This window comes from Arachis ipaensis, chromosome B10, assembly GCF_059453495.1.
Source record: "Arachis ipaensis isolate K30076 ecotype BB chromosome B10, ASM5945349v1, whole genome shotgun sequence".
Lineage (NCBI taxonomy): Eukaryota > Viridiplantae > Streptophyta > Magnoliopsida > Fabales > Fabaceae > Arachis > Arachis ipaensis.
The window spans coordinates 150,642,936-150,785,128 of NC_142435.1; the positions used below are offsets into that span (position 1 = coordinate 150,642,936).

General features: G+C 33.4%; 19 protein-coding genes, 2 long non-coding RNA genes and 1 other non-coding gene across 25 annotated transcripts in view; 14 read left to right on the top strand and 8 right to left on the bottom strand.

Annotated features, from left to right (window-relative positions):
- Positions 1-21,873: 21,873 nt before the first annotated feature.
- LOC107634830 (transcription factor bHLH35-like protein) lies at positions 21,874-22,552 on the top strand. The gene is made up of 2 exons (XM_016338243.3): positions 21,874-21,987; positions 22,073-22,552. The coding sequence occupies exons 1-2, from the start codon at positions 21,901-21,903 to the stop codon at positions 22,421-22,423; spliced, it is 438 nt and encodes a 145-aa protein (XP_016193729.1). The 5' UTR covers positions 21,874-21,900; the 3' UTR covers positions 22,424-22,552.
- A 23,164-nt stretch (positions 22,553-45,716) lies between these two features.
- LOC110270489 (uncharacterized) lies at positions 45,717-46,671 on the bottom strand. The gene is made up of 2 exons (XR_002360116.2): positions 46,534-46,671; positions 45,717-46,285 (listed from the first exon to the last, which is right to left on the bottom strand). It is a non-coding gene; the product is annotated as an uncharacterized LOC110270489 (long non-coding RNA).
- On the top strand, positions 46,141-47,294 carry WRKY65 (WRKY DNA-binding protein 65). 2 transcript variants are annotated; one of them, XM_088487469.1, is made up of 2 exons: positions 46,141-46,301; positions 46,386-47,294. In XM_088487469.1, the coding sequence occupies exons 1-2, from the start codon at positions 46,141-46,143 to the stop codon at positions 47,014-47,016; spliced, it is 792 nt and encodes a 263-aa protein (XP_088343595.1). In that variant the 3' UTR covers positions 47,017-47,294. The 2 variants fall into 2 exon arrangements, with proteins under 2 accessions (XP_088343595.1, XP_016191339.3); XM_016335853.3 differs by having other exon boundaries at positions 46,389-47,294.
- Positions 47,295-54,160: 6,866 nt separating this feature from the next.
- Positions 54,161-55,187, top strand: LOC148582086 (uncharacterized). Its single transcript, XR_015883384.1, has 2 exons — positions 54,161-54,831; positions 54,911-55,187. It is a non-coding gene; the product is annotated as an uncharacterized LOC148582086 (long non-coding RNA).
- Positions 55,188-55,853: 666 nt separating this feature from the next.
- On the bottom strand, positions 55,854-60,142 carry LOC107632174 (NAD(P)-binding Rossmann-fold superfamily protein). Of its 3 annotated transcripts, none has more exons than XM_016335850.3 (16): positions 59,947-60,142; positions 59,666-59,884; positions 59,375-59,536; positions 59,157-59,207; positions 58,661-58,795; positions 58,551-58,574; positions 58,362-58,473; positions 58,007-58,132; positions 57,855-57,904; positions 57,488-57,646; positions 57,305-57,400; positions 57,100-57,215; positions 56,887-57,010; positions 56,666-56,779; positions 56,509-56,589; positions 55,854-56,177 (listed from the first exon to the last, which is right to left on the bottom strand). In XM_016335850.3, exons 1-16 carry the CDS (start codon positions 60,004-60,006, stop codon positions 56,028-56,030), a joined length of 1,779 nt encoding a protein of 592 aa, XP_016191336.1. In that variant the 5' UTR covers positions 60,007-60,142; the 3' UTR covers positions 55,854-56,027. The 3 variants fall into 3 exon arrangements, with proteins under 3 accessions (XP_016191336.1, XP_016191337.1, XP_016191338.1); XM_016335851.3 differs by having other exon boundaries at positions 59,375-59,520; positions 59,731-59,884; positions 59,947-60,105; XM_016335852.3 differs by having other exon boundaries at positions 59,375-59,520; positions 59,947-60,095.
- A 43-nt stretch (positions 60,143-60,185) lies between these two features.
- Positions 60,186-60,257, bottom strand: TRNAG-UCC (transfer RNA glycine (anticodon UCC)). The gene has a single exon. It is a non-coding gene; the product is annotated as a tRNA-Gly (tRNA).
- Positions 60,258-68,347: 8,090 nt separating this feature from the next.
- Positions 68,348-70,219, bottom strand: UNE1 (intracellular protein transporter, putative (DUF641)). Its single transcript, XM_016335849.3, has one exon. The coding sequence runs from the start codon at positions 69,943-69,945 to the stop codon at positions 68,575-68,577; it is 1,371 nt and encodes a 456-aa protein (XP_016191335.1). The 5' UTR covers positions 69,946-70,219; the 3' UTR covers positions 68,348-68,574.
- A 5,726-nt stretch (positions 70,220-75,945) lies between these two features.
- On the top strand, positions 75,946-77,546 carry LOC107632172 (putative glutathione S-transferase). The gene is made up of 2 exons (XM_016335848.3): positions 75,946-76,524; positions 77,039-77,546. Exons 1-2 carry the CDS (start codon positions 76,204-76,206, stop codon positions 77,396-77,398), a joined length of 681 nt encoding a protein of 226 aa, XP_016191334.1. The 5' UTR covers positions 75,946-76,203; the 3' UTR covers positions 77,399-77,546.
- A 155-nt stretch (positions 77,547-77,701) lies between these two features.
- Positions 77,702-80,000, top strand: LOC107632169 (glutathione transferase GST 23). Its single transcript, XM_016335846.3, has 2 exons — positions 77,702-78,178; positions 79,444-80,000. Exons 1-2 carry the CDS (start codon positions 77,864-77,866, stop codon positions 79,792-79,794), a joined length of 666 nt encoding a protein of 221 aa, XP_016191332.1. The 5' UTR covers positions 77,702-77,863; the 3' UTR covers positions 79,795-80,000.
- A 6,757-nt stretch (positions 80,001-86,757) lies between these two features.
- LOC107632168 (putative glutathione S-transferase) lies at positions 86,758-88,203 on the top strand. Its single transcript, XM_016335845.3, has 3 exons — positions 86,758-86,883; positions 87,215-87,585; positions 87,671-88,203. The coding sequence occupies exons 2-3, from the start codon at positions 87,268-87,270 to the stop codon at positions 88,019-88,021; spliced, it is 669 nt and encodes a 222-aa protein (XP_016191331.1). The 5' UTR covers positions 86,758-86,883; positions 87,215-87,267; the 3' UTR covers positions 88,022-88,203.
- A 3,233-nt stretch (positions 88,204-91,436) lies between these two features.
- LOC110262380 (glutathione transferase GST 23) lies at positions 91,437-92,681 on the top strand. Its single transcript, XM_021120076.2, has 2 exons — positions 91,437-91,857; positions 92,032-92,681. The coding sequence occupies exons 1-2, from the start codon at positions 91,543-91,545 to the stop codon at positions 92,383-92,385; spliced, it is 669 nt and encodes a 222-aa protein (XP_020975735.1). The 5' UTR covers positions 91,437-91,542; the 3' UTR covers positions 92,386-92,681.
- A 281-nt stretch (positions 92,682-92,962) lies between these two features.
- Positions 92,963-93,883, top strand: LOC107632171 (putative glutathione S-transferase). Its single transcript, XM_016335847.3, has 2 exons — positions 92,963-93,397; positions 93,482-93,883. The coding sequence occupies exons 1-2, from the start codon at positions 93,083-93,085 to the stop codon at positions 93,830-93,832; spliced, it is 666 nt and encodes a 221-aa protein (XP_016191333.1). The 5' UTR covers positions 92,963-93,082; the 3' UTR covers positions 93,833-93,883.
- A 1,848-nt stretch (positions 93,884-95,731) lies between these two features.
- Positions 95,732-96,946, top strand: LOC107632167 (glutathione transferase GST 23). Its single transcript, XM_016335844.3, has 2 exons — positions 95,732-96,206; positions 96,353-96,946. The coding sequence occupies exons 1-2, from the start codon at positions 95,892-95,894 to the stop codon at positions 96,725-96,727; spliced, it is 690 nt and encodes a 229-aa protein (XP_016191330.1). The 5' UTR covers positions 95,732-95,891; the 3' UTR covers positions 96,728-96,946.
- A 426-nt stretch (positions 96,947-97,372) lies between these two features.
- On the top strand, positions 97,373-98,211 carry LOC107632166 (putative glutathione S-transferase). Its single transcript, XM_016335843.3, has 2 exons — positions 97,373-97,743; positions 97,809-98,211. The coding sequence occupies exons 1-2, from the start codon at positions 97,426-97,428 to the stop codon at positions 98,157-98,159; spliced, it is 669 nt and encodes a 222-aa protein (XP_016191329.2). The 5' UTR covers positions 97,373-97,425; the 3' UTR covers positions 98,160-98,211.
- A 2,445-nt stretch (positions 98,212-100,656) lies between these two features.
- LOC110262342 (glutathione transferase GST 23-like) lies at positions 100,657-101,841 on the top strand. The gene is made up of 2 exons (XM_016335842.3): positions 100,657-101,107; positions 101,267-101,841. Exons 1-2 carry the CDS (start codon positions 100,793-100,795, stop codon positions 101,639-101,641), a joined length of 690 nt encoding a protein of 229 aa, XP_016191328.1. The 5' UTR covers positions 100,657-100,792; the 3' UTR covers positions 101,642-101,841.
- A 267-nt stretch (positions 101,842-102,108) lies between these two features.
- On the bottom strand, positions 102,109-103,860 carry LOC107634042 (uncharacterized). The gene is made up of 5 exons (XM_016337627.3): positions 103,544-103,860; positions 102,843-103,419; positions 102,624-102,748; positions 102,419-102,554; positions 102,109-102,330 (listed from the first exon to the last, which is right to left on the bottom strand). The coding sequence occupies exons 1-5, from the start codon at positions 103,858-103,860 to the stop codon at positions 102,109-102,111; spliced, it is 1,377 nt and encodes a 458-aa protein (XP_016193113.1).
- A 4,257-nt stretch (positions 103,861-108,117) lies between these two features.
- On the bottom strand, positions 108,118-110,724 carry LOC107632165 (ER lumen protein-retaining receptor A). Its single transcript, XM_016335839.3, has 6 exons — positions 110,489-110,724; positions 110,096-110,361; positions 109,093-109,208; positions 108,735-108,808; positions 108,588-108,651; positions 108,118-108,502 (listed from the first exon to the last, which is right to left on the bottom strand). Exons 1-6 carry the CDS (start codon positions 110,577-110,579, stop codon positions 108,466-108,468), a joined length of 648 nt encoding a protein of 215 aa, XP_016191325.1. The 5' UTR covers positions 110,580-110,724; the 3' UTR covers positions 108,118-108,465.
- Positions 110,725-118,041: 7,317 nt separating this feature from the next.
- On the top strand, positions 118,042-119,315 carry LOC107632164 (fasciclin-like arabinogalactan protein 11). Its single transcript, XM_016335837.3, has one exon. The coding sequence runs from the start codon at positions 118,134-118,136 to the stop codon at positions 119,055-119,057; it is 924 nt and encodes a 307-aa protein (XP_016191323.1). The 5' UTR covers positions 118,042-118,133; the 3' UTR covers positions 119,058-119,315.
- A 7,919-nt stretch (positions 119,316-127,234) lies between these two features.
- On the top strand, positions 127,235-130,137 carry LOC107632159 (U-box domain-containing protein 17). Its single transcript, XM_016335834.3, has one exon. It carries the CDS (start codon positions 127,827-127,829, stop codon positions 129,981-129,983), a length of 2,157 nt encoding a protein of 718 aa, XP_016191320.1. The 5' UTR covers positions 127,235-127,826; the 3' UTR covers positions 129,984-130,137.
- Positions 130,138-132,798: 2,661 nt separating this feature from the next.
- Positions 132,799-135,073, bottom strand: LOC107632162 (uncharacterized). The gene is made up of 4 exons (XM_016335835.3): positions 134,681-135,073; positions 133,936-134,558; positions 133,328-133,843; positions 132,799-133,242 (listed from the first exon to the last, which is right to left on the bottom strand). The coding sequence occupies exons 1-4, from the start codon at positions 134,931-134,933 to the stop codon at positions 133,114-133,116; spliced, it is 1,521 nt and encodes a 506-aa protein (XP_016191321.1). The 5' UTR covers positions 134,934-135,073; the 3' UTR covers positions 132,799-133,113.
- Positions 135,074-138,350: 3,277 nt separating this feature from the next.
- On the top strand, positions 138,351-139,925 carry LOC107632163 (uncharacterized). Its single transcript, XM_016335836.3, has one exon. It carries the CDS (start codon positions 138,458-138,460, stop codon positions 139,676-139,678), a length of 1,221 nt encoding a protein of 406 aa, XP_016191322.1. The 5' UTR covers positions 138,351-138,457; the 3' UTR covers positions 139,679-139,925.
- Positions 139,926-142,081: 2,156 nt separating this feature from the next.
- LOC107632158 (heat stress transcription factor A-4c) overlaps positions 142,082-142,193 on the bottom strand; it is a 2,450-nt gene continuing 2,338 nt past the window's right edge. The window contains exon 2 of the mRNA XM_016335833.3: positions 142,082-142,193. This exon is cut by the window's right edge and continues 1,091 nt beyond it. The gene's annotated coding sequence lies outside the window, so the exon portion shown is untranslated.

Genomic DNA, 142,193 nt, shown 5'->3' on the forward strand with positions numbered 1-142,193 from the left:
GTTATGTTCATACGACGACCATTACTAGCTGCTCGTAATTAAGTCATAAGGAATCTGATTTTGGTCGGGTAGGAAAAGAGATCGAGATCCATGAAAAAGATAGAGAAAGTATAAGCTTTAAAAAGAATAGGTGCAGAGGCGTGATAGAGAGAGGGAAGGAAGATACTAGAGAATGTTCCCAATGCTTACACATATATGCTTTCAAGATTTTGCTATCAGTGACTATGAAATAAATAATAATGGACCACAAAAGTTGTTTGCTTTATGGAGAAACTTGAAGCAGCGAGCTATTAGGAATTATATAGCAATAAATGCATGGATATTTGATTATTTGGATTATTCTATGCTTGTAATACACATTACACATGTTGAAAAGTAATTCCAGGTATTTTTAGATGTATATATACATATGCTTCGGATTCTCATAAAAACAAGGAACAAAATACATACATATTCTGATTTTTGTGAATATAATAATCTTACAGAATCATAAGCGTCACTACAATAAACGCGGCAGATGGTGGCGGTTGAAACTTCGGATGGCGGCAGTTTTTTTATCGCTGCTAGACATTTTGCAACGGTTGGTTGACCGCTAATAGTAAAGACGCCAGTAAACTTTTAGTGGCAATTTTTTACGAACGCCGGAATAACCACTGCCAAACTGTGTTTAGCGTCGAAAACATTTTGTGTAATTATTAAAAGATAAAAGTGTTTACGCGTAGAGAAAATATTTTGTCGAAAACATTTACGCTTAGAGAAAAGATAAAAATGTTTACTATGGTACTTAAAAGATATTGTCTAATTATTAAAATAGATTAAATAATTAATTTTAAATTTAAAAGAATAAATATTAAAAAAATTTAAATATTTTAAAGTTATTGTGAAAGATAATTTAGACAAAAGTTAGATATCAAAAATCAAACAAAAAATACCATAAAATTGATTAAAGATAAATAATATATATAATTTACATTATTTCTTTAACAAATTGAGCATAAAAAGGGAAAGATGAGAAAGGGTCGTCAAAAATAAATGGAGAATAAGAATATAATGCTAGTGAGGGAGTTGAAATGAAGTTGCATGAGAATCGCTGGGCAAATCTCCTTTGGCAGGCTACACACTACTAATTAATTAACATTATCGATCATATAAATAAATAAATTAATAATAGTGGAAAACTGCCAGAGGAGAACTTGCCCTGTAATGCATTTGCAACTGGCAAGGCACAGGGAGAGAAATGCATGGCTGTGCATGTTATTTATGGGTTGGTAAAATTGGTATATCCTATGGTTTGTACTTCCTGTTTCTAACCTTTCATATGGTTTTATTCTTTTCTTTTGGAACCATATTCTCATCTTTAGTTAAAATTATTTTACGTAATTAACATAAAGGACAAGAATTTTACCCGCATAAAATAAAGTAAAAGATTAAAGTAACAAAAGTGAGCTTCGAATCCTTGCCGATATACACATCATTTATCATCCTATGGTGCATGGAAGTTGCATTACAATGAATCAATGATCCCTTGTGGTTCAGCATCCGGGCAAAAAGTCATGAACTGCCTCTAGTGTATTGATTAATAAGGCATTTAGCTAAAGAGAAAGTTTAGGAACAATGTTTTTTTTTTTTTTCCAATGCAAATAATAGATTAAAAAAATAATTTTAATTTTAAAAATTAAAATTTAAATTAATTATATATAATCCTTGTTTTGAATTTATCTTTCAACAACCACAAATAATTTTCCTCACATCCACACCGCACCCCATCCCTGCTCCCCACAATCCCCTACTGTCTCTCGCGAACCACCGCAAGTGTTCCGGCTTCCTCGTGTGTCCGCAACCACCACACACATCCGTGTTTCGTCGCGCCTCTCCAATTGCAGCACGCAGCCCAATTTCGTCGCACCTCCATCCCGTCTGTCGCTGCAGGAAACCCAACCTCGTTGCGCCGCGGGGACTGTCTCTGCCCCCCTCACCTCCATCGCGCCGCTGCAAGCAGCCCAACTTGTCCTCCATCGCGCATGCGGATGTTTATTTTTCATGCAAATGAGATGTTTATTTTTCATGCAAATAGGATTCTTGTTCTTAATGCAAATGAGTTCTTAATACGGAACGATTCACCTGCACTCGGGATTGGTGACGGCGGGAGACGACGGCACTGAGGAGCTTCCTCGCCTGCAAGGGAGACTGCATGATGGGATAGGTGACGGATGGCTAGCTATGGTGAAAAGGGGTTTGGATTAGAAGGGGGTGTAATTAGGTCAAAGTAGTAGATTTATAATAAAAGTGAAATTGGATGGTTAATGAGCATAAAATGTAACTTTGTTATTTACGTTGTTCAGAAATCACAACTTTTATACATTAATTACATTCTCTTTTTACACCCAAGGACTCAGATGAGTTCAAACTATTTTCTAGGAATAGAAGCTACAAAAACTGCCTCGGCTCATATATCATATCTCAATCTAAATACATTAGAGATCTTCTCCTAGAGCTCATATGCAAGAAGCACACCCAATGCCAACTCCTGTGATCACTATTACTAAACTATCTATTCATGGCAGTGACATTTATGAGAATCCTACAAACTATCATTCTATTGTAGGAGGATCCCTTCAATATGCTACTTTGACACGGCCAGACATAGCATACACTGTGAACAAAGTTTCACAGTACATGCACAGTCCTTTATTGTCTCATTGAAAGTGTGTCAAATGTATATTGAGATATTTAGCTGGTACTAGTGATTAAAGAATTTTATTTTAACCATGTATTGATTTAAAATTGTTCGCCTTTGCAGATTTGGATTGGGGATCTGATTTAGTTCATAGAAGTTCTACCACTGATTTTTACATTTATTTGGGAACCAATCTTATATCTTGGGGCAGTAGAAAGTAACATTCAATGAGTAAATCAAGTGCAGAGGCTGAATTTTGAAGCATTTCAGCAGCTGAAACTGATTTGAGATGGATTTTAAATCTCTTTTCTGAGCTACATATCAAGTGTTCCAATATACCAGTGATTTATAGTGATAACATCAGTGCCGTCATACTTATAACTAATCATATTACACAATAAGACAAAGAATTTTGATCTGTTTGAGATGGATTCTAAATCTCTTTTCTGAGCTACATATCAAATGTTCCAATATACCAGTGATTTATAGTGATAATATCGGTGTCGTCATACTTATAACTAATCATATTACACAATAAGACAAAGAATTTTGATATGGAACTTCATTCGATTAGAGAAAATGTCAACAGACAGCAACTGATAGTTGTACATATTCCTACAACAAATTAAGTGGCAGATTTGTTAACCTAGTGATTCTCCTTTCCTAATTTTAATAGGTTCAAAACCAAATTTAGGATCTTGTCCAAACCGACCATGAGTTTGCAGGGTGTAACACCCTTACTACCAGAATATCACGCTTCCGGCAGCGTCATTCTAATAGCAAGAAGTATTACGATTACTTTATATACTTAATATTAAAATAGGAGTCTTTGACTCGAAACCGTATGGCTGATTTATTTGAAAACCGGAAATAAATACTTTATCTTAAAAAAAACAAACAGGCATAGATTCATATACAAGACTTCTTACATAATAGCTTATAATGTAATATACATATAAAACATACAACTCATATCCCTCTTACAAAATTGTAATAACAAAGACGAGGGAAGAAAAATTATCTAATTAATACAATATCATATAAACCAAAACACAGTATAACTCTTCATAATGTTCCTTCATCCGATTCCTGAAAAGGTAAAGCTGTAGGGGGTGAGAACCTAACCACACGGTCTCACCACGGAGTTTCAGAATTGTCATAAGAAAATATTTAATAAGAAAACTGTTTTCAAGCTTAGTGATTATCATTGCCTTATGAATCTTTTAAAAACCAATGGCTAATCATTCAAAACCTTTTCGAATAAACAATATTTAATCTTTCAGAAATCCAAAACCTTTCTTTTCTTATAAGAAAATCTTAATCAGTTTCCTAGACGGTATGAATAACTAATTTGTTCCAAGCATAAGTTCATTAAGTCTATGCTGAACTAACTTGATTTTTGATACTTTACTAATACCTCATTCAAAAATCAATCAAATCAGAAACCAATCACTGCCTTCAGCCTATCACATAATCAATCAACACAATCGAATTGTTTTTTTTTTTTTTAAATCAAAGTTAAAGTTTACCAGCAGATTTAATGTGGGTTAAATCTGCTGGTAATTATTAGTTAATAATATATTACCGTCCGATTTACCGAAAAATAAATCTGGCGATAAAAATTACGGGCAGAAAATTGTCGACGATAATTAGCGGCAGAAGAAAAAAATCCGACAATAAACAATTACCGGCGAGGTTTATACCATCAGATTTATTTTGACATTAAATCTGACGATAAATATATTACCGACGGTATCCGCACAAATTTTTTGTAGTAAGAATTTATTATTTTTGGCTAGCAATTAATCATTAATATTTAAAAATATAGACTCAAAAATAATAAATTTTGATAATCTTCTTCCTCAATTTTAAATTGCATATAAAAAATTGTAAAAGAAATTCACAAAAAATTACGTAATAAATTGCAGCGATGCAACTACAAATTACATCATAACATTTTTTTAAAGAGATTAGTTAACATGTATCTTTAAAAAAATTTAAAAAAATTATGACACATGTTAAGTAAGTTTACAAATTAAAATTTTTTTTATTAAAAATATAAAAAATTTAAATTTTTAATGCATTTGTTTTACCTTTATTAAATAAAAATATTTAATTTTTTTTTATAAATTTATTATGTATTTTTAGGATACATTTTAGTTAAACATTTTTTAAAAGTTTAGACCATTATTAGCGATCATGAATAGTAATACAATCACTAATCACAAGTGCAACTATTTCAACAGAAAAATTCTGAATAATAAATAAACCAAAAAATGAATTAAAAAGAAAAAAAAGATATAATGAAATTAAAGAAAAAGAAGATATGAAATAAAAATAGAAACAAGGAGGTGAGAAAATAGCAATTATTAATTTATATGACGAATGAAGCAGTTGGTGATAGAGAATTGCAGTAGTATCGCTGGGCAAATCTCCTTTGGCAGGAAGCTACACTATAAACGGTATAGTGAGGTACCTGCCAATAGAGAACTCGCCCTGTAATGCATCTGCAACTATGAATTGATCTCACACTCACCAATGGCAGCATGGCAACGTTATTTATTGCCTTCTACAATTGGCATATCCTTTGGGACAATACCTTCCTGGCTTCCTTTTTGCATTCCGTGCTTTTATTCCTTTCTCTACATCAATAACCAAGTTATAGCTTCTCTCTATATTTATTTGAGGAAGGGAATGACAATCGAATATAAGGTTTTACAAGTTACATTTTTAGGTAGTGTTTGTTTTGAGGTATTGACACAGAGATTAAGAGACTGAAATTTAGTATTGTGTTTGTTGATTTAGAGACTGATACTAAAATTTTTGTCTTTGTCTCTAAAATTTCAGTATTTCAGTACCTCCAAAAAGTAGAGACACATGGAACTAAAATTTTTAGAAATGGAGACTGAAACTTTAATAACATTTTATACCTAAAATACTCTCATTTTAATTAATTAATTTCAATTTTACTCTTTGTGCAAATTAAATTAGAGTTTCATTCTTGTTTCAATTCCTGTCTCTCATTTTACACCAAACAGAATACTGAGATTTATTTCAATATCAGTCTCTTAGTCTCTGTCTCTCAGTCTCAGTCTTTTCGTCTCTGTCTCTCCACCAAACGATGAAATGTAAGACATAAGGCTTTGTTTGGTTAGGAGGATAAAATAAGACATTGAAAATAATATATAAAAAATAAAAATATAAAAATTAATGTTGTTGTATTTTATTTAGTCATATAATCTAATTTATTCTTATTTTATTATTTAAAAAATTTAGAAAAAAATATAACAATAAAAAATTAACAAAAATAAAAAATAATTTATCTGTGTCTTTTCTGTTAAAATAGATACAAAATACATTAATTCAATGTCTTTAAAAATAATGTCTATATATATATACATGTATCATCTGTCAAATACGATTTTGTGTCTCTATATTATTGTCTCAATATCTCGTGTCTTTAAACAAAGATAGCCTGAAATACTAATTGTTATGCGTTTTTTATGTACTCATCAGGTCTCAGATATGGAGTGATAATTCAATTTGTTATTAATTTATAATAATTTAAGAAAATTCAACTTTTAGAGATTAAAAATATTTGTATTGATTATTGAGAGACCACTCATATTTGATATCAATTTTAAATTATATATAATTATTCATACTAAAATTATTAATATATTTTTTACTTTATTTACTATAATGAAATATTTTCTTTTGGGAATTATAATATAATATATGTATTGTAGGTTGGTGACCTTCCAAAGCTGCAAAAGCCGAAGGCACCTCTTTCCAGATATGAAATTCCTAATACACTAACACGACAATTAATCTTTCTGCGTTTAGTTTATAAGCTTATCATCATATTCTAAAAGCAGTGACATAAAGAACTTTCCCTTTATGGTTTCTTAGACATATAATCAAAAAATCATATTCGGTTATGTAATCGTGTTCTAGTGGGAAGTGCATTTGTATAGGGACGCATCTTCAAAAAGAAATATTTAGATATAAAAAGACTACGATCTTTTTTAGGTGTTTCTGATGCTATCTGCAATGTTTTGAGTAGTAAATATTTAGATATAAAGTATTTTAAGTTATGGGGTACGAGAGACAGACACAGATATGGACAAAATTATATTTTCTTCATTTTTTAATAAATTACCTTTTATCTTTTGAAAAAAAAAATAAAATAAAATAAAAAGAGAGAGAGACACAGATAATACTTTTCACATATAATCTTTAATTTTTTGGGTCAAGATATAGATAATCTTAAATTCTTAATAAATAAAGCCACTTGTGAAGAAGACTCTCGTTTTTTTTAAGTTTTTTTTTTTTGACAGAGCCGTTTTTTTAAGTTGGGCAGTCACTTAAACCTCAACTTCGGGCTGATTCTAGGCTGGCCCATTTCAGGGAGGCGGTTGGGATACTGGTCAGCTGGAGCTGGGTATGCCTACGTATATTAAACTTTTTACTTCTTATTAACAAAAGGAAAAGCAGATAAACCTATTTTCACTACAAGGCCCAAATACATAACAAAATTCTATGTAGTATATTATTGGGTTAAGGATTTTTTTTGTCCATAGGTCAAAATTAAAATCGTTCCGACTTATTTTTATTATTAATATCATTCTCAACATTACAAAACATTATAAAATCGTTATTTTTACAAAAAAAAAAAAGAAAATCATTTTTTAATAATTTTACCCCTAATAAAAATAATAACCTTAACTCTTTTCCACCCACTCTCACCACTAACACACTTACAAAATCCCTCTTTCTCCCTCCTTTCTTTATCACTATTACCGTTACCACCATCACCATCACATTTTATCTCTCTATTACCAGTTCATCACCCTAAACCACTACCACCACACCTACTATCTCCAACCTTTTTCTTCCCAATTAAACTTTCTGTCCTTTTTTTATACTTAAAAAACTCGCGAACTTTAATACAGGCGCACCAACAGCAACAATCACAAAATAAACAACCACAAAATGAATTAACAAAAATTTTAAATCAAACAACAATTCAATAATTATTAACTATAATTTCAGATCCAAAATCAACAATAACAGAAATTATAGGATTGTAAATTAGTAAATGAAGTAGCAACACAAATTTAGCAACAATATAACCATATGTAACAACTAAAAACTTCATGCCAAAATTAAAAACTAAGCCAAAAATTTTTCAAATAATTAATGACACAAATTTAGTCACGGAAGAGGGGAAGAACTAGCTACATGAATAGATCTTGAAAGAGATGAGCTCCAGAAAGCAGAACAGAAAAATAGAGAAGCATAACAGGAAGCATAATAGATCTGGAAGGAGGCGCAACGCGGCAAGGAGGCAGAACGGAGGCACGGCGCTGCGAGAGAGGAAGAACGCAGGTCAGCACTGTGCGAGAAAAAGCGCAACGGAGAAAGAGTCGGCGTCGAAGGAGAGAACGGGATTGAGTCGACACCGAAGGAGAACGTCAGCAACGACGCCCTTTCTCGCCGGCGGCGCCTTCTTCTTCCTCTTCTCTTTTTTTTTCCTCTTCGTTCTCCACCATTCCCTCTGTTCTTTTCTTCGTTTCTTGCTCTCCCTCCTCTCTGTTTGTGTTGTTGAAGGAAAAAGAACAAATGAGGGTAAATGATGGATGAAGGGCATTTTTGTCCAAAAATTAGAGAAAGGACGATTTTATAATGTTTTGTTAACATTGGAGATGATATTAATAACGAAAAAATGTCGGGGACGATTTTGATTTTGACCCAAGACTTTAGGGACCAAAAAAGTATTTAACCCTATATTATTTATCTCTTCAACCAACTTAGGTTGGTTGACTAGTTAGCTCACTCATACGGTTAAACAAGTGTCGAAGATTTGAATATCGTTTTACGCATGCAGCAACTTATTAGCCAATGACAAACCCTTAAATGGAGCTCAGATTTGCAACAAATTGGTTCTTAGGCTATCAAACTGAGAGATACCGTGGGACACCCAAAAAATATTATGAGGTAACTATTAATTTGGTATCCAAAAAATTCAAACGCTGATAAAAAAAAAGACCTTGAAATATGTTATCGACAAAAAATTTCTAAAAGAGAATTAATTTTGACAAAAGTGACGAGTTGTCAATTAAGATATTTGGAATTAAAGTTAAATGCTGACGTATCAGTTAGTAATTATAATTACAAAAATTATCCATACTTTTAATTTTTTTTATTTTAAAATACCCTAATTTTATTTTATTTTTTTAAATCCTAATTCCTTTTTTAAAAACTCTCCTATATTCTTCTTTTTCATTATCATCCATCAAATCTCTTCTTCTTTCCTAATCTCTTCAAATATGTATTTTGAATTCATAATACCCCTTTATTTATAATACTTTCCGGAGAAGTTCTCTCTCTCTCATTTCGATTGGAATCGAAATTACAAGTCTTTTCCTTTCCTATTTTCTCTATCTAAAATTAATTACTTCGAGAAGGAGAGAATTTTTTAGAAGGATCTGGAATGGAGGGAGGAGCGCCGCAATCCACCGGAAGAGGAGCAGGAGGTGGACCGACACCATTCTATCGTTTCTTGGAACAACTCCACCAACAATAGCTTTGTTGTTTGAAATTTGTTAAAGTTCCCACCCGTTTTTCTTCCTACTTGGCCTATTTTAAAGAGAAAGAAGAAGGAGGAAGGAGGAGGGCAACAACGTTGAAGTGAGGCAGAGCTGGAGATTGGTCAGAGAAAAAACGAGGAGGAAGGTAGATGAGACGTCGAAGGAAAATGAGGAGTTTATTGGTTACTACATGTAAGTGAATAAACTCCCAGAAAACTGTATTGAATTTGAAATACATATTTGAGGATATTGGAGAAGAAGAAAAAATATTAGTAGATGACGAAGAAGAAGAGAAAGAGATGAAGGTTTTTGAAAAATTGAAATGGGATATTTTTTAAATTATAAAAATTAAAAATATGAATAACTTTTGTAATTATAATAAGAATTTAATTTTGATACATTGTCGGTATAAAGTAGTTTTACACGTATATTTAATTACGTAATGTCGTATCAGTAAAAATAAATAACTATCTTTACATTGACCGCGTGAGTAGTCATCCAAAAGAACGGATGTGATTGCAGTGTAAAACACTTTACACTATCAAAGCATCAAAATTAAACTCTTATAATAATTGTTAACTGACACGTTAACCTTAATTTCAAATAACTCAATTGACAATTAATCATTTTTATTGAAATTATTTTTTTTTTAAATTTTTGTTGATAACATTTTTCACTATCTTTTTGTCAACGCAATCTTTCAATACTAAATTAGTAGTTACTTTAAAGATTATTTATGTCTTCAAAAGTTTACATTTAATATAGCATAGTAATTGAGTGACAATATACAAATAAATAATAATTAAAATTTTATCTAATAATTTACTGTCGGTATATCCTAAGTTACTGTTGTTATATCCAAATAAGTTATTATGTGCATTCATATGAAATGCCTAAATTCTTATAGAAAGGTTAAACATTAGTTTAGCTATAAAACCTATGAAAGTACCTTATTAGTCTCTCAAGTTTATATATATAAAAGCAAGGTTCATCAAAACATATTGCTTTTATATAAAAATGATTGAATCTAATTATTCATTTAAAAATTAATGACATCATTTTATTATTTGAATTTAATTTTAATATACTGTTAGTGTAAAACTGTTTTATATATACATCTAATCACATAACATCACATTAATAAAAATAATTATTTTTTATATTAATTACATAAATAATTATCTAAAAAAAATTATAATTACATGAATGTGTAAAACATTTTACACGCATCAAAATTGATGTCTTATTATTTTGTCAAAAACTTTGATGATTTTAGCATTTTTAAAAAAAGCTTGTAAATAGATTAAAGAAAGTATAATATGAAAAAAGAGATTAAAAGTATTTGCAGCAAAAATTGCTGGACAAATCCCCTTTGGCGCGAGCACAGACCTATTTATTAATCATTATGGTATGGTCTCCTGCCAAAAGAGAAATTGCCCTGTAATTGTAGCTGCACTGAAAATTGGCCACATACCCTCGAAGATGAATGAATGAATGCTGTATAGTATATATATCTAGTTAGAAATAGCATATGCCTTGGAACAATGCCACCTTCAACATTTTTCTCAACAGATTAGCATATTTCTAGAGTATTTTACTTTTAGGTCTATTAGCATTACAAGCATACTTTGATATATCAATGTATCTTTTCTTTTCTTTTTTTTTTTTTGTAAATTTGGTTTATGCCACTTAAGAGTTATTGTTGATGTTGTTCACATGCAATTTAACATTTCGTAAAATGTGTTGATGTCTAGATTGTCATGAAGTGTAACCATGATATCAAACACCCAGTAACAAAAAGCAATTAAGATAAGCAATGTTTCTGTTAATCTGTTAAGCCTGTTACTACTTGTGCTAAATACAGTTAATCTGTTAATAGGTTTCTGTATAAATTAAATTAAAGCCACTTAATTAATTAGCCAACTGTTAACTTGGAATAGAATAGTAGAAATCAGTACAGAAAGCTAATAACGCTATTTGATACAGTAGAGTTGAGTTGATTAATCAGAATATATGGTCTAGATTTTGAGTTTTAACATTTATATGCTAATAAGAATCTGATTTTCTTTTTCTTTTTTTGATATATATAAATATATATATATAATAAAAAAGAAAAGAGGATGTATAGTTCAAGTTTGAAGAGAATAGACCGTGAATTATGCTATGAGAAAGAAGATACCATGACATGTTCTTTGGGTACGGTGTAAAAAAAGGAAACGGTGGTTGGTAGTGCTTATTTAGTATCTAGAAACTGGAATCACAGTTATAATTTGAACTCTCTGTACCAATATAGTAATAGTCTCACTATATATTTAAGTCTTTTTGTCAATCAAATCCAACCAAGTTAACCCTAATCTAACAAAATTCACTTACATAGTAAGCGCATGAAATCACGCCGTTCTTCTTCGTGGTTCTTCTTTTTCTTTGCGTTTTCTCCAACGTTCGTATCCTGCATTCCTCCTCCTCCTCCTCCTTCTTTGCATTCTTCTTCCTTTTTCTTCGCGTTCCTTTTTCTTATTCGTATGTTTTATTCTCATCGTCATTCTTTTATTGTTACTGCTATTGCTGTATTTTTTTTCTTTTCTTCCTCCTCTTCCTATTGATTTTGCAACATTATGTATTTTTTTCTTTTATTTGATTTTTTATTTTTTTATTCTTATTCAGAGAGTAAAATAAGAAGAATATAAACAAGAAAAGAAGGAGATGATAATAACAAAGAAGGAGGAGGAAGAGGAGCTTTGAGTTATATAGAATTTATTAGGAAATAACACCGAAATTTTTTAACGTTACACATAAGCCTTTTAATTTTGACATTAAAATTTTTTAATTATGACACAAGTTTTTAAGAGGGTTATCATTAATAATTTGGGTACATTCTAGATTTAATTTTGGTGTATTCTGGATCTAAATAAGGTACACTTTTGGTCCGAGCTTGTTTTCAGAATGCACCTCAATTAACTATAAAATTAAATCCAGAATCCACTTTTGCAGCATTATGTGTTTCTTCTTCTTCTTTATTTGATTTTTTTTTTGTTTTTATTCTTGATAAAAGAGTAATACAAGAAGAACCTTGAGAAGGTAAAACAAGAAGTAAAAGATGAATAAGAAAAAAAAAAGATGAAGATGATGATGAAAAAGAAGAAGAAGAAGTAGCAGAAGATGAGGAAGAGGAAGAGTTTTAAATTATGCAAAACTTGTCAAAATAAAAATACACCGAAATTTCTTAACAATAATACATAAAGATCTTAGTTTTTACACTGAAATTTTGCTACAAATGCATAAAAATATTTTTTTTAATGCTGCATTTTTTTCTTCTTCTTTTTTTCCTTATTTCTTTATTTCTTTTGGTTGAGTAAATGTAGATTCATCCTCTTCTTAGTAATTTTGCTGCATTATGTATTTCTTCTTTGTTTGATTTTTTTGTTTTTATTCTTGTTAAAAGAGTAAAACAAAAATAAAACTTGAGAAGGTAAAACAAGAAGGAAAAAATGAATAAGAAAAGAAAAGCAGATGATGACGATGATGAAAAAGACGAAGAATTAAGAAGCAGCAGAAGATGAAAAGGAAGAAGAGGAAGGGTTTTAAATTATGCAGAACTTATCAGAATATAAAAAGTACAAAAATATCTTTTTTAATTCTGTATTTTTTTCTTCTTTTTTTTTCATTATTTCTTTCTTTTTTTTCTGTTATACATATAAGAAGTCTTTTTTTTCATTATTTCTTTCTTTTTTTTTCTATTATACATATAAGAAGAAGGCGACGATGATAATAATAATGATGGAGGAGGAGCAGGAGCAGGAGGAAAAGAAAGGAGAAGATCGAAGAAAGTCAAATGAGAAAAGAAAGATGAGAAGGAGATGGAGGTGGTGGTAATGACGATGATGATAAAAGAAGGAGGAGAAAAAATTCCAATGAGAAAATAAGGAGGAAGAGGAGGAGGTAGTAGTGGTAGTGGTGACCACGATAACGAAAGAGAAAAATAACGAAAAAGAAAAAGAAGAAGAAAACCCAGCATCGGGGGCGAAGAACGCATATATGTAAATGACTTGGTTGGACTTGGTTAAGTAAATCACTTGGTTGTTGAGATTTATTCTATCAGTAATCCTAAATAAGTTGTAATAAAACAAACTTACAAATACAATTTATTGTATTATTAGATAACATTGTTGCAATCGAAGAAAATATGAAAGAAAGCTTTGCTAGGGTTTCTCGTTAAGAGGAAGATCTAGTGCAACGCAGTACTAAAAAAAGTCAAAACGCGAGACCACACTGACATTGATCAACCTAATGAAGACATGGAGGTTACTTATCAGACCGATGAGTGCACCACTGCAACGACTAAAGTGTCTTACAAGGACTCCCTCCTCAAACTTACTGGCCTTAATATCGGCGGCGAGGACATTGTCATAGATGCCATTGATGCAGATGAGCCAAACCCGGAGGATGAATGGTACAATCTTGCTGAGATGGATGACCAAACAGAGAAGCTTTTTGATCTGTGCCCTAATATCTCGATATTTAAAGATGATTTGACGAATGGTGTAAGCCATGGCGCTCTGCACTTATGGTCAAAGTTATTGGCAAACGAGTGGACCTGGGATTCATGGAACAATGCCTCCAACGCGATTGGGAGAAGAAAAGTAAGATCAATGTTATTGACATGGACTGTGACTATTTTTTTTTCATTTTACAGATGAGGGTGACTATAATCATGCCTTGATGGAGGGTCTTTGGATGATTGCGAGACACTATCTTATTGTTCAACGTTGGAGGCCCTTCTTTTTGTCCTCAGAGAGAGAAGTTAGGAAAATTGCTGCTTGGATCCACATTCCCAACTTGCCAATTGAGCTCTATAACCACAGGTTCCTATGGAGAGTAGGTTCAACAATTGGCCATATGCTAAAAATTGATCAATTCATTCTTGAGACCATTTTGCGAGGATATGTGTTGAAATCGATCTGAGGAAGTAGTTAGTTCCTCGAATTTCTGTTTTTGGGGTAATGTTGAATATAGAGTACGAAAGCCTGCATCAAATCTGCTTTTCTTGCAGGAAATACGGTCACAGGTCTGATGGTTGTAATGAAACTCCGATGGAAATTCCGACGAGTCACGAAGGTGCCGATGGTGAAGAGCCCAACATTAATGCTGATCATCAAAATCACGGTAAATCTACGAGAATTAATGATAAGATCCAAGATTCTAATCATCAGAATATTTTCAATAATAATCAAAATCATCCCAATTTTGGGCCTTGGATGATGGTTAAACGGTCACTCAGAAGGAAAAAAAAGGGTAGCATGGATACGAGTATTTCGGGAGGAAATCAGCGTCCTGACCCTAACTCCAATCAAAGATCCTTCAATGATGAAGACAATCACGTGATGGAATATGGGTTGAGATTTAATGCCCTGCATGAAGAAACAACGTTAATTACGTGGGATAGTGAAATGCATGCTAAAGCTGAAGCTCTTGCGAATACCGAGAATGGGGCCTTTCCTAACAAAGTCCAAAAAAAAAGATATTATTCAAGCCCATACAAAAAAAATCCTCAAGAAAGATGCTGGAAAAAACCCCCAAAATGAAAGAAAACCTATCTCCAATCAGGTTGGGCCAGCCCAACATGACAAAATAGTGAAGCCTATTTCTAAAACCACTACCAAGCTTAATACCCCTTCGGGGGGAACCTTTAACATCATCCCTTCTCCTGTTCCTAAACCAAAGAATCCGGATATTGTTGTCATGGAGGGGGTTGTCATGGACTCCATGCGGCAATTTGGACGTGAGCAATATGAGGCGTATATTGTTGCAAAGGAGGCAAATCTCCCTTTGAAGACTATTCGGTCTACAGCAACCCCCTGGTTACTTATTCCCCTTCTGGTGCCACATTGAAGAAATTGGAAGTGGGGACTGAGGAGCGGCTCAGGGTCCACAAGTGGAAGACCGCCGGATAATGCTAAATGCATCTCGGAGGCTAAACATCCTAAGAATGGCGATGATGTTCCGGCTAAGTCCGAAGTGAAATCTCAGGCTCATGCCTCGGCGTGATTCGGTCCATAGTGACTTGTTTCTACTACTTTTATTTTATAATGACAATTATAAGCTGGAATTATAGAGGTGCTGGAGGGAAAACCTTCCCTACTCTTATTAGAGACATTAGAAGAGAATATAATGCTAACTTCATTATTCTGCTTGAAACTCATGTAAGTAGGTTGCGTGGAGCTGCTATTCATGAAAGAATTGGGTTTGACAATTCCTTTATTCTAGAAGTTAATGGTCATTCAGGAGGAATTTGGTGTTTATGGGACTAGAGCTCTTGGAAAGTGGACGTTCTAAAACACAATAGGCAAATTGTTCACCTCAGGCTTACTGATAACAATGATTCTACTTGGTTCCTATCGACTGTTTATGGAAACCCTCAACACTCTAGTAGAGGATCTCTCTGGACTACTCTGCACTCACTGGCTTTTACTATCAATCTTCCATGGTGAATTTTAGGTGATTTTAACGCTCTTTTACATGATTTTGAAAGACACAGGGGTTTTCTTAGAGCAAATTCAGGAGCCTATCTTGATTTTTAGAGTTGTATTTTGGATTGTGGCTTGGTGGATTTAGGCTACATGGGATGGCCGTTCACTTAGAAGAGGGGTGACTTGGTGGAGAGATTGGACAGAGGCTTGTGCAATTTGGATTAGCAGCTGGCATACTCTGAAGTTGTTCTTATACATTTACCTCGCCTTAAGTTTGATCATCCTCCTATCTATCTCCAACTTTCCACTGACGCTTCTTATAATAGGTACAGGAGACCCTTCTGGTTCATCGCTGCTTGGTTATACTTATCACACCCTGATTTCCAGAGATTGGTGGCGGATTCCTGGAATATGCAGAATTCTTGGACACACATCATTAACAGTTTCAGAAACTCTCTAGAAAAATTGGAATTCAACAGTTTTTGGGGACATATTTAAGAGGAAAAGAACCCTCCTAAGAAGACTGAATGGTATTACTCTAAGTCTGTCTCATGAAAGTAACAAATTTCTTGAAAAACTCCAATATGATATCTAGAAAGAAAATGAAGAAGTACTTTCTCAAGAAGAGCTCCTTTGATATGAAAAATCATGGTGCAAATGGATTGAATTTGGTGGTTGTAACACAAAGTTCTTTCACAGTTCAACCATTATTAAACGAGAGAGAAAAATAAGGTGATATCTCTCCTTGATTCTAATGATAACCTTATAACTGATAATAATGTTTTAGAAAGTATGGCCTCTACCTTTTTTACTGATCTTTATCATGATTCTCTCCTTGATGTTCCTTATGTGCTTCATAATGTTTTTCCGCATCTTAATGTAGATGACTTTAATAGTATTGGCAGGAACATTTCAGATCGGAATATTAAGGAGGTTGTCTTTTATATGGGGAGCTTCAAAGCTCAGGGTAGAGATCGGCTTCAAGCAATCTTTTACCAAAGCCAATGGGATCAAGTGGATTTGGACTTGTGCTCTTTGGTGCATCAGATCTTTGCTAATCCCAAAAAGGTTGAGGAAGTGAATGAGACTTTAATCACTCTCATTCCAAAAACTGAACAAGTTACTAGTCTCAAACAAATGCGCCCTATAAGCTTATGCAACGTGTCCTACAAAATAATCACTAAAATCATTGCTAATCGACTCAGAAAAGTCATGGAAAAGCTAGTAACTCTAACTCAATGTAGTTTTATTTCCGGGAGACATAGCACAGATAATATCATTATAACCCAAGAGGTGATTCATTCTATGAGAAATAAAAAAAAAAGTTCTAAAGATTGGATGGGCATCAAGATTGATCTTTAGAAAGACTATGACAGACTCAAATGGAGTTTTATCAAGGACACCCTCTCGGACATTGGGCTTCTTCCCCACATCATCAATTTAATCCAGTATTGTATCTCATCTGCAAGGATGAGAGTTCTCTAGAATGGGGAAGAGCTCGATGAATTCACCCCCTCTAGAGGTGTCCGACAAGGTGACCTGATCTCTCCGTATATCTTCGTTCTCTGCATTGAGCGTTTATCTCAGCTCATCAACGCTGCTGTCCACCATGGATTTTGGAAACCCATATGCCTGAAAAAGGACGCTCCTGATATTTTTCATTTCTGTTTCGCTGATGATTTTATTTTGTTTGCGGAAGCAAGTCTAGGTCAAGCCAATATTATTAATAGATGCTTGGAAGCGTTTTATGCTAGCTCTGGTCAAACTATCAGTAAAAAAAAAATTAGAATCTTCTTCTCTAAGAATGTTGGTCATAAGTTAGAACCGGGATTAGTAATTCTCTACCGTTCTCAAGAATGAATGATCTGAAAAAATATTTGGGTGTACCAATCCTCCACTCCAAAGTCTCCAAAGCATGGAAAGCTTCCTCCCTTTCATTTGACGGGAGATGTACCTTGGTGAAATATGTTCTTTTTTCTATTCCTTATTATATTATGCAATCTGCTTTATTTTCTTCAATTACTTGTAATTTGATTGATCGTAAATACATGAATTTTTTCTAGGGAGATACAAAAAATTACAGAAAAATACATCTTCTTAATTGGAATAAAGTTTGCACCCCTAAAATTTTGGGAGGGCTTGGCATTCGTCATTCATCTTTGATAAATGGTGCTTTTATGATGAAAGTCAGATGAGATCTTATAGAAAAAAGAGACACTCTATGGGACAAAACTATTCGTGCTAAATATGGTGGTGGCACCGGTATTATTCCAAAGGTGGAAAGAAAGAGGAACAAATATAATCTTTGGAAAAGGATTCGTAAGTCTTGGGCTAATGTTCAATAGAACTATATTTGGCACATAGGAGACGGTTCTAGAATTAATTTTTGGAATGATAATTGGGTGCCGAATATCGGTCCTCTAAAGTCTTATGCTAATCGGGTGAGTTCGTTAATTAACTTGGATGAAACTACTCTCCATGTCCTCCGGAGTTGCTCCTTCGCTACAGGTATATGGCTTCCCTTTATAAATGTAGCTGGTCTGATTAATTTCTTCCACCTCAATCTGCATGACTGGCTCCTCCAGAGCTTAACCTTGAATGGAGATTGGCCCTGTCTTTTTGGTGTCACGAGCTCCTCCATTTGGTAAGCTTCTGAAATAGATTTATCTTCGAGGGAGATAACACCCTGGTTCGTGCTAGGAGGGATCAAGTCAAAGCTCGTTTTGATGAAATCATCAAAGTCTCATGGTATACTCTTCTTAAAGGCAAATCAAACCATACTGATAAACCTGTCATTGCTTGAAAACCACCTTTGGAGAATATTATTAAACTGAGTGGACGGGTCTTTTCTTGCTCATTCGAACAGTGCATCTTGTGGTGGTGTCTTCAGAGAGCACTCGGGTCGATTTATAAAAGATTTTACTGTCAATTTTGGGAGTTGTTCGATTATGTACGTGGAGCTATGGGGGATTATTCGTGGTCTTTTGCTGCCGCTAATAATATTACATCCCTTGAAGTAGAGTCTGATTTTATCACAGTTATTAACTTCATAAAGAAGGGTCACCATCCTTCCCGCCTGTGTGCTCCTTTTGTAGACGATATTGCAGTCCTTGCTAGCTGGATACAGAACATTTCTTGGTTCCACTCCTTCGTAGAGGCGAATTTTGTTGCTGACAACTTGGCCAAGAAAGGTCATGACCTCCCCTTGGATATTCATATTTTTGAAGCTGCTCCTCTCGATATTGCTATATTACTAAGGCGTGACTTGTCTGGTATCCTCATCCTAAGGGGCTCTAGTTAATTTGTTTTTTTTTTCTTAGGGTTTTCAGCCCCCTTCTATCACCCAAAAAAAAAAAAAAAACTTACCGCCAAGTTTGTTAAATTGGAATTTGAATAAAAGTGATTTTACAGAACTAATTTTAGTAAAAAGTAAGTTTGTGTCTTGGCAACTTTACACTAAAATTGATTTTAATAAATTAAATATTATTTGGATAATATTAATTAAAATCACTTTTAGATAGATAATTACTAAAAAAGACATGACATTAAATTATAATGTTATTTTTTAATTCTCTTAATACTCTTTTTTGTAGACTATAATTTTTTATTATTATTATTATTTATGGTTAATTTTTTTTTGTTTAATTTACTTTATCTAATGGGATTAATAAATTATATTATAAAAAGATAATAATAAATATAATACACAAAAACCACAATTATAAAAGTATATAATATCAAACAAAAAAATTAATAAAAAATAAAAATAATAAAAAATAAAAAATTGAGTTTATATAAAGAGAAATAATAAAATTTCATTAATAAAATAATAACATATATAAAGAGTAAGGTTGGTAAAAACAAAATAAATGATTAGAGTCAATGGCTGAATTCTAGTTAGTGAGATGTAAAAGTTAAGAATGGTTGTTTTTTGTAAATATAGTTTTAACTGCAAAATTATTTTTACATTCATAAAAAAAAATCAAACAAAAATTGGAACTTTTAAAAAATTTGAAGGTACTTTTTTCTTTGTAAACGCCAAAACAAACACACCCTTGTTGGATAGTTGCATATATAAACTTGAATGAGATTTAATGTGAATATGTGATATATGGTGATTAAATCATGTAATGTACATCGTTATTGGCCACGTTTTTGGCTGCGCTGTTCTAAAATTAAATAAATCTACATACAAATGATTAACTTGATGAGAACGTATTATAAATATATATATATATGATGCTTTAATACTGAGGCAAAATAATATCCAATTTACACATGCTTGTAGATCTTTTGCCTCGAAGTAGAGACCCAAGACATGACGATGACCATGCCCATAGACATGTTTCACTTTACAGAAAACTACTGCCTCCATAATCCATATTTTGAGCATGTGAGTCTGGTGGATTATATTCCATGGACGAAATGCAGATAAAAAAAAGTGCATAGGATCTTTTTGCTACAAGCCAATAAATAAATACAAATCAATCTCCAATTTGGAGAGAGATGCGTCAAGCACAAGTAGACAAGGCTAAACCAGTGGAAACATGAAATCTTTCTACCATTTCCATTTGATACAAACAAAATAGTATGAAAAACAAGGATAATAGTAGCCCTCTACTATACGTATCCTTCAAAAAAGAGAGGTTAGTGCCTAGAAGAAAACAAGGCTAATAAGAGCAATTTAAGGAGACATGCAACTACTAAATTCCAAAGTTTCTTTTTGCCTTGTAAGGCTACAAATATATAGCTCTAGTGCTTGGCTGTGCAAGAATAATGGGATATATAACAGTTCACAATTCCTTTTCCATTGTCTTTTTATGTTATATATGTTTGGCATTTTCTAGCTATAGAGAATGACCAGCCAATCCCACCCCCTGTTGATTCCATAAGGATCATTCCTACTTGGATTAATTAAATAACACATGTATCATATATATCATCAATTCATGCATTATTGTATGTGTCAGTAACTACTCAGTGTATTGATAATGTATAAATAAACTACTAATTCTTTTATATACCATTCCTTATCCATTTTGGCTCCAACAGTTTTGTTATTGATGTAACTGAACTATATATTTTTAAATACATGCAACACTACTTAAATCATTAAGGTGCAGAAGTGTGCATCAAATAAAACAAGAGAAGATGTAGTTATGGTTGTGAATATAATAGTTAAGTATGCATTGATTTCACATACATTCCCTAGTCCCAGGTGATCAAAGAATATATCATTAAGAAACTATCATCATGCATGTGAATTTGTAGTACATAAATAAAAATGATTATGATAATAATAATAATAAATGTTATACTTTAGGAATTTAATGGGAGTGGAGGTAGGCCATGCCTAATTGCCTATAGGGAGAGAATCTGATATTGATAAGAAGTGTGGAGAAGAGAAGAGTATAAAGAATAAAACAGGGAATGGTGTCAGTGCATGTGATAAAACATTTGGCCACTAGCTAGTGAAGGGGAATGGAAGAAAGAAACCAAAAACAAAAAAATAAGGGAAAGGAAACACAAGCCCGTGACTGAAGGGGCAAGGTTAATGGTGCAGTGACTGGTATATGCTATGTACCCATATTGACCACTGTACTGTTTGCAGATTGAGACCATCCCTATCCATCCATCATCACTTATTTTGCTTCACTTCCCATGCAACATTTTAACAGTTTCATGATGAATATGACAACTACTTGTCCCTTGTTTCTTTTTGTTTAGCTTCTCTTCTGCTACCAATCCCTTTCACCATGCACCAGAGACATATTGTCTTCTCTTGTGTTGTTGCTGTACATATTCCATTAAGGGGTGCATGCACTTTAATTCCATTCATAATAATGTTGTCATTAATAATCCAAATTAAATAATATAATACCAATTATGGAGCTAGGCACTTTATGGATAGAGAGCATTATTATTACCATTTACCAATACCAATATATTCTCCTACTCCTTCTCCAAGAGAAAATTAAAAAGGTGTTTTAGGGTGAATAATCAAGAAGAGCTTTATGGTGCTTTTAATTATTTAATTATTAGTTTTTCATATACGACAGATTCACATTCACCACCTAATATACTATATAAATCCCCATGGCATGAACCCCACCTTTAACATTCTTCTTCACACAAAGCAGGAAAGAGAGGAAGGAACTCACCAATGACTTGCAGGGTTCAGAGAAGGATATCTTTGCGCAGAAAACTTCACATTCTGCGAGCACTTGCCAACTCTAATAATTCTCTCAAAGTAACCAAACTTACTCTTCCTTATTCCTTTACATTCCATATGCACTATTCTAACCAATTAAGTTATTACTGTTTATGTTTTGAAGGGCAAGAGAAGGAGTATTGTATACATATACAAGCTAAAGGTGGCACTGGAAAGCATTAAAAGAGAGTATGAAGATGCAGTTTCCCTTAAGAAGGAAGTAGTGAAAGTGGAGAAGGTGAAGGGTGGAAGGTTTGTGGTGAGGATAAAGTGCGAGAAAGGGGGTGAGAAGCTGGTTTCAATATTGGAGGCATTTGAAGAAATGAGTGTGAATGTTGAGAATGCCAAAGTATCATGCGAGGGTGGTTTCAGCATGGACGCCATTATTGCTGTGCCACAAGAAAACGACCAAACTCTGGACGTAACACACCTTACAGAAGCTCTTCTGAAAGCCATTGAAAAACAGAGTGAATGAATATTATTAATTCATTGTAACCCCACTCTCATCATAGTCCATGTGTTCTTAGTTATGTTTCTTTCCGATCATACCATGTCATTTCATTTTCATCCAATGTAATGTATAGCAAATTCATCCGTTTTTTTAAGTTTTAACCCTTCCTTTCATTGTTTATACTCCTTCTTTCAGGACTGCCATCATTATTCACTATCAATTCATGTCTTAACATTTTATTCGTACTAGAGTTAGACATACGCGATGCAGAGAATGATAAATTAATCAATCCCGCTAGGTTACCAACAGCATTTCTGCCAACTTCTGCGAACTTTTATTTATAACTGTGTTTAATAGAAGTGTTTTTGTGGATGTGTCTAATAAAAATGTCTTTTTTATGATTGTGTTTAATAAAAGTGTTTTTATATTTTTTGAATGTGTCTCTTTATATATATGTTTAAAATATAATAATTAATTATTGTTGGTAATAAATTGACAGATGATATGTTGGTACCCTATACTTTTCCTAAATTAATAATAGTATATAGCATATTTTAATAAATTTATATTGTTTATAAATAATTAAAATATAAGTAAATTAATGTTAAATTTAATGTTTTTCTATTTAAAATTTGTATAGTACAAAGTTGATATTAGAAATGTATAAAATTATATCTTTATTTGTTGTTTTCATTTTTACATTTATTTTAGTTGATGAATTTAGTTTTTTTTATGTAATGTTTTTTCTCTTTCTTTATTTTTTGTTGTTAGTTAGAGTTATTTCTTTTTTTTTTTCCGTGTCATATATTCTTGTAAGTAGTGATAGACCCAAAAAATTTTAATAGTGGAAGTGAAAATATATTAAAATAAATTTTGTTGAAATATTAATATTTATATTTTTTGTAATAGAGAATAGAGATATAGAAATTAAAAAGAATTAGTACACAATTTTTATTTTAAAAAATACCTTTTATTATATACGATTTTTAAAAAATAATTTTTTTTGCTATTTCTAAAATCTGAACTCAAAATCTTAGTTAAATTATAAGCAATTTGTTATCCTATGTTCTCAATTAATTATATTTTTACTATTTTTACACATATTTAATAAATAAAAAAGCTAATTAATAGTCACGTCAAACCCATTAATACACTAGTATTTATAATTTGAAGTTAGAATTATATTTAGGTATCAAAAAAATTTAATTATTGATTACCTCTTACTCAATTATAAAACTCATTTGTTATAATATTTATGGCAAAAAAAATTTTTTTAACATAAATAACGGGTTTTAAAGGAGTAATTTAAGAGCTAAAGTAGATAATATTAATTAATAGATAGATAGATAATGTTCTTTCTTACATTAAATAATTTTTTAAGATGAAAAAAGATATTAATAATTTCATATATGTTTAAAAATTAAACTTTTAGTTTGTTAATTAACTAATTGGTTAGTTTAAAAAAAATATATTATCCTTTTTATTAATTTTTTTATTGAGTTGATCTATTTATTTTTAGTTTGAATATTAAATCAGATTTAACAAAGTAAACATTACTCCAAGTTAAGTTTAACTAAATAAAATATTTTTTATGATAAATCTTATAAAAAAAATTATCTATAATTTACTATGGGAATAAAAATAATATCATAATTTTTATTTTTTCTTCAAAATTCTAAAATGGGGCAGGTGACCTCTCTCCTTATAAGATAGGTCTATCCCTACTTGTGAGGATATGTTCTTTTTGAACTATATATATATATATATATATATAAACTAGTTGCACAGGTCGAAAATTTCTGTTCATGACATAAAACAATAATAGTGGAACTGCCATTCAAATTAACAATGCAAAAAAGTTAACTCCATAAAATAACATTATTTAAAATATTTGGATGTGTTTACTTTCCTTATTTAAGATCTTCTAATAAAGTAAAGTTTGCTTTCAAATCAGAAAAGTGCTTATTTTTTGGCTATTAGTAACTACATGGGTTATAAGTGCATGACTAAAGATGGGAAAATTCACTATTCAAGACATATGATATTTGATAAAACTGAATTTTCTTACAATTCTCTATTTCACAATAAAAATTTAGTGGTGAATCATGATACAGTTCAAAATCTGCCAGCTTTTACATTCAAAACTTTACCCAAGACTTCTAACCCTTTCCAAACTCTACCTCTTTTAGATATCTCAGATTCTACCTCATCGACTACCTGTCCTGACACTCAAATTACTAAGCATACCTCTTCTAGTACTAGCCTCGATCAGAATTCTTCCATCCCAATTTCAGGTCTTGAAATTTGTTTACCTTTTGAAAGTCCTACAAACACTAGTTCTACTACATCTTCTAATACTCATAATATGCTCACAAGATCAAAAACCAGAAACAATAGACCTCAAGCATTAGCTATAACTTCAGTAGAACCTTATGATTTGATTAACAATATCCCAAAAAATGTTAAACAAGCTCTTCAGTGTTTACATTGGAAAAATGCAATGGATGCTGAAATCTAAGCTTTAGTAAGATGTAACACCTGGAATTTAGTTGAACCACCAAAGCATAAAACTGTTATTGATTCTAAATGGGTATTTGCTATAAAAAGAGATCCATTAGGCAACATCATCAGGTACAAAGCCAGATTAGTTGCGAAGGATTTTTTGCAGGTTGAAGGCATAGATTACAGCCAAATATACAGTCCAGTTGTGAGACCTACTACCGTGAGAATTGTAATTACTATAGCTCTATCACGTGGATGGACACTAAGACAATTTGATTTTGATAATGCCTTTCTGAATGGTATTCTTGAAGAAGAGGTATACATGTATCCACCAGCTGGTTACCAATTTGGAAATACATCACAGGTTTGTAAGTTGAACAAGGCAATCTATGGATTGAAGCAAGCTCCAAGAGCTTGGTTCAATACATTGACTGCTACGTTATTACAGTTTGGTTTCACTAGAACCAAAAGTGATATTTCATTGTTTGTTAAACATACTGATACATCTACCACTTTTCTCTTAGCCTATGTAGATGATATTGTTGTCACTGGAAGTGACCCTGGTGAAATAGATAAACTTATCTCTGATCTTAACAAAATCTTTCCGCTTAAAGATCTTAGAAAACTCAGTTATTTTCTTGGGTTAGAATTCTCCTATTTAGCAGATGGATCCATTATAGTTTTCCAACAAAAGTATGCTTGAGATCTATTACAAAAAGCCAAAATGGACACTGCAAAATCAATGCCTACCCCTATGATCTCAGCCTTAAAGCTTACATCAGATGGTGCTGAACACTTTCAGGATCCAAAACTGTATAGAGAGATTGTTGGATCACTTCAGTATTTGACTATTTCAAGACCAGATATTGCTTTCTCTGTGAACAAGGTCTCTCAATACATGCACTCTCCAACAATTGAGCACTGGAAAGCTGTCAAACGCAGATATATTGTAGGTACAGTATCAGTAGGTATTAAATTTCAAAAATGTACTAACTTGAGACTACTTGCATTCGCAGATGCAGATTGGGCAGGGGATTTGGAGGACAGGAAATCAGTTACTGGCTATTGTGTATACTTAGGAAGCAATTTGGTATCATGGAGGAGCAATAAGCAAGCCAAAGTTAGTCGTAGTAGCACTGAGGCAGAGTATAGGAGCATGGCAGCATCTCAGTCAGAATTAGTGTCTATACAGTATCTTCTAAAGGAGCTTCGAATTCCACAATCCATAGCACCTACTATTTACTGTGATAATCAAAGTGCTTGCTCATTAGCGGCTAACCCGGTCCTTCATACTAGGTGCAAACACATGAAAATTGACCTTCACTGTCTAAGAGAGATGGTAAATTAAAAACAACTTTATGTCCTCCATATACCTTCTATAGATCAGATTAGGGATATTTTCACCAAACCTTTCTCATCATCTCTATTTCACAAATTTCGAGACAAATTTAGAGTGATTCTTCAATCCACTACTAAGTTTGAGGGGAGGCTGTGAATGAATATAAGAGATTAATTAGTTTATATTGATACTTCACTATATATATATATATATATTGTATTAATTTATTTTTGAGTACTGTAGTAGTACAATTTTCAATGAATGAGTTTCGGTTTTATCCTTTCACTTTCACTTCCAGTTTCACCATTTTACTACTTCCACCTTCCACGTTTCAAAGTCTCCTTCTTCTTCAATTCTACTTCCTGCATCAATGTATGAGAACACACTCATGCTTTCAATTTCTTACTCTACCTCAATTGCTATTACGGACAACTCATTACGAAAGAAAGGAAATTTTCCAATGCATAACTAAAGCTAGCTAGTATCACTTAACAAAATCTCAAAGAAAATTGGAGAAAAAAAGTAAAAGAAAAAGTCACGAAACTCAATCAAAGAGAGTGTAACAGATAGAGATTCAATTTCGAGAATTCCTCCTCCATGCATGTAGCCTGGGATAGAAATTTTTCAGGATCCAGACTTCTATTTTCAAACACACTTTTATCCCTGTTCAGCCATAAACTCCATAGAAGGTAGGCAAGCTAAGTTTAGAGATTTCATTCTTCATTTGAATGTTTAAGTTAATTTGGGTGATGAGCTTCAAACACCACTCCCACGGCTGCAGATTTGGGTTGGTAGAAATGAAACTGACTAGCTGTGTTTTGTCCCACACCGCACTACTGACTGGGCAGAAGAGGAGGGCATGCAGGGCAATTTCTAGGTAGGTTCTACAACGAGGATAGACGTGACTGACATGGGGATCCTTTGATGAATTTTTGTCATAACTGCTAGGCCATTGTGAGCAAATCTCCATTAGAAGTTCCTCACTTTTGAATAGGCTCTCATTTTCTAGATTTGCTTCCATAGGGGAGTAGCTTCAAACCGTGGATGAAGAATATTACCAGGTAGGTGATAAAATTGATACGCCACTTTATGCCCTGTTTGAATTGTATAATCTTCAGAATTATTGTAAATCCATTTAATGGATTTGTCTCCATCTTGAATTGATGTTTGCGAGATTGTTTGGGTTGTTTCTATAGAAAATAATTGTTAGATTGATTCCTACTTTTATCTTCCTGCTTCATCAATTACTTGAGTTACCCAGAAATATTATTCATTTTTATTTTCATTTTCGGAACCCTAAAAGAAAATTTTGTCCCGAACCAAGGGTCCTCGTGTATTTGCATCAGGTAAAGTGGGGAGACTATCCATTTGTTACCTTTTTTTAGCACTTTTCCTCCTACAAACAAGTTCTGTCAGACCCAAGACGATCTTATTCCTGGTTGTGCTTCCAGAAAAGAGGTATGTTTGAAGTACTTTTACTTGTGAATTTTGCAGAATAAAATTTGCTGGTTAGTTAATAACCTCCTATCCTGTTTAGCCAACATAGTTAGGTTGAAAGCTTTTAAATCTTTAAATTCTAGACCACCATCCTTTTTGTTTCTGATCATTGTATCCCAACTTATCCACTGCATTCGTCGTTCATTCTGTTTTTGGCCCCACCAAAACTGAATCATTAGTTTATGAAGTTCATCTAAAAAAGTTTTCAACAGCTTAAAGCAGCCTAATGTATATATTGGTATAGTTGTACTAATTGCTTTAATTAACACTTCCCTCCTACCTACTAATAATAGCACCCTTTTCCAGTGCTGTAATTTTTTCATCACTTTCTTCTTGACATATGAAAAGGTTGCTTTCTTAGATCTACTCACAATAGACAGTAAATCTAGGTATTTATCTTGAACACTTACATTAGCAACTTAAAGAGCTGCTGCTAGTTCTGCCCTAACTTGTTGATTAGTATTTTTATTGAAAAAAAATAGTAGATTTATTTAAATTAACAACTTGCCCACTGACTTCACAATACTTCTGAAAGATTAATAATTGATTATCACAATTCACTCTTGTGGCTTTTCAAAATATTAGGGAATCATCTGCAAATAGCAGGTGGAAAATAGATGGGCATCTACTAGTCAACTTTACTCCCTAAATTAGGTTATTCTGTTCTCTCTTGTGGAGCAGATAGAATAATACTTCTGTACAGATTAAAAGAAGATATGGTGAGAGAAGATCTCATGTCGGAGTCCTCTGCTTGGTTTAAAAAATTCGTTAGAAAAATCATCCACAATAACAGAATAAGACATAGTAGTTACACACTCTTTAATCCATCTAATCCATCTAGAATGAAATCCCATTTTTCCCATTAGGAACCACACAAAATTTCATTCCACTCGATCATAGGCATTGCTCATATCAACTTTCATAGACAATTTCAAAACTTCTAACATTATTTTTCAAAAAATACATACACTCGTGGGCTACTAAAATATTATCACTAATTAATTTTCCATGAATGAAAGCACTTTGATTAGCATTAATTAAAGCATCCATATAAGGCTAAAATCTATACACCAGAATCTTAGATATTACCTTATAGAATACTATACTGAGACTAATAGGTCTAACTTGGTTCATGGTAGTTGTGTTCGACACCTTTGGAATGAGACATATTTTAGTGTGGTTAAAACTCCTAAGCAGTCTCCCCCCTCCAAAGAAACTCTTGACAACACTAATCATGTTCCCTTTAATCTTGTTTCAGTAAAATTAAAAGAATTTTGCCGTAAAACACTCACTTCCGGGAGCTGCCTCTAGGTTGATCGAGACAACAACTTGTTTTATCTCGTATTCACCAAACAATTTAGTGAGTTTCCGGTTTATATCAGCAGTTACCTTCCTTCCAAAACTTGCAAACATTTCTTCTGGGTCTTGTGGCACCCCCGTAGTAAAGAGGTCTTCAAAGAAGTTTTGGGCTCTTACTCCAAATGTCTCTGGAGTCATCCACCACTTTCCATTGTCTTTCTCTAGTTTTCAGATTTTATTTCTTCTATTTTTGGCTTTGGTTTTTGCGTGAAAAAAATTGGTATTCTGGTCTCCCTACTTTATCCATTTGACCCGTAATTTTTCTCTCCAAAATTGCTCCTCGTTAATGATAGCCTCTGATAATTATTCTTCTAGCACCAGCATCTGTGTTTTGTTGGTCGAGGTTGGGTCGCTTTTCATTGCTTCCAGTTCCTTTTCAATTCTTTCTATTTTCTTTCTTGCATTACTAGTACTAGATGCTTGTCATTTCACAATTTTCTATCTAGAGTTTTTAGAATAAGCAGTACATCAAGAAAATCTTCTTTCCAACTATTTTCTACAATGATGTCCACCTCTTTGTTTTTACATCATCTCTCTTGGAATCTGAACTGTTTTTTGCTTTTACTGTGATTCGGGTTGGAGCATAGCAGCAGCGGCCTGTGATATGATCCATTATCTTCTAAGTGTGTGATCATTACCAATGGATACTCACTTCTAAGGTCAATTGACATAAGCCCTCTATCAATTCATTCCCATATTATCCTTTCCTGACAACTCCTATTCCACCAAGTATACTTCTTCTCGACAAAATCTTTATCAATTAAGTTCCCATTGTTGATGAAGTCATGGAAGCCCTGGGCAGATTGTGGGGTTTTATCTCTCCCTTATTCCTTCTCTTCCGCATTTATAATAGCATTGAAATCTCCAATCAGTAGGTATTTATCCCACACATTCTAATAGCATATAATAATACTCCGTACTGCTCATTTTTCTGCTGTTCAAAAATATGTAAATGGACCCCAACAATCTGCCGAAAAATCTACCTCTCATGGTCCTCCATAGAGAACAAAATGAAAAAATCTTTAGCTCTAATCACCTCCAGTTTTATGGTTTCCTTCCAAGCCAAGGCTAATCCTCCGGCCAACCCCCTTGGCTTTACACAAAAAATTTCATCATAACCACATTCCTTAGGCTTTCTCTCCACAAATGAGGAATGATTTTTCGTTTCACTAAGAAAAATCACCTCAGGAGAATGGGATCTTTTAATCTCTTGTATGTTGTAAACTGTCATGGATTTTTCTAAACTCCGGCAATTCCACGCAAACGTAATCATCTTCATTGACCTTTGGGTGCCTGATTTGGGTAGGCACCCATTCCCCAATCAGCATTGTATTCTTGCAGCACTAATTCTTTTCTTTCATCCCTTTCTTCCTCCACTACCACCATGCCTCTTTTGATGCCCAAAATTGGGTTAATAAAGTCAACCATTTTAATACTGCGTACCAGATGCTTTATCTTTCTCTTTGTAACCCCCTCCTCTCCCATCCCCTTGTCCCCTCCCGCCTTGACATCCTTCCATTCCACCGATCCCTCCTTTTTTCCTAGCTCCGAAATTAAATAGTTGTGGAATGAGGGTAATTTGGTTGGGAAGGTCATTTGTGGTAATATTTATTGTAGGCATTGTGTTTAGGTTATATTCCTTGATGAAGTGGTGTTGCTTTGTGTCCTGGCTTGGATTTGTGTTCGGTATTATAGGTCGTGTGTTTGGTCTTTGTGGAGTGTTTGGATTTTGGCGTTAGCCACTGTAGTTTGGCGTTGGGTTGGTTGTTGAAATTCTGATTGGACAAAAAGGTATGTAGGTTTGATTATGTATAGAAAGGTTTAGTGAGGTTTCTTGAATCTGGTTTGTATTTTATCTTAGAAGATTTGTCACTGACAGTTGAGAAAAACCTTTCAAAAGAGTTACTCGGGTAGATCTTTTCATAGGACTTACTGATTCTCTCTCGGTTCTACCTCTGTTTGGATTATCGTTCTCCTTATTTTCCAAAACTCTCCATCCCATCTGATAAGCTTTCAAATTCCCACTCCATTCGGCCTCCATATGATCTTGCTGATTGGACTGTTCTAGGAATACCTAACAGTTTCTAGCTTTGTGGCCAATATATCTGCAGTAGATGCAATATATTCCCAGTCGTTCATAGCGTAGGGAGACCTCAAAAACTGCTCTATTCGAGCTAGCAATTTTAATAGACTATTTTAAGATTTTGTTGACATCAGTGTTAACTATAACCTTCATTATTCTATCCTCCCTGCCTTTCATCATAAAGTAGTCTGACTCCATCGCTTCTCCTAGCCTTCCTCCAATCTTCTTTGTAGATTCAATCTTTTTGCAATGCTCTGGCATATTCCACAATTGAATCCACCTTGATAACACAGAGTAATCTTCATTCTCAATCTACATCTTTGTATACCACCTTCTCAGATGAATCATATATTATTTGAAAAGCCAAGAGGATCCATTCCACCCGAATCAATTCTGATTCTTTCCCAAAGAAAAATTAGAAGATGTTATCTCCATGTGCTTTCACTCTGAATCCCTCCGGTTGGTTCCAAATGGCGTTGAAGGCAGCTTCTATTGTTCCCGCAGAGATACTCCTATCCGCTATTAATCTTTCGATAAGGTTTTTACTACAATTCTCCACTCCCTTCCCACATCCTCCTCATCTAACACTAAAGTTTTCTCCTCCTCCTCTGAGACATTTAGATTCACAGAAAAATTTTGATGGTAGGAAGACTCTCCTAACTCCATTAATACGCTCAGGAAACAAAGAAAACTAATGCAACATAATTTGATCATACTAGTACGTATGCAAAAAATACTCTGATTTTGTATAACTCTCAAACCCTAGCAGACACAGTGAGTCCTAACAGACACAGAAAATTCTAATAGACATATATTTTATACTCAAAGTTGTGCTAACTGAATAGTTACCTGAATATATTATAATATAATAGTTAAATAAGAATAACCGAAGACTAAATGAAGTTAAAATTATGTTGGAAAACTTTTTGCGTATAAAGTTTTATAGTGGTAGGCCCCTTAAAATAAGATTATAGTGTGTTCAATTTATTATATAAAATATACTTCTTTAAACTAAAAAAATAATATTTAAAAATTAACTATATTAGGTGTACACTAAAATTAACCACTAGTATAGAATACTCATTAAAATGCAAAATATACATTAAGCATAAATTAAACTATACATGTATTTATACAGAAATACATGGTGGCTAATTTAGTGTAGAAATATTATTCTTGTTTAAAATTTTATAAAAAGAGCATATCTTTGTATTCACTAACCAATGTACAACGAAACCATACTTGTTCTCGCAACTGCTGTGAACAAAGAATCAGTTTTGACCATTCTCCGATACTATTTTAAATTTGTATCAATTGAGACATTATTTGACAAAGTACGTCAAAAAAATGTTAACATCTATTTTTATTTTATATTATTTAAATTATTCTTATTAAAAATAACTTATTCAATATATGTACACAGACAATAAATATTCTAAAAATTTTTACTCTTACTATTATAGATGTCACTGAAAAATTGCATGCATTAGAAAAAATAACAAATAGATGTTAAAGAAAAATCTATAAAAATACGAAGAATAAAGTTGATGCTTAAAGAGTAAAAAAATATATAATTTATTTTTAATTTATATATATAATAATTAACAAGTAATAATAATAATTTTAGAAATATTGTGTTAAAAGTTATTTTGTGGAGAAATATATCAAGTCAAATATACAAAAAAAAATGACAACATAAATAAAGGGTTAAAAATTGTTGCAATGACCTTTAATTGGCTTATACAAATCATTTGCATATTTTATTTTCAAATATTTTATAGTATAGATATTTTTGTCTTATAACAAATGTTTAAATTTGTTTATCATGTTTTTTTCTCATAATTACATGAGGAGGTGTTTCCTACTATGTTCGTAAATTATAGTAAAAATTAATAAATAAAATTGTTAACATTTATTATTTTAATTAATACAAAAGCAACAACTAATAGCATGTTGAACTAAGTATAATTATAAGGATTTTAAAATATAATTAAATATAAAGTATTACAAAATAATAAAAAAATATAAATAGTAAAAGTAATAAGAATATTTTTTTATAAATTTATTTTTAAAATGTAATAAGTATTTTTGTTTTGTACCTTATCATTTAATATAATTATTTTTAATTAAGTAGATAGATTCTTTTTTATTTATTAGTGTAAATATTTTTTCATAGATAAACCACGCAGATTTTGGTAAACTAATTATCTGTTTATTTAGTTATATTGTCTAAAGGAAGATGTTCTATTGTGTAGTTTTGAGATACTCTGTAGTTTAAAAATAATTAAAAAATTATAGTTAGATAAAATTGATTATGAATAAGAATACGAATACTATAATATAAAAATAGGAATCGATTATATAATCATGATATATTTGAATGCATCTAATAAGGATATTTTGTTATGCCAAATTTGAGGTTATTTGGAGAAATCTTCAACAATTGATGTGAGAGTTTGTAAAATAAAATAATAGTAGTAAGAGTCTTATGTATAATATATTTTTTTTGCGAGAATCTTATATATAATATATAAATAGGTCAAATGATATAGAATTTAAATATTTGTAACTTAAATTTTGTTATAATTAATATTATTATTATAATACTTTTAATGTAGATGTTAATTATATTTAATTAGTATTTTATATTTCTATTGAATAATAATATGTAATAAATTAATTAATTATGGGTTATGATTTTATAATAGTTGATTCGTTGATTTTTTAAGTTTTGTCAAGTAATTAAAATTACTTACATGATATTATTAGAGAATAAAACATGACTTAAATTTAATGCCGAAGAAGTTGGTATTACCTTTTATATAATAAAAATAAATAGATATTTATTTTAGTGTAAAAGATATTTTTTGTCTTTAAAGTTTGTTAAAAATTTTTAAAATATTTATAAATTTTATTTTATTTTAATTTCGTCCTAAAAATTTTTGAATTGCATCAAATATACCTATGACAATTGATTTTTCAAAAAATTAGGACAAATTCAGTAATAATTTCACAAAAATAACTTTTAATATGAACAAATTAAATATAATTATTATATATTATTACTGAATTGGTCGTAAATTTTTAAAAATTTAATTATTAAAAATATATTTAATATAAAATAAAAATTTATAGAACAAAATTAAAATAAAATAAAATTTTAAAATATTTTAAAATTTTTTGATAAATTTAAAAAAATATATATTTTACCTTTTATTTTATATGGATCCACTAATTCAAAAAAAAATAGATGCATTATCAGTATAAAAAGCTTTACAAAATCATTTAATTAATTTTTCTATCTAGATGATTTTTATATAATAAATTCAAAAATTAATTATCACTAAATGATTTTTTACGATAAATATCAATATGCAACTAAACCCAATCTGATGTTATAATTCTGAGCCCAAACTATTCCTCAAAACATTCAATTGGTTATTGGGTCAACCAAGCCTTGATATGGCGAGTGAAAAAATGGATTGGATAGACCAATTGGACTATTATGATGTTTTTCCAATGTTACAGCATCACCCATTTTTTTACGATTAGATAGACTATCTTAATTTTGGTCATTTAGTACATAGCCCATCTTAACCTCTTCCAAGTTTCCAACTCATAATAACCATAATACTCTCATATGACCAAAAAAAAAAAAAAAAAAAAAAACATAATACTTTCATATATGCAAAGTCTTGATTTAGTGATAAAATTTTTTGTCTTAGAATAAGTATATTCGAATTCAAAATTTGACTCAAACGAATAATAACTAAAAGAGAAAAAATCTTAAATTTGAACAATTATTTCGAAAGACAATGAAGACTTTAATAAAAAAAAAAATTCTTTTTGACTCTTGATCTTTATTTTTATAAGATTGATTGGTCTCTTTATCAATATTTTTTCTATATTAACAAAATAATCATATATGACATGTTAAACTGTTAATTTTTTCGTTAGAAACCAACAAGAATTGACAAATTTCTTTTGTTAGGAGTTTTGTATTTTGAGTAATTGTTAGGGTTATTTAATTTTTTTTAAATATTTTTTTGTTATCTCTTTTTAATATATTGACTAAATTTATTGTATAAAATTAAAAAATATTAATTATTTTTAAATTATTTTTATTTATAAAAATTAAATAAAAATATATTAATAATTAACGTATCACATAAGTATATTTTAAAAAGAAATCATTAACTAGGACTAATTAATTTTACAATATTAAAGAGTACAAACTAAAATGGATTTTTTTTTTGGTTGGAGAGCTCATGGTTCTTTGAAAAATTATTGGCAACCGAGATGAATATTTATACTAAATAAAAAGTTAAAAACTCTTAATATTGTGGGTACGAATGTGTAGTGTGTGTAAATATTGTGACGTTGGAAGACTTTTTTTTATCATAACTACATACGTGTAATAGAGGTAAATGATGATTTCGATGTATAATTCACGGATATGATACTTGATAACAGTTTAATAGAAGCCGTTAATTACAATTTGATACAAATCATAAGTTATGATTTGTATTAGTTAAAAATTGTCTCCCATGCCATTAGATCGACAATCAATGGCTGGAGATTTCCAAACAAATTGGTAGTGCCAAATTTTGTGGGGCATGCAAGTCCAATCTGTGTGGGGGAATGATTTAAAAATGAATTTTGTTTAATATATTTTCTTATAGGAATCTCCTGTTCATTTGCTCTGTAACTCTTATAGGAATCTGACCTATGCAATCTTTGAGAAAGGTTTTAAAAATGAATTTTGTTTAATATATTTTCTTAGTATAATTCTGATAAATATTTTTTTCAATCGTGTATTATATGTACATTAAAATTAATTACTAAAATTAATTATTAAGGTAGAATATCCATTAAAATATAAAATATACTAAAAATAAATTAAATTATATATGTATTTATATAAAATATATAGTAACTGATTTTAATAACTAATTTTAATGTACAAATAATATTTTTAATATCTTTTGGTTTGTTATTTTTATTTGCGAGTAATAATGAAACGAGTAAAAATAAATTTGTTTCTAAAATTAGACATTACCTTATATTTTTTAGAGGAGTACTACACATACAAGTCATTTGGTTTACAAGTCATACAAATTGGGAGAAACTTAACAAAAAGCACGCTGACGCATATACGATCTCCATGGCGTGCTTCGCGTTCCTCCTTCTCCTTCTTCTTCTCCTACTCTTCTTCTTCTTCCTCCATGAAAACGAATTTCTTGCCAAATTTGATCTCCTTCGTGCGTTCTCTCTTTGCCTTTTCATTCGTTGTTTTATCTGTGTTTATCATTGGTATTCTTGCTTCGTTTTTTTTTTTTCGATTTTCATGGTTTCTGAAATCAAGCTTTGAAATCGTTTTGAAGATAATGGAACTTCATAAATACACCCAAACGATTACAGAAATACATCCAAACGGTTACAGAAATTCACCCAAACGATTATAGAAATACACCCAAAGGATTACAGAAATACACCCAAAGGATTTAAAAAATACACCCAAAATTCGTTGAAATACACCTTATGTATAATTCAGAACTCTTCCTCTTTCTCCTCCTCATCTTCTGCTGCTTCTTCTTTTTCATTTTCTTATTTCATATTCTCATAATTCTTTTTGGGAGGAAAAAATCAAACAAAGAAGAAAAAAATACATAATGTTGCAAAATTAAAAGAAGAACGAGGAGAAACACGATGATGAAAATGAAACACTTCAAAAACGAAGTAGAAGAAGAAGAAGAAGGAGAAGAAAAAGAGGAGTAATGGAAAAAGAAAAAGAAGAAGAAATAAATGACTTGTATAACTTGTATGGAAAAACGCTTGTACGTGGAGAATTTTTCTATTTTTTATTGACGGTCTTTATAGTTTTTTTCTTAGTCCAAAAAAAAATTATTTCTTTTTTCAAATATAACTCGAAAAAAAAATATATAAAAATGACATGATAAAATTTATTAAATTAGTTCTTATATAAATCTTTTTTATTTTTTTTATAATTCTCTTAAAATTTTCATATTTTTTAATCTTACTAATTTTAACATTATTTTTTATACCTTAATAAACAAATAAAATTATCTTCAAAATTATAGTATTTATGTGGTCGAAATGATGTGGGATTTGAATAGGAGACTTAAAAGTATGGGAGGCAACTTGGATGACACTATGTCAAGCTATACTTCTTGTTATATATTATATCTTTTTAAATATATTACATAACCATATATTATATATTATATTTTTTAATTAATATATATACTATAAATTATTCAATTTAATATTATTTTTATATTTTTATTTTAATTTTATTTTATATTCACTTTTTTGAATTTCTTATTTTTTTAATTGTACAAAATTAATAAATAAATATTAAATTTTATTAAATATCTATAAATTAACAAAGTAAATATTTTATGATTAATAAAAATATTTTTGTTTATTTTTTATAGATATTTAATAAAATTTAATGTTTATTTTAATAATTTTGTACAATTAAAAATAGTTAATTTAAGAAAAAGTGAATATAAAATAAAAATAAAAAATTAAATAAATATAAAAATAATATTAATTTAATTACTTTGTTAGTCTTTATAATTTTACTAAATTTGTAATTAGGTCTCTATACTTTTTTTTCTTTCAATTGAGTCTCTATTTTGCTTTTAATTTATAATTAGGTCCTTGTCAGTGTACAAAATATTAGAGTTAACAGAATAATTTTTTTCAAACTAAAGGTATCCACAATTAAAAAAATAATTAGATCACCCATATATTTTTTAGGAGAAATGTTCGTTAATTTTAACGTTTTTGAATGAAAAAAATCTAATTACAAAATTAAAAGTAATATAGAGATCTAATTGAAAGAAAAAAAAGTATAATAAACTAATTATAAATTTGATAAAATTTTAAAGATTAACAGAATAATTAAACTAATAATATTTAATTGAATATTTTAGAATATATATATTAATTAGGAAATATAATATATAGTTATATAATATATTTAAAAAAAACTAATATATAACAAGAAGTTGTCTTGCCTAGTGATAGCCAAGTTGTTTCCTATCCCTCAAATTTCTTGTTTGAATCTCACATCCAAATATAATTAAAAAATAAATGAAAATATCTCAATTTTTTTTCAATAATTTATTTCCTACCAAAAATTGTTAAAACACTCATCAACAAATAACTTGTATCTATAAGACGTTTAAATAAGTTTTTGTTTAAAAAAACAGAGACTCTAAGTAGAAGAATAAAATAAAAAGAATCAAATAAAAAGATGAATTATGGATAATATGAGTATAAAATAATTTAGAAGTTGCAACGACAGGTACTAAGACATAAAAATAAAGGTTCATTCCTTTTTTTTTAAATGAGATTTTTTAAACAAAATTAGTATTAACAAAGCAACATCTCATACTTTTTCATTGGAGTGTTTATGAGTCTGATGAAATCGAGTTTAATGTGACTCAGACTCGAACTCGACTCTAAATTCGATGAAACCTACACACTTTTGCCACGATTATACCGGGTAAAAATCGGGTGAAAATCGGGTTGTTAACATTACTTTCTTGTAAACTAGCATGTGAAAATATCTAAATTTCTAAAACTCTAACCATTATTTGACATGGTAAAATTCACTTAGAAAAATATAACAAGAACCAACCATTCTCTAAAATTAAAACATAATCACAATTAATAATAATATTGTCTAATAACACCAAATATTTAAATCAAATACAAATAACACAATATTATGCATTAATCTAGTTAGTCTTATACATTTTAAACATAAAACATTAACTTATAGTTTATAATGACTAATAACACAAAATATTAAAGTTTACGATATTTAAATTCCACATAAGAATAGCCATCATCCATCACTAATAACACATATTAATTGTGTATAATGATCAGGCCACAGGACCGAATTCGGGTGGCCCGAACTATGATCCGGATCCGACCCGAAATAATGACCGAGTCTATTTTTAAGACTCTTACCCGACCCTAAATCTAATAAAATCACACCAAATTAGTTCCTAAAATATTTGAAACCGAACCAAATCTTTGAATCGATCTGGACCGGACCATGTTCACTCCTATTTCTCATATTATAAAAGTATCAAAAGATACAAAGATATTTTTCATTCCCACCCTAAAACTAACCTTGTTTTTAAACATAACATTTTATTTATAAAGTCATATTATTAAAAAATACGGGTAAAATTTCAAATCTTGAAACAGTGAGCACCTAAAGTTATTGTGAATTCTTATGGTCCAATTTTTATATCTCCCAATAGACCATTTTTACTGATTTATATATTTAAAAAAAAAAGACTGGTGCAAAAAAGTCTTCCAATTAAATGCAAGTAACATATTACATGGATCTGGATTCTATAAGCACGTGAATTACATTGCATTGGTTAGCTGCTTGTCAGTGGGCCTTGGGATCATCGCACATTATTCTTTGAAAATCGGAACATACAGACAATAATAGGTGGATATCATTACTAGTGCCGTATTAATTAAGATCGTATCATATTCTTGTCTATATTTTCTAAGGTAATCGCACAATGATTGGGATGATTAGCACTATAGATAAATTTATTGAATGAATGATTCAATATATATACTTCATTCATGTAAAAAATATAACAAGATTTGTTCAAGTTAAGCTTCACCAGAAAGGTGAAAACTTTACACTATTAAATTTGGGATCAATATAAACCAATCATATCATTTTATTTAATAACCACTAGTACTATATATTTACTATCTTTTAAAGGTACACCATTATCCATTTTCCTTAGATAATAAAATGACAAGTATATATATATATGTAGCATGTTGGAGAAGAGAGAGAAGTTTTATTTTCGCATCTCATTAATAGATGGAAGTACATTAATGTTCTAGAACTTAAAAAAAAAGGAGAAAAATCAACTTTAGAATACCATGGAAAGGAATTAAATACTGTCATATGGGATGGTTAATTTGTGTTGGATAAACTCTAAAGAAATCTGATGATAACTTAAAAATATGAACGGGAAGAGATTAGGAAACTTCTGTTTCTTTGAATTGTGGCAGTGACTTTATGAGGCGTTTGACGATGTGCAATAAAATAAACAAAAACGATAGTTTGAAATGATTCAAGGAGAATAATAGTAGCAAGTAGCAACAATAATGCCGCAAGGAAAGCTAGTCAAAGTTTGGGGAACAAGAAACCTAAGAAATACGTTATAGTTTTTTTTTTTTTTTTTTTTTTTTTTTTTTTTTTTTTTTTTTTTTTTTTTACATAAAAGACACAATAATAATTCTCTGTTAGTACTTAATATAGTATATGCGAAATTTAAATTCTTTAAATTTTAAATTTTAATTTAAAAAATAAAGTATAATTTTTCACGATTTATTTTATAGGCGAAATAAAAAAATATTTAAAAATAAAAGATCATACTCTACTATTTTAAATAAAAATTTAAAATTTAGAATATCTAAATTCGTATATGCATGGGTGTTTATGTTTTTAACAACCATTATTTACATAAAAATTAGCTGTAAAAATTGAATACGCATATTTTAAAACACTGGATCATTGCTAAAAAGTTATGGATTTTTTTTTTGGGGTAGATTAATAAGTTATATATTGGTATTTAAAATATTATTATTTCTGATAAAATTATAGCTAGAAAAGAAAATTGGCTTGTGGGAAAGAGCCTCGCAATATGAAATTAGGGTTGTTGGAGAATAATAAAATATCAAGAATATAAAAATAGTTGTTGCATTGCTTCACGCTTCGAGTAACCTTATAAGATTTATTTGTTTTCTGGTCTTTGATATTTTTGATGTAACACAATGGCCAATACCATAGCACTTATCCCTTTCCATCTTGACAGCGACACAGCCAGCAATGGGTGACTTAGTCAAAACATTACGGATTTGAATATTATATAAGAGAATGCATAATGACAAAAATCAAATGTTATTTAAACTTTTCGAAAGATACACATTATATAGAATTTATATCCCAAATAAATGTTGTATCAATATATATTTATTATTTGTTCTTGTAACAATTTGAAGTGGCTGGTAACCGTTGCCTTTTCCTATTCACTTAATTAATTAATTAATTAATGATATGTTTGTTTATATTATGTAATTATTAAGTCGATAATCACTTATTAACATATAATATATCCATTTCAGAAAGCAATCATAATCTTAATCATGTATCATCTATTATAACTTACCACTAGAGATGTGTGAAGGCCGAAGATAGCTACAGTAATATTTTTTTTTGGTGACTATAGCTACAGTAATATGTACGGTGAAAATTCAGATACCGTTAATTTATATAAAATTAATAAATTTAATTAAATATATTAAATTATTTAATAATTTTTAATTATTAATTTTAGATGAAATTAAATATACTTAAATTTATACATATTTTATTCTTTTCACCAACTTGGAAAAAGTTGAAATTTGCTCAAATGCGGCATCAAGCGTTTATGAAAACGAATATAAAAAGTTGTATTCCTACACTTTGGTTAGAAAGAGCTTGTAATTATTTTGCGTAAGATCATGATGGATAATATACGTTAAAGTTTTGGCCTATGCGATTATATTGTGACAACCTTGTATCAATTTGAAAGGAATCCCTCGAACAAATTTGAAATTCACAAATCATGTAGTAAATAAGTTTTTTTATATGTATAATATAAAAGAATATGATATGAGTTGGTGTTCAATTTTTTTCTAAAATACTTTGTTATATATAATTCAATAAAAATATTTTTGTTTACTATTTTTAAGATTTGAACCAAATAAAGTCCTTTTAATTAAGTTATATAATCTACATACCATCTCAAGTAATTTATTTTTTATCAATTAATTAAGATATTTATTTTGTAAAAAATTATATATAATTTGCATACGTAATTTAAATATAAATTTGCCATTTGATATCCTAAAAATACTTCTTGTTAAGACATTTATTGGAGTTAAACCCCAAAATAGTCCCTGAGATTTACGAAATGCATCGATTTAGTCCCTGACTTCTCAATTGCATTATTTATGTTCTCGAAATTGAAAAAATGCACCAAGTTGGTCCCTCTCAAATTTTCCGTTCAACTGGCTTTCCGGCGGGAGTGACCTGGCAAATGATTGCCACGCTAGAGTGTCTAACGGTAACATGATGTGGCAATTGAAAATGTTTAACCCAATTTAGTCCCTGATCCCCAATTTCGTTGCCGTTGCTGTGCTGGTTGAAACGATGGTTGGACGTGCAAATGAAAGAGACGGGAGTTCTATTCGATCAATGACAAGGACGCCAAGTCGGAGCAGATCCTTGCAAGTGCCAGAGCGGTGTGGGTGTGAAAAACGTCCTGTGCTCCGATGGTTTGGAACAGATACCCACTCAAATAAGCCCTTCTTTGGATGCCCGAATTACAATGTGAGTGTTTCCTTAAGAATTGTTGTTGAGTATTTTTATGCTAACTCTTAAATTTGCTGCTCACAAAGTAGTGGAAAAAGATGGTGTGGACTTTTTCGATGGCCAGACATTGTATAAGATGATAATGAGAATTTGGAAGACGTTGTAGCATACAACAATGAAGAAGTGAGTGTCAGTCTTGCTTTGAGGATTGGTAATTTGGAGGCTGAATTAAGGATCCAGAAATATATAATACAAATGTTAGGATTGCTGATTTTTTTTTCTTGTTAGTTGTAGTTTTAGTTGTGATGGTAAAAATGTAAGAACTGTATTTAAAAGTATTTGTTAATGAATGTATGGAAATTTTTTGGTTTATTGGTGTATTCTGTGTAGATAGATTTTACAAAAATAAAATTTAAACTGAATGAATAGAACAAGTAAATTGATAATAGCAATTTTTTTATTATAAATAATGTATTGTCAATATAACACACTATCAATAGACCACATAATGATAAACACCATAATACAGCCACTAGATTCTGAACCAAGAAGATCTCTAAGTTTAAACTCTTATAAAGTATTTACTACTAAAAAAAAATAAACCATACAGTTTGGTTATGTGCTATTCTTAAATAGAAATAAAAAAAAAAAACAACCAATTTCCAAATTCCATATATAATCAAACATCAGCAGCTAGTACATCCAATATCAAGTGTTTTTCTTCCTTGGTGCATTGAACCCTGGTATTAGAACAAACTTCAAAAAATTTTCCAACTTAAAAGATGTTGCTGCACTTGCTCATTGCATAGAATCAACAGAAGCAGTTACTGGTGGTGGTGAGTTCCTCCTTTTAGTTGATAATTTATATGGCCTTTATGTTGTTGGTGGTGGTGGTGCCTGAGTAAAATTAGAAAATTAGTTCAAGTTAGTGTGAATAGGAGAGCTATGACAAAGAAGTAAAAAACAAAGGTTTTGAAAATTTTTATCTCATCTTGTGTTTCACCATAATTTGGTTGGGATAAGTCAACCTCTACAACTTAAGGTGTAGCCACTAGTGGTGGAAGGTTGTCTGTAACAACTAGATGAGGAGAATTTTGGACACCTGCACTAGAAGGAGCTTCATCTACTTGCCGTGCCTCGTTGGCAATGTTACTTACTTCAACTGCAGGTGTACTCCCAGTAAGAGTAGCTTTGGCCTTGAAAGCCGCCACAGCAGCTGCTGCAACTGCAAGAGCAACATCAACCTCATCGCCTCTCTTCTGTTTACGTCCTCTCTTAGTGTGGCCCTTTACTCCACAATATGTGCATGTGAATGGTTTTAGTTGTCTCTTTAGAGTAACAATTTGCTTAGCTTTCTTATTCCATTAGTATCCTCATCAGCGTCCTTTCTTCTTTTGGTCGTGAATTTTTCTAGTTTTCGTTTAATGTTAGGAGTTTGTGGCTGATTGTAGACTGATTTTTTCTACATGGATTGGCCTGGGAGAGGATTGATGTAATGTTCATAGGTCTTCTTGTATGATTTTATTGTGACCAAGGGGTGACAGAAATCCTCTAGTCTCTTGTCCACCCGTACAAGAGCAGCACAAACATAAACACATAGAATGCCTACAGTAAATTAATAAAAAACTAGTTCAACTACAAACCAAGTCACATAATAATTCAAAAAAAGCTACTCATATTGAAACTGAAAATAAAGTTATTGTAAAGGTAAAAAATATCACTTATTAACATCCAGAACTGGCAGGTGCAAAGTCTTTTGCCTAAATCGACAACCATGTTAAGCCAACGATGACCAGGTTCCTCTGAGCTCGAAATTGCTTCACCCCGAAAATCCTCACCAGGACTCCCAAATGCCAGGGTTTGGAGCTTTCAGTTCAAAGAAAATGAAGAAGATGAAGTGATCTCTTTGAATATAGTGGGTTTGAACGTTTTGTAATTCCTTTCTAGTTGAAATGGTGTCGTCTTGTCATAAATTTAGCGCCAAAACTTAATACGACGACATTTTCTATTGTCCAGCGTGACAATCATTTGCCAAGTCACTCCCGTCGGAAAGCCAATTGAATGGAAATTCGAGAGGGAGTAACTTGATGCATTTTTTTATCTTGAAGATATATATAGTACAATTGAAAAGTGAAGAATTAAATCGATACATTTTGTAAATTTCAGAGACTACTTTAGAGTTTAATTTCATTTATTATTAGTAAAATATACAATTTTTAAATATATTTAATATTTAAAATATTAAAATATTTAAGTTTCTAATAATTTATTCGTGTTACATTTTGAACATTTTGAACAGATAGTAGTTATTTAGATATTAGTGAACAAAACCCTTAAATATTTAATGTTGATAGCAAATAATATGATGATGATGTTGATGATAATTCGCAATGACACACATAATTCATAACAATAGTACTAATGAACAAGTATATTTTATGATTTGTAATTATTAATTAGTTATTATTAATATTTTTAATGATATAAAATTATATTTAATAATATGAAATTTTATATTTTTTTAATAATTAAATGTTAGCTATATTTTAATAAAAGTGGTGGCCTAAAACTTTTTCTAATTCCACAATAGCCATCCGATTTAATAAATATTATTATCCCTTCTATATGGATAAAATTCTCGTTGGTTTAGGTTAAGGAAACCCCACATGCAAACATCAACATGTCTGTATTTTTATTGGAAAGAAAGCAAGTTTATTATCATGGTGAGGCCCCTCCGCCCCCCCTTTTAAAGTTTGGTGAAAAGTTTGCACCCTTTTTCTTAATTTATGTGCTAAGTACCTTCTTTACATTATAGCCTAACTGAGGCTGTAAATGTGGAAAAAAACCAAGTTTAAAATCATAGCTAGGGACTAAATTAGAATGGTTAATAATCCTATACATGTGTATGTATTATTCTTCTAGATGCGGCATTATATTCCATCCATAAGAAGCCAGCAGTTAATTTATTGAGAGCAGGCGAGATGCATATGTAAGCAAAAAACTATACTAAATTTTCGTTGAAAGGGTACTTGCACATATGACAAAAGAGGGGGAAGACTTTAGGCCCCTCAAAAAATAAAGAAAGGGCTTATCCTTATTGGAAAAATCTCATATAAAATAATGAGTACATTAAAGAAAGCCAGGGTTGCTTTCATATGACATATATAATTGGATATCTTTTTTATTTATTGATATAAATGAGTATGAGTTACGATCTGATGAAGTATTTGATCGCACGTCGTCTAATAAAGAAAGGGCCATAGAGATAGGTTGGCCAATCTGTCAACATGAATCCCCATTTTTAATTGTTCTCTCACCTCTCTTCAATTTTCATCGTCAGTATTGGAATACATAGAATCTATTAGCTTAGCTATAATAACCCTAATTTTGATTTCAATGCTATAGCTTAGGCGCTTAGCCACAGCCACAATATAATTAAGCATCAGCATCAGCATCGATCAGTGGTACGGTTTCTTGTGGGATCAATAGTCAAATCAAAGGAGTTATTTTTGCACCTAAACATGGATAGTAAGTTGAGGAACAGGAGTAGTAGGAGTAGCAGAAATCTGTATATGAAGGAACAAGAAGACAATGATGGTGCGGACTCCCCTCCTTCAAATTCCACCCTCTTCAACATTGATGCCTTGGTTACTTCTTCTCCATCATCTTCAAGTAAGAGAAGGTTAGTTTATTTAACGAATAATGAACTATTAATTAAGTAAATGAATTATATATGTAAGTAATAATGATTGGTGGTTAATTAAAGCAGGCGAGGCGTAGAAAAAAGGGTGGTGCATATAAGAATAAAGGAGGGAGAAGGACCAAGGCTAAAAGGGGAAAACAACACTCCACCACCCTCAGATTCATGGGCATGGAGGAAGTATGGCCAGAAACCCATAAAAGGTTCCCCTTACCCGAGAGGATACTACAGATGTAGCAGCTCAAAGGGGTGTCCGGCGAGAAAGCAGGTAGAGAGAAGCCGAGTGGACCCCACTATGCTGGTAGTTACATATTCATGCGAACACAACCATCCATGGCCTTCTTCACGAAACCACAATAGATCGTCTAATAAGAAGCCCCAGCCCTCCGCCGAGGACCTACTTGTGGACCCGGTCGAACCGGATCTTGAGGGCCACGACTCCATCATTCATGACCTTGGCTGGTTCCGTGACATCTCGGGGGCTCCCACCACGTCTTCGCCCGCCGTACTGGACAGCCCCATATTCTCTGGCTACGACGATGCGGATGTGGCGGCCTCGGTGGTGCTGCCCATGGGGGACGACGACGACTCGCTCTTTGCGGACCTCGGAGAGCTGCCCGAGTGCTCCCTTGTGTTCCGGCGGGGGCTCTTGGAGACGGCGGAGCAACGGCGGCGCTGGTGTGGGACCCCAAGTTGATTACGGAACTGGTGGTGCTACAGCTTGGATCGGAATTATACTCTACATTTTCAATTATTTTCTTTTTCTTTATAATTTCGGTTTGTTGAGGATAGGAAAAAAAAAAAAAGAAAAAGAAAATAGAAAAAGAGAGAAATGGGAACAAGTGGGGATGAAAAGGGGAATAAATAAGATTAAAAAAAGATTAATTAGGGAGGGTATGTGTATGTGTTGTATCTTGTATGTCTGAACGTGGTTGTAATTAGCATAACTTGGCCGTCTATCACCATCTTCTATTATTTTTTGTGTGGTCCCCCATCTTTTCTCTCATTTTCCTTCGATTCCCAGCACCATATATATCATATAGTTATACAATAACTCAATACATATCACATATCTTACATTCAAATGGTAATCAAATTTTGAAGTTCATATATTTTCTACTAGTAGAGTACTAGATCATCACAGCTTTACCTACGGAATACATACAACAGGTAACATTTCTATTACGTCTCTGTATATCTATTTTATAAATCTTTTATTTTTTAAAAAATAATTGATTAAAAAATTAAAATTATTTTTATTCTATAAAAAGATTATATAAAAAAAATACATGAATGAATCTTTGAATGCAATTCAACGGCTTGTATTTTTTTTTTTTTTTGGTTTATAAACCATAAATTGCAACAAATTATACAACTATACGACTTGTGATTTATGAATGAAGTTTTAATACCTGTCTAAATAAACGTACTGGTTGTCGTATTGGTTTAATATTTAGGAAAAATGACACATAGATCCTTGGCTTTTTAAGTTTTTAATAAATATATTCCTAACAAAATTTAAATATAAAAAAATTTTTGACTTTAATAAACAGAGGACAACTTAATCCTTTCGTAAATTTGTCTTTCATACACCAAATAAACTGACTGATGTGATTAAAATAGTGTTCAGGTGTCCATTTCGGTGCTATGCTGAAAGTAGGATAAAGTTCGAAAGACAAATAGGTCCCTGCTGATAAAAACGACGTCGTTTTGCAAATAGGGATAATTGGAAACGAAGCCATGAGCATCAACATGGTGGCAGTGGCGTCCCTTGCCACTCCATCCATCACCATCAGCTTCGCTAATTCCAAAACACTTACTTCACTTCTCAGCTACTGGTCTTCTTCTAATTCAACTCTTCGTCATCATCCTTCTTCTTGTGCCCTCACTCTCCATTGCGGCGCCGCCGTCTTTGTCTCTTCCTCTTCCCCTTTCACTTCCCCAATTCCAATTCAAGTTTCGTGGTATCATTCTATTCTCACAATTTCAATTTCTATCTTCCTTTCCATCAGCTGATCCTGTAGTTGACTTTGATTTTCAGATTGTGGCCACACTTGGAATCGATGCACAGCCTTAACGTGATTATGAGCCTCTTTAGATTATGATTTCGTGTGCTCCTGCTTCCGGAAAAGGCACTCAATACGAGCTTATCAAACACAAGGTTGGTTTGCTCCCTCTCCCTCTTTATTATGATTATTATGATTATTATTAATCCCTTTCTTCCTTCAACGCTTCACTTACTCATTACTCGTATGTGATTTGTGAAGTACGGTTTAGTGCACGTTACTGTTGGGTGATTTGCTTAGGGCTGAGATCGCCACTAGCAGTGATAATGGAAAGCTTGCTAAATAGTATATGGAGAAAGGTCAACTTGTTCCCGATCATATTGTTGTCATGGTAAAGCTACCTTCTTATTTTTTTTTCTCTCGTTGTTCATGTTGTATGTATGTATGTATGCATGTATGTGGTTGATGTAGGGTGTGTGTAGATGGTGAAGGATCGTCTCTTGAAGCCTGATGCTAAGGATTCAATGGATGTCCGCGAAGCTTGTCTCAGGCTACTGCCCTCAAACGACGCCGTTTTCAACAGCAGGGACCTATTTGTCTTTCAAATTTTATCCCCCTTCTAACGTGGCACCGTAACGGACACCTGGACACCGTTTCAACCACGTCAGTCAGTTCTATTTGGTGTATGAGAGGCAAATGGACGGAAAGATTAAACTGTCCTCCATTTGTTAAAGTTAAAGATTTTTTTGTGTTTAGATTTTATCAGGGATGTATTTGTCAAAAACTTAAAAGGTTTGGGACCTATCTGTCCTTTTTCCTAATATTTAAATTGCTTGTAGGGCTACACATGGATTGGATAATATTCACAAATTTGTGGTATTTATCCGCACCCGATTCGTATTTTACGAATATTATTCAATCTGCATTCTGATAGAATCGGATACCAGCTATTACATTTATATCCACGTATCCAATTCGCAAATTCGCGGATCTGCACATTTAATAAATAAATAATTGAATAATATAAATACTAAAGTTGAAAAATGCAATTTCCAACCAAGTAATCCCTAGACTCAAACGACGCTACTCTCATCTCTCACACACACACACTCAACCCCATACTCCCCTACCCCTCGACTCTCTCTTCTTCTCTCAAGCGCTCTTCTGACCTCATCCATAACCATGACACCATCGTTTACCTCCGTCACCGGCGTCTTGTTCATCATCGTGTCTCTTCCATCGTCTCATCAGACCATGCTACTTCCTCTTGGCCTTTCCTCCATTGTCGTATCGCCGTGTTCTCCATTGGCAAATTTGTTCGTCATCTCCTCAAAGTCAGACCACGTCTTCATCTTCTCCATCCACTACAAGAGACACGGCGAATAGCGGCGGTTTTAAACTGCCGTAAAACGACATACCGACGGTTCCAAGAACGTTGTGGTTTAGGGAGTGGAGATTTGATTTTGTAGCAGTTCGAACGAACTGCTGGCACAACCATAGTAAAATCAGATAATTGATTTTGCGCTATTTTAGTTAGTGGATTTAAAAAAATCTGCGACGGTTTTGAAACCGCCGCAAAGTTATGTGAGTCTTTTAAAAAAATGCGACGGTTTTGAACCACCGTAATTTCATACATGAGCTCAAAAAAACTGATTCATGGTTATTTTACTCATTGCTTCTTTTTTTAACCACTTAAGTACTTATCTGCATAATAGTTACAATTTAAACACATCCACAAAAGACTGTGATTAAACATGTCGAACAAAGGACAGAGTATGATGGCTATATTGCTATAACACCAAGTGATAATAATGGATAAAAAATTACAAATTATTAACAACACTAGCAACCTTTCATTCTGTGATGAATATAGCATCAAAAACCTCTTTCAGATTGTTGCAACCTATAACTATCATATTTCCTAGACCTTCCGTTTTTCTAAAACCTTTTCAGCTTGCTTTGGTACAACATAAGGTTGTAGCCTAGCTTTGCCACCATATTTACCCTTTTCTCTATTCTTAGGACCTGCATCATCAAATAATTAGACTGATAAATTACCAAGCTAACCTGATATATAAATAAATAAACCAGACAACCAATTTGTTAAAATTTGACTTAATATAGCAAAGCAATCTACAATTCTTGGAAGCTTCAGAGAAGGGTATTGTTTCAAACATCTTTAAAGGAAATGAAAATTATGAAAGCTAAAGATCTGATGGAACAAATAGATATGATGTCCTCAATTTTACTGTAGGATGCATGGTTCTAGTTAAATTCAATCAAGCTCTAGTGAATAGTTTAGGGATGAAGTAGTAGAAATTATTTAGCTATAGATCATATATTGTTTGTCAAAAGCATACCGATCAAATGATCAAGTCCAAAACATGGGCAAATAATATCATTTTTGTATCATTTTTAGAAGATGCCAACAGAAAATCATACAGGAGATCCAATAAAAATTGGTGAGAAAATATTAAAAAGAAAGCTTTAATAACTGGAAATAGGATGCAACATTAGTATATCATTAAGCTCTTTAGTAGAATGGCCAGCACAATACTGCTATAAAGACTCTAAGTTAGGCTTTCAAATATTTAAGTGGCAAAATTTTAATGAAAAGAACTTGCTCACCATGCGTAGCTTTCCACCGAGGCCAACTTTGCCCATGAATGCAACACCTTTTAGGATAGGAATCGGAATTCCATGAAACTGAAGAGGGAAAAAAGGAAAAATATTCGGTAAGAAAAACATAGCAAATGTAAATAATGTTGGATCAAAAATAAAAAAAAATGATTAAATTATGATTAAAAATTAAATTTAGAATTATATATATTTAAACATAGCTTGGTATTGGTGTAATTTATGAATGGTTTTAAAAATATTAAGTTGCTCATATCCAATACAAAATTTGTACATATAGGTAAACAATTTGGACTCTTTGTAATTTACTCTAAATAAAACATAGCAAATGTAAATAATGTTGGATCAAGAAAATCGATTTGAGTTCATTTTTTATTTATTTTGGTAAAAGACTCTAAATATTAATCATTAGTCTATGTAGCTTCCATGCACAATTTATTTTTCTTTTCAAAAACAATAAAAATAATCATTTGGTCACATAACAAAATTAAAAAAGTTGTAAGTTCAAAGTCTAAAAATCAATTGAAAATATTATAATAAATTTCTCTCTCTCTTTAAAAAGTTGCAAGTTGAAAGTCTAAAAACCAATTGAAAATACCATAATAAACTCTCTCTCTAGAAAATAGGAAAGTAAATATTTTCCTTCTCTTTTTTCCATCTTCAATTCCGTCCCTTTATTTCAGGCACTCCTCTTTTTTTCTATCTTCTTCCTTCCATTTTTTGTTGCCTTCCCTCTTCTTTTTTTTCTTTATCTATTTCTTCTCACTTCTCATCCGATTCTCTTTCTTTCTACCTCTCCTTAATTAGTTTCTCTATTTGTGGTTATATTTTTGGTTTTTTATAGATTTCAGATTTTAATAACCTTCTTATAGTATATTTTTTTTTTTTGTGGTAATTTTTGCTTAGATTTTAGTTTAACATAGTACTAATCTTTTTAGTTATTATATCAATTACATTATATGAAATAGAGTGTTAAACAACAAAAAGTGAGCATGAATATAAGTTAAGTATGTTAGAGATAAAGATACTAAGATGAATAAACGGTCAAATATGTATGAACAAAATAAGAAATGAAGATATAAAAGAGAAGGTTTGAATAGCATTTATTTATTGAAAAAGATGGTAGAATCTCATCTAAGATGGTTTGAACATGTAAAAAAAAAGATAGATAGTCCATCCACTTAAGAGAGTGGATCATATAGAAGATAAACAGGTGGTGAAAGTTAGAGAAAAATTCTCCTCCCAAAGAGATCATATATGAGGTGGTTAAAGTAGATCTAAATGTAAATAATCTCATTGTAAACATCATACATAATAGGGTTCAATGAAATTATTTGACTATGTAGCCTACTCCACTTAGTAAAATAAAACTTTATTATTGTTATTATTGATGGTGGTGATGATGATGGAGATGTCTTTAAAAATATGTTTAGATCAAAAAAATATTTATATTTAATTAAAAAAATGATATCTCAAAATATTACAGTACATTATGTGTAGATGTAAAAATTAAAGAGGTTCAAATTTATTTTTATTGAGTTTTTTTTAATTGAAATTTGCATTCATTGTTAGCACATAGTTTAATATAGAAAATATCTATCTTCTTATTTTGAATTAGATCTAATTTTTCTTTTTCTACTTGTAAGTATTGTTTGGTTATTTTTATAAATAAAATATTTTTCTATAAAAAAATCTAAAAATCAATCCAAAACATATGTTGTGTTATAAATCAATAACGAGCGTGGATGTCCTATCACTCATAATAAGTTAGATTAAATATGACCCAATTCACTTATTATTAATAAAAATATCTATTATGAATAATATTCCGTTATGAATGGTAGGACATCTACATTCATAATTAATTTATAACATGGCTTGTTTTTTTTTTTGGGCCACGATATCATGTTTGATTTATCTGTTTCTTATATGTTTTTGTTAAAAATCAGCTTTAACGGGCCTATTATATGAGCTAAACTAGCATGAATAAGTAAAATTAGGTAGAGCCCAGTGAGCCCAGTAGCAAGTTCAGAAGTAACAAAAAGAAGGCTTTTAGTGCAGCCCAATTCTCCAATTTTCTGGTTCCTTCCCCCATCCTCTGGTTTTTCACTTTTGGGCTCTGGCCCCTCAAAGGTTATGGATTCGTTCATCCAACTGTGAACACTGCGAAGCTTTACAATTTGCAACCTCGGCAGATCTTTGTTTCTTTGTTTCAGGGCCTACCACAATTTCAATTGAAATTTTTGGGAATAAACGGAGGGAATTCACAAACCCATGTTGCTAAAAACAGAAATATTCCCAGAGGAATCATTGATACTTAGCCATCATTGTTGGCACTGGATCGTGTTATTGTTTAGTGGTAATGAAATGATGGTAAGATTTATTCCCTCGAGGGTTTTTGGGATGCACGTATCTCATATGTTCACTTCATCATCACGTTCTGACATTCTAACTAGACACAATGAATAAAGGCCGGAGTTAGCCACCCAACATACACACATATATGCATGCAAAAACAAATTTAAAATATGCACCTAATTTCTCCGTACATGCCAACCATTTTACATCTGAAAAAAAAAAAAAAGCACAGAATAATCAAATGGTTGACAAGTTGGTCTTGCTGGACCACTGGCTATCAATTCTCACGTCAGAATATTTTATCAAGCTAACCCTGCCCCCATGTCCAATTCTATTTAATTACTACTGATGAATTCCACGGTACAAGTTTCATATATATATATATATATATATATATATATATATATATATATATTTTACCAAAGATAGGAGACTCGAACCCGCAACCTCTTAATTGAGTATGGGGAGACTATGCCATTTGAGTTATTATTCATTGGCAATTTGAAAAGATAAGAGACTCGAACACGCAACCTCTTAATTGAGTATGGGGAATCTATGCCATTTGAGCTATTACTCATTGGCATTTTCATATATATATATTGATGCTAAGACAATAAACAAAAATGATCAAATTTATACATTTAGATAACATTTTAAGTAATAAGCTTAAAAATTAATTATTTTTAATAATGTGATAATACACTATTCATTTATTTTGTTTATCGCATTAAAAACTAATACTATAAAAATTGAGGGAGTATCTCCACAAGATTCCTCTTTGAAAGGTATCCCTTCACAATATGGGGAAGATATATAGGTGGGTACCAGAAATGATTAGCCACACATATGGTTCAGTGCTGAGAAACAACAAAAATGGAAAAACTTGAGGATAATTCATGAAGTAGGGCCATGAAATAATGGAGTTATGTTCCTCCATTTCCACCAAACAAAGTCTTCTTAATTGCAAAGGGCTCACAACTCACATTACAGCATCTGAACACATGCCAATGCCATTCAAACATACACCAAAGGGATCTGAAAACATCTAACATTAGTGATCTATGATTGCATACAGCCATACAAGTCCTTGTCACTGTTCCCACCTTCTGAATCATTAGTCCCTCTTCAAAATTTGTCTCCTTTTTCAACCTCTATATCTCACATGCACTACCACCTTGGCATATTATCTATCACTCTTCACTTCTTCTTTTGCCATTGTTTTGTTTTCAGAAATGGTTGCTAAAACCAGTGTTTCACATGAGGCCTCTCCAAGAAAGGTTCATGTTCAGCTTGTTCCAAAGTCTGTTTCAGATAGGCTGCTTGAGAAGTTCTACGATGGATCACAGTTCGACTTTGATTACGAGAAAAGCGGCTTGTGGTCTCCTCCGATTCGTCCCTCAGTGTTCCTCAGTTCACCAGGGAGGATCTTAACAGATGAACAAATGCTTGAAAGACTCAGAAGAAAAGATGCAAGAAGGCACAGCAGAAAACCCAGACTTTATTGTTTCACTGTAAGATGATATTAGATATCTTTGTCTCTTCTTTCTGAATTTGTACTCAGAGAGTGAAAGGTTCTTATTCCTTTTGCAGGTGTTATGTTGTTCCTAACTCTAAGTGATCAATGAAGAGAAAGCAGGAAGGTTTCCAAGCTCTACTACTTCACTTGTAACCAGAAATATACAAATATGTCAAAATTGATGTATATGTTAGCAGCATATAGAATATCAATTTCTTTCTAGTTTTTTTTAGAGGAGATTCCTATGGTATGGTACCTATCAATTTGTTATATGTTAATTTTTCTACAAGCGCATATATAGGAACAGTATATCTGGTACCCATATTAATTTGTAGGGATACTAATTTGCCACACTACCATGTTCTAAAGTATATTTGGGTTTCATTAATGATGATTAAGATGGTAGCAGCCACATGTTTTGATATAGATATGGTAATACCTGTGAAAGAAAGAGAAGATATATAGTAATAGAAGAACATCCAAACGTTATCTTTATTGTGCTGACACAATGGCCCCATGCCACTCTGTACAATCGTATTTCAAAATACAAAGCAATCTCAGAGACTGTTAAATTGTTAAATTTCCTCAAAATCGATACTTTTTTAATGCATAATTGTTAAGTCCCTTTTATTCATCGTTGAAAAAGGTTCTAAGATGTCTAAAACCAGTTCATATATTATTCATTCATGGTCTTCTCAAAAATTCAGAATCAAAACTTGAGCACAGATCTGAGACCCCACATAGTAATGCCTCGAAACTTCACATACCAGGTATTATTCGACCAAACATGATTATTTTCTGATGAAACAACGTGGAATCTTCAGTGGAGCATTAGTTAGTAGTTACCAACCTTCCAGGTACAATGTTTAATAGACAGACAAGTAAGGACATTAATTGGGAACCAAGAAAAATGTAAAAAGTGAGATTTGCTAATGATAACTTTCTCTTATTTATTTATATTTTTAAATTATTTTATTTAAAATAGAGGAGCATAGGGAAAGGATTAGAGGAACAAAATAGTACTGAAGTAAATAATTCACTACCACCTACATTCTCAAAAGGTACCAAAATTGATGTGAAGAGCAGCTTTGTTCAACTACATTTTATTTCTTTGATTAAGAAGACTATTAGGTGCAACTACAAAAAGGCTGACTTAAAAATTATACAAAGCTGCAAGTGCTTGCAGGCACATTAAACAGGAAGAGGATTTTCTTGTTGGAGGGCTTCCTTCCCAGTGATTCCTTCTTTCAAATCTTTAAAATATTTTTCATAGTCCTTTTCTGGAGGTGGGTTGGCTGGATCCACGGTAAATGGCTCGCTAAATGGAACAACACTTTTCACCTGCAACAAATATGTAAGATCATGTTGCTTGCAGACTAGAGAGGTCGAGATAGTTCACAATCAAATCACTGTTCTACATAAGAGAAAAGTAGTTTATCTTAATCTTGAAGAGTTGCATGCATTTTGGCCATATGAAAAACGCAATAAAGTGTAATTTTGATATTTCTTCAATACCTTAATAAAAAGTCTAATATTTAACTATTCAGCATAAGGCCTGTAGTGGATGATGCTGCCTCTCTAGAGAGGAGATTCCTCATTCAAGAAATTCACATTTCAAACAATATTTTATTTATACATGATGAAAAATGAGTGAATGAGTGGAAAGACTGACCTCAAATGTTTTGTCTAGAGCATAAGGGCTTTCAAGTGCAGCTACACAGATAAGAGCAACCTCTTCCCTTGATATTTTTCCCTATCATTTTTGGCATTAGATTAGACAAAGTATATGGGAGATACACAGAAATACAATCAGATTGTTTTCGCATTACCGTAATATTATCTCCTTGATCAAAGATGAGATCTGCTCCTGCAGGCTCCTCAGTTAATGCACAAGGCCTAACAATTGCATGGGGAATGCCACTTTCTCGAATTAAATCCTCTCCCTGTTATTGCAATTAACCACTTTTAGCCAAGGACATTCATGCACGTCGACACGGTAGATTTAGTAACATATATATGGCAGATAAGGAGCCACCACTGAATTTGGTACCTTTAGTTTAAATGTGAGGATGTTACCCAATTCCTTGTTTAATCGAACAGCAGGAGGCTGTTTACTTAGATCAATTCCAGGCCTTTCCGGTCTGGTAACTCCTGCAGAGCTCACATGCACAAACCTGACATTGGCACAAAATTGTACAGTAAAAACTCATGCATGTCAGGGGGAAGTGGAGGGGAAAGACAACCAACAAACATAAGGCTGTACCTTGGCTTTATTGGTTCTTTTATATATGCACGAATGCTGGATACCGGGAGCTCAAATGAACCTTCTACAAAAGTTCCATTTAATTTACCATCATATTCAAACTTGCTGAACATTAGCTGCAGAGAATTTAGCTTCATGGTTATCAACCGGAGCAGGACACTGCTAAGCCAAAAGATGTAAAGAAATACTAACAGCAGAGCCATGCCTGTAGTGATATAACATTGGTTGGATCAAATGGTGGGGCATCAGACACAGTCCTTGCTCGGAATACAGGCCTCAGGGTAGAAAATGGCAATTGAATCTATAGAATACAAAGCAACAAAACACTTGAGAGTTGTTAGATAAAATATAGGCTGAAATTATTACACAAGATATTAACGTTAACTACCGTTTGCCATTCGCCTTTCACAGTGTCAAAGCCTGCAGTGTAACCAACAGTGTCCCAATCACGGCTTGTGCGAACAATGAGTTTATATCTACGGCCATCACCTTTTAGACGGAATTCCAAACCATCATATGCAGAGAGATCTTCTGGTTCTGAGAAATTCTGAAAACCAATTACATCAGCTCTCTCCCTTTCATATTAGGAACTCAACTAGATATTAATTAGTTAAAGTGAAATAAAAAATATATCGTAACAAAAGCCCACAAAACATAATCTATTATACCCATATGCTGTTTTAGGTCAATCAAGTAGCAAACACTGCCAATAGCAAGCTTGATTGAAAGGCTAATATAAATATATTGCAGTTTACCTTTGTTCTGATACTTGTAAAGCCACCATTGTTTGCTGTCGAAACAACACCTGGACTAGACACACAATTGTGTTATTTTGAGTACTAATACACAGAAGACAAGTTATCCTAGTACACAGAATGTGCAGTCACATGCAAAAATTGACACATACCTTTAAAAATACCAGTTGGTCCACCACTTTCACCACCAGTTGGGTCAATTTGAAAAGTACTTTCACTAACTCCACCCATTACAACATCATCCAAAGCACCCCAAGAAAGCTGCCTATAATTATCACCTGAGAGGCAAATAAAAAATAAATTTGATTGACATGCACCCAACCAAAACTATACTTGTTCTTTAAATACAAACTAAAAGTCATTATATGTCTTGGAGCATGTGGTAAGCTGAAGAGAATCCATGCAATAGAGACAGTCTTCTGCATATTTTGGAGGCTGCAGCAATCAGCTTGCAAGCTAAATGATGAAATTGAACCAATATTTATTATTGTTCAATAAGGGATCTACCTTCAAATCCGAATAAGAGTTTTCCCCTTCGAAGTCCAAGATTGTTCTTCACAGACTTGATCAAATTTCTCATCCCAATGTACTCCACCATTTCTGGTGAATCACCTTTTATCTGCTTTCAATAACCAATGAGCCAGCAGACCTAATGAACTTCCAAATTTAGTACACAAGAGTTTTACTAATATCTACCTCTGGCTCAAAGAATTTAATTCCCTGCAACAGACACAATTTAGTTCTATTAAAAAGAGATAATTATGGTGCATTCATCAAATGAGTAACTATTTTGCTTGTGGACTTACTTGGCTATATTTTGCTCTGTCTGGAGTGTCTCCTTCCTTAGGGCCAACAATGACAGAGGCAGCATTGATCACTTTCTTCACTCCTTTAAAGTATTCAGGTTTCAAAGTGCTATCTTTTGTAATGTCTCCAACAACCTTAGATGGCAGCAGAATAAGTAAAAACTAAGGAGTAATGACAGCATTGATTTTCCATGTAGAATACTATATGACCTTTCAAAACAAAAACATGCAAAACATAAAAATTCTACATTGATGTGCATTGTTGTCTTTCACCCACAATTCTTGAAACTTGGTAACCTCCCAAACCAACATAAATCATCCATCTTTACCGGATTCATTATATATGTCCAACAACATCAGTTTGTCAACAAAATGGTAAATATCCCAACTATGAAATCTTGGAAGAGTAAGACCCTAACACGAATTGTTGTAAATTTGGACATATTTATTTGACTATTTGCATAGCACTGCAGCACATACAATCAAAGTAACTCACCAAGTCAATATCTGAGCCTAACATCCTTCGTGCTTTCTCTTCGTTTCTGACCTGATAAATATTGATATAGAAAGTAAATATTTACTAATCACTACTTTATTTAACATGCATCAGATTTATAAACTTATGTTTCTTTCATTTTTTTTTTTTGAAAAACAAAATATAGTAACTAGTATCTGTAATAAAATCCTGTAAGCAAGGTAAGCCCAGAAGATTACCAATATTCGAACTGGAATTCCCTTCTTCCTCAATATGTCAACCACTCTTCGACCAACACCACCAGTAGCTCCAGCGACCAGAACAATATCAGAAGTTCCCATTAAACTAACTGATTCACTTGGGGATGGACCGGACAGTTTCTCAACTAGAAAGTCAAAGAACTTTACAATTCAGAAAATGACAAAACACCCATTAGTTTGATCCATACCAAGCTTTCTAATTTGTTCTATTATTCTTCTTCTCTCTATCATTCACTGATCATACTAGTCTGAAATTGAATAAAATGTCACCTTAGCAGGAGATGGGGGTCCATTAAAGAAGTATAGTGTTTTTATAAATCTTCCAAAATCCCAACCTTGTCTTCCAGCTTCAGCTGATATGGTTGCTCTATATGGTCTGGAAGATAATCTTCGCTCACCAATCCGAAGAAGGTGATTGGGCAGTGCAGATGATGCCCCAAAATGGTGTAAGGACTTATTGCAAAGCTTTCCAGTACGCAATTCAGGGCCCTGCAGCAAGAATTTAGATAAGAGCAGCAAATAAAACTAAGGGAAAAAGGAAATGCTTGTACCTGGAAATTGAGAAGAGAAGTGGAAGAAGGGGAGGAGAGAGTGATGGAGCACCATTCCATTTTCCAAAGAAGCTGTATAGTTCAGTTTTAGTGAAGGCAACAGTGCTTCGATATTTGCATGCAAGGATCAAGGATGAAATATAAGCCACAAATCCAACAAACGTGTCAATTTCTTCAACATATTCTACACCTTCTTAGTTTCTACTTTCTATCATAAAATTAGAAACAGAAAAACAAAATGCGTTTGCCGGGAGTCGAACCCGGGTCTATTGCTTGGAAGGCAATTATCCTAACCGTTGGACTACAAACGCTTGATGTATTCTTTGTGCTAATAAAAATTCTTAATCAAAAAATTAAGTTGCGGAATTCTAAGGTAAGCCCAAGTCTGTTGATTCAACCTATAATTGACAATGCTTACAATTCACGCTGCTTAGCAAAGTCACGCTAAAAATAAGTTTACAACACACAAAAGCTTATATCACCAAATAATAAATAAAAAAAACCCACGATTACTGAACAAAGTTTAAATAAATAAAATCTACTGTTGTTTAAAAAAACTTATGATTCTAAAAATATTTTTTATAATGAGATAAATAATTAAAGACAAGACTCTCAACAATTTTTAATTGATAAAAAGTAGTAGAATAAGTTTCAATATTTTATAAATTAAACATAATTAGTAAATGAGAAAGTAATAATAAATTTATATAAAAATAAGAATGCCAAACACTGTAGGAAAAACTAAATTAACAACAAAAGAGAACAGATAAGTAATAAATATTTTTTCGTATTGATTATTTATTTATTTAAACTTGTGGATTTAAAAAAAATAAAATAAAAGTGTAAGTAGCGTCAATTGTAAATGAAACCAACCGACTTGGGCTAACCTTAGAAGTGGGCTTAGAATTCACTCCAATGTGTGGCCCATATTTTTGTAGTAACCCACTTGAGCTAAATGCGTGAATTGTTAAGTAGCTGACTTGGACCAAGATTGACACTTAAAAATGGGCCTTTGATTTGTCCCTACTCCATCTGAATACCCAAACAAGAAATATTTCCTATTCATTTTTTATGTCTCTCTTCTCTTTTCGGAATAAAAAATGCTTTTCGTACATCAAAACGAGACACTAATATATTTATGTATAAATATATGTGATTTAATTTATTTTTAATATATATTTATATTTTAACATATATTTTATAGTTGTGACTGATTTTGGTGTACACATAAGATAGTGATTCTGAATTTGCATTCATAGGCATATCATAACAATATTATAGTCGCATTCTGTTGTGAGGATTAAAGAAACGAGAAAATGTCATTAGGGTTCTTTCTTTTCCTCTGCATTTATGCAATTACTGCTATTGACATATCGATGATGCGATTCAATTATGTATTAGTTTCTTCACATCTTAGATTGGCAGTAGTAGAATGGTGGCAAAGAAGCTACCAATAAGAGTGGTAAAAGGATCAACAATTCTATTTCTTGAATTTACGCAACTACCAAGCTCTAACGGAAGATATTCAACAACCAGAACTATTTCTAGAAAAACAAAAATCATAGTAAAGAATATGTATGTACAAATTTATTACTGACTATAAATTAATTCTTCTTATGTTAAGAGATCAATATTCATCTTTTTTTGTTCACTGATCAAACTTCACCCGATACAGCATAGACATCATTCCGCTTCATGCTTTGAAAATTTTTGGACTTTGTTAGAGAAAAAACTAAAAACCTTATTGTTATATATATATATATAGGCAGACCAAAAAAGAAGCATGTGTGTGAGGAGAATAAGATTTTATATATCACCTTACTCGTTGTTTTTCTTTTAATGTCTGTTGTAATTAATGATTTGGGGGGGGGGGGGGGATTAGGTGCAATTAACTGAGGCAGGTGATTTTCAAAGTCCATAAACATTCTCAAGAGTGAAGTACCAACGTGGTTCTTATCTATTTTTAAGAATGACAATACGATCTTTCAAAATAAAATCGATTCACTTTGGTCTTCGTTCTCTGATTCTGTCACACAACGTGGTTCTTATGAGTATTTTTTTGTTAACTCTGAAAGAAAAATGCTGACGTGTCAGGTTCAGAAATGGATAGGAGTCTAACTGTCTCTAAATTTAAATTGGTTAGAGGTTTATTTGTCTTTATAATTTTTTAAATAATATTTTTTCCAATAAATTATTAAATATATGGTATAATAAGTACAAACTAATTAATAAATTATTCAAATTTAAAAATATAATTTATTATAAAATTAAATAAATCATTCTCAAATATAATTTTTAAATACATAAATAATAAACATTAAAATTCAGTTAATACATTAATAATAATAATAACCCTCTGATATACTATTAGTATTATGATCTAAATAATTTTTTACAATAAAGTGAAAACTAATGAACACATTACTTGATATATAGTAAAATATTTTTGAATAATAACAAATTTAATTTTTTATCTCTTTAAACTAAATTAATAATTCTATTTGATATCTTTATACTAAAATATTTCAATTTTTTTATCGTGTTTGTAAAAAATTCGCATCAAAATTTAATTTCTAAAATATTTTTTAAAAAATACATATTTAATGTTTGATATTTTTATCGTATTTTTAAATTATTTAAGAACATTTTTGTGATAAGAAAATTTAAATATATTTTTATTAACAACAAAATTATTCAAATGTATTTTTAATAATTTATCCTTGGGTTTAATATATGCACAATGCACAATATCCGTGCATACATCATTCATCTTTTCCAAAAGCAACTATAATAAGATTTTTTATTTTAATAAATAAAATAATTATAATAATTACTGAAATAAATAATTTAAAAAATATTTACTAAAATAAATACTTTCCTCTTATCTTGTTTACATTGTAAACGAGATAAAACACGTGAACGTGACACGTGTATATCTCGTTTACACTGTAAACAAGATAAGGCTGGGAGACATCTTTAAATATATGTCATTCACAGTCTTTGACCGGTCCCATTTTAACCTTTTCAAATAGAATGGCGACTTGAATAGGTGGTACCGTGGTAGTGAGAGGTCAGTCGTCCTGTACGTAGGTCGAGTGTACAGAATCAGCATGACTAACATCTCCAATCTTGGCGGAAAGTTCCATCACTTGTTCCACCATAATTCTCTCATGAATGTCGAACACGAGCCGGACATACTTGTCCCCTACAAGTCGAAATAGTCGAAACCGGAAAACTCCATTACCCATGGGAGCCAGCAACTTATACGCCACACATCCCACCTCCCTCACAACTGTATTCCCGAGATTACTTAATATCAAACTCTTCAACTCTGACAGTTACTTACACTTTGAGTCCGCAACAGTATCGGATTGTCACACTCAAATATCATCCCGTTGTCGCCATTTCTCATAGGACAATTAGGGTAAACATACACAACTATGTATATGTTATTATTGGCCATTGTTGCCTTGTTTTTGTGAGGAAAACGGAACAGAAAAAGATATAAAATGTGTGAAGAATACCAAGAGTTACGCATCCTTTTTATAGCTGTTGCAAATTTGTCTTATTGTATCTTGTTTATACTATAAACGAGATAATTTTTCACGTATCTCGTTTACAGTGTAAACGAGCGTGTCACGTCCGGTGACAGATCTAGAAAATTTTGATAATGGGAGTAAAATATATATAACATAATAATAATTTAGGTTTAGCTAACATATATCTTAAAAACACATAACAAGCTTACTATTAGTGAAAGATTTTAAATTTTTATTTAATAACTACAAAATAAATACATTACAAACTTAAATTTTTTGAAATTTCAATAAAAATATTTTCAATTTGTAATCTCAATATGTCCTTTTAGGGCACAAGATAGATAAACTCTAATAATTTTTATAATAAAAATATTATATGTACACAAAAATTAGCTATCAAATTATTCATTAACTATTATGTATTTGTGTATAAATATATTTATTGTTTAATTTATTTTTAATGTGTATTTTGTATTTCAATATGTATTCTATACGGATAGTTACTTTTTATGTACATATAGCATAATTATTGTTATAATTATATTTTGTTATTGTAAAATATGATTAGTCTTCAAAATATATAATTTACAAATTAAAACACTAAAATAGTAATTTAAATAATAATATATAATTAAGAATTCTATTTTTTAGGTTTTATATTTTAAAAAAATTTATTAATTTTTTTAACAATATAATTGAAATCTCTCTCTTTTTATATATATCACTAAATAATTATTTAAAAATTCACTTTTTCATACAATCAAAAACCAATTCTAAGTGATATTCATAGTTGAAAAAGTTCTTTTAATTAATGTAATTGCTATAGAAAAAACTAAAAACTAATTTTAAGAAAAGATAAATAATATTTTTTGAGTTCATCTCTAAAAAAAAAAATCAATCTCATTTAAATTGAGAATTTATTCTTCTAATAAACATCTAATATGAAATTCTTAAATTGACTATTAAGTACAAAAAATTGAATAAAAAATTATTGTGGGATCAAATTCAATAATTTAATGGGAACAAATAAATATTATTATCATATACTATTCAAAAAATTTCAAATTGTAGTGAGAACACTTGCCGCCACTACAATATATATAGATCCGTTCCCTGGTCACGTCCAAGTTTATACTGTAAACGAGATACGTACAAAATTATCTCGTTTATAGTTAAACGAGATAAGAAAGATATTTATTTCGATAAATATTTTTTAAATTATTTATTTCAGTAATTATTATAATTATTTTATTTTTTAAAATAAAAAATCCAACAATGATATTATGATGTATGATAGTAGAGCATCGCCATATACTTTGGAGGGGAAGGATTCTTGCTTGCTCTGAGTATTACTATACAGAGCCTCATATCGGCTAGGCACGGATTGGGATGGAAAACTCTCCAATAGTCTTTAACCATATATAATTCTTTTCTTAGGCTTTGTTTGGATATAGGAAGGAAAATAGAAGGAAAGAAAATAAGAGGAAAGAAAATGAGAGGAAAGAAAATAGAAGGAAAAGTAAAATTATTTGTGTGTTGTTTGGATGAAGAGAAAATGAATGGAAAGAAAATAGAAAGAGAAATTTTTTTTGTTTGGATGAGAAGAAAAGTGAAAAAAAAGAAAATCATAATGGTATAAAATTACATTAATACCCCTATAATAAAATAAAGTATAAATATTTTTATTTATTTATGTTTTATTGCATTTTATGAATATTATAAAATATTATAATTTTATAAATTATTTATCTAATACATATATAATGTTTAAATGTAAATTTTATTATAATAATGTATTAAAACTATTAAAACTAAATTTATATTAATAATTATTAATAATAATAGAATTAGGGGTAGTATTGTAAATACATCAAAAGTAACATTTTCTTTCTTGTTTTCTTGCCTCTAATGGATGAAAAAAATTTTTTGTGGGACCCACACCAAAATTTTCTTTCCTTCCTATTTTCTTTGGTATCCAAACAAAGGAAAATAAAATTTTCCACTCATTTTCCTTCCACCACTTTTCTTTCCTCTTATTTTCCCTTAAACCAAACATAGTGTTAGGGTTCCAAAAAAAGTGAATGTATAAGAAACTATAGAAATATTTAACATTACGAAAATATTTGAGAGGTAATAAAATCAGTCTCAAATTATTTTATTTTATATTTATTAATTATTTTTTAAATAAATATATAAAATTATATATAATAAATATATAATTTTAAATATTATATATATAAAATTATAAATATTAATTAAATAAAATAATTTTAAATTTTTGTGTCCTAGCGTTACTCTTAACACAATTTGATCCCTAATTAGTCCCATCTCCTCTCTCCCAACGGACAAAAAGACAGTGAGAATATGCCCTAATTAATGTGCTTCAATGATTTGCTGAACATGCTTGAGTTAAATATAGAAAAATAAGGTCTCTATCATTCTTTAATATATCTTAAAGTGTAAATCTTTTTGTTTTTTTTTTTTTTTGAGAAATAATACACATTTAATGTAATTAGTTTTTTTTCCCTCTATATATTCACTTTTATCTCTAAAATAACACAGCTCTTAAGTCTTAAATATATTCCAACTCCCTCATTCAAGAGCGACCCACCACCACTTCTAGAATCTACTACTACTACTTGCCTTAATTCCTTCTAATTTTGTTAGGTAGACAATAATTTTTGTGAACAATATAAATAATAAATTATAAAATTGGTCTAATAAAATAAAAAATTTTGATAAATAAACAATAATTTTTATAAACAATATGAATAATAGCCTCTAAAATTGGTCCAATAAAATAAAAATACACTACACTCCAAATTACCCACCTAAATCTTAATATTAGGATAACTATTCGCACACTTAGTGAATTAAACATCTGATATATCCATTATTCACATTGTTTAGTATTTTTATTGTCTATTTATACTTTTCTATAAAGTAAAAACATACTGTACCTCCAAATTAACTACCTAAATTTTAATATTAGGATAATTACCCGCACACCTAATAAATTAAATATTCGATATATCTATTATTTATATTATTTAGTATTTTTATTCTCTACCTGTACTTTTCCAATTCGTTTTTAGGCAAAGACATCATTTCAAGAACCTCAAAACATTGAAAAAAAAAAAAAGATTTCCTTTAGTCATGATTGATGTTGTATCAATTGACATCATGGACTTTAATTTTGTTAAAGGGAAGCAAAGGCACTTATTGATGATTAGGTCTTTAGCATTTATGGCTGTATTAGGAGTGCACATTAAGCTACGAATAAACTAAAATATCCAAATCTGGAAAGAAATCACCCTAACAGGTCCAGTATTACCTAAAAACGAAATTGATTAATTAAAGCCTTGAAGGTCCGCATGTTCATGTTGATCTCTGTCTCTGGTGGGTAGCAGGTCGTGTGGAAATGGCATTCCTGGCATGTTGCCTTGCAACCCCGTGAACCATAGTCATCATCAATGTCTCTTCTCTCTTTTCTTCATATCATCTCACCACCAGAAAGCTAAGGTTACTTGGTCTAGGTCACTCCATCTTATTTATTGCTTTTGTATTCAATTTGAATTTATATTAATTAATAGTTTAGGTAAGAATAAGATGGATCCTTGTTATTCATGTCATTTAAATCATATGGAAGCAAGTTGCTGATTTTGAATCGATTTCATGTAGTGGCAAAAACTGTGCAGCAACAAGAGACTATGAGATGTACATAGCCTAACATTTTTAATTTGATTATTATGTGCCCCACCACTGTGTCTCTAAATAATGTTTTTTTTTTTTTGTTAGTACAATAGACTAAGGAATAATTCGGATTAGATCTCTATTTAAATATTTATTGTTGGTCAATTAATTATTGAATGCATAAAATGAAATTTAAACTCTGTTTAAATAGATTACTGAGCTAACTAATAAACCAATCCAATTTGGTTGACTCTAAATAATGTTACTAGCTAGTGACCACCGTCTTGCCCAAGTGGATCCAAAAATGCCCATGGCCCTCGCCATTTGTGGCTCCCTCCTCCAGTCTCACGCATCTCCCTACTCTCACTGCACTTTGGCCGGTCAGTTAATCATGCACATAGCACGCATAGCAATTTATATATATAATGTAAGATTAAATCCAAATTCTATGAGCAAACCATGACAAATCACAAATACCACTGGGTCCTTTAACCTAGGCGACGGCAATAGCTTTATAGACAAGTTGAACCCCTTCATGTTAAAATAACCATAATAATAAACTAATCTTATCTTTGCACAACGTTTATAATTGAGCACATACATATGCGGCGCCAAAAGTAGGTTTAGAGCAACTATTCTCTATGCTGAGTGCTGATATTAATTTGAGAATAGAAAATTAGATTACGATAGGTAACCAATAATTTTTTTAAACAATATGAACAATCATCAATCAAATCAAAATATAATATATTTTTAAATTATTTACCTAAATCTTAATATTGAAATAACCATTTGTATATCTAGTAAAATAAACATTCAATATATTCAATGTTCATATTATTTAGTATTTTTATTGTCTACCAATACTTTTTTTAGAAAATTAATATCACCATCTCTTCACAAGAATAGTTTCCTTTGTGACTCGAATCGAATGAACCGATGTTGATAGGCACTTACAATTTTGTTCTTATTATTGATAATTGTTACCTAGATTATTTTTTTATTTGTATTTTTTTATATAGTGGGAGTACATAAGGAGTACATAGTATATAAGGGGTTACCCCTTATATACTATGTACTCCTTATGTACTCCCACTATATAAAAAAATACAAATAAAAAAATAATCTAGGTAACAATAAGAGTAAATAAAAGAGTACAACACAGAGATGGGTCCAAAAAGGTCTATTATCTACCAAATCTATGTAGAATCCTAATCTCCAATTCTCCATCTTAATTAATGTACAACGAGGACCTAATCAGACAAGGGGAAAAAAATTGTACATACAATTACACAAAACACTGTTGCAGCTTTCTAATTAAAATCTGTATATGTTTATTTGATACATAACTAACAGCTAATTCATATTTCATAATGAGTATATTATATTATATCTATCAGAAAGTCGCCGGAGAAGAAGAACCGACCAGAGACACGTAAACCTGACTCTGAATGACGGTTTTACCCATCTTGAACCCCGGCACCACCGTGAACCCCACCCTAAGCTCCCCTGAATCTGAATCATCACATGATTCCCCTGAAGAACAAGAACCTGAAACTGCATCCTCCGTCACGCATTCCATGTACACCTCAGAGAATCTCGCGTTCTTCTTCACCTGGAAGATGCTCACCTCTTCCTCGAACGACAACGCCAAACACTGCAAGCTCCACACGCGCCACGCCATCTCAGCGAACGCCGTGAAGAAGGGAGACTCAGGGTACCCTCCTGAGTTCACCATCTTCCTCTGGTTCAGGTTCCCGAACAAGGAACACTCCATCTTCGCATGAACCACTTGCAGGTACTTCGCTTTTAAGAACTTCGCGAAGGAAGAGTTCGGGTTGTGGGTTAGGTACTGCTTCGGGTTCAGTGATTTCAGCTTCTTGAACTTTTCAAAGTAGAGGCTCTGGTTTTTGTTGTGGTGGCGAACGGTTTGGTCGTTTTGGACATTGAAGTTTGGGTAGTTGAAGCCTTCGAAGATTGTTATGGAAACGAAGGACTCAAAGGCGAAGCACTTGTGGCTTGGTTTCGTGAAGAGCGCGTTTGGATGGATGAAATTGACGGCTGCTTCGAGGTCCCAATGAGCGTTCTCCATTTCCCTTATCATCATCTTGACGAAGCTCCTTATAGATCTCAACGCGTGGTGAAGAAAGTGGACGAAATGCGTTGGGTTGAGCGCGGAGAGTTTAAGGTTGTCGAAGATGGAGAAGGAGCCGCTGGAGTTGAGCTTCTTCTCTAAGGATTTGTTGAAGGAAACGCAGTCGTGGAGGTGTTTCTTGAGCGATGAGATGTTGCGTTCTTTGTTGTCAACCTCAGCTTGGAGCTTCTTGATGGTGATCTCGTAGGTCTTCATGAGGCTCTGTTGTTCTTGAACCTCTGCGAGCATGATGGTGATTTGTGGAGAGAGATCCAAGTCTCTTTTGATGAAGCTGCGTTTGAGTTCTGAGATGGCTCTGAGTTCATCCACAACGGCTTGGTCAGCGGCTTGTATTGAATCGTTGTTGTAAGGGTGCTGAGCCATTTGAAGCTCTGCGTATGCTGCTTTAATGGTAGTCACTCCTGCGAAGAGCCTCGCCACCAGCGCCTCCATAACTGCCCTGTTCCGAGCTCCTTTGTTGTCTTTGATGTTGTTAGGGTTGAGGATGCAGATTCCATTGCTTGAAGCGATTTTTGTTGCGCTGCTTCTGAGGCTAATTACTTTCTGGAATGTCTTGGCGAATCTCTTGCTCTTCAATGCTGATTTTGGCTTTATGGTTTCCATCTCAGCCATAAGATGTGTGTGTTTTTTTACAATGTTTGAGGCAGAGGCAGAGGCAGAAGCAGATTTTGGTTGGAAAAGTAGCCACAAATCATTGACTACTACTCTTATATCAGTGTTGTTGGAGCAAACACTGATTTATATTACTAATGAATAGTTAACGGGGATGATTAAAGAGCGGGAAAAGAAAAAGATGGTATATGGAAGTAGGCTTGAAGCAGAAGGAGTTTGACATATAAGCCACTCTCATTTTCTCTTCTTTTTCTTTTTTGTTTGCTAATTCCTATCCTTTATTAGGGAATAATAATAATAATAATATAAGTTGCAGTGGTGCTACCTAGAGATATCATGGTGTGTGGGGTCGATACGTGATTGATGGCCATGATGTAATTATGGACCCTACCGACTATGAAACTGTGAGTCTGTGATGCTTGACTTGGAGAACATCATGAACCATCAGGGGCTAGCTAGGAATCGAAACAAAGCCCAAGGGATGTTTTTGTTTTTGTAAAGGTGGTGGGGTGACATGTTAACTATCTTTTGAATCGGAAAAATTAAAGCAACTGATGATATGATTAAGCGTGCTACAGTAATTAATCAACAAATAAATATAGTAGTAGATAGATCCGATTGGGAAATGGAGTATCATGATAGATTCATAGTAGTAGGCTAAGCTGAATAAAAGTAAATTAGCATATTAACGGCAAAAAGAGTATAGGATAGGCTTCAAATTAAATATATAGGTCTTCTTGTTCACATTATAGCATTGCTTGGTTTTCCATGGGTTCTTGTGCTTGTTACTGTTTCTCTGTTTTGGAACTATTCACACTACACCATTGCCTTTGCAGAAAAAAAAAAAAACCATAAACAAGTGGCCCACCAGCCCGTGCGTGGTTAAATCTAACTACAATTTGCCAACTGTAATTCCCTATATATGGGTGTGTTTGGCAAACACGTTGGAGCGGAGAGAAGCACGTTTGAGCTTCTTGAAAGCTTCACTCTTATGTTTGGCCATTTTTATCTTTGTGAACGCAGAATTGATTCTGCCTCTGAACCCACGTTTAGGAGAAGCTCAAATTTGTAGCTTCTGCGTTTCACGTTTTACGTTCACGTTTAGGAGAAGCTCAAATATTTCCTTTTTACCAACCCTACCCTTCATTTTCTTCTATAAAAATGATACTAGTAACTATTATCTTCACAGTTATTCTTTGTAGTTCTTCCTACTTCTTCATAATTTTTTAGTTCCATTTTTTTTCATCAAAATCGTTCAGATTTATTTCAATCACTAACAAATTGAATTTTTTTTATTTTTATTTGATTTTATTCATATGAATTTTATTTACGTTTTATGGTATTTTTTTGTTCATATAATATATGTTGTTGGTTTTATGGAATTTTTATTATTTCTTATCTGTATAATTTTTTTCTATTCTTTGATGTACTCTATTTTTGTTTTGTATTAATTTTTTTATTTTTTATTCTGAATTTGTAAAATTTGTAATTGTAATTATTATATATTACGTTTATTATCAAAATTTTGAATAATATAAATTATGATCCTATAAAAAAATGACAAAATAAATAAAAAATTAATTATAAGTAACAATAGAGTCATAAATAATAAAAATTTATAGTCTAAAATAATACTAAATTAAAGAGTACTGACGATACTAAAAAAAATTATAGAATATTTTCTTTTTGTGTGACATTATAAAATTTATAGTACTCTCTTTTATATTTTTATTTTTTATTATATTTATTTTATTTATATGATAAATATTTTTTATAGTATTCTGATTTTGCAGGTATATAAAATTGATGTCTATTTTAGTAATTTTTCATCTAAAAGTGATTTTGAGTAGTATAATCCAAACAACATTTATTTTACTATAATCAATTTTAATACAAAGATTACCAAACATAAATCACGTTAACCCAAACTAACTTATCATCAAAATCAATTTTACAAAATCAATTTTATGCAAACTCTGGTTTGCAAACTGTAATCCAAACACACACTATGTGTAACTATGTATGTATTTTAATATAATAAATTGAATGACTTAATTTGTCATAGATAATACTAAAAAGGTTTATTTGTTCTTGGTAGTTAGGAGGGAGGAGCTGTCTCTTCTCTGTCTTCTAATCCAGCTAATAATTAAGCAAATGGGGATTGACGAAGACGAAGCTGGAATCTCTTCTCTTATAATTGCAAAACTATATGTATTGAATTGATAGATCAAGAAAATAAATTAAACTAAGCTATTGGACTTCCATTTTTTACTTTATTTTATCGAGATCGTTGAATTAAAATGAAGATATTGTACTAACCAGTAGTGTATTTCTTTTGTGATTTTGTCTGTCTTATATTGGAAATTTGGAATTATTAGTTATTATTATTATTATCTAGTATCTTGTCTTCATTGCCATATTTTCAAATTGAGAAATGTACTCTATTTCGTCAAATATAACGACGGGACATTGGTGGGAAAACATCACAAGCAGACGTAGCCGAAAGAACGATGGTGACTGAAGAAACACATTGCCCCCATCAGGATCTTAATTAGCTTATAACATGCATCATGAATAACATAGTCAACTTGGGACCCTCTCGTAAAATGGTTTACATACGATACCATCATGGTTTTGTCTCATTGTTGGTAAAATAAAAATGAAATGGTGGGAGTAGTATGATTTCAGTATGTAAAGCTAAAGCGCATTTGAGTTTTAATTAGGATAAAAGTTTGATCACTTTAACTTGAATGCAAGCAATTTGATAGGTCCATGCTACTACGCATTTGGAGGTTCCTTTGACTTGTTATATAGTGTTGCACAAAAGTGAATTTGGATGTCTATGCTAGAGACCAATTTCAATATACTCGAGTCATATACAGAGCTATCTTTTACCATTTGAATTTTGTCAATGCTTGATGATGTCAGAAAATATTTTACTATGAAAAAGTCTCAACAGTCAGCACTTTCATTAAAATTTAGTCAGTATTTAACTATTAAGAAAAGAGTGTGTAATTTTGTACCATTAAAAATATTAATAATGATTAATTAATAATTACAAATCTGTTAGGAATTTGAGTATTGTGGATACTCAAAGTCCCACATCTAATAATATGGGATGCTTGATGTTGTATATAAAGAGAATGGTTCTTCCTCTTTAAAGCTAGTTGTTAAGATGTGGTTTCCCCCTTTAATCACAAACGAGTTTGATTATTTTTCTATTACAAATTTAATTATTCTATTAAATAATATACTCAAATACATAAAATGATTTATGTATTATATAACAGAGTAGTCTTTTAGGATCCGTTTTCTCATTTCCTCTCAAGTCTTTTAATTTGCAATTTAATACATCCTTATAGGTGGGGTTCAAAACATATAATGGATGGCATAATAATTAGAGTTAAATTTATAATTATATCAACGCTTATTACTTTGCTTCTTGGATGTACAGCTTGCGACAGAAAATCATTTGTCTTACATTCAAACTTATCTTTGAGATCTTTTGTGGCATGCATGCTTATTATATACTATTAATATTTTGTTGTTAATAATGAATTCTATGTGAAGCCTTCTACTGCTAGAAGATTTATCTATACGATTGCCTGGGTAGTTGATACCTGCATGAGTAGTAAAGATAAAGAAAAATTGAATAATTTTAAAAAATCCAACTTTTGGTAGATGTACAGAAATAGACGTTAGGTGATCTTCACATGGATTCATTTATTTATTTTCTCACATTGACATATATGAACAAATAATTGGAATCATAAACAATTATATAATGTGGCTCCACATGTTCTGGAGGCTATTTCAAATTGAAAGAGGATCACTATCAGTATGCGCAGTAGTAGCTCGACGCCTCGACGTTGATGATTATTATTACCAGTACTTGTCTATTTCAAGAAATTAATAGTTGTTGAGTCTCTGTATATTATTATTAAGTAGATATTTCAATGGATCCGACTCCTCTAAAATTGTATTGTCACTTTAGAAAAAAAAATATATCATTAATCACCATTAAATTAAAACAGTGGAGCTCACAAATAATAAATGTTATAAATTCAAAAGTAATTAAAGCATATTTTTTTAATATTGTCACTTTAAAAGATCTTTTTCCTACTCCAACAAACTACGGTATTTTCACATGAGAATAATATTATGAATCACTAGATCATTTAGTCAAAATGTAATTTTTATATGAAGACATTATTATTGTCATTGAAGTATCCATCTTATTATTATTAGGTATACCATAAAAGTTATTGAACAATTTTTGCAACGGATCACAATTGGCACTTGGGCTTATTAATCATCGTACATGGGCTGCTATAGAAATATGGTTTATGGAGTACTAAAAAATGAATATCAGAGGGGAATTATGAATTATTTAGCTATTTGTTAGCTTAGTCTGTTTGCTCACACACGATCAAATTACTAAAAAGAATAAATTATGATAGTTTTCTAGTATCTAATCTCTAGAAAATAACATGACTCCTTAGTGATTAGCAACACATAAACAGCTTGTGTTGTAATTAGGCAGATCACAAATGGATTGCAGGAAACAATGTCAGCGCAAAATAGGGATGACCCTGACCCCACCACGCCCAAAATGCAGCCAAAGTGGAACTGAAAATGATCAGAAAGTGCATTATTTGTATATACTCCGGGTAACAAAGGAAAGGCATTGGACCAATGCCCTAAAGTGTTGCACTCAATTTTGGTTCAGCTTAACCCTTTTGTGTCTTTGTCCTTGCAAATCTAAGCACACGCGTGAATATAAGAGATATATGTAGAACCTCAATCTAGATTTGATTGCAAAATTGGTGTACCTCTCGCGTAGGGGTGGAAACAGGCTAGGCCAGGCCAGACTTTACTTTTAATAGGCCTGACCTGTCATATAATTAATTGGCCTGAGCCTGACCTGCAATCTGTTATATGCTCTTTATAAGGTATTAGGCCTGACTTGTTATTCAGCCTAGCCTGACCTGAAACCTGTTAAAAGGCCTGATAATTTATTAATAATATGAACCAGATACAGCCTATGAGTCTATGACCCTATGTTAATACTTAATAGTTAATTAATAATATGCTTTTGTGTTTTTTTTTTGTTCATTTTTTTTGGGGTCAGAACTCAGAATTAAGAAATTGTGATGTGGTTTCCATGATTCAACTATCTTGTAAGCCTTTTTTTTTTCTTTTATTTGAGAACGAAACCATACTTATTTCACACTTTCATAGCAACTAATCTATAATAAAAGATTACTACATGATTTATTTATTGTCCAGAAATAAAATCAATTTGTGTACGAAATTACACAAATATTCGTGGTTAATCCAAATTTTTGAGAGTTTTTCAGTGCCAGCTTGTGAGCTTCAAATAAAACAAAATAAAGGGATGTTTGTAATTTGCCATAAAAAGAAGCGGGTTCCAATCATAATTATTTTGTGAATAGGCTAATAGGCTACCGGTGCCCTCTCTGCAGAGAAGGTCACCGAATCCTTTGCCATCATAGTAACTCATTTTAAAAGAAATGACACGGTCAAAAACTGACTTTAAGCTTAAGCTCAATATGATAAGTCATAAAATTAGATTTAATTAACAATAGCTAAATTCATGCATATTCTGCCTACTCCCGGTAGTTGTTGCTTCGAAACCCAATTAAAAATGTACAACAAATTATAACTCTTTAAGAATTTTAGGAAGGCACGACACCTAAAATATATTTTTAAAAAATTAATTTTTAATAATTAAAATTTAATACATATAATCGATTAAATCGTGTTATTTTTATTAAAAGTAAACCCGAAAAATTGATTTGGCTAAAAAATCGATAAGAATCAGTCTAAATTAATATTATAAAAAAAATAATTTAGACTAATTTAAAATTTAATTTAATGATTTTTTAGCTAAATCAATTTGTCCAATATAATTTTAATAAAAATAACACAATTTAATCGATTATATATGCTGAATTCTATCAATTACACCAATTCTGTGTAACTCAGCCTCTGCTCGAAAAACATTTGGCCGAAAACAGAGAAAGTGAATCAAGTGGTTCCATTATTAAATTCTGATCCATGCATTAGGTGTTAAACTGCCAATGGCCATATAACATCTTTGACATTAAAAAAGATCTACTTTGTCAAAATTGCTGACTAGTGTATGTAGTTCTAGAAAACGCCATGGAAAATGTACACACACATATGTATAATACTGAAGAGAAATAATGAGATGAATCAAAAGCGAAGAGAATCATGGGAAGCCAAAAGGAGGAGGTGAAGCTTATAAGCTTTTTGTGTAGTCCAGTTTGTCGCAGAGTTGAATGGGGTCTGAGACTGAAGGGTATTGATTACGAGTACATAGAAGAAGACATCTTCAACAAGAGCAACCTCCTTTTGGAGCTGAACCCTGTCCACAAAAAGGTTCCTGTTCTTGTTCATGGTAACAAGGCAATTGCCGAGTCCCTCGTCATCCTCGAATACATGGATGAAACATGGAAGCAATATCCACTTCTGCCTCAAGATCCTTATGAAAGAGCTCTTGTACGTTTTTGGATCAAGTTTGCCGATGAAAAGGTAACAGAACCAAGATCTCTATGACTATGATATTAATTAATTTAACATATTTTAACTTTATTTATTTAATTACTAAATTAGACTTTGTGTTTGGGGATTTAGAATTTTTGTTTGTTTTAACCTAAAAGTTATAAATACTTCGTAAACTATTCTAGTCGTAATATTGAATAATTAAAGGTGTCAAAACACTTTTTAGTTTGTGATGAAACGATAATATAGACAAGTGAGATTGAGTGAGTCGATCTCTTATTGTATCAGAAATTGGGTAAAAGATTGAGCAGTCATTTCGATTTAATTCTCAAACTATAATGTGAACAAGTTAAGTTGAAGAGTCTTTTTTGTTGCGTTAATAAATTAAATAAAAAGAAGAGTGTTTTTTGTATTTAATTTCAACTTATCTTTTATATTTTAATTTTAATTATAATTTATTTTTTTTATTTAATTTCAATTCTTACTTGTTTTTTTTTTCCTTATAAATTAATTGAGTTGAATAACATATTAAGATGCATTGTAGGTTATGTACGGTGGATATGTTGCAATGATATCGATCGGGGAGGAGCAGGAAAAGAGAGTGAATGAGGTGAGGAAAGGAATGGACAAGTTAGAAGAACTGATCAAAGGGAAGAGATTCTTTGGAGGTGACAGGATTGGATTCCTTGACATAGCACTTGGATGGATCACTTACTTGCTCCCTGTTTGGGAGGAGGTTGGGTCTACGAAGATTCTGGATCCACTCAAGTGTCCTGCCATCTCTGCTTGGGTCAACAACATTCTCAATCACCCTCTCCTCAAGGACTGCCTCCCCCCTAAGGATGACTTGCTTGCTTATAACCACCGTCGCAGAAAGCAGTTCAATCCTTCTCTTTATGATTAATGAATTATCAGTTACGTATGCTTAAATAATTAGTGCTATTTATGTATGATGGAGTGGTGATATTTTTTACTTGTGCTGTTAATTAAGTTCAAAACTCAATGCGTTAATACAATAAATGGTCAAGTGTGTACTGCATTATATTATATTATCCTATGATCTAATCTAAAATAAATTAATTAAGTCAAGGATAAGAATACAGAATATAATAGAGTAGTACAGTTGGTCAAACACCCTTAAAGCACAGAAGTTCGAAAGAAGATGGACACGTGGCTGGCTATTGAGACAATGTGGTGAGGAAGTGCTACTGATTATCCAAAGGAATATGCCCTTTGGTAAAAAATTGCCGTCCAAAATGACACTGAAAATTTACACAAATTACGTGCTGAACCAATCATGACATGAATTATAAGTTTCTTGCAAATATATATACATAGAAGGAACAAAATAGAGTGCAAAACAAAGAAAATGGGAAGCAAAGATGTGAAGGTGGTTAGCTATTGGGCGAGTCCGTTCGGTAAAAGAGCTGAGTGGGCATTGAAACTGAAGGGTGTGGAATATGACTACATAGAAGAAGATATATACAACAAGAGCGACCTCCTTCTTGAGCTGAACCCGGTTCACAAGAAGGTTCCAGTTCTTGTACATGGCAACAAGGCAATCGCGGAATCATTTGTGATCCTTGAATACATCGATGAAACATGGAAGCAGTATCCATTGATGCCTCACGATCCTTATCAAAGAGCTCATGCTCGCTTTTGGGCTATTTCTGCTGAACAAAAGGTGACTTATATATAAAATTAAAAAATTCTATCACTTTATTTCCCTCAACGGGTAATTAACATCCAGCAAATATCTTTTTGTCCGCTTTAAATTTATCATTTTTACTGGTTATATTTTTTGATCGAGTTTGGATTATATTTCCCAGACCTCTCCTCCATCTACCTAGTCCTGTTCTCAATAGATGACTTCCGCTTTATGACTTCTCTCAGGTTAATCGATCTATTAAGATTTAGCTAGATACCCAAAAAAAAAAAAAAATTAGAAGCTTTAGTTAGAGCGAAAAGTTGGTTACTTTGAAACATCAAATCATCTAATATTGATTCAATTTGCCTTAAAAGCTACTTTTTTCAAATATATACTTTTTTTCAAAAATATTGTTTACACAAAATATTAATGAAAAATGTTTTATATACATATCTTTTTATGAATTAAATCTACCCAAATTAAACAACAGAATTTAGATAAGTGAGTGAGCAAATGAGATTGTAAAAGTGTTGTGAATAATTTTTGTTAATGTTAGATTAACTTATTAATTGAACTTGGTTCACAAAATAATATGTAGTGTACTATTATTCTATATTTATATATAAATATATGTATTATTTAATTTATTTTAATATTAATTTATATTTAATATATATTTTATATGATGTCTGGTTTAATATATAGTAATATACTTATTTTTTAGTCTTAATAATAAAATATTATAATTTTATATTTTATATTTTATTTTAATATTTTTATATTATATAATATTATATTTTAAATCATGTTTAATTAAATTTTGTTAATCTATTAGACTATTACATATAATTTTCAAAATTATATATATTAATTAAACATTTGGTAAATTCAATGTTTTCCATTTAGTTTAAAATTAAATTTGAGCACCGGAAAATAACATTATAATTTATAAGTATTAGAATGAAACCCGAGGCTGAGTAAAAATAAATTCGTCCAACCTCGCTATCTTCACCGTTGCTTGGAGAGGGTTTGAAAATCAAAAATCACGGGAAATAGTCAATATTATATAAATAGCAACTTTTATCCAACAATCAGAGTGGCGCAGCAGAAGCGTGGAGGGCCCATAACCCACAGGTCCCAGGATCGAAACCTGGCTCTGATAAATCAGAGTAGCTTCTGCCAATATGTCTTTTGTTCTCCCAACTTGGAATTTTCAATCTTCACTTTTCTGCTAAGTTAGTGTAACAATTTTCCAAATTCAAAGGGTAAATACTAAATAATACAAAGTGCACTTTATATAGGTTGGGGAAGGCTCATGGATTGCACTGATTAAAAGCGGAGAAGAAAAGGAAAAGGCTCTGGATACAGCCTCAGAGGTACTTGAGAAGATAGAGGAAGAGATCAAGGGTAAGAAATTCTTTGGAGGGGACAACATTGGATACCTCGACATTGCACTTGGATGGATCCCTTGCATTATTCCCCTTTGGGAGGAAGTTGGGTCAATGCAAATAATTGACCCTCTGAAATTGCCAGCCATCAATGAATGGATGACCAATTTCCTCAACCACCCTGTGGTCAAGGACTCCTTGCCCCCAAGAGACAAGGCCCTTGATTACTTCCACTCTCTCAAAAAGAAAAATGCTCCTAATTAATAATATACATATGCATGCTAATGTGTCTATGTGAGTTATTACCATCTATTTTCTATCGTTTAGTAAAAAGGATGTGTCAAAATGTTATGAATTGGTATGATATGTGACATTCATACCAAGTTATTGTGGAAGGCTTGCGTTGTGTTCTTTTTTCCATTAAAACATTGTCTTGTTTTGGATGAAATTTATAACGTTGTGGCAACAAATGATGATTTGATGTACGTTTTTCGGTTATCTCTTGAATTGATAATCAACATAATGTTCCAATGTTTAATCATTCGGTGGGCAATTCACATAAATAAAACGAGTTGAAAAAACTCTTATGCAAATACAATATTGTGAAACTGCAGACGAAAATACAACAATTTCAATTGTATGTAATCCGCGACACCCTAACGCGGATTCCAAATACACATAATCCGCTACATCCTGTCGCGAATTACGTTGAGAAGCTGATTTCACATAAACCGCTATACCCTGTAGCGGATTATGAAGAGAGTGGCTCACTATAAAAACCGCGTGAGGCTGTAGCGGATTTCATTTGAGGAGAGTGGCTAGAGACTTAAAGAGAGAAAGTAGAGAGAAGGGAGAGGATATTCTTAGAGCAGTGGAACAATGGAAGATGAACGGCGGTTGTACCAGCTCAACGACGTTGATCACGTAGCTGGAACCATCAATGAAGATGTAAGTCTCTTTATTTTCTTTCAATTGGATGATACCTGTATATTTTATTTAATATTAAGGAAGTTATTTATTAATTAGAAAGATAGAACCTTAGTTTAGCTTAGGTTTTGAAAATCAAAATTTGAAATTTAAAATTGGAAAGTTAAAATTTAAAATTAAATGTAGAGAATTTGAAATTTAAATTGTGCATGGTAAATTAGTAATTTTAAAACCTAGGTAGTTTAAGTCTTGAAACATAAGCTATGGTTTGGTGATGTCATTGTTAGAAATTAAGCAGGTGTTCTTTATTTCTGAATATGCAGCCAACCCGATATATTTATAGCATTCGTAGGCAACAGAATATACCGTTACATGATAGGATCATACCTTACTTGGAGAGGGCTGGGTTGTACCACCTGGCTAGGCTGAACACGCATTGGTTCTGGTTGGATGAGCCTCTGGTCAGCGCATTTATCGAGAGGTGGCGGCCTGAGACCCACACTTTCTATATGCCATTCGTAGAGTGTACTATCACGCTCCAGGATGTGGCATATCAGCTGGGGCTGCCCGTGGATGGCCAGGCTGTTTCTGCGTGCATGACTGACTTCCACCTGCACATCGAGGGGGCTAGACCGGCATGGGAGTGGTTCCAGGAGTTATTTGGTGAGCTTCCGCCACTGGATAAGAGAAAGTTATAAACGGTCCACTTCACATGGTTCCATGAGAGGTTCAGGGTGTTACCGACTGATGCTTCCGAGGAGACCGTGCGCATATATGCATGTGCATATATTATGATGCTTCTGTTGACACAGCTGTTCTTGGACAAGAGTGGTAATCGAGTCCACCTTCGCTGGTTGCCATTTGCAGCGAGACTTGATGACATAGGCAGCTATAGCTGGGGCGCAGCTGCGTTGGCCTAGTTGTACCGATGCATGTGTAGGATGGCAAACAGAAACGTCACTAACTTGGCTGAGCCCCATACGGTTGCTACAGTCATGGATCTTTTGGCGGTTTCTCACACTGAGGCCGCAGGATTTTGACGCTTTTTCTTTTCCGTTGGCATCCAAGTATTCGTTAATACACGTATTATTTCAAGTTATTAACGTTCTACATATGAAGTTACAATTGATGTGATATTTTTGTCATTCAGATGGGCCACATATTTACCCACGTCTGATGGGAAGGAACAACGTATTATTTAGTATCGTCTGGCATTAGATCGACTGGGTGATCGAGATGTAAGTCATTTGTTTTTGTTTTCAATATTTTATTAGTTCTTTCCCCACTTATTTGTATACATTGATACAATGCTGACTTGTCTCCTGACTATTAGATTGTGTGGGAGCCTTATGGTTTGCTGGACGTACTTGCAGTCATTCATCTAGAGATACTGACTGAGGAGCACAGTCAGTTATGGCGGGCGGTCACTAGTCTGATATACTTTGCAGTGATTGAGTGGCATCAGGTAAGCAGGGTCTTCCCACAGCTAGGGGGCATACAACATCTGCCCGAGCCAGCCCTGAACATAGAGTATCTTCATAGTAAGGACGGCAGGGGTGGAGATAGATGGTTCCCCACTTACTATAGGACATCACATGAGTATTGGGACGAGCGAGTTCGCTCTGTGTTGAGTATCCAGAGAGTGGCTGATCCTGGTCCATCCGCTGAGTTCCTGGACTGGTGGTACCGTGTTGCACATAGAATTCTATCACCGGGGATTGCATTCGCAAATCCCAGACCAGTTGAGGTTCCAGAGGATGCTGTACTCAGAGGGTCGTCCCAGGCCCCCGTTAGAGTTCCAGCATCGGATATGTTCGATAACAGACGCGTGGAGCAGAGACGACGTATTAGTACACGTGCCACTGATCAGGAGTGGCGCTGGCTCGACGACATGATCCAGGAGGAGCAGCTTGGTGGTGGTGATGACGGAGGCCAGGCAGATCATCGCCTGCGTCGATGTAGTGCTAGACGACAGGCTGCTCGTGCTGGACGAGCATCCGTCCACCATGATGACGAGGCTGGATCGTCCCGTGGTCACCCTACTGACACTTAGCCTGGTGGCACTGCGGAGGCTAGTATGGGTGGTACACCTTTTACTCACGTATCTAGCTCCCAGGCCATGAATGTAGCACGTAGATGTTTGCTGATCTTGCTACCACTACTTTCACCATGGATTTGGACGATCAGCTGGCTGGGCCACAATTCTATGCGGATTTCGCTAAGATCATACGGGGTGACGACGTTCAGCAGTATCAGAGTCCGATCCCAGGAAGTCCGTCCGAGCCTCCGGAGTACAGGCCACAGCCAGCAGATGTGCCATTCCAGGTTCCTGAGTCCTAGCTATCGGTTGACCTGAATAAGCCCGCAGGCAGCCCGTACGACACTTGGTTTGGCATGGGGGGGGGGACGCCGCCATCTGCATTTGGAGTTGTGCTACAGGATGCTCCACTCGAAGATCGGCGAGCGACCAGAGTTAGGCGTCCGACTCGATGTGGCACAGGCTCGCACCTACTTGGTCCATTTGGGGGTGACCATGATGATGATCGTGACTAGCAGTAGCGCCCATTGTGTTAGTTCCGACCGTTATATTTGTATGAATTATGACTTATTTATTTCCTGTTAGTCTTAAACACTTGTGACTATTATATTTGTATGACTTATGTAGTTAACTTATTTTGTGTTAGTGTTAATGCCTAGTGGCTATTATTTTTGTACGACTTATTGCTTATGACGATTACATTTGTATGAATTCGTGCATTTTGCATCATGGGTTGTTACTATTACACTGGTATTCATGGATTTGTTCCAAAATGAGTCACTCTCCTCATAATCCGCTACAGGGTGTAGCGGAATATACTTTGTGCCCATATGTTCATAAACCACTACAGGGTGTAGCAGTTTATGTGAAATCAGCTTCTCAACGTAATCCGCGACAGGATGTAGCGGATTATGTGTATTTGGAATCTGCGTTAGGATGTCGCGGATTACATACAATTGAGATTGTTGCATTTTCGTCTATAGTTTTACAATATTGTACTTGCGTAAGAGTTTTTTCAACTTATTTTATTTATGTGAATTGCGCTCGTTCTATTATGGTAGTGATTATCTAAATGCGATAACTTGGAATCCAATTATGCAAATCTCAAAAGTAACTCATTTTGGAGCTTAGTAATCTTGGGGTATACTTTTCGAAGAGGAAACAAATTTGTTTATAGTAAGAAGAAAGAGATGAATGCAAGAACCATTTAAATAGAGAATATATTATTATATTATTATTAAATAAATATATTTCTGTTTTCTAATCTTTGATAGGTTCACTAGAATATATTAGTGACTTCGAATGATTGATCGTCATTCATACTCTGATCCATTAAATAAAGTTAGACCTCATAAGATAAAAGGCTCACGAAGAAGGGTGGCCTCCTCGACACGTCCGACCTCTTTAAAAAGGTCAGACACCGACAAGAGAGCATAGCTTTACCTGTCCAAAAGTAAGTAACTACCTCCTTGAATCTCTCTTATTATTTCTATCTTTTTTAAAAGATATATCCCAACAAATTCAAGATAAAAAGAACCGTTATCCAGCAGAAAAGATGGAACTACTCCAACAAAGGTGGTTATCAATTTTATTATAAATACACCGACACCCCTCAGGTATAATGTGCGTTCTAATCTACTAAAAACCTGCCTAAAATCCTTGCTAACTTAAGTATCGGAGTCTCTTGCAGATACCACTAGGGGTGTAATCGGTTCGGTTTGATTTGATTTTAGACCGAAAACCAACCGAACCGACATGTTCGGTTCTTTGATGATATCAACCATTCGGTTTGCAGTTTGCAAAACAACCGAATCTAATCGAATCGAACCAACAGCGATTTGGTTCGGTCGTTTTTTTTTTGTTTTTATAAAGCCAATAATCAGAATTTAAATCATCATAAAATGAAGTTTAAACGGTCAATAAACTAAAATAGGTACATCACATCCAAATTCAATACAATTTCAACTACTTGTCCCAATAATTAAACATAAAAATAAAGACAATTAGAAATATCTAATAAACAAAAAAAAAAACACATTTTAAAACTAAATAAAGACTGAAACAGTCACTTTAAAACTAAATTGTTACGGACTGACAAGTCCAACCCACTAGCCGCCGGGTCGGGGCGTCGCCCTTGACCCAGGCCCACAGCACCCCTCACGAAAGAGAGCCCGACGGGTCGGTCCCTTGAACGCCCGACCCAGGACATACCCGACTTAACCACCCGCACGGCCCAGGACACCGGTCGGGCCAATACCTTCGGATCACGACCCGAAGCCCCGACCCGAGGTCCAGGACGACCTGTCCCTCCTACGTGGATTATGACAGCTCCTGGAAGCTTCTTGGGTAGTGGGCTAGGTCATTTTCAGGGCCCGTTCCACACAGTATAAAAGGGGAAAGGTCAGCTCTCCCCCCAAGGTACGTGACATTCTTAACTAATCTGGCTACCACATTGTACGGACACTGACTTGATCGTCGGAGTGTCCTTACAGGTGGCCACCCCCCACGCACCACTCCACCTCCGGCGTCACCAACGCACATCTTTGCCCTCGCTCCACGTCAGCTCAGGGTCCCATCCTCTCCTCTGCTCATCACCACCCGACCCGTCGAGTACCCGGGAACATCAGGTACCGAACATAAATAAAAACCAAAATAGCCACCATGCTAAATCTGAATCCACACCAAATTCAATATCATCTTCTTCGGTTGGTGCAATTTCTACAAAAGCAAAACAAAGAAATCAATGTAGATTATAAATTATAAACATAAACTTTGAAAGGAACTTTAAATTTCTTTTTTGCATACCTAATTCAAGTTTCTCAAACTTCTCAATAAGCTCATCAAAATCAGTTGTTATTAGAAAAGCACCAAGCCAATTTTGTGTGCAAATCAATGCCTCAACAACAACAAAATTGAGAAGTTTGCAACAGACCAGCAATAACAACAAAATTATAGCCATAATGAGATTGAAGATTCTACCATTATCAACTTATAACATTCAAAAACTCATGAAAGTTTCTAACAGACCAGCAACAGCAACAACAACTAATAACTTATCAACTTATAACCTTCAAAAAAATTGTTTCCAACAGACCAGCAACAACAACTAATAATTTCAACTCATAACATTCAAAAAAATTGTTTCCAACAGACCAGCAACAAATTGTGAATATATTGTTTCTAACAGACCAACAACAATAACAACAAGACTTATGCAATAAATTGTGAAGAATTGAATATACTGTTTCCAAAAGACCAGCAACAGCAACAACAAATTTTAAGCAAAAATTGTGAATATACTTACTAACCTCAGAAGAAGACATTGTGAGTTGCAAGAGTGGGCTCGGACTAAGGCTATTGCTCGGTGACGGATACTCGGTGACGAAGAGGAATTGCTCGGCGACGGAGAAGAACTGCTCAGTTTAGGGTTTGCTGTGACGGCATCGACTGGACGACGGCGCGGAATGGACGACAGCGCGGACTAGACGACAACGTCAACTAGAAAACGATGCGAACTGCACGACCCCGCGGGCTAGACGATGGCGCTCTCCAGCTCTCTGCAACGCTTGTGACGGAGATAACTGCTATAGTTGCGACCTGCGACGACGTCCTTGAGAGCGACGATGGACAACTTTCGACTGGAGGACGGCGGCAGCTCTCAGGCTCTCTGTCTCTCTCAGGCTCTCATTCTCTCAAGGCTCAGGCATGGATGAGGAAGATGGATGTGAGATTGAGTTGTCGGCTTGTGTTATGGCTGCATGAAAGCTGAAAGGGTTAGGGATTTGGAGGTTTGTTATTAGGTTAAAAGGTAAACTGGTAAAAAGAATGATCACTTAACCACTTTTTCAGTTTGGTTTGGTTCAGTTCGATTTCTGTCAAGCCAACCAAAAATCGAACCGAACCGATCAGTTTAATTAAAAAAATTTTTTTTTTTGTTTTTTATTTGATTGTTATAAATTTTGGTTCGGTTTTACAGTAAATTTTCGTCCGATTCGATAACTTACACCCCTAGATAGTACTCCCATCTCCTGACGAGAAATACGGACAGACAGCACTGCAGCATCAATAAGTCAGACGCCGTCATATAAAAAAATTTGAACCTCACGTTCAAGTCAAAATTAACGTTTCAGTAATTCTCGGAACAATTGTATTGTAGCCATAGACGGCAGAGAGGAAAAAATTTTGCCTTTGTTCTTTTTCTACATCTAGTATGTACAGCCAAATGTCCCTTTCACGAGCTTCAATTATTGAGCAACGGAGGGCATTTTTGGGTTTACAATGTTTTACACATTTATTCATCCCCAAATCCCAATTGCAAAATAGACAAAGTTCATAACTTACGGAAAACAGAGCATGGAGGCCATCAAGGAACAGCAGAGTAGTCTCAGGTTTCCTTGCTCTAATTGCAAACGATTTTTCTATTTTACCTTTTTTTATTTTTTTTAAATGAGTTTAATTTTGATGTACTAACAGCATAAAGTATTTTACATAGTTGTACAATTACGTTCGTTTTTTTAATGACTATTTACACCGCCAATGTAAAATGTGGTAAGATATAATTAGATGCACGTGTAAAATTACTTTTACACCGATAAAATATTAAAATTAAATTCTTTTAAAATAATATATTTGGATTTAGCTCTATACTTGTGTTTAATAGCTTATAGACCCTTGTTATTGTTGTAACTTGTTCCCCATGTTGGATGTCCTATATGGTAGTGAAAGATGAGAAGGGAATAATTGAAGTAAAGTGGCAGACTTGGAGCAAGACTATGGAAAGAAGAGAAGATGTGAAGCTGTTCAACTTTCATGCGAGTCCATTTGGTCAGAGGGTGATCTGGGCTCTGAAACTAAAGGGTGTTGATTATGAGTGCATAGAAGAAGACATCTTCAACAAGAGCAACCTCCTCCTTGAGCTGAACCCCGTTCACAAGAAGGTGCCTGTTCTTGTTCATTGCAACAAACCAATTGCAGAATCACTTGTGATCCTTGAATACATCGATGAAACATGGAAGCAGTATCCGTTGATGCCTCAGAATCCTTGTCAAAGAGCTCATGCTCGCTTTTGGGCTAATTTTGCTGAACATAAGGTATTATTATATTGTTGTTATTATTGTTGGTGTTGTTGTTTAATGTTTTGAAATTCTAGTAACAAGCTTTAACTCTATGTAATAGCTTTTAGACGCTGCGTGGATGGCAATGCGTAGTAGCGGGGAAGAACAAGAAAAGGCTGTGAATGAGGCAAGAGAAGCAGTGGAGAAGTTAGAAGAAGAAATTAAGGGGAAGAGATTCTTTGGAAGGGACTACATCGGTTTCCTTGACATTGCAATTGGATGGATCTCTTACTGGATTCCTGTTTGGGAGGAAGTTGGATCAATGAAGATATTAGACCCTTTGAAATTCCCAGCCATCAATGCATGGATCACCAATTTCCTCAGCCATCCTACCATCAACGACACTCTGCCCCAAAGAGACAAAATGGTTGTTTACTACCACAGTCGCAGAAAGGAAGTGTCTCCATTTTGATGTCTTTCACTTTTCATGCCTGTCCATTTTGAATAAAAAGAACCTCAGAAAAGATGTACTTTTGACCAAAACCCAAAATAGGAACAAGTACTCAATTTGGCTTAAAACAATCTATTATCAATGACAACGATAGATTGTGTATGAATTTATCTTAAATTTTAAAAATAAAATTCAGTTATGTACTTTGATTTTGCTATTATAACTCGGTTAATGCCAACGAATATTTTGGAAAAAATGTTTATAACTCAGTAACGTATAGCAAGGGCTCGTATTCTTTTATGAGTTTATCAGTCTTTATTGAAAAATAAAAATACTATTTGTACACTAAAATTAACCACTAAAATCAGTTATTAATGTATTTATGTATAAACATATGTGTAGTTTAATTTATTTTCAATGTGTATTTATTCTAGTATATATTTTATACTTGTGAATGGTGACTGATTTTGGTGGCTGATTTTAGTGTACACGTAGCATAACTCATTGAAAAAAGGACAATTAGATCTTTGACATTTTAGTTCGCGGATATTTAAATTTTCGAAGATTTAAAAATACATTTAAATCCTTGACCTTTTTAAAATTTGGATATATTGATCTCTAAGTCTAATTTGTCTCATTTTAAAAACTCTCTTATGTGTACATTCGTATATCGGCCAAATTAAGACAACGAAAGTCACGTTTAATTTTTCTATTGGGTCTGCCAAACCCAAGTGAATAGAGAGATCGACGTATTCAGATTTTGAGAAAATTAAAAATTTAAATATATTTATAAATTTTCAAAAATTTAAATATTTATAGACCAAAAAATTAAGGACTTATTTATCTTTTTCTGTACATTTTTGCATCAAATCTTAAAATGATAACCTCATTAGCCATAAAAAGGTCACTAGAAAGACACCATGTATGTTCGAAATTTGATTGTATCCTGTAAACTAATTTGTACCCTAATATTATTAGGAAGACAAGTATTTATTAATTGTATAATTAATTAATATTAAATAAAATAAATTTATTTTCTGTTATTTATTTTTTGTTATTTTTTTATTATTAAATATTTTTTAATTTAAATACCGAAATGCTTAGGCCATACCTATTTCATTTTTTGTAAAGTATGTCTTCTTAGATAAGAATAACAAAGCTTAATCACTTCTGGATAGGGATGGCAACAATATCTGAATTTGCGGGTATCTACTCTATCCCTTCTCCTTTTAATGCGGGGCGAGTTTTTAGCAGGACAGATTCTTAGACGGGTTGGGACTGGGTTTAGGTACTACCCGCTTCTATCCGTTCTGGTATAAATACATAACATAATTTTAACAGGGATGTTACACATCCATATAATCATGTAACCAAATTGACCCAACATCAATGAAACGTGAAATACACGCGCCCAACACACACGAAATCGCTTTTGCCCAACGCTTCTTCTCCCCCACGCTTCTTCTTCTCCCGCGCTTCTTCTTCTTCTTCTTCTTCGTTTCACACTCATTTACGCACGGAGCGGCTTCTTCTTCTTCGTCTTCTTCTTCGCGTTACTCCTTCTCCTCCTTCTCCTCCTTTTTCGTGTTCCTTCTTCTTCACGTGTTTTCTCCTTATCGTCATTCTTTTGTTGTTATTGCTGTTGTATTTTTTGTCTTTTTCTCCTTCTCTCTCTGGTGAAGAAGCAGTAGAAGGTGAGGAAGAAGAGTTTTGAATAGTGCAGAATGAACCGAACACAGTACTCATGGTGAACCGAACATAGTACTCATGGTGAACCGAACATAGTACTCATGGTGAACCGAACACAGTACTCATGGTGAACCGAACACAATACAATTGTATAGTACTGAGTGAACGAAACATAATCCATTATATAAAATCAAATTCAAACAGCTTTCTACAGAATGAACCGAACACAGTACTCATGGTGAACTGAACACAGTACTCATGGTGAAACAATTGTATAGTACTGAGTGAACGAAATATAATCCATTATATAAAATCAAATTCAAATAACTCTGCCTACAATTTACATATTATCAATTAAATTCAATTCGATTCAAAATTGAATAATCTAAACTTTGTCAGTTTGATTCGTTTCAAAAGAGTAATCCAAATCGCTCTCCTGATTTAAAGTTGAGTCATTTATTGTTTCGATTCAGAAGTGCAAATCGAAGAAGAATAGGAAGAAGATAAGTGCAACCAGATCAAAATAAGAAAACGATAAAATAAACGCGACCAGAGGAGAACGACGAAGGCAACACAGATCAATAAGGAAGAACGCGAGCTTACGTTGTAGCAGGAGGTTTACGTTTTAGCAGGAAGTTTACGTTGAGCAAAACTTTAGGTTGCAGCACGTTATATGTAGCGCGTGTATGACAAACGAGTGAGGGGTGGGGGACGCTCGTGTAGAGAAAATTACTTGGTTAACAACCATGTAAAAAATACATGGATGCAGAACTTTTTCGTAATTTTAATATATAATATGTGTAATATTTATAAAATAATTAGTAAAATAATTGATAATATTATATTATATTTAAAATTTTACTTTAATTTATGTTATGTATGTGATGATGGTTATATAAATTTTTAAATTTAATTTTATTTATTAAATTTTAATAATTATATGGACAGATAAAGACAAGACGGGTGACCGCAAGAGTGAGTTAGAGTTCAACTATTTACTACTCATAAATAAGAGCAAAACAAATTTTATACAAATTATTATAAGACGAAACAAAATCGAATAAAGTAAAAACCTGTTCCTACCTGCCCGTTGCCATCCCTACTTCTAAAGTTGAGATATACATTAGTCAATTATCATCATGCAAGAACATACTTCATTTATTCAAATATATTACAAAACACTGGGCATTGTTGATAAACATTCCACAAATAACAAAAAGTATTAATGGTCTCATTCATATTTAAAAAATTATGATTGACTTTGGACAAATAAGTAATTAGATTATATTAATATTATTTGTTTATTTATCTGCTTGTTTTTTGTTTGAACAGATTTAACCTTTTTTTAGTTTCAATTCATTAAAGTTATATTTTAATTATTATATTAATATATAATAACATAAATTTTTATCACACGTAAATAATTTTTTTAAATGTGAGAACAACACTATTATCATACAACATAAAAAATATTAAAAATATTAGAAGATTGTATATTAAATTTTATTATTTTTAATTATTTATTTAATTTTTTTATTTTAATAATCAAATAATATATTTTTAAATATTAATTATTAATTAATAACTAAAAATAATAAATTTTTTAAATTATCTTTGAAAGCCAGATCCAGAATGGTAAGATGGACACGTGGCTGACTACTGAGGTGACGAGGAAGTGCTATTGACTCTCCAAATAAAAATGCCTTTTGGTCAAAATTGGCGTCCAAAATGACACTGGAAATTTGCACAAATTACATGATGAACCAGTCATCACATGAATAATAATCAAGTTTCTTCCATACCTGAAAAGTTACACAAAATAGTGGAATAGTGCGTAAATTGAAACAAAGACAATGGGAAGCAAAGATGTGAAGGTGTTGAACTTTTGGGTGAGTCCGTTCGGTAAAAGAGTTGAGTGGGCACTGAAACTGAAGGGTGTGGAATACGAGTACATAGAAGAAGATATATCCAACAAGAGCAACCTCCTTCTTGAGCTGAACCCGGTTTACAAGAAGGTTCCAGTTCTTGTTCATGGCAACAAGGCAATCGCGGAGTCATTTGTGATCCTCGAATACATCGATGAAACATGGAAGCAGTACCCGTTGATGCCTCACGATCCTTATGAAAGGGCTCATGCTCGCTTTTGGGCTACTTCTGCTCAACAAAAGGTGACTTGTAAAATTCTATCACTTTATTTCCCTTATCAATTTTTACTAGTTATATTTTTCGGTCGAGTTTGGATTATATGATTATATCTACCTAGTCCTGACATGAATAGATGACTTTGACTTTTCTGCTAAGTTACACTTTATTTAATTAACAGATTTTTGTCTTATACGTAGCTTGGGAAGGAAGGGTCATGGACTGCGCTGATTAAGAGCGGAGAAGAAAAGGAAAAGGCTCTGAATACAGCCTCAGAGGTACTTGAGAAGTTAGAGGAAGAGATTAAGGGTAAGAAATTCTTTGGAGGGGACAACATTGGATACCTCGACATTGCACTTGGTTGGATCTCTTACATTATTCCCATCTGGGAGGAAGTTGGGTCAATACAAATAATTGATCGTCTGAAATTCCCAGCCATCAATGAATGGATGACCAATTTCCTCAACCACCCTGTGGTCAAGGATTCCTTGCCCCCAAGAGACAAGGCCCTTGATTACTACCACCTCTCAGTAAAGAAACATACTCCTAATTAATTATATACATATGTATGCTAATGTGTGTTTGTGAGCATCATCATCATATATATATTGTTTTGTAATTAAAAAGGTTGTATGATTGTATCAAAATATTATGACTTGTTATTATATCATTATACGTGACATTCGTACTACGTTATTGTGGATGGCTGGCGTTGTGTTCTTTTATAGTGCTGAGTATATGTTGGTGAGGTTGAACATTAAAAATTTGTCTTAGCTTGTTTCGATGTAATTTATAACGTTGTGATAACAAATCATGATTCGGTTATCGCTTGAATTGATGATCAACATAATGTTCCAATGCTTAATCATTCTGCTATGGTAGTGATTATCTAAATGCGATAACATAGGTTTAGACTTGGAATCCAATCATGCAAATCTCAAAAGTCGTAACTCACTTTAGAGCTTAATTAGCTATCTTAGTAATAATATATAATTATATACGCATAAGTTGGTTAGGTAAAATTAACTATTATGTAAAAGTGGAACGTGTTGTTGCTTTATATTTTATATTTCGAGAAAAAAATTATAAAGGTCAAAGTAGAAATCACGTGGAGCATACTTTTCCAAGATCCACAGATAAAAAATTTGTCGGATAGTACGAAGAAAGAGATGAATGCATGAACCACTTTTGCATATATAATAGTGAAACATGAGAAGGAAATAATTGAAGTGGTAAATTTGGTGCAACACAATGGGAAGCGAAGATGTGAAGCTGTTCAACTTTCATGCGAGTCCATTTGGTCAGAGGGTGATTTGGGCTCTGAAACTAAAGGGTGTTGATTATGAGTGCATAGAAGAAGACATCTTCAACAAGAGCAACCTCCTCCTTGAGTTGAACCCCGTTCACAAGAAGGTGCCTGTTCTTGTTCATTGCAACAAACCAATTGCAGAATCACTTGTGATCCTTGAATACATCGATGAAACATGGAAGCAGTATCCGTTGATGCCTCAGAATCCTTATCAAAGAGCTCATGCTCGCTTTTGGGCTAATTTTGCTGAACATAAGGTATTATTATATTGTTGTTATTATTGTTGGTGTTGTTGTTTAATGTTTTGAAATTCTAGTAACAAGCTTTAATTTATGTAATAGCTTTTGGTGGCTGCCCGGATCGCAAGGCTTAGTAGTGAGGAAGAACAGGAAAAGGCTGTGAATGAGGCAAGGGAAGCAATGGAGAAGATAGAAGAAGAAATTAAGGGGAAGAAATTCTTTGGAGGGGACAAGATAGGTTACCTTGACATTGTAATTGGATGGATCTCTTACTGGATTCCTGTTTGGGAGGAAGTTGGATCAATGAAGATATTAGACCCTTTGAAATTCCCAGCCATCAATGCATGGATCACCAATTTCCTCAGCCATCCTATCATCAACGACACTCTGCCCCAAAGAGACAAAATGGTTGTTTACTACCACAGTCGCAGAAAGGAAGTGTCTCCATCTTGATGTCTACACTTGTTCCATTATGAATAAAAGAATAAACTCTACTTTTCGTCACTTTTCTCCTTTGGTTCACCTCTAATCAGAAATATTATTACTGGTAATGACATATATAATATTAAAAAATTATAAAAAAATTATATAATATAAGATGTATTATAAAAATATATTGATAGAGAATATATTTTAAAGTAAAAAAATTATGCGTGTATTTTTTATTAACGAAGTGGTCGATTCATCGATATTAGAAAATATTTCAGCAATTTTTTTAATATAATTAAAAGATAATTAATAAGAAATTCATCTTTCATTTTGTTTTTGAATCATTCTTTACAATATTCATAGCTGAAAAATATTTTTCGGTTGTAGTAGTTGAAACAGAGAAAATTAATACCAAATGAATCAAGAAAGACAGTTACAAAAAAAAAAACTACTTTATAGAATTTGAAAAATTTTATTTAATTAAAAAATATTAGTAATAATATCTTTTTCATATTTTTTTAATATTGTTACTTACTTTTTAGATATTAGAAATCATTAATATTTAGGTTGGATTAGACTTGTATTTATAGGGTAAAGTATATTTTTTGTCTCTAAAGTTTAACAAAAGTTTCAAAAATACCTTTAAGTTTTATTTTGTTTCAATTTTGTCCCATAAGTTTTCAATTTGCATCAAATATATTCTCGACGGCTAAATTTTCAAAAAATTTAAGACTAATCTAACGATAATACATGAAAATTATGTTTGATTTGCTTGTGTTGAGGGGTTGTTCTTATGAAATTGTTATTGAATCAGTTTTAAATTTTTTTAAAAAATTAGCCATCAGAGATATATTTGATACAAATAAAAAAATTTTAGGACAAAATTAAAACAAAATAAAATTCAAGAATATTTTTAAAACTTTTATCAAATTTCAAAAATAAAAAATATACTTTATTTTTATTTATACTAAACTAAATATTAAATAATTTTTTAAAAAAATTAAATCATACTTAATAATTTACTACTATTAATTAAAAAAAAAAAGCTGGGGTCGAGGCTTCCCCTCCACCCAGGGACGGATCCAGAAATGATATTATGGGGGGCCAATAATACATATAATATTAAAAATTATGTAAAAAAATTATATAATATAAGATGTATTATAAAAATATACGGATAGAAAATATATTTTAAAGTAAAAAAAATATGTGTATACTTTTTTACTAACGAAGTGGTCGATTTTTCGTATCATAAAATTCACCAATAATAGAATTTGTGTCAAAATTTTCAACAATTTTCTTTTCAATATAATTAAAAGACAATTAGCAAGAAATTCATATTTTATTTTATTTTTAAGTTATTTTTCACAATATTCATAGTTGAAAAAGATCTCTTAATTGTAGCAGTTGAAACAGATAGAATTAATACCAAACGAATAAAAAAACGGCCACAAGAAGAAAAAGAATTCACTTTATGAGATTTAAAATTTTTTATTTAATTAAAAAATATTAATAATAATATATTTTTCAGATTTTTTGAATATTGTTATTTATTTTTTAGATATTAAAAATTATTAATATTTAAATTAGACTGAACTTTTATTTATATTAGGCTAAATACTAAATTTTTTTAAAAAAATTTAAATTATACATAATAACTTATTACTATTAAAAAAAGTTGGGGGGCCGAGGCCACCACTCGCCCCTTTATGTCCGTCCCTGCCTCCACCTGCATGTCCGTCCCTGGATAAGATGTACTTTTGACCAAAACTCATAGGAACAAGTACTCAATTTGGTTTAAACAATCTATTATACTATCAATGACAACGATATATTATGAATTTATCTAATCTTTTAAAATAAAAATAGAAATAATATATTACACGACACTGGTCTTTGTTGATAAAACATTGATCAGAAAAGAAAGAAAATCACGCCGGTTGAACATTGAGAAAAGGACGAGACAGAAAATTCAATGCCAATTAAACATTTAGTCAAGATTGTAGTCTCTACAATAACAATGTTATAGGGTGTGAGGAGAAGAACTAAGCAACCAAAACAAGTAAAGTAGAAGAACAAGATAATGGGAAGCGAAGATGTGAAGGTGCTGTGCTTTTGGGCGAGTCCATTTTCCTTACGGGTTGAATGGGCTCTGAAACTGAAGGGTGTTGATTATGAGTACATAGAACAAGATGTATTCAACAAGAGCACCCTCCTTCTGGAGCTGAACCCCATTCACAAGAAGGTTCCGGTTCTTGTTCATGCCAGCAAACCAATAGTTGAGTCATTTGTCATCCTTGAATACATCGATGAAACATGGAAGCAGCATCCATTGCTGCCTCACGATCCTTATCAAAGAGCTCATGCTCGCTTTTGGGCTAATTTTGCTGAAAATAAGGTATTCTTGGTGTTGTTTTCGAATTCTAGTAACAAGCTTAATCTTTCAAGCCTGCTTGCATAGCACCTCCTCAATGTTTCAATATCTTAGGTCTTCAATAACCAACGTAAAATTATCACTAACTATGCTTTGTATATATGGAACAGCTATTATATGCTTCATTCATTGCCATGGTCGCGAGTGGGGATGACACCGAAAAGGCTCTGAATGTAGCAAGAGACTCGGTAGAAAAGATAGAACAAGAGATTAAGGGGAAGAAATTCTTTGGAGGAGACAACATTGGATACCTTGACATTGCACTTGGATGGATATCTTACTGGATCCCTGTTTATGAGGAAGTTGGATCAATGCAGATATTAGATCCTTTGAGATTCCCAGCCATCAATGCATGGATGACCAATTTCCTCAACCACCCTGTGATCAAGGACAGATTGCCTCCTAGAGATGACATGGTTGCTTACTTCCACACTCGCAAGAAGATTGTGTCTCCTACTTACCATGACTTGATGAAGTATCTTTGAACCTCATATTTTTCAAGAGTAGTTCATATCTATCTTTGAATAAGAGGCTATTTATTTTATTATTTTCTCTCGGGTATTTGAGTTGTATTGCCTTTACAAATGTTATGAAATAATGGTGGAAAACTATTCTGGTTTTTGCATGTATACACCAATGTATCTACAGAGTCTAAATTAATTGATAAATACGCTTCAAATAATAAATAACATCCCTCAAGATTGCAACTTAGGAGTATAGGACCTACCCTATGTTGGTGGCACCATGTTTGAAGTCACAAAGAATTAGTATAGTTGTTTGTATTGCTTCTGCAAATATTATGTTTCAATGGTACAATAAAACCATTGTGAAAGCTTCAATACATCAAATCTCTAGCTAGTTTTGAAGTTCAAAGGATAAAAGGAGAAAGAAAAATTCTAGGAAAAATCAATTGTTATTTACAAGAAGGCCAACTAACTAAACTAACTGTATGTAAGCTAGTTGCCAATCAAGAAAGAAACTAGTTCCTAAAAGCCAAGTTGCTAAAAAAATTATAAAGGTCAAAGTAGAAATCACGTGGAGCATACTTTTCCAAGATCCACACATACAAAATTTGTCGGATAGTACGAAGAAAGATATGAATGCATGAACCACTTTTGCATATATAATAGTGAAAGATGAGAAGGGAATAATTGAAGTAAAGTGGCAGATTTGGAGCAAGACGATGGAAAGAAGAGAAGATGTGAAGCTGTTCAACTTTCATGCGAGTCCATTTGGTCAGAGGGTGATTTGGGCTCTGAAACTAAAGGGTGTTGATTACGAGTGCATAGAAGAAGACATCTTCAACAAGAGCACTCTCCTCCTTGAGATGAACCCCGTTCACAAGAAGGTGCCTATTCTCGTTCATTGCAACAAACCAATTGCAGAATCACTTGTGATCCTTGAATACATCGATGAAACATGGAAGCAGTATCCGTTGATGCCTCAGAATCCTTATCAAAGAGCTCATGCTCGCTTTTGGGCTAATTTTGCTGAACATAAGGTATTATTATATTGTTGGTGTTGTTGTTTAATGTTTTGAAATTCAGCTTTAACTCTATGGAATAGCTTTTGGACGCTGCGTGGATGGCAATGCGTAGTAGCGGGGAAGAACAAGAAAAGGCTGTGAATGAGGCAAGAGAAGCAGTGGAGAAGATAGAAGAAGAAATTAAGGGAAAGAGATTCTTTGGAAATGACTACATCGGTTTCCTTGACATTGCAATTGGATGGATCTCTTACTGGATTCCTGTTTGGGAGGAAGTTGGATCAATGAAGATATTAGACCCTTTGAAATTCCCAGCCATCAATGCGTGGATCACCAATTTCCTCAGCCACCCTACCATCAACCACACTCTGCCCCAAAGAGACAAAATGGTTGTTTACTACCACAGTCGCAGAAAGGAAGTGTCTCCATCTTGATGTCTACACTTATTCCATTATGAATAAAAAGAATAAACTCTACTTTCCGTTACTTTTCTCCTTTGGTTCACCTTTGATAATCCAGAAATATTATCGTGGCAATGACATATATAATATTAAAAAGTTATGTAAAAAATTATATAATGTAAGATATATTATAAAAATATATCGACAGAGAATATATTTTAAAGTACAAAAAATATGTGTATTTTTTTATTATTGAAGTGGTCGATTTATCGATATTAGAATCTGTGTTAAATTTTTTAGCATTTTTTTAATATAATTAAAAGATAATTAACAAGAAATCCATCTTTCATTTTGTTTCTTAGTCTTTCTTCATAATATTTATAGATGAAAAAGATCTTTCAGTTGTAGTAGTTGAAACAGAAAAAATTAATATCAAATGAATCAAGAAAGACGATAAAAAAAATCTACTTTGTGGAATTTGAAAAATTTTATTTAATTAAAAAATATTAGTAATAATATCTTTTTTTATATTTTTTTAAGGAAAAGTCTAGGAAGCCAGCAATTTTATCAAATTCTAGCCAGCATGTAACCATAAAAAAAGAGTTAGCCATTGGATGAAATCTCACATAATCTCACACCATTAAAAGCCTCATTGATGGCTATTTTGATGACTATAAATCCCAAAAGTTGCTGGCCCCCTAACATTCCTCTTTTTTTAATATTATTACTTACTTTTTAGATATTAGTGTTAGGAAATTATTTTAATTTCCTAATTTATTTGTGGACAATACATATATTAATTGTAATCACAAATTATGCTATTTCAAATTAAATGACTTATACAATGATGATCTCATTTATTGTTATAAATGCTAATTGAATAAGTCATTATTACTTTTGATTTGGAATTAAATGAGAATAAAACCAGATATTATTTTTTGTTCCTTAGATAATTATCTTTTTGGATTTTAGATATATTATCTTTTGGGTTTTAGATACTATTTTATTTGGGCTTAAGGGTTTAATAGGTGCTATGCTCAAATATAAATAGGCCTACAGGGTTTCGGTCCCCAATATACCAAGGCCGCCTTTGTTGCTCTTTCCCCATCAAAAGAGTTGCAGTTCAGTCACTTAGGAATACAGAAGGTTTTGGTTGAGGAAGATCGAAAGAACCACAAGATCCAAATTCTTCCATTAATTTCTGACTCTTATGAGTAAAGATACGCTTCTGCATTATGTTATATTTTTGGTGATTCAATATGGATGATCTAAGATATTGAAATTAATTTATTCCAACAATTATAAATCATTAATATTTAAATTGGATACATAGAACAAGATGTATTCAACAAGAGCACCCTCTACCATTGAGTAATAGCTCAAATGGCATAGTCTCCCCATACTCAATTAAGAGATTGCGGGTTCGAATCTCCTATCTTTGGTTCTCCTTCCGATCCTTAATTACACGACACTGCCTTGTATGCGAATTTTTAGATAACTGTTCTTGCTCTCACTTCTGCTTCCATTCTAACATTTCTTCAATATTTCGAATTAACTTATCCTACTCGAAAATATTTTTCGACTAACAATTATATTATCCTATGATCTAATCTAAAATAAATTAAGCCAAGGATCAGAATACAGAATATAATAGAGTAGTACAGTTGGTCAAACACCCTTGAAGGAGAGAAATTCGAAAGAAGATGGACACGTGGCTGGCTATTGAGACAATGTGGTGAGGAAGTGCTACTGATTATCCAAAGGAATATGCCCTTTGGTCAAAAATTGCCGTCCAAAATGACACTGAAAATTTACACAAATTACGTGCTGAACCAATCATGACATGAATTATAAGTTTCTTGCATATATATATATATACATAGAAGGAACAAAATAGAGTGCAAAACAAAGAAAATGGGAAGCAAAGATGTGAAGGTGGTTAGCTATTGGGCGAGTCCGTTCGGTAAAAGAGCTGAGTGGGCATTGAAACTGAAGGGTGTGGAATATGACTACATAGAAGAAGATATATACAACAAGAGCAACCTCCTTATAGAAGCATCTTTATAGAAGGATCCCTGTATGTAAAAGTGGAACGTGTTGTTGCTTTATATTTTATATTTTAATTAATTTTAGTCGCTAATTTTAATATTTATCTACCATATTTGAGAAAAAAATTATAAAGGTGAAAGTAGAAATCACGTGGAGAATACTTTTCCAAGATCCAGAGATAAAAAATTTGTCGGATAGTACGAAGAAAGAGATGAATGCATGAACCACTTTTGCATATATAATAGTGAAACATGAGAAGGAAATAATTGAAGTGGTAAATTTGGTGCAACACAATAGGAACAAGTACTCAATTTGGTTTAAAAATTATACTATCAATGACAACGATATATTATGAATTTATCTAATCTTTTAAAATAAAAAAAATAATATATTATACGACAGTACGACACTGGTCTGTGTTGATAAAACATTGGACAAATCAGAAAAGAAAGAAAATCACGCGGTTGAACATTACAGAAAATTCAATGCCAATTAAACATTTAGTCAAGATTGAAGTCTCTACAATAACAATGATATAAAAGTGAGACAGAAAATTAAGATAGGGTGTGAGGAGAAGAACTAAGCAACCAAAACAAGCAAAGTAGAAGAACAAGATAATGGGAAGCGAAGATGTGAAGGTGCTGTGCTTTTGGGCGAGTCCATTTTCCTTACGGGTTGAATGGGCTCTGAAACTGAAGGGTGTGGAATATGAGTACATAGAAGAAGATATATACAACAAGAACACCCTCCTTCTGGAGCTGAACCCCATTCACAAGAAGGTTCCGGTTCTTGTTCATGGCAGCAAACCAATAGTTGAGTCATTTGTCATCCTTGAATACATCGATGAAACATGGAAGCAGCATCCATTGCTTCCTCAGGATCCTTATCAAAGAGCTCATGCTCGCTTTTGGGCTAATTTTGCTGAACATAAGGTATTCTTGGTGTTGTTTTGGAATTCTAGTAACAAACTTTATCTTTCAAGCCTGCTTGCATAGCACATTCTCAATGTTTCTCTGTTCCTATTCGATATCTTAGGTCTTCAATAACCAACCTAAAACTATCACTAACTATGCTTTGTATATATGGAACAGCTATTATATGCTTCATTCATTGCCATGGTCGCGAGTGGGGATGACACCGAAAAGGCTCTGAATGTAGCAAGAGACTCGGTAGAAAAGATAGAACAAGAGATTAAGGGGAAGAAATTCTTTGGAGGGGACAACATTGGATACCTTGACATTGCACTTGGATGGATATCTTACTGGATCCCTGTTTATGAGGAAGTTGGATCAATGCAGATATTAGATCCTTTGAGATTCCCAGCCATCAATGCATGGATGACCAATTTCCTCAACCACCCTGTGATCAAGGACAGATTGCCTCCTAGAGATGACATGGTTGCTTACATCCACACTCGCAAGAAGATTATGTCTCCTACTTACCATGACTTGATGAAGTATCTTTGAACCTCATATTTTTCAAGAGTAATTCATATCTATCTTTGAATAAGAGGCTATTTATTTTATTATTTTCTCTCGGGTATTTGAGTTGTATTGCCTTTACAAATGTTATGAAATAATGGTGGAAAACTATTCTGGTTTTTGCATGTATACACCAATGTATCTACAGAGTCTAAATTAATTGATAAATACGCTTCAAATAATAAGTAACATCCCTCAAGATTGCAACTTAGGAGTATAGGACCTACCCTATGTTGGTGGCACCATGTTTGAATTCACAAAGAATTAGTGTATTTGTTTGTATTGCTTCTGCAAATATTATGTTTCAATGGTACAATAAAACCATTGTGAAAGCTTCAATACATCAAATCTCTAGCTAGTTTTGAAGTTCAAAGGATAAAAGGAGAAAGAAAAATCAATTGTTATTTACAAGAAGGCCAATCAAGAAAGAAACTAGTTCCTAAAAGCCAAGTTCAGCGGCGATGTTCCCTCTCTAATGTGTCAGACAACTCACATAAGATGGTAGCAGCAAGCACGATCTCAGCTCCTGTGCCAAATGAACCCATCATCAAGTCTCCAAGCACAGTTAACGCCCCAATGCACATTCCACCATAAACTGCAGCAGTAACTACATAGAGATTCAGTTTCCTTCCCATATTTAAGTTCCTCTCTCCATCCAACGTCAATTGTTGTTTCTACAAAAGTCAAAACATTGTTCAAAGAGTATGTATGAAGATGAACATGAAGCAGAAGAAGGAAAAGAAAGGTCTGCATTTGTCATACCCGAAGCTTCTTAAGTAGACGTTTGGAAGAACGACCAGTAACTTCAATCCATGCCTTTGAGATCAATGCGCAACCTCCAAGCATAAACGCCACATAGAGAATACCATGGATAGGATCGGCCAGCATGTTTGCCAAGCTGCATAATGATCAAAATAGTGTGTGTAAAATGATAAATAAGCCAATGAAAGAATCAAACATGTCTTACCTTGCTGGTGGCGTGACATAATAGGCTAGACCGCCGGCAGGAATAAATTGGCCCGAATGCTCGCACAACTTCCATGTTCCCAGTATGCTTGTGAAGAGACTTGAACTGAAATTCCAATGCAGATACTGCAATGAAACAATTCTTGTTATCGGTGAATGAGATATCTTGGTTCAAGCAAAATCAATATCCATAACAGGCAGTATAAAAACTTAAAACTACCTGGGAGAACAAGTAGATAATGGAAACAGAAGAAGATTGAAGAATGATGGGCATGTAAGAGGTATAGAAAAGCTTAATTGGAATTGTGTTCCTTGCCCCTCTAATATTAGTTGATCTCACACGAAGACCAAAGTAAAAACGATCAAAATAAACGACAAGAAGGAAGATCACGATTGTAAGAAGCAGGTTGAAGACATTTGGAAGATTCTGTCGAAAGAATGCCTCTTGGAGAGCACCAACTTTGTCTGTCCTAGTAATAAGGACATGGACTAGTTCTGTAACAGCACCTTCAAATTCAGCTCCCCTGCCACTCTTGATTGTTGTGAAGCTAAAAGCTTTCCAAATTATGCTCCCACATATATTCGCAGCGATGAATGGTGTGACTCCAGTACTAATGAGACCATATCCTTTCTGAAAAAATTGATCAAGGTATATGACAGTTATTCCTCCAAATAAAATTTGACCTATTACAAAGAGACTATCCTCCCATCCGAGTTGGCCATACAGTCCATATTTGATACAGCCAAAGGCTTGAACAATTGTAATGATGATTCCCAGGATCATCTGATATGAATTTCTGCATGGGAAAAGGTTAGAAAATACTCATTAGTCATAATGCAAGAAATCAGTAGCATGGTAAAAGTGAAACAAATCTAGAAGATTAATGTGCTCATGATGCAAAACTGGCTAAAAGTACTTACATTATTGTAGGACGCTGATATCCTGCCAAGAAGTCCATCATATATCTGGAAATAACAATTGGATAGATGCCAAGCTCCATAAATGTCCTGGGGCTTGATGCAAAGATGCGGCGCATCAGATGAAAGGGATCAGCATCCTTAGTTGAATGTATTCTAGAAAGAGAAAGATGGCTCCAGAAAAGAAAGGTTAACCAAAAGGCCACAGTGTTTATCAGCATGTTCCTAAAGGGGAGATTCGTGGAAGCTTGCGGCACTTCTGCAAGATACGGAAGAAATGGATTAAGCAAATGCTGAACTCCGAACCGTAATCTTGCCATTTGGACTAGCAAAACTGATTTGTGCCTGTTTAACCCCCTGCAAAAACCATTCAAATATATCATAAAAAATGCAGGTAATTGAAAAGAAAGAATCATTGAAGATGAAAACCTTCTTGGAGCTATTGTCATTTGTAATGAATAACTATAAGTTGAGTCTCATTTTACTCAGAGCAGAGCCCCTTTACTTAGACATAAATATTACACAGAACAATTCAGAATATGCTCAATAAATCGGACAAGGACAATTAATTTTCCACAAGAAATGCAAGATAACAAATCTTTATAATTGAGTGCGAATCTATTAACAGCAAATAGTTATTAGATCATGCATGCCACTATACATACACACAGCTATCTAAATTTCTCAGCCAAAACATTAAGAGCACTGAAATCTTTAGAGGGAAGAAAATCTTCAAAAGTCAAAATTTTTCCTCCGTTGAATCAAATCTTTGATAAACCAGTTAAAAATAGTGTACATTCAAATCAAACTGAAGATGGAAAGGTCAAATACATGATAGAAGCAAAGAAACAAGAAAAGTGGGATTGAAACTTGCAGAACAAGAAAAGAAAATGTAATGCCTAATGAGAAAGAAAAGTGAAAACTGAAAAGAGAAAACACAGAGAAAGGAGCATACGATAGGATCAGCAATGGAAGATCTTCAGTGAAATTGAAAAGCTTTCAGGAGGTTTAGACTTTGTTTCCTTTTGGTAGTGTTGTGTTGCAGTGTAGCGGTATCTTCACTTGTCTCCAACTGATATTCATCAACCTTTATTTATATCAATATTTGTAACAGAATTCAGACAAGTTTTCCTTTTTCAGTTACCGGGGATATTATCAATTCTTGATTTTCTTTTTTTAAAAAAAGAAAGATTAATTGAAAAAGGTTCTTGTTATTTAAGTTTAATAAAAATGCCAAAGAAACTCACTCTCTTTTAGACTGTAGTCACTATTTCGACTAGAATTTTCTTTTAACAATTAATCCAAAACTCTAAAATAGTGCAACTGTCAAAATATCTCGCTAGTCTAATCTTTAATATATTAAATTTAATGTATATTTTTTTAGGCTCATCCTTAAATGCTATTTGTCAAGGGTGTATATTAAAAAACTAAAATATAGTTAACGAGTTAAAAAATTATAATTACATTTTAGTTAACTAATTTAATAAAATAACTTTAAAATTATATTCATATTTTTTAAAATTAGTTAACTAAAATTAAATTAAAAAATAATAATTTTTAACCAGTTAACTAAAAACAAAACTAAATTTTAATTTTAATTTTTTAGATTAAAAATTTAATTTTTTAAAAAATAGTTTTTTAGAAAACCGGTTTTTTATCCAAAAATCAATTTTTTTTCCTAAAAACCGGTTTATCTTTTTAAAAACTAATTTTCTATTAAAAATCAGTTATTTTTTTAAAATTGATTTTTATTTTTATAATTAGTTAAAAATTGGTTTTTAAATTTTATAACCGGTTAATAATCAGTTTTATCATATAAAACTAATTTAATTAATTAACTAAGATTAAATTTTTAGTTAACCAAAAAAACATGTTTAGTTTTTGGATTAACTAAACCATGTAGTATAGAATGTTGCCCTTTTTGTTTAATTCATTAAATCTCAACTTTTTATTTAATATATTTTTATTTAAATAGTTTAAATTTAAAAAGGTAACTTGTTAACTAGGTTAACCATTTTTTTTATAAGTTTTGGATTTTTTACGGATTTTAGATATTGGGTTGAAGTCCAAAATAAAAAAAGGTATATGAATATTAAAAGTAATGTATCTGTCCATAAACAAAGCAGTTGGACTTTGGAATTGAAATAAATAATGCATAAAAAATGAGTTAAAAATTCATGCACCAAATCTAGAAAAATCACATTCATGCAATCACCAAAATTTCATCAGTTCGGACATCTACAACTAGCAACTCGAGACAAAAAAAAGTTTTTTTAAATTTATTTAAAGAATGTTGCCAATACCTTGAAAATGGGATACCATCTTTGACGAAGAGACCGAAATAGAAATGAACAGAACAAGAGAAGGAGCAGCACTAATGGGGGAATACCATCACATTGAAGATGAGCTGCTAGTTAAGAAAGGGTGAAAATATTTAAAGAGATCAGATTGGCAAGAATAAAGTAATGGAAGAATTCCATCAAGTTCACTAATCTAATAGTCGTTTTGTCTTGGATGATATTAAATGAGGGACTTTTTTTTTTTTTTTTGTGCCAAATCAATTAAGCCTCGTAGGGACATTAGACATTTCAACGTGGGACGTGGGAGCATTGGCATGCAACGCCAAAATGAAAGCCGTGCATATACATACGCACAAGTGGTGGAATATGCTCATTCATGCGTACGCAGCATGACTCCCAATTCAACATAAGACGTTGGCCATCATGTGTACGCACAATAAAAGAATTTTGAGTTATCATGCGTACGCATGAGGCATACCTATTTAAAGCACCTAGTTCGCGTAGGACGTGAGTTTTTCTACGTGCAATGCCTGGGAGCAAACAGAAGCTACAATTGAAGTAAATCAAGACCACGTTCAACTAGGGATACTCCATGTACCACGTGATCAAGCCAGGAGTGAATTGAATCAAGATTTGGGCTTCTATGTCCGACGTGAATCCCTCATGTGTCATGTGAGATTGTTTGCCACTTCAGGGACTTTAACTTAACCACCAAAACCTCCAATTTCTAATCACTCGTCCGGTTAATCAAAGGCTCAACTTAAGCCCACCAATTACAACATTAATTGAGGATTTGTGAGAGGAAAAGATTGACAGCTTAGCGGGAAGAAAACATTAATTAGTTAGATTTTATTTTATTTTAAATTTGATTATGTTTTAGTTTGAATTTGAACTCCTTTTAGGGTTAGTATTTAAGTGGAGAAGTGAGATGTTTTGAGTTATTCTCTTCTCTTCTTCGACACCTTTATCTTTTATAATTCTAAGATTTCTTTGAAAAACATGAGCAACTAATTCTCTTTGGATAAGGTTAGGAGCTCTGTTGATTTCATTTATTAATATTCTAGCTTTTTCTACCTTTGATTAACACATTGATATCTTCTTAACAAAAGGTTTTCGTTCTTCCTCCTAAAGGGTTTGAATGTGTTGGGAAACAATTCTTCTTTAACTTGAATTCCTTTAACTTCTCAAAAAAGTTGATTAATTGAATTAAGCTTGAAAACCAATTCTCACAACTCTTATGAATTGTGTGGCTTATGAATCAGTGAATGTGCTTAACTCTTTTCTTAAGTAATTGACTAAGAAATTAGCGATTAATTAAGTTAAAGAGAAATTGAATTGCTAAGGGATTGAGATTTAATTACTAATGATTTGCCATAAAAATATCTTTGTATAATCAATGTGAAAAGTGAAAATTATTGATTCAGACGTCTTAACATCTCTAAAACCTTAATTCTTGTAATCATATTACCTTTCAATACTTATTGTTTGCTTTGTTACATTGCTGTTTATGATCAAACTGTTCAAAAACTTAATTTTTTTTATTTGACTAGATTAATCAATTGACTATTATTTACTTAATCCGTTAATTTTTGTAGAATTGACACTCACCGTAAGTTTATTATTTAGTACAATTTTATGCACTTGCCAATAGTATTGTGGTGTAAAATTCACATCAGTTATGAAAAAAGGAACGACTTTTCAATGTAAATTTGCAAGCAGCAGCAAAGTAATAGAATTTTATTTGCAAAACTATTATGCGCTAGATTTTACATATACCTTCTAAGACGTCGATACATTTTAGTCCATAAAAGAAAAAAATTTAGCACATTGATTTAAGAAAAAAACATTTTGCTCTATTTTCTCAGGCTATGAATGCGAAAATAAAAAAGAATTTTTCTTCATTTTCGTTGGTAGAGTGCAAAAATTATACAAATCTTTTGCGCATGTACCGCCTACGAAATTATAACAAAATACATAATTTCATAATTCTTCTTAGTACGGGTTACATTGGTAAATTAGGCATTTTTATTTAAATACAAAACCCAAAAAAGAAAACCACTTGACTATGTAAATTATAAGACTTCACACTTTAGCCCCTACATTTATAAGAAGTGCAAATCAACAACTTATTCTAAATAAACATAACACTCGTTCGAAATAGCTGAGAGATCAAATTGCAAGTTTAGCAGAGTATAATAATTGACTAAATTGGCAATGCAACCCAAAAAATTCAGTGTTAATTTGCACTTTTAATTGTAGGGGTTGAAGTGCAGATGCTCTATTGTTCAATATGATAAAATGTCTTTTCTCCTAATTCTTACAGTATAATACCTGAGCCAGGAATAATTTCTTATCAATCAACAAAAATCAGCCAACCTCTAACTAGAAGCTATACAATAATAAGCGGCGGATATGTGAAAGCAACAAAAACATGTCATCTTGAATTGCTATGAGATGGGTACATTGGCCAGAAATAAAAATACATTTACCCCACTCATGAATAGGGGGTGGAGTTGCTTATATCTTGTCTTTCTCTAAACATACATTATCCATACCAGGCTCTGTAAAAATCCAGCAGTTACTCATCTCACAATGGTCCAAAATCCAAAACAAGCTAGTGTTAATTCAAGCAGGCAACTTTAGTTTTGAATTGTTCTTCCAGCTGCAAAAAAAAATTCTTCATATTACCTACTTGTTGTACAGCCATGGCAGAAATATGATTTAACTTAATGGGTAAGTAGCATTACCTGATGAAGTAATAGTAAAAGAAATCAGCATAGAGAGCTGTCTGAACCACACCTGAGACGCAAGCTGCATAAACAAGAAAGAAGTCAGAATATTACTAGAGTAGAAACACAATTTAAAACGTAGTTCCAATTTTCAGCATTTATTACCTATCCATCGGGTGAAACGTGGCTCAGTCAAATAGCGGTATATCCAGTTCAGAATGTAAAACGCACGATATGCACTGCATCCCAAAAATGGTTAGTATTTCCTTTTATATGTTAGCCTCAATAATAACTATAGTCTGAGACAAGTTCAAATTGACAAATCTGGATAACTTCTAGAGCTAATTGCTCAGATAAAAATTATCTCACTCTCCAGGGACTTAATTTCTTAGCAATTGTGGTGGAAATTAAACCCTTTTGATGTGTGACTGTTCAAATATAAAGGTGGATGCTCATAGTATAAGCAACCAAATCATAAGGCAAATCTTAGGGCGGAAACTAACATCAACAGAAGCATACATACCCAAGAAAGAATACATATTGTCCTGTCAAATTGTCCACATTTCCACTTCGTTGCAACAAAACCAACTGGGGTAGTATTGCAACTGCCTCCAAGTATATTGAAAATGCCCAGAAGATCTGCAATAGATTCGCATTAAGTAAACAACCAAATTCACGATGTTGCTCACTGGGATATGCAACAAAACATTCAACATATGTGACAAAGCCTAAACAGTTTTCCAATGAAGTATCAAAATGTTGAGATGAATATAATCTATTACAGCTTTTGCATGCACAAATATATGGGAAAAGAATCTGCAGGCTTTCAATAAGTACTTGAACATGGGAAGATTCTAACTATGATGGCATATATAGTCTCAAGCAAAATTATAATCTAGGGTATGCACTGGAAAATTCAAGATGCAATTTGCTGATTGGAATCCTCAGGTTGGGTCATAGATATATAAAGATAACAATCCTTCATCCACTAATCCGTTTTCATAGTCTAGTTAGTTCACAACAAATGCAAGGTTAGTCGCTGCACAGAAAAATCATATTTTTCACGCGAAAGATAAGCACAGCTCAACCTGAAAAATGAAGAAGGCTTTGACAAATGCACACAACACAAAACATCAAAAGGGGAAATGAAAAACTCTACATCTGAATAACCATTTACAAAGAATTGTTTTTAGTAACAAAATTGCCTAAGGAGACATGTAAGAGTTTCAAGCAATAGACAGCAGGAGAGTGCATAATCGCAGATCCTCATATCTACAATGGCGAAAGCAAAACTGAGTTGGACCTTGATTATCCTATTGAACCAGCAAAATCAAATTAACCAATCAATCAATCATCTAATTTAATATCTAACAGTCCTAAAACCTAAAAAGCACAAATTATCCTGCAACAAGTGTTATATTATCATGAGAAATGCACATTACTAAACAAAAAAAACCCTCGAGAAGTCAAATAGATGTGAAAGAAGAAAGAGGATCAAATAACGAATTAGGGGAAGAGGAAGGAACCTCTTGCAAGGTGAACTTCTCGTGCAAGATGAGGGCAAGGAAGAAGCTGGCACCGACGAGGAAATAGTGGCGGAAAGTGTCGAGCTCCCTGTCGTAGGTTCTCCTGACGAGTGGGTGAAGGCGCATGCAATAGACGATCGCCAAGGAGCTCACAATGAACACTATCTTCATCACCGTGTTGTACAACGATATGAACTCCGTGAACAGATCTAGATACCTCGCCAGGAACACTATCGCATATAACTCCTGCGTCTTCCGAGAAATTCCTGAAACAAACAGTAACCGCCCCCAATTCAGATCAGAAGATCAGTGGAATCGAAATGACCTAACTCAAAAATTAGTGTTTTATCGGTTTGAGGAAGGAATGCGAGTGAAATGAAGAGAGGGAGAGACCTGAGCATGATTTGGTGGCGTAGATCTTGAGGAGGAGGACCAGAATGCTGAGAAGATGGGTCATATCGCCGGCGAGCCTGAAGATATTCATCTTGACGCGCTCTCAACACTCCAATGCCCTAGAGAGAGAGAGAGACAGAGAGAAACGCAGCACAAACACAAAGCAATGGAAAAAATGAACGAGCGGAAGGAAGATCCCGTGTGCCAACGACGCTGCGCTACAATTTTAAATACTCAAAATTGTAGGACCTTTTTCCAAATTCTTTTATATTCATTTTCCCCCAATTTATTTTTGGATTTAGCTAATAAAAGTATGTGGTAAGATTATAAATTTTCTTTGATGACTGTTAAAGGTTATAAATTGAAAATATTTTTATAAAAATTATACAAAATTTAATTAAATATTTTTATTTTTTTTTTTTGGTTTCCCACGGTATCCCCCAACCCGACAGGTCAAAGACTAATCCGTCGCGGTACTGAGCTCCATTTAAGGGTTTGCCGCTGGCCAATGGGTTGCTGCATGCACAAGGCGGGATTCGAACCCCCGACACTTACTTAAGCGGACTAGTGAGCTAACCACTAGACCAACCCAACTTGGTTATTAAATATTTTTATTAATAATACTTTTTTTGTTGTCAGGAAATGGGCTAGGAGAACCCAGCTCAAAGAACAAACACAACAATGGTACACTAAACAAGCTTTCCTCCCTCTCAAAACACACTAACTACTCCCTCACCTAATCTAATAAAGATCGTACGCATAAAACGGCCAAGGCAAAAACATCATGAATAAAGAAAATAGATGAAGGGCGATCAAACTGGAGCCACGCAAACCTGCTTCTCCATCCAATCCAACGCCGGTGAGAAAGATTGCTTTCCAACGGGAAAATAAAAATTTTAATATTTTTTTAGGTAAACCAACGGGCCGAAGCCCAACACAACAATCCAACAATCCGGACACATTACTCTTGCATGGGAGAAACTCGTGGCCACTTCTTTCTCTAATTTCCTAAAAAACTTCGTATGAGTCTATCTCAACTATGATCCTTCTCACTCCAATCTCCCAGGCCATCTTTATACCATAAAAAAATACCCCCATAATTCATCTTGATTTTTTTTTTTTTTTTAAGAAAAAGCTCAACACTCATAGTGGTGCAAAGAAAACTAGAATAATCATAAAAGACAAACAACTCTTATGTCATCTCCGACATAGCTATCGATCACATGAGTTATTTACTATACCACTCTGTAGCACATGAATACGATTAATCCACATACTCTATAACTCGTGTTGTTTTGCTCTGAAATATGACATTATTTCGTCATAGCCAAATAATCCATACTGAGAAGAACCCAACTAGGCAAAACTTGCGCTGCTCACTTCTCATCGGCATAGATCTCCAACTCTCAAAATGGTCTTTCAAAGTACCGGGAGCAGTCCACTCTAGGCCAAACGCCGATATCCATGCACATCATACCATACCTGCCAAGAGAGCTCACACGTAACAAATAAGTGTTGTATATTTTCAACACATTTTTTACACAACACGCACACATTATCATTCTGTTGTAGGATTCCTAGTCTACTTAGTCGATCCTTTGTGTTGACCCTGCCTACCAATACAAACCAAACGAACAACTCAACCCGCAGTGGGACTAGACCTTTCCAAATTTTCTTTGTGAATGTATAACTTAGAAGCTCTTCATTCATGGTCTCTTCCTACAAAATCTGCACAAATAAGTTAGTAGAATAAACTCCTTCCTTGCCAAATTTGCACACCACTCTATCTTGTACATCTGCTACTAATCTAATAGTTTGCAAGACGTGAAGCAGCTGATCCAATGTATTAGTCTCCCATTGGCGGAGTTTCCTCCTCCATTGGAAGTGCCAAACCCACTCTATCCCATCCCAGAATCCACACTCCCCAATTACTGATCCTTTTTTGTTTGAAATCAAGAAGAATCTCGGAAAGGAGTCTTTCAACTTTCCCACTTGGAGCCATGTATCCTCCCAGAACCTGGTTGATCTTCCATCTCCTACTTCTATGGCAAGGCCATCAATCATCTTCTGTCTGACATGTTGCTCCGTTATTTGTATTTGACATATTTCTCTCCACGGGCCTCCTCTCCTTGGTAACTTCTGAGTTGACAACAAGTGATTCGGGTTCAAACAGTTACAGGAGCACACAATCTTCTTCCATAGAGGACAGTCTTCCTTTGAGAATCGCCACCACCATTTAAATAGTAAGGCAGTATTGCGGATCACCGCATCACCCACCCCCAAGCCTCCAAGCTTCTTTGGTGCCTGAACCACCTCCCACTTCACGAGAGCCATACCAGGTCGTCCATCATCCTTCCCCCAAAAGAACCTCCACTGCAAAGAAATGATTCTTCCTGCAACTGCATTTGGCATCTTGTACAAGCTCAGATAATAGATAGGTAGGCTATTGATCACCGACTTAATAAGCACCAGCTTTCCAGCCTTACTAAGAACCTTCACTTTCCACAAGCTTAGTTTTTCCTCCACCTTATCTAGCACCGACTTCTAAGTTTTTACTAACCGTGGGTTGCGCCTAGGCTAATTCCAAGATACCTCACCGGTAGTGCTGCCTCCTGACATCCTAGTAGTTGACACATTCGTCTTACCCGCTCCTGACTGCAGTTCACCGGTATCAAGTTGGACTTCTCAAAATTAATACTCAACCCAGGCATCAATTCAAAGTACCTCAGAAGTCTCTTATAGTTTCTCACCGTCTCCTCCTCCAGCAGATAGAATAATATAGTGTCATCATCAAATTGCAAGTGTGACAACTCTATATTATCCCTCCCGACTAAAAGTGGAGATATCCTACCGTTCCTCACTGCCTCTCCGATCATCCGGTTAAGCACATCCACCACCAGAACAAACAAGAACGGTGATAATGGGTCCCCTTGCCGTAGGCCCCTCTGCATGTTGAAAGGTTTTGATGGTGACCCATTGACCAAGATAGAAATGGATGCTGACGTAACACACTCTCTGACCCATGACCTCGATGTTCTCCCGAAGCCCATATTTTCTAATACAGTATCAACAAAGCACCATTTAACTCTATCATAGGCTTTCTGGATATCTAGTTTGATAATCGCTGATTCATTCTTTTTCTGTTTCAGCCATTGCACCGTTTCACATGCAATTAATGCTCCATCATGTATCTTTCTTCCCTTCACAAATGCACTCTGTGATTCCCCAACTAATCCTGGCATTACACTCCTCATTCTCCGTGTCAACAATTTAGAGATAACCTTATATACACATCCAATCATGCTGATAGGTCTAAGGTCTTTGACTTTCTTAGCCCCAACAAATTTTGGCGCTAGTGCTACCCATGTAATATTAGAGTCTGCTGGTAGTCTTGCTGTCACAAAAAAAGCCATCACAGCTGTAGTGAACTTTGTTCCTATCTCGTTCCAACACCTTTTTACAAAATTCAAGTTATACCCATCACTCCCTAGAGCCTTAGAAGATTTACAATCCCACACTGCCTCTTTCACCTCCTCTACTGATGGTAACACCTCTAAAGCCTCCGCTTCCTCCCTCTCTAATCGATTAACTAATCCATCTCTAAAGCTCACTCTTGGAGAGCTTTCCTGGTGGTATAGTCTTTTATAGAAGTCCCGAACTGCAACTTTGATTCTTGCTTGATTCCTGACTATCCTTCCATTAATCACCAAAGACTCAATCCGGTTATTCCGTCTTCTTGCCGAGGCAATATTGTGAAAATAAGTTGTGTTCCTGTCCATTTCATTAGCATGCCGAGACCTAGACATTTGCTTCCAGTACATCTCCTGTCTCACATACCACTTTTCACAGCACTTCACTAGTGTCCTTCTCTTTGTCTCCATTGTACTATCATAGTGTCCACTACTAACCATATCATCCACCTTCTGTATTTCTGTCTCAAAACTCTTTATTCTCTCATTCATATTTCCAAAATACTGTTTATGCCATATGCGGAGTATAACTAACAGTGCTTTCATCTTCTCTAGGAATTGTATGTTACCTAATCCCCTCCATTCTTCCTTCACCATTCTCAAGAACCCTTCATGTGTGAACCACGAATCTAAACTTTGAAACGGTCTTGGGCCATCAAATTTCCTGCTATCTTCCATGATCAAAGGGCAGTGATCTGATAAACCTCTTGGGCCTCCCCTCAGTCGCGTCTCTAGATATGCATCTAGCCACCCTAAAGAAACTAGACTCCTATCAATATGACTGCACGACTGTCCTCTAAACCAAGTGTACTTACGATCGTTTAGCGCCAGATCAATTAATTCCATGTCATTTATCCATGTTCTGAAATCTTCCGCAGAAGCTGATAGACTAGTCGTTCCTTTTCTTTCTTCCATATGCAAAATTTCATTAAAATCCCCCAAGTAACAAAAAGGCACTTGACATAATCCTGCAATATAACTCAGCTCTTCCCACATAGAATTCTTTTCACCTCTCACATGCGGTCCATACACTAGGCAAATCGCACAATGAAATTGTCTTTCACCACAACTCCTTCTACACATATCCATCTATCTCCTTTATAGCAATTATACAAATTAAAAATTGTTTCATCCATATTAATAATAACCCTCCAAATGCCCCAACTGAACTTACAGATTCCCAGCTGGCTCTGTCACTTCTCCAGATACGAGCAACATCAAACTTAGTCACCCTCTCCTTCTTTGTTTCTATCAACCCCAACATTTTCAATCTAAACTTACTCTTAAAATTCTTTAACATTTTACTTGCTTTTTTTCTTCGTCTGAAGTTTATACCTGCTGTCCACCGAGAATTTAACCAACCCACTTATGTAGTAACTAGTAAGCATCTCCCACGACTATGTCCAGAATAAGTGCAAGAGAAAGTATAGGTAAATAATGTAAATATTGAATAACGTAAATTAATTATTAAAATCAGATTTTTAATTTATTAGAATAATCCATTTTTAAATTTAAATTATTAGGGTTAGGTAACGTAATCTCTCCTGTCACATCACATTCTTATTCTATCTCAACCTTTAATGGCGCCGTAGCTTCAACCACCGGAAGGTGTAGTGCCGTTGAACACCGTCTACCATCGCGGCTTCCTCCTCTCGCGCCGCAGCCACCGTTGAACGCTGCAGCCCCACCCCACACCAAGATTCATAGTAACATAGCGCAAACATTGCAATCCTTTTTCATTCTGCAATTTGTAGCAGCAAAGACGACTACCGTAGCCCCTTTTCATCATGTTGGTAGCTGCGCCGCCAGACCACCGCAGCGACCTCTCCCTCACGATTTGCAGCAGCACCGTCCAACCACCGTACCACCTTTCCCCTTCACGATACGCAACTCTGCCTATCAACCTCTTCTGCCGAACTTGGCAATGCCTGGATTTGGCCTCGGGCAAGCAAAGCTTCCTGTGATGCCAGTTCATCCATTCTTGGCAACGCAACAACAACGTCCTCCTAATGAGATGGGGTTCATGTTGCCTAAGGTGAATCAAATGTGGAGCCTATTCCTGAGCGTCATGACCTACCTAGTGACTCATACTAAAATCTTATGAGTCGCATGCCTCTTGGACTTCACATGTGAAATTTCATTCCTTTATTCTTTTTTTAAAGGAAACCATAATATGTCAGATGGTTATTTTCTGCCGACCTAGGTAGAACATCAGTACCTTGCCTTTCTTCCACATGCACTATTTCATTAAAGTCCCCCATGTAATAGCTAGGGACTTGACATAACCCAGCTATGTAACTCAGTTCTTCCCACACTGAATCTTTGTATCTCTATTATGAGCACCATAGATCAAGAAAATAGCACAATTGTAATTATTCTTTACTAGGACCCCGTCAACACACAACCATCTCTCCCCCTTGTAACAAATATTCTTTTTAAACACTGATTCATCCCATATTAACAACAGTCCATCCGCTGCACCATCAGAACCTACAAACTCCCATCCTGCACCAACTTGCCCCCAAATTCTTGCAACATCAAAACTAGTCACAACTTGTTTTTTACTCTCAATCAAGCCCAACATATCTAATCTATATTTTTTCTTCAACTCCTTCACCATCTTATCTTACCATCACCCCGTAACCCCCTAACATTCTAAAAGCTAAAAATCATTTAAAAATCTTTTGACACACCTGTTTTTTATGTTTGGGTCTGCACCGTCTCAGTTTTTCCTTCTGCTTCGCCAATTTTCTTTTGCGTTCGATTTCTTCGTTCTGCGATTGCAATATTGCCATAATGTCATCTTCCTCGTTGACCAGCATAACGCCCGACTCTTTGGCCAACTCCCAGGTCCTTCGGTTCTCCAGCAACTGCTCATCCAGCTTCAAGCCCTGCTTGTCACTATCCTCTGCGACATTCCCACCTTCCTCATACCCAAATTCATTCCCCCCAAGGACCCCCTCCTCCTGGCTGGAGTTTTGCCTCAGACCACTTTGAATCCGAACCTGGCCTCCACCCAGACTCTCACCAGACACAGATTGCTTCACCAGTGATTGGACCCGCGTTCGCGTTCATTCAACCACGCCTCGACACCGTCTGCCTCCGTCATCTGCAGCCCGCCAAATCCCCCCTCCGGCTAGTCCCAACAAGTGCGTCGCCCTCATCCTCAAGAAGAACCAAGTTGTTGTGAAGGCTGCGCAGCTCTTCGTCGTTGCTGCTTAACGAACCGTGCAAAGACCGCCCCGTCTGACCCGGATTCTCCAGCACAGGTCCATTGTCTTGGACGCTACCTTCACTCAGGGCCGAGCCTAAGTTTAGGTTAGAACTTAAAAATAACAAATGAACAATAATTAATTCACAGTATAATAATACAAAAAAATGTTAGAGGTCATTAAAATTTATTATTTTTGATAATTATATAGCTATCTACTTAATTTCTTCAATCTAGTAATCCAATAAAACTAAATATGTTATCACATATTTTTAAATACCGATGGCTAATTAATGGCCAAAATTAAATTCGGATAATCCTCTACCATTTTTCCTAATATAATGTTGAACAAATTTTGTTATAAGGGTAGAAAGAGCAGTCGTAATACATGAACTAATTAATATTTTTGGTATCATAGTATAAATGGCAAACACTTGAAGTGGCAATTTTTGAATGTTTACACGGACTGAAAAAATGCAAATGCTATGCAATGTTGCGTTAATCGATCTGGAAGAGAAGTAGAAAACAGGATGATAGGTCTAATAAGGTGCGAGGTAGAGGATCGGATCGGATTAGAAACCCCATCATTTTCATAAACATGAGAGTGCTACCCCTTTGAATTGGGATCTAACATTTCCTCCTCCTTGATGGAAATCCCAAACCTATATACAGATCATTCGTCCCCTTTCCAAATCCAAGGGAACCATTTTATACGATTATAAGATTAAATCTCGATCGATGCACTATCTCTATTCCATGAACCATGATTTCGATTGACATGTAAAGGCACAACTTTCTACCTAAAAATCCTAATTAATCATACAGTCTCTTCCGATCCAGCACCCCCCTAATGATATAAAATCCAATCCCATTCTCCTTCTTCCATCACAGCAACAAGCAAAGCAAAGCAAGCAAGTTATTATTTGCATTAATTCCAACAAATATTTCCAATAACAAAAAAAAAATGATGAGAAGAATGCAGCTACAATCATTACTCTTTTCCTCATCACTTATACTAATAACACTCAGCACCATCACTTCAGCACAGCTCTCACCAGTTCAGCCCCCAACAACGGCACCCCCAGCGCCGCCGCTCTCACAGCCCACAGCACCCGCCCCGGGATTCAACACCGTGCCCCTAGTACCAACCACGCCAAGTGGGGCCCCCACACCCACCGTAACGGTCCCAAAGGGCCCCACCATCGACATCGTTCAAATCCTCAAAAAAGCCAAGAGATTCTCCGTCCTCATCCGCCTCCTCAAGACAACACAGCTCATCAACCAGCTAAACTCACAGCTCGTCACCACTTCCTCCGGCGGCTTAACCCTCTTCGCGCCTGAGGACTCCGCCTTCTCCAAGCTCAAACCAGGCTTCCTCAACTCCCTCACTGATCGCCAGAAGGTTGAACTCTTGCAGTTCCACTCACTCTCTTCCTTCATCGCCATCTCCAACTTCGATACTCTCACCAACCCTGTTCAGACACAAGCCGGTGATGACCCTCAGAGGCTTCAGCTTAATGTTACCACCTATGGAGGTAGCCAGGTTAACATGGCCACCGGCGCCGTCAACGCCACCGTTACTGGCACCATTTACTCAGACAATAAGCTTGCCATATACCAGGTGGACAAGGTGCTTCTGCCACTTGACCTCGTTCTTCCAGCAAAATCCCCGGCTCCGGCGCCGGGTCTTGCTTCGGCCAAGGCATTGCCGAAGGCGGCAAAGGGAAATTCAACGACGGCTGCGGACGATAGTGGTAGCGACGCCGGTGACACCGATGACGACAAGGCATTGCCGACAGATGCTTCTTCTGCAGAATCGGTGAAGGTGGTAGTGTGGATGATGAGTGTTGCTGTCGCAGTGGCTTTGGTGGGTGCAACCATGTTTTAATCTCAAACAGAGTATAGGATTTTTTTGTTTTGTTTTGGGGGGTTGGGTATCTCTGCATGCATGGTGAGTGGTATTTTATTTCGATTTTCTTCATCCATCGTTTTTCTTCTTTTTTTCTTCATTATTATATTATTATTTCCCTTTTAAATTCTCCGGTATATTCATCTTCGCTCAGCTGTCTTATTGACTTTATTATTGTTTAATTTGTATGTTTTGAAACCAGTTTTATAAGAGAAAAGGTGATTATTTATTTTATTATTTCTAAATTTACAGCTAAACATATCGAAATTCGAAAGCTGCATTGTTTATATAGTTTTTCAGGTTCAAACTACAAGTCATTAAAAAAGGTTAGCCAGGTCCTTACTTCGGGACATATAAGTAGGGAAAGTAACGGGCAGGCGGGAGTGAGAATGTGATATGTGACCGTAACTTTTGTGATATGTAGTTATCAAATAGTTATCAATGATAATTTTAATGGTGTGAGATTGGTATGAGATTTCATCTAATGACTCACTTTTCTTTACTGATTACATGCTGGTCAGAATTTAACAAAATTGCTGGTCTCTAGACTTTTCCTTTGTTTTATGTTTTTGCTCCAATTTTTGCCGTATTGTCCTTTATTCTTATTTTTGGCACATCCTCATTTTTTGCGGGTCTCATTTTCATCTTTCTATATCAATCATTTATATAAAAGTTTTAATAAAAAAAAAATATTATTACAACTAGGGACGAATTTAAGAATTTAAAAATAAAGGAATCAAAAATTAAAATCTTATATAATTAAATATATAATATTATATATTTAATAATAGATATAATTATAATTAATTTTTTAATTAAAAAAATAAATATTTATCAAATAAAAGAATTATTTAAATTTTTATAATTTTTTTATAATTTTTTTATGGTTTTACATGTAATATAATAAAATATAAAATATCTATTTTTAAATATTTTATTAATTAATTTATTTTATTAAATATTTATGTGACAATAAGTTATATTTTTATAGTTTATATCATTAAAAATATGACATAAAATAATATAAATTAATTATATTAACAATTTTGTTATGTGAATTTAAAATATATTAAAATATTTTTATATAATAATAGGATAAAAATTAATAAAAAAAATAACTAAATAAAATTTAAAAAAGAACAATATTATTATAAATAATATTAAAATATATGTTAAAATTAATATAAAAAAAGCAATATAAAAGAAACTCTAAATCAAATAAAAATATAAATAATATAAATGCATGTAATGAAATTTAAACCCTAATACATAAATAATATTAACTTTTTTTTTCTATCATTACACTATTAAATTTTACTTTATATAATGTATCTATTATAATAGTATATGAGTTTAAACTTTATTGGACGGGCCAAGGTCACTACTTGCCGCGGCCCCCTTCAATTTGTCCCTCATTACAACATACAAGGACACAATCACATAGCGATGAAATTAAAAGAGGAAAGGATGTCGTGACCAGAGACAATATAAGACAACGAAGGGTAACGACATGATGAGCATTAAGGAGGAGTGGCGAAGGGTATGATTGTGACGCTATGGGAGATTGAAATTTGCAAGTTCTGACATTTTGGGGGGTGATTAGGGAGTAGGATGACGCAGTGTTAGTATTATGGAGAGAATGGAAGACACTTTTAAAATTAGAATTAGGTTTTTCAATATATATATATATATAAAGGAGTATTAGGAGGACAATAAATTTTGTGATTTGTAGCTATCAATTAGTCATCATTAGTGTTTTTAATGGTGTGAGATTACATCTAATAGTGTAGAATTACTCACTTTTCTTTTGCTGGTGTTTGTGTGACTAAAAAAGGCTACTCTCCTAGAATTTTTTATGTGTGTATGTGTGTGTGAAATGATTAAAAAAATTATATTAGATATAAATTATTATGAATATTTAAGTAAATTTAATAATTCGGGGGTTAATAGAGACAAGCAAAAATTTTCGCTCAAATTCCGACATTTGCTTCAAAAGAATTTTAGTCTCCATCCTTATTCCCGCAGAAAATATTTTTTATTTTTGAATTTCCATTTGGAGCGGTTTCTGTAAGAATCTCCGCACTTCAAAAAATTTTGTTATCCATAAAAAATAGTTTATCTATTATATTGATAAAACAATTTTAGATAATCGGTAAATATTATTATTTTTTATTAGTATTTAACTAAAAATAAGTTGTACTCATATTTAAATAATATTGAGGGTTAATATTTTTTTTTAAATATTAGTATTAATTTAAATATAGGATAAATGAAAATATTGTTGACCATGTAAAATTTTTCATCTCGTAAACTTTTCACATGGCAATTAAACAATTCCCATTAAATACATTTGTAATTCACATTTTTATATTATTATTATGCAAGATACATAAGATAATAATCAACATATGATTAGTTAAGATAATAGATTCTTTAACTTTGCAGTGAATAATTTTGAATACAAATATTAAGAGTGAAAGAGATTTGTCTTATAAAAAATTTATTTTATATTTATATAAATAAAAGATGAATATAATCTAACAAATAAATTAAGTACAAATTGTTAACACATATGTATGCATAAACTGAAGCTTTTATTTATTTTAATGAATGACAACAATAAGGTTTTGAGGATTTGTACAACAACAATGAAAAACAATAAGTTAGAAAATAAGTTTTGGAAACAAGTTTAGCATATTGTTAGAACTCACGTAATATTTATTGTTAAGAAAGCATAATAAGTATCTCCCTCGTATTTGTAATGAGTAAAGTGGCATAAAGTCTAAAAACAGAAAATTACATAAAAATTATTTTGGAAAATTTAATTTTAGAGGCATTCATCATAAACACCGTAGAGAGGAATGCTGGAGGGAAAAAAAATAGGTGAGTCCAATATGATAGAAATGAACTTTTTTAACCAATAAATTTGCACAAAACTTTTTTTTCTGTAGACATAGGAGACACGAACATTTCATGGATGGACATCAAGAAGTAACTTGATGGCACGTAGTAGGAGGATTCCTGCAACTTTTGAGGAAGCATTGTTTTGGACAAAATTGGAAAACAGAGGGAGTTCGTCTTAACCAGGAACTTCTCAATTCCTAGGTCACGAGTCAGCTTAATCTCCACGTACAAGTTCTAAATTTCGGCCAAGGTAATCGAACCATTTTCCAAATTCATCATGAATCCTGCAATTGTTCTGCCTTGACAGTCCCTAATCAGACCATTACAACTTGCCATGCTTGCGGGGGATAACTGAACCATCAACGTTCAACTTAAACCAGTCCTCAGCTGGAAGTTTTCATCCAATCATATCTTCTGTACTGGTACTCGGCGCTGAAACCCCAGCTTTAGAAATGGCGAGACATTTTTTGTAGTTCTTGGCCAAGTAAATAGCTTGATTAAGTAATATATCAGGGTTAGAGGGGATTTTTGAAATATGAGTTCATTTATGCTTTTCTATGCTAGGTTGCAAATGGTGATGAAAATAATTGGTCAGTTGATTCCATTTCTATTATGAAGACTCCACAATTTCTCTCTCAGCCAGGTTTAGGTGTTTGTCTGAAAGAAATGTTGCTGTGAATTCCTGTTTACCAATTCTACCAAGTTCTGCTGATGAAAGGGCAATCTCGCATTACATAGAGCAAGGTCTCGGGATTATTTGGACATCTTGAAAAATTCGCTACTTCAATAAGTCTTCTTCTAGTTCTATTATTATTAGTTAGAAGGGCATTTTGAGATAGAAGCCAAGTGAAGACTCCCAGTCGTTAAGAAAAATTGAGTTTTCATACTTTATCAGAAGAAAACTCACTACTTGGGTTGGATTGGTATATTGTTAAATAGGTGGATTTAATAGAAAAAAATCCTATAAATGAGGACAACCAACAAATCATATCCTCTCATAAATTTCATTAGGGTGCTTTGATTGATCTTATCATATCAACAGCTTTACTAGGTAGAATTTGGTTTAGAATGCTAAGCTTCCAGGTACCATCTGAGTTTGCATAATCAGCCACCTTGTCTTTAAGGGTGTTTATGGATCGGATTGCATCTGCAGATTCGCAGTAAATATCCGCATCTGATCCAAAAATTGCGGATCCGATCCGATCCGCACCCTTTAAGGATCGGATCGCGGATATATGCTCTGCATCTGCATGCTGATCCGTAGATCTGCACAATAATAATTAAATATATGTGTGTATGTGTGTGTGTGTTAGTTTCTCAGCCTTTTAGAAATTCAATTCACATTTCACCCAAACCTAACCCTAATCTTACTTCTCACGCACTTCACTTTTCACGGCGCTGCAATCCCAACCTACAACCATTCAGCCCCAATCTCACCCATTCACCCCTAATCTCTCACCCATTCATCCCTAGCTGCAATCATTCACCCCCAATCTCTCACCCATTCTCAGAGTCAGAGACACTAAACCACCCATCAGCCACTTTGTTTTCATCTTCCTGATGAACGTCGGAAGCTGCTCGTCAGAGATCTCCTGGTGTTCCTCCCTCTTCGTGGCGTGCTTCCTGTCGGAGCTGTTCCTCGCGAAGTCGCGTAGTCAGGTTCGTCCCCTTCGTTGCGTTCTTGCCTGTCACCGCTGCTTCTTCCGTGACTGTGGTTTGTAGTTCGTGGTTCATGGTTCATGGTTCTCGCTGGCATTCTTGTCTCCTGGCTCCCTCGGCTTGACGTCCTTCGTTCTTTGTTCTTGACCTCCTCCGTTCTCAGTTCCTGTCACATCTCCTGATTTCTATCCTCTGTTTTTGACATATTTTGTTTTTGAATTGAATATAATTTTCTGGAGTTACTAGTGTTGGAGATCCTGAAGTTCAAAGTCAATTACATCCTCCTGAACCATCTTTGGTATTATAACAAAGTACTTGTATTAGTGTATAATAACTTAAATTATTTTTTTTTAATTTATTCTAACATGTTTTAATAAATTTTCAATTGGTATTTTCTTAATCAGAATACATGGTTGCTGAAATTACCCGATAGTTGCTAATTTAAGAAGAGATCAACTTGTTTTACTATTGTTTTATTTTAAGCATTTGTAGATTGTTTAGACTTTTAGTGTGTTATAGTGTTGTTTTATTGTAAATATGACATTTTGTATTTTAGTGCTTGTTGTCTTCACTTATTATTGGAAGTGTTTGTTGGAATGTTTGGTATTATATTTACTTGTTTGTATGTTTTAATTAGTAGTTATTATTCATATATTGTATTATTTTATTTTTGTTATTTAAGAAAAGTTTGATTAAAAGTATTTTAGAAATAAATAGGTTTAAAAATGTGAAAGAAACATTTTTATTGAATTTTTTACATAGAAATATGATTAAAAAGAGAAGGTTCAATTATGTGGATATACTCGATATCCGATCCGACCCTAAAAAATGCAGATATCATATCCGATCCTTGGGGATGGAGAAGTGTCCTCGAAAGAAGGAAAGTGGTGGAGAAAGGGCTGCAATGGAGAATTGGCACTAGAGAGGACATCCAGATAGTTGGCCACCCATGGCTTCCTCTGCCACACCCCTGTACATTACCTCCGGCAGTGTACCTACAAAACACAACATTACCAGTGTTCAGAGTGAAGGATTTAATAAACCAAGATCAGAGAAGTTGGAACCAACAACTCATCCAAGAGATTTTTTCTGTGGACATCAGTAATCGAATACTAACAATCCAATTGGAGAAAAATAAAGACAAGCTACATTGGGTTCTGAGTAATACGCACCAATACTCTGTTGTAACAGGGTACAAAGTCGCATATCATTTCTTCCACAGCCCAATCGAAAGCTGTCCAGATTACTTCAGACAAAGATCCTTGTGGAAAGGACTATGGAAACTCCTAATCCCCCACAAGATAAAGATTTTCCTCCGGAAGTCGCTACATGACCGCCTTCCAGTTTTACAAAATATCCACCGCAGATTTTCAGACACATCGAGGGAGTATCCCGTCTGCCACAGGGAAGAGGAATTAACCTCCCATTGCCTAATCTACTGTATCGAGACTCAAGAAGTGTGGAAGAGAACGTCTATTAGCTACTTATTACCGCCGCAAAGAACGACGACCTTCCGGGAGCGGTGGACACAAATGAAAGAAAAGATAGCACAACAGCACCATGGCAAATTTGAGCTTAATATTCTTGCTATCACCTATTGGAGTGTTTGGAAAAGCATGAACCTGAGAATCTTCGAACAAACCAACAGCTCAGCCACTGCAGTGGTGGAATCGATAGTAAAGCTATGCAACGAACTTCAACGCTACCCACAGAGGAGTTTGGGTCTTAATCTTTGAAAGATCTTCTTTAATTTCTTGTTCTCCTTTCAATTATTTTGAAACTATGCTATTGTTGCTTTTCACTATTGCTAAAAGCAATCTATGGGAGATCCCCAAATTCTAATTGTAAGTCTAATTTGGACATCTTTAATTATTTTAGTAATAAAATAATATATGCCATTGTCTTTGGAAAAAAAAAACTACAAATCTTAAATTCTGTATTCTAACTATTGCACGCTAATACTACATATAAAGTTATATAAAATTTAATAACTAAAAGAAAACAAACTTACCTCTTCATTGATGCTGCTGGCAACGTGTACAATGCCGTTGAATTGGTACAAGATGCATTCGTCCGTCATGATCCCGCGCTTTAGGAATTTCAAATGTCCAAATTCTCTCTAAGTCTTATGCAATTTTCCCTCTCAATCCACAATTTTTTCTCTCTCTAAAACATTTAACTTCTTTCTCTAACGTTTTGGCACCTTATATGCAAATTGAATGTGCGGCATATTTATACTTAAATATAAACTGTTATAGGAATATCGCAATTTATGCAATTTGAGAATTCATGAAAAAATTATTGGAGAAGTGTTGTAGTTTCTTTTTTATTGTGTTTTACGAAAACCACTCTATTTCTACCACGGTTTATGTGTGTTTCTAATCTACTGATCTCCTATAGCGATTTTTATAATAATATAAAAATTGTATTTATGTATACAATCTTTAAATGTTATATTCTGATAAAATTAAATTGTAAAGAATTTATTTTGGTAACTTACCGTATTATTACTTTATTCACATGGTTATTTTAAAAAGAAAAATCCGTAACTATTCAATAACGTTTTCTAATTTTTGTTCCAAAAAAGTTTTAGTTAAAAATTCTAGAAAGGGCCGAAAACATTAAGGTGGGTTTCAGAGGAGTGACAGCTCACAAGTCATTTGAGGAAAAAGCAAAAAATAAAAGGAATTACTTGGATAAAGAGGTCTAAAACGTCTTTTTTTAAAAATATTTTTTAATAATTAAAATTTAACACATATAATCGATTAAATCGTGTTAATTTTTTTAAAAATTAGACTAGACAAATTAATTTGACCAAAAAAATGGTGAACTAAATTTTGAACTGGTCTAAATTAATATTATTTTTTATAAAAAATGACTACAATATTCTTATTATAGAAAATGACTAAAATATTTCTATTATATATATTAATTTTAAAAATTCTAAATTCTAATATTTTTTTCCTGCCGTTATAGAGTTAAGATTTAGAGTTTTTTTAAAAAAAAATATATATATATATATATATATATATGAATATTTTATTTATTTTTTATAATAGAGATATTGTAATTATTTTTTATAAAAAATATTAATTTAGACCGATTCAAAATTAATTTATTAGTTTTTTGACAAAATTGATTTGTCCTGTCTAATTTTAATAAAAATAACACAATTTAATCGGTTATATGTATTAAATTTTAATTATTAAAAATATTTATAAAAAAAGACATTTTTAACATCTTTATCTGAGTGGCTCTCAAAAATAAATACACTTGGAAACTAAATAATTTTAGTAAACTATTGATTATAGATAAGTATTTTCTATAATGCCTAAATCTTACTCATAAAATTCAAATAAAACAATAGGTTCGATCTTATTCTAACTTTATGTTAAAGCAAATTAAGCACAACTTGCATAAACCCCAAAGAATTTTTGCATAGCACTAGGACCTCACACTCACTAATATTCCAAGAAAAGTCAAAACCAGAACAAGTACTGCAAAGAACAAACCTGTGTGTGACCTCACCCTTACCAATCACCATGCCTTTATATTCCAATTTCCAAAACCACACAACAAAGGTGCAGTAATTTCCAAGTTATTACTCCCTCCTAAGTCCTAATCCCGTGTTGGCAGTTACACAACATCAATCATGTAAACCAAACAAACAGTACAAATAGAAGGAAATAGTACTTGCAATGAATAACGAAAGAACCATAGAATCTATCATCCGTCTAAGATGGGCAAGTCAATTTTACGTCGGCCGCGTTGAAACTCACACATACAGATAGAAGGTCTTTGAAAATTCAGTCCCTTATTTTTCTTATCAGCTTCTTTCTCGTTCCTACGCGGATTCGCCCGAATCATCGTCATCGTCACTTTATCCCTTCCTTATATTACTTGGGCATTTCAAAGTTACTCTCTTTATAACCTACTCTTTCAACATTCAAAGGTTCTCATCCAACCACCCCCAAACTGGTTCGTATTCATCTGGGTCAATGCTTTGCCGAAAACATTTTCCGGGAAAATTATGATCGCCGCGACAATAAGTCTTCTTTCCTTGGGCGAATTGCACATTTCACCGCTTAACCATTTGGTTTCTTAAAGATTTTGCAAATTCCTTCGCTAACTCCGCGAAATTCTGTAAACCCTAGGGGAAAAAAAAACTGAACTTTTGGAATTTGGATGGCTTCTGGGGTTATATTTTCGTCGCTGCGGCGTCGCCGGTCGCCGTCGCTAGAGGCCTTTCTGGCGCCGGTGGACCTTTCCGACGAGGCACTCATCCGGACCGTCGTTGCAGTCGCCGGCGACCTCGTCACTGGCTTCTCCGATCACCGGTTATCCTTCCAGCGCAAGAACTCTCGCTCCCTAATCCGAAAGGTCGAGGTTTTTCAGCTTCTATTAGAGTCACTGAGGGATTCAAGTGTGAGTCTTCTCCCCACGGCGGCGCTCTGCTTGAGGGAGCTCTTTTTGGTGGTATATCGTTCCAAGATTCTCCTTGATTACTGCGCGCAATCGAGTAAGTTATGGCTTTTGCTTCAGAACCACTCTATTTCCGGTCACTTCCATGATTTGGGTCAAGAATTTTCGACCCTTTTGGATGTTTTCCCTGTTAGGGCCGTTGACCTTAGCGACGATGTTAGGGAACAGATTGAGTTGTTGAGGAGACAGTCTAGGAGGGCCAAATTGTTTGTGGATAAGAAGGATGATGGCCTTAGAATAAAGTTCTTTTCTTTTCTTGAGGCATTCGAGAATGGGAGGATTCCTTGTTCTGATGAATTGAGGCGTTTCTATGTTGATGAGTTGAAGATTAGTGATGCTAGGAGTTGTAGGGCTGAGATTGAAGCTTTGGAAGAGCAGATTGTTAATCATGAGGGTGATATTGAGCCAACCGTTTCTGTGCTTAATGGACTGGTGGCAATGACGCGGTGTAGCAGGTTTCTACTCTTTCGGTTTGAGGAGGAAGATGATGACTTTGGTTTGGGGAATGAGAATCAGAAGAAGGCCAAGGTGAGATTGGTTAATCAAGATGTCGCGGACAAGATTTTGACCATTCCTAAGGACTTTTGCTGTCCAATATCATTGGATTTGATGCGTGATCCGGTGATAATATCAACAGGCCAGACTTATGATCGGAGTTCCATATCAAGGTGGATGGACGAAGGGCATTCTAACTGTCCAAAAACAGGCCAAACACTTGCACACAACCGGCTTGTTCCTAACCGCACGCTTAGGAATTTGATCGTGCAGTGGTGCAGTGCACATGGAATACCCTATGATCCGCCAGAGGTAATTGATCCATCTGCTGAAACTTTTGCCTCAGCTTGTCCTGCCAAAGCTACCATGGAAGCCAATAAAGCAACTGTGGCGCTTCTCATTCAGCAGCTAGCTAATGGGTCACAATCTGGAAGGACTGTAGCTGCAAGGGAGATAAGATTGCTTGCAAAAACTGGAAAAGAGAATCGTGCCTTCATTGGAGAGGCAGGGGCAATTCCTTATCTTCGGGATTTACTTTCTTCTCCTAACACGGTCGCGCAGGAGAACTCAGTAACTGCATTGCTCAACCTATCCATTTTTGAGAGAAACAAGAGTCGCATCATGGATGAGGCAGGGTGCTTGGGATCAATAGTTGATGTGTTGAAATTTGGACAAACAACTGAGGCAAGGGAAAATGCTGCTGCAACATTGTTCAGTCTCTCTGCTGTCCATGACTATAAAAAAAGGATTGCAGATAATGTGGGAGCCGTTGAAGCACTGGCAAGTCTGTTGCAAGAGGGAACCCGAAGGGGGAAGAAGGATGCTGTGACAGCATTGTTTAATCTTTCCACCCATACTGAGAACTGCGCAAGGATGATAGCAGCAGGAGCAGTCATGGGCTTAGTCGAGGCATTGGGAAACGAAGGAATTGCTGAGGAAGCAGCAGGTGCCTTGGCCTTGATTGTCCGGCAGCCACTTGGGGCAAAAGCTGTGGTGAGTGAGCAAGCAGCAGTAGCTGGATTGATAGGAATGATGCGTTGTGGAACACCAAGAGGCAAAGAGAATGCGGTTGCTGCGTTGCTGGAGTTGTGCCGCAGCGGTGGCACAGCTGCAACTGAAAGAGTGGTTAGGGTGCCGGCTTTGGCAGGATTACTTCAAACCCTGCTCTTCACAGGAACAAAGCGAGCGAGACGAAAAGCGGCTTCACTTGCAAGAGTGTTTCAGAGATGTGAGAATGCCTCTCTGCATTATGGTGGATTGGGCCTAGGATATGCATTGGCTAGTAATTCAGCATCAACAAGGGATACAACAATTTTTGCTGGTGATGTTTCAGTACCAATGTCCATTTCTCTACCTGTATTGTAGTGATAGTACCCCAATGTTTATTATGTTCCCATTATTTTTTTAAGTCTTTACAGATTCTTTCATTGAAATTTAGAAAATATAGGAATAACATGTACCAAAAGAAAACAATGTATTGTCCAAAAAATATATAATGTTCCAAAGATGAATTGAACCATTCTGGTGTCCATTTCTTTGATTTGGCCTTGACCAAGAAGGTATGCATTTCATATTCATCACTGTTTTAGTAAAACTTAGATGTTAGCATACGTGCTATTGTGCTTGTTTATTGGTAAGACTCTAAAAGACATCCTAATCAACCACCGAAATATCTTTAAGAATAAATGATCTTTTTATCCATAAAAGATGAAAACACTGACATATGTACCCACACTAGATCGAAACTAAACTTGTACCCATGCAACATGTCCTTCGTGTGACAAAAGTACCCTACGTGGCGCTCCAACCCTCCAAAGACAGGGTACTTTTGTCACACGGAGAGCATCTTGCGTGGGTACAAGTTTAGTTTCGATTTAGTGTGGGTATATATGTCAGCGTTTTCATCTTTCATGGGTACAAATGATCATTTATTCTATCTTTAATGTTGAAATGCAATGCCTCTCCTTTTTTCCTTAAACTTTTCACTGGAAAAGATACATCCTGCTTTTGTTTTTTCTCATCATCATATGTTTTGCTTTTTGAAGATATGCAGTTTATATAAACTACTTTTTCAAAAGGAAAATAGATTTTCATACGTAATTTAATATACTGCTTGGCTTCTTTCCTTTAAAAAGAAAGAAAATAAAATCTCCGAGAAGTTTTAACTGTGAAATCTGTTTCCACTTCCCTCAATAAACATGGTGTGTGTTGCTGTTACCATTGGTTTCAAGATTGATTCTCAGTCATCGTCTTTGCATAAAGGGTGGGAATAAGTTCTGTTTGTTGTCAAGTCTTCGGCCATCACTTGAGATTAAAAATGGGTTGAGTCTTGCTGGAGATTCCAATGTTAGCCTCAATTGTGAAACGTGAGGAAGGATTCCTTGTTAGGCATAAAGAAGCATTATTCTTTCTAATTTGATTAAACTCTGTTTCTCATTGTATGGATTATATTTATTTATTATTTTAACTAACAAGACATAAAACGTTAAAACTTCGTTTAGAATGTTTAAGTGTCAAACCATACAATTGATTGAAATCAATGAAAAATGAATAGTCATACACCAATGTATTTGGACAATACCAGGAATGTACTAATAAGGGTCCCCTATGACATAATAGTCTTTTTCTCCTATAAAGTTCAAACCAAGGAAGGTCGCACAATAGATGCTTTCTGCACTTTGAGAGATATGTGAGGTTTTGAAAATAGAGGGGCCATCTGATTTTCTGCAATCAGATTCCTGTCATAAGGAAATTCAGAATTTTTTATCCAAAGAAGATAAGGAAAATGCATCGAATACAGTCTTGGACAACCAAAATATGCATCACATAGATACAGTCCTGATTTTGGCCACATAGTAGTGACGCATGCACGCTTTTTTTTTTTTTTTTTTCTGACTTTGCACCAACTTAATTAGACTTAGTTACAAAAGACTTATACACGTAGCATCAGTCTATTTTATATTATAGATCAGACAACTTATATCATATTTTTAGAAATTTTTAAATTTTAAAATAAAATTATAAATTATAAAGTCAATTGATATTTAATAATATTAAAATATTTATTAAAAAAATATTTAAATTTATTTTAATTTTTTTATACTTTATAAAAAGAATTTGACTTGGGCAAATATTTTAATATATAAGTATAAATTAACAAAATTTTCATTAAATAAATACTTTAATATATATAAAATATAAATAGACAAAATTGATTTTTGTTATACTATTATCATTCTATTATACTATTAAATTTATTATGATACAACTCTTTGTTTTAAAAGTAAAAAATATTCTACTTAATTAAATGCTTCAATATATATACAATATAGATAGACAGAATTAGTTTTTATTATACTATTATTATTTTATTATTTTATAGAATCTATTATGATATAATTATTCATTTTGAAGAATTATATAGATTGTTTTATAATTCATTATAAAACTAACCATCTATTTGAAAATTTTTAATGGTATAAAATTGAATTGAATTCTATTAGAAATTGAATTCCTATTAAAATTGAATTTAATTCTATTATTTAAAATGAATTAGTAAATTATAGAATTGAATTTAATTCTATTATTTAGAATATTTATCAAATAAATTAATATTTTATAGTAGATAATTTTATCTTTTATTAATATAACATCGTATTTAAATAATAAATATACTTATTTATTAAATTATATAAAATAATTAAAAAAGTAATATTTTTCAATTAAAATTTTTTATAAAAGAAAAACTAGATTAATCTAAAAATATTAAGTTTAAAAAATATTGTTATTAATTAAAAAAATTAAATAATTTTTCATGGTTGATTCCAACAACAAACTAACAAAAAAAACATAAATGATCAAAAACCAATTTATTGAATGGTCTAATGATATAACGAATAAAAAAATTAGTTATTAACAATAAATTATAACAATTAATTAATGTCATTAAAATAGAATAAAATTATGCTATTTTTTGCTAGCAACATGGGTTGTGTTAGGCTTGCCAAGACTTATATAAATTATATAATGACGTCTTTGCATTGGTGTAGCTAACTTTGAAAAAAAAGCTTTGTTAAAAGCAGAAATATTTAGTAATTAAAGAAAATTAACCAAAAATAGTCATATTTTACCTTATTTAGCATTCATTAATTGTTGACAATTAATGAATGCTAAATAAAATAAGTTCTAGTTGTTTTTTTTTTGTTTTTTTTTGTCTCCCTAATATTACCGGTTGAAAAAGTGAATCTTTAATACTTGGTGGTATCTTATATGTCACGAATGGTCGCAAATATACCTTAAATAAGTTGGGAGTTAAGGTAATGCTAACTATCCAAGCTCTTTAAGTAATAAATTTAAATTCTTTTTTATTTGCTCCAACATTTTTGGAGAGTGAGGATGAAAAGATTACAAGCAATAAATTATGTATAATACTGAATGAATATGTATGTAGTATTATTGTCCACAGAGAAACTCATTAATCTCTGATGAATTGGCTTCATTGCTTAGGTATGAGAATGTCAAAGTCGCTCACAGTCCATTCAGCAATCTGTTGAGGATCTTTGAAAATTTCTGTTCCTAAATCAACAGATGTCCATTGCCTTCTAGCTGGTGAAGTTCCAGGATCCTGCTAGAACTTGTATTCAATAAAAATTGGGTTGACATGATGATACAATATAGATGTAGAATATAGATCCACAGAAGGTGATAACCTGATAAAAGTAAAGTGATTGTGACAATCTTCCAACATCAAGGTCCCATGTCTTTGGACTTCCAATCCAACCTTGTCCTTTGATGGTAGGATAACCATATTCACCCCACACTGGATGTGGCAGAATCTGCAAAATCTCCTGAGGCTGAGGATTGCTGTATGGATCACACAACATGTATGGAGCCTCAAGATGCTCTCCATTCCCTGGAGAGCAGTATAAGTGGTACGCCGCGTAAGGGAAGCGAGCAGTGTCATTTCGAAGCACTCGCGTGCCGTTGGGGAATGTATGATAAGGTGGACATAGGCTGAGGCTGTTTGCATTGCACCATGGGGTTGTGCTTGGGTTAATAATCATCTCATTGTATCTGGTCACATCTGACTTCACATCACCATCACATGCCTTGCCATTGTTCTTCCAACAGCTTCCAATGTCAATCAGGTAGAACTGGCTGCTATTTCCACCGCCTTGAACCACATTCAGAGTGAATCTCACTTTGAAGTTAGGTGATTCTGGAATCTGACCAATACACATACTAGTAAGTTCATCTAATTTTGTGTCAGCAAATGGATAGCTTGAAAGACAAGTTTTGAGTAAACAATGTGACTCACAATTTTGAACATTCCCCTAGAAGGGTAATGGTATCCTCCAGAAAAACCAGTTGTAGCATCTGATCTTAGGTAAAGCATTAACCATGGATACTTTTTTGAGGTCCTCAAAGTGTGATGGAAAATCCAGCTTCCCTTGCTAATTTCCTTCTCCCATGTCACAGAGTAGTAAGATCTGTTTTGCACTAATCCTGAACTCAAGTCAGCATCCAAGTCCCATGATCCAAAAAATCTTCCCTTGAGCATTGTCCTATTGGGGCCTTGCAGTGTGGTATATTCATGATAAATCAATGGTTGATTCATGCAGCCAATGCCGAAGCAAGGGAAGCTACCATCCGGTAAAAAAGGTGCGGCTCTCTGGCCGTTCCGAGGACACTTGGCTGCCAATGTATCCATATTTCCATTCTTAAGCATGATCATCCAGAATTGCCATGGATTAGGGATGTCTTCAACCTCACATTTAGATCCCAAATAAAGTTCTTTCTCTGCAGCATAAAGATCTGCATTGTAAAGGGCTTGGACTTGCATTCCATGAAAGGTATCACCAATGCCAAGCTTATTGTCATCTTCTGTGACTTTATGGACCACAGTGTAGGGAGAAAAGTTGCACATAGAGCAGTTCTTCTCTTAAGGAAAACAAACAATGGCAATCAAGGTTCATGATTAGAGTACAGTTTATGACTATTATGAAGCAACAAGTGTTAATGTTTACAAGTATAAAACAGTATCTTAAGAATTTTAAGCTTACCTTTGGTCTGTGGTTCTTCTGCCTTATAAATATCAAAACAATCAGCAGCTCTTGGGCTACCCATTTGTGGAACTTCTTCTCCAACTTCATTGCACTGATTCCATGACTCTATTGCCAATCTCAGGCCATCCCTTCTCATCCCTGGGTCGCCTAAGGCCGATACATACTCAACACCACTCGCAAAACCAGCTGTTGAAAGGACTAGCAAATCAAAAAGAGCAAAGAGAAAACAGGTACTCCTATTTTTGTCCATTAGTTAAAAGACCAATAACGAATGAAAGAAAACTCAGTCATGCACTGTCTCTGTCTCTTGTATAATTTTCCAAACACAAGGAGGTAAGGGAATCATAGAAAAACTGTTTACTGTTATTAGTCTTCTTTTTTTTATTATTATGTGCTTTGTTTATAGTATTTTGATCCTTGTTGCTCAGCAAGTGGAGGAGATCCAATCTGAATTTGTTTGCGAAAATTCCACAAGTTGTAGAGTTACACTTGCAGCAAAACCATTGCCATTTACCAACAAGATATGAGAATGACAGTCCCACACTTTTCTTGCAAACTTGGTAGTTTCGAAATTTTAAACTTGGCACATAATTGTCTAGTGGCTAAGCAATACATGTAGCATTGGCAGTTACGTGAAAACATGACTCAAAAATAAACATTTCCTATATATGATAGCTCAAAAGCATATGGAAAGTAAATTACATGCAAAACCAAACGTTTGTACATAGATACTAACTCATATTATACATAAATAATACTGATGAAAAGGAATATCAGGTGATTATCATAATAAGGCCCCAGTTGTTGGGTGTTAATTCAGTAATGAAGAGGATAATTAGAATGTGGGGAGGTTTTAAACCAAATAATCAAAACTCTTAAAGAGTAGGGACTGCTCTTCCTCTTCCCCCACTTCAGTAGCATATATACATTAATTAAAAATTTTGGTACTTGGGTTTTGAAGTGCTAAAAGCACTTCTTAGAGCATGGAACTAAAATTTAAAATTGGAAAGCTCTTATGAGCAGCAGCCAAAGATGAATTTTAGCTATATTAGATGGAGTTCTGCCATTACTGCTAATTATTCTTTTGTTAGAAGATCAAGGGAAGAGAAAAGATTCAAAAGTAAGCATAATTCCCAAAAAGGAATAATGATTCATATATTTCCAATATTAATTTATTGACTTTTGGCAATTCCAACCAAACCCCAGTGTCTGTTAACACAACAGTTACTGTGATATTAAGTAACTTGATGAAAAAGGATCATACCACCCCAAATTATCTGTTATACAAACGCCATAGAAAGATTAGCATATTACAAACCTAACTATTTATTTTAATAGATTGAATTAAACAAGAAAAAGGGCATGGAAGTTTCTCTAGCAGCTTCAAATTCATACATACATGCAATCTTATACAATAACATAGAGTACAAAGAAAAAGATTCTCTTTCAATCCAAGTTAATAATATTAAAGCCTTGATCATGTCAGAGTGAAAAAGAAGCATATGATATGATTCTTGTGAGTCAATAGAATTGATTTCTTGTTGTGAGTGCAAAGGAAATAGCTTCCTTAAAGATTATGAGCCAAAATCCTATTCCTTACTTTGCTGATGTTATGGGTCAACCCCTAAATTAAGAATCAAGTAGATTAGGCTTATTTGTTACAAATTTAATAGGAATATCATTAACTAACAGAATATTTATGACTTACCTACCATATTTTATTTTTGGTATTAAACCTGTTCCTTGGGACTATTGGACCTCGAGCCCATCCATATATATTAATTTAGAGGAGACAAAGCAGAATCTGAAGATATAATAATAACTGTATGATATAGACAAAATTGTGTTTAGCTTCTTTTGCATAATAATGACATGAAAATTAATCAAGTATTATATTCTATAATTGTAAGTGTTTTTAAGTAATGCAGTTGGCACAAAATCCTACAAAGGTCCCAAATCTATGATAGATAGAGTATTCAGAATTATTGAAGAGCCCCGAGATATGAGGCATATCTTTCCACTTTTGAATTTTGAGGTGTGTTGAAAATTAGTATAAATACAAACTAAATGTTATTTTAGCACATATTTCTGTGCAGGTCCATGAAGATCTCTTAATATGGGACCTCTAAATCACCATTTGGTTATTTTGATCAAATGCATGAATACTACTAGAAACCAGATAACAATTTAATAACATAAAAGAGAGTTGTAAATTTCTACTATTTACACAATGGAAACAACATAAGGTCCAATCTTGATAGATTCTATACTAGTGTTGGGTCTGAGAGGGTCAAATTCAGTCAATTTTTGAGGTAGACATTATTATTAAGACTTTGAATTCATTTCACACAGACTGCCAAATTCATTCCAGTAGTTTTGCATGCTTAAAGATTGATATTTTTTCTAGGGATCATGCTGCATGTTTAAAGTTTTTAAAAAGTGGTGCAAGTCAAACCCTTTTTTAGTTTGAAATTAATTTAATGCACCAACACTCAGCCAAAAGAATTTATAGGAATTGCCAAATCATGCATAGTAGATCCGCCATAATGATAAAAACTTCAAAATTTTTAGTCACTAACTACCATTTCTATCCATGAATAATCGAAACTAACTTTGTACCTATAAAAGATGAAAAATTATCATTTTTACACATAAAAGTTCGTAATATTGACAAATCTACACATGAATAAATTAGCGCTTTGGTACTTTAATCATATAGAAACCATCTTTCCTGGGTACAAAACTAGCTTCGTTTATTCATGGTTAAAATTGTTGTATTAAAGTTTCATCATTAAAAATGAGAGTTTACTCTAGATATATTGGATTTTTTTACCAAATTTAGAGCAGCTCAAAAGCCAAACCCACAACTTTAATCCTAAAAATAACAAACATGTTTCGCTGTAAAATAAGTTGGTAAAATTGCAAAGAAATCAATTAAAATAAAGGCAGAAAAAAAAAAAGCAAAAGACGATCGAAACAAGGATTTAGCTGTCCAATATGACAAATCGGGAAAGGCACTCCAAGTCCATCACAAAATCCAAAAAGGAACTATTGAGTTATTTAACTATTTCCTCTTTTACAAAACTCTGCATGGATTGTTGTGAAAAATTCAAAAATGGAAGTAGGGACTATTCAACATTAGCCTCCCTAATGTTCCAAGCATGGCTTAGCTAGCCACCATTGCCAACTGCCAATTCTGAAGTAGCTGTTTGGGAAAAAGACCACTCCTGTTGATGCAGTTCAAGTTTTCATTGTTACATTTAAGTTCCACACAACCAATTCCAACTTAGTCCCCTTCAAATTAATCATGTCATGGTCCTCACGTATGGTACTACTACTAACACATTATTATCTCTCATCTTATCTTGGTCTTCTCTTCTTGTATTAATATGCCAATTAGTGTAACTGCTTGAATTTATTCTTTGAGGCTAACACAAAGTGGTCCCCTTGAGTGGCAAAAATCAATTTTCAAGTAAGAAAACTAAAAAGCAGGAAAAGTGGCTAAAGTGATCACAGGAATTGTGGGGCGGGTTTCTCTTTTGAAAAACATATTAAAACAAAAAAGAAAATGAAAGAAAAGAAAACCATAGCAGTATGAAACCCACGTTCCTATTTAACAGCTTAACCGTCCCACTAACTGCTAGAAGAATCTAACCCCACAACCTTGCACTTTACTTCAGTTTTGGTTCTCTTTTTTGTTCCTTCTCTTCAGTACTACAAACTGGTAAACCTTAACCCAAAGAAGAACCAAGAGAACCATCTTGACAACAAAGGATGAAGTGGGGTGGAAGAAAATCATCACCAGCTTCTTCTTCTAATAGTATTAATAATAATACTAAGCATTCTTTCATCTCTCAAGTGTCTCCTTTTTCATGGCTGTCCAAGTTCAAGCAGATGAGGATTAACTCGGAGCGAAAGCCGGGGCAGAATGCAAAGCAGAATTCTGTTCCATCTTATGGTTCAGCACCAAAGGATGCATGTGGGAATAGAGGTAGGTTTTATGGAGGGGAAGATGATGCCTTCTGGAGACTCTCATTTGGTGAAGAGAGTCATGAGCATAACAAGAGTAGTGAAGATATCTTGAAATCAACACTGCACAATTTGGATGGTGATCATGCCAATGATGTCATTCAGTCCTCAGCACAATTTGGACCGAGTGATAAAAGACATGGAAGAAGAGATGCTAGTCTGAGGTTCAAGCAGAAGGATATTGGAATGGGAGAGGAAAGAAAGTTGCCAAGTGAGAATGAGTGTGATCATGGAGGAAAGGAATTTGAATTCTTAAGGAGGAGATATGAAAGGAAAGCACAAAAGGTTTTTCAAGATCAACTCTTGAAACTAGAAAAAGCTGCAGATAATCTAGAATCTGAATTTGCATCTAGCAACTCTAAGTCCTTGGAAAATGATGTGCTGAAATCCGAATCGCCTAGAACGATTCGAACACCAAGAACAAATTCGTACATGTCCTCTGTAAATTCAAAGAATTCTGGCCATGGAAATATTAAAGAAGGTGGTGTTAACTCTGGGAAGAATACTGAAGAGTTGAGAGTGAAGGTTAACAAGAAAAGGCAATCACTTCATGTAAGCAAAGAACTTCAGAGGAGGAAGCCAAGGAATAGTCCAAGGGTAAGAGTGCATTCTCCGAGGATGGCTTCCAAGGTCGAAATCTGCAAAATAAAGGCCATAGAAGACATGAAGAAAGCAAAACTAAAGATGAAGAAAGAGGAGGAAATTTCAGAGGAAACGGCAGGCGTAGACAGCTTTGCTGTGGTGAAATGCTCAATGGATCCGCAACAAGACTTCAGAGATTCGATGATGGAGATGATCGTGCAGAGGAAGATCAGCAGGCCAGAAGAAATGGAGGAGCTGTTGGCATGTTATCTCACACTGAATTCTAGTGAGTATCATGATATCATCATCAAGGTTTTCAGGGAGGTGTGGTTATATGTGAACAAGGTTTGTTGTCTTAAATCAGAAGCAATGCAGTTGCAATGATCAACAATTGCTGCTTTATTTATAGGGGAACTTAGAAGAAATGTGTATAGTTATTCTAACTCTACAAACATTTCTTTTTCTAGTTATGCTTTTTAATTTTTTCTTCTTGGATTTCACCATTCTCTTCATTTCTTGTGCGTAAAATTCAAACCAAGTTGCAACAAGATCTCAACTAAACTACTGTTTTCAGATTTGATAAAGTTCAACTTCTATGTATTGTGCATGCAAAGTGCATACTGCAAGTTGTTACAGTCAACATAGGATACCGGGGAAAAAAGCCAGAACAACAGTGGAGACAAATGAAACTTCTTGAAGAAATGAGGCATATTCTAAAAGAGGGATAATGAGCAATAATACGTGCATAATTGAATACTTTTCTTCTAAGCATATGGGTACGGTCCTAGAAACTATATTTGGTTAGTTTAGAAAAGGCAGAATGGAAGGGAGTGATGAGATTATGAGCCCTTTCTTTCTTTGTTAGTACAGACCATGGATTGTAAAAGTAGTTTTCAATATACACTTTCTAAATTATAGAAGAGCATATTCTTAATGCAAGGATTAAAAAAGAAAATAAAGAAGCTTCCAAATAAAATTTTTATTAATTTTCTCCAAAACGTATAGGTTCATAAAATAGAATTAGTCACTCGTACAATTATCAAGTTAGACTGGCTATATTGTACTTTTTGAGTGCGGTCCTTCCTCGGTGTTTTTTTCCCTACAGAATGTACCGCTACATATTTGAGCAAGAATTTAAGAATCTTGAGTAAGAATGCATTATATGGATAATTATGAATGTAATTGCATCTTATTTTCTTTTGCATCAACAAATGAGATGGTACACTTTGTTCTCGAGTTTTCAAAGAACCAAATCAAGTTATAAATAAGTTATGAATAAGGTGAGGACCATGAAAGAATCCCTTCTCCCTTATGTTTGGTCCATCTTCACATGGTTGACCAGGACCATATAAGAATCACTTTTCTGTTTCCATCCTCAAAACTTAACATGAATTTCCATCTACGCCCTCTGCACAATTTTAATTATTACCATTTCTGTGCCAACTATGCCCATTGTTCATCAAGTTAGAGCTCTTGTGTGGTTCTATCTGCCACCTGCCATCTAAATATTCAGGGGATAAATAAAGTATGTAACCTAACATAGCTTACTAACACTGTATACTGATGCAGTGACAACATTACAATCAGGAAACTGATGGGCACAACAATGCTAAATTTGATAACTATACCTAGAGCCTGTATCATCCTCTTCTTTTGTGAAGCATTTATGCCACATCTACACAATGCCAAATTAGTTAATTGGTCCCAAGTAACACTAAAGATCAAAACAATTCTAAATAAAAGTCAACTTGGTGGTTATTGGGATAACTATCTAACAAAGCAAAAAGCAATGAAGTTTACCTAACTTGCTAGGGGGCTCATAAATAGGTCCATCGACTTTAATCTTGTTGCAAGTGGTCTTTACTAAGCAAAACTAATATATACTCCCATTTACATCTTTGGCATTCAATCATTCTATAGATACTCGTAAATGTTGATAACAGAACTAGCCACATTGATACAACCATAAACACATCCTGAATTTCTTTGATAAGAACTACCACAGTACAAGGCATGCATGCAAACCAATAACTAGCATTTAAAACAAACAACAAATATTATGCCAAAAAAGAGGTCATCAAATATGTTCCTACTGGCTATACTCACCCTTATATCGTGCAACTTAAAACTTAGTCCTGACATCCAGTTTCGTTATGGCTGAGCAAACTGGTTTTTCCCATTTCACCCCTCTCGCCCATTTTCTTTTATTCATTATTTTGTTAAGGCCATTTTCTTTTGGTCTACTACTCTATGCTACTTAAAATAGAGCAAATAAGTTTGATAATATCCATGATGTAGTCTAGCTCCATGACCTCCTCGATACTCCAAATAAGTTTCAATAACAAGGTTGACATACATAATGTGCTAAGCAACACACAAAGAAGTTAAATAAACCAAAAACTCATTCATCCACCCCATTGAGGGACGATCGGCATATGGTTGATTTTCACTTCATCAATTGAATGATTTGGATGCTATTCTATCTTGAATTCATACATTTCACCTCAAGATTATTGGATGAAGAAAATCAAGGAACAAGTATTCAAACTATACCATGCAAGTTTCAAGTACTCTCTTATATATAGAAAAACAACATCCTCTTTCAACTCTAGTTTCTAAACCAGTGTAGCCATGCACTACTGGTGTTTTGCGATTTCGAATTGATCGCTAAACTTCAATGGCAAGGTGATTTCCATCAATATAAGAGACATTAGTGGAAGAATGTGGTTATTGTGCAATGTGGCACCTGCATGATGCAGTCCACAATTTAAAACCTTGAATCAAATCTTCCAGTAAATGCAGGTTTTGGCATAGAAGAGGGAAAAGATAACAGAGAGCAGTATAATTAACTAACAACAATGGAGGATACAAACATTTATTCCACCCGAAGCATGGAATA

Excerpts from the sequence above, each read along its gene's own strand:
- LOC107632165 (XM_016335839.3), bottom strand. The coding sequence starts at position 110,579 with ATGAATATCTTCAGGCTCGCCGGCGATATGACCCATCTTCTCAGCATT. Across the intron at positions 110,362-110,488 it reads CGCCACCAAATCATGCTCAG|GAATTTCTCGGAAGACGCAG; the intron begins GTCTCTCCCTCT and ends TGTTTGTTTCAG. Across the intron at positions 108,652-108,734 it reads ACGTTTCACCCGATGGATAG|CTTGCGTCTCAGGTGTGGTT; the intron begins GTAATAAATGCT and ends TTGTTTATGCAG.
- LOC107634042 (XM_016337627.3), bottom strand. The coding sequence starts at position 103,860 with ATGGCAAGATTACGGTTCGGAGTTCAGCATTTGCTTAATCCATTTCTT. Across the intron at positions 102,749-102,842 it reads TTATCTACTTGTTCTCCCAG|TATCTGCATTGGAATTTCAG; the intron begins GTAGTTTTAAGT and ends GTTTCATTGCAG. Across the intron at positions 102,555-102,623 it reads TATGTCACGCCACCAGCAAG|CTTGGCAAACATGCTGGCCG; the intron begins GTAAGACATGTT and ends ATCATTATGCAG.
- LOC107632167 (XM_016335844.3), top strand. The coding sequence starts at position 95,892 with ATGGGAAGCGAAGATGTGAAGGTGCTGTGCTTTTGGGCGAGTCCATTT. Across the intron at positions 96,207-96,352 it reads CTAATTTTGCTGAAAATAAG|CTATTATATGCTTCATTCAT; the intron begins GTATTCTTGGTG and ends TATATGGAACAG.
- LOC107632169 (XM_016335846.3), top strand. The coding sequence starts at position 77,864 with ATGGGAAGCAAAGATGTGAAGGTGGTTAGCTATTGGGCGAGTCCGTTC. Across the intron at positions 78,179-79,443 it reads CTATTTCTGCTGAACAAAAG|GTTGGGGAAGGCTCATGGAT; the intron begins GTGACTTATATA and ends CACTTTATATAG.
- LOC107632174 (XM_016335850.3), bottom strand. The coding sequence starts at position 60,006 with ATGGAATGGTGCTCCATCACTCTCTCCTCCCCTTCTTCCACTTCTCTT. Across the intron at positions 59,885-59,946 it reads CTTCTCTTCTCAATTTCCAG|GGCCCTGAATTGCGTACTGG; the intron begins GTACAAGCATTT and ends TTCTTGCTGCAG. Across the intron at positions 58,575-58,660 it reads ACAGAGCAAAATATAGCCAA|GGAATTAAATTCTTTGAGCC; the intron begins GTAAGTCCACAA and ends TGTCTGTTGCAG.
- LOC107632171 (XM_016335847.3), top strand. The coding sequence starts at position 93,083 with ATGGGAAGCGAAGATGTGAAGCTGTTCAACTTTCATGCGAGTCCATTT. Across the intron at positions 93,398-93,481 it reads CTAATTTTGCTGAACATAAG|CTTTTGGTGGCTGCCCGGAT; the intron begins GTATTATTATAT and ends TTTATGTAATAG.
- LOC107634830 (XM_016338243.3), top strand. The coding sequence starts at position 21,901 with ATGACTTGCAGGGTTCAGAGAAGGATATCTTTGCGCAGAAAACTTCAC. Across the intron at positions 21,988-22,072 it reads ACTCTAATAATTCTCTCAAA|GGCAAGAGAAGGAGTATTGT; the intron begins GTAACCAAACTT and ends TATGTTTTGAAG.
- LOC107632164 (XM_016335837.3), top strand. The coding sequence starts at position 118,134 with ATGATGAGAAGAATGCAGCTACAATCATTACTCTTTTCCTCATCACTT.
- LOC110262342 (XM_016335842.3), top strand. The coding sequence starts at position 100,793 with ATGGGAAGCGAAGATGTGAAGGTGCTGTGCTTTTGGGCGAGTCCATTT. Across the intron at positions 101,108-101,266 it reads CTAATTTTGCTGAACATAAG|CTATTATATGCTTCATTCAT; the intron begins GTATTCTTGGTG and ends TATATGGAACAG.
- LOC107632163 (XM_016335836.3), top strand. The coding sequence starts at position 138,458 with ATGAAGTGGGGTGGAAGAAAATCATCACCAGCTTCTTCTTCTAATAGT.
- LOC107632166 (XM_016335843.3), top strand. The coding sequence starts at position 97,426 with ATGGAAAGAAGAGAAGATGTGAAGCTGTTCAACTTTCATGCGAGTCCA. Across the intron at positions 97,744-97,808 it reads CTAATTTTGCTGAACATAAG|CTTTTGGACGCTGCGTGGAT; the intron begins GTATTATTATAT and ends TCTATGGAATAG.
- UNE1 (XM_016335849.3), bottom strand. The coding sequence starts at position 69,945 with ATGGCTGAGATGGAAACCATAAAGCCAAAATCAGCATTGAAGAGCAAG.
- LOC107632172 (XM_016335848.3), top strand. The coding sequence starts at position 76,204 with ATGGGAAGCCAAAAGGAGGAGGTGAAGCTTATAAGCTTTTTGTGTAGT. Across the intron at positions 76,525-77,038 it reads TCAAGTTTGCCGATGAAAAG|GTTATGTACGGTGGATATGT; the intron begins GTAACAGAACCA and ends GATGCATTGTAG.
- LOC107632162 (XM_016335835.3), bottom strand. The coding sequence starts at position 134,933 with ATGGACAAAAATAGGAGTACCTGTTTTCTCTTTGCTCTTTTTGATTTG. Across the intron at positions 134,559-134,680 it reads AGAAGAACCACAGACCAAAG|AGAAGAACTGCTCTATGTGC; the intron begins GTAAGCTTAAAA and ends GTTTTCCTTAAG. Across the intron at positions 133,243-133,327 it reads AATCACTTTACTTTTATCAG|GATCCTGGAACTTCACCAGC; the intron begins GTTATCACCTTC and ends AAGTTCTAGCAG.
- LOC110262380 (XM_021120076.2), top strand. The coding sequence starts at position 91,543 with ATGGGAAGCAAAGATGTGAAGGTGTTGAACTTTTGGGTGAGTCCGTTC. Across the intron at positions 91,858-92,031 it reads CTACTTCTGCTCAACAAAAG|CTTGGGAAGGAAGGGTCATG; the intron begins GTGACTTGTAAA and ends TCTTATACGTAG.
- LOC107632159 (XM_016335834.3), top strand. The coding sequence starts at position 127,827 with ATGGCTTCTGGGGTTATATTTTCGTCGCTGCGGCGTCGCCGGTCGCCG.
- WRKY65 (XM_088487469.1), top strand. The coding sequence starts at position 46,141 with ATGGATAGTAAGTTGAGGAACAGGAGTAGTAGGAGTAGCAGAAATCTG. Across the intron at positions 46,302-46,385 it reads TCATCTTCAAGTAAGAGAAG|CAGGCGAGGCGTAGAAAAAA; the intron begins GTTAGTTTATTT and ends GGTTAATTAAAG.
- LOC107632168 (XM_016335845.3), top strand. The coding sequence starts at position 87,268 with ATGGAAAGAAGAGAAGATGTGAAGCTGTTCAACTTTCATGCGAGTCCA. Across the intron at positions 87,586-87,670 it reads CTAATTTTGCTGAACATAAG|CTTTTAGACGCTGCGTGGAT; the intron begins GTATTATTATAT and ends TCTATGTAATAG.